Genomic DNA, 142,635 nt, shown 5'->3' with positions numbered 1-142,635 from the left:
GAGCGTGTCAACATTTTATCAGCCGGACGGTCACAGATCAATGTTCAGAGACATTTTAATTTGAAAGTGAACCTTAAACTGAGATCTGCAAAAGAATACGCACATCATGAGTCAGGCTACTGCGAAAAATAAAATCTCGAAAACAGAATGTTTACTCAACATAATCATGGTGTCTGGGAAAACGGTCTATGGTCTCAACATCACTGGACAGTAGAACCGTCTGTCCAACAGGCGGCGGTGTCAACTTCATCCGTTCGTTCAACGAACCGGCGACAAACCGAAGAAGGAGACGCTCAGGAAGCGGGACGCTCACAGACTCAACGTGAGATGGAAGAAGCAGAGTTTGATGAGGTTTTAGATGACTGGTTCATCGAGTCCCTGAAAACGTGAGAAAACTTGTTTACTCTTTGTTTATTCGGTGAGGTTCATGTTAGCCGCCAGTTAGAAGCTACATTAGTTCGGTAACGCCACTGGTTAGCTTCGCAACGTGAATTCTGCTGATAAACTTACAACTTTTTGTGCTCTTACTTACCTGCAGGTATGTATTTATAATAAATACAATCACAACACATGTCCTGCAGCAGACACATCCGTTTTTTTCAATTCGGCTTGTAGTTTTCAGACCAAACAGCCACCGTTTCGCTAAAATGCCGAGTTATAGAAGCGATAGCCGGTGGAACTTCAGCATTTTCTCTCTTGGAAATCGCTGGATGCCACAACTGAAACGAGCTGAAGCAGAGTGTGAATTCTGTCTAAGAAACTTTTCCTTGGTGGGCGATATTCATGCCGAAATGAAGAGTGAATCCGATTGATCAAATTAAGTAAGTCATATTTCATAGTAAAGTTAGGTGTGCATAGCCCCAGGATAGGAAGTTTTAAATATTTAAAATTTTAAACGGAGTCTTGTGTCAATGTTGAACACAAAAAGATTAAAAATAATGTACAGACCATGAACATAAACGTCAGTGACAGTGAGTAACATAACACTGCCACGTTTCTATAGAAACATTATCGGAATGTGGGATTATGATTTTACATCATGATGAGTGACGCTTTGGCTCCGCATCCTGTGTCCTCACACCTGTGGCTGTCTGAAGGTCAGACTCTAACACCAGTCTGGTTTCTGCAGGTACACAGATCTCCATGTGTATCAGCTGGAACATCCCACACAGGTCATCGAGTGGACGTCAGGGAAGAGTGAGCGAATGTATTTCTCTATAACAACCATCTTCATTAACCGAAGGCTGTGACAGTAACAACACACAGCTGTGTGTGATGCTGACGACACAAACAAACAAACACAACCTTTCATTGTGGTTGAGATAAAGTAAATCAACTGAGTCGACTCGGACTCGATTGATCGTTTCAGCTTTAAAAACTCGTGCAGTAAAACAGTCGCTTGTGTTTTGCAGCCGTCTGCGTTGCAGGATACACTTCGTCTAAAAATGACATCCTGGAGCTTCATTTGCCTCAGAAACTCTTCGCTGATGAAAATAAGGTAAATATCAAAGACCTGTGAACTCTGGGATTTATGTTAGAAGCAGGTGACTCACGTGTCAAACGTGTGTTGCTGTGTGTTGTGTTCAGGGTCTCTGTGCAGAACGGGACTTCAGAGTTGTCCATGGTGGTTTCACAGACGGTCCGGTTCGCTGCCTCAGGCACGTCCCAGGAACAAGGTGAGTTTGTGGCCCCCCCACACGAAGCAGGTGATTCACCTGGATCACCTGGACTGACCTCACCTGCTGGTGCTTTAGTTTCTCACTGTGTCCGTTTGAAAGTCTGAACCTTTCATCTGTGTTTCTGCAGAAAACCGTAGTTTCAAAGCTTCTTTCAGGAGCGGAGGGAATTTAAAGGAGGAAAGTTTTCAAAGAATATTTATTAAGAAGAAAGACTCAAAAACAAACAAGATGAAAAGGACACGACTGAATTAGACAGAAAACGTTTGATCTTTATTGTTCAGTGCATTGATGGCTGCGTCTCCGTCTCTCTGTCTCACATAGTTTCTCACATAATTAAACATTTTAGCTGGAAATTCGTGGAAGCAGCAGCAGCTTTAGGATGAGAAGGTAAAGCTCTGGTCTTATTGTCTGACTGAGAAATTCCCCTGGCTTATATTTGATTTCCTCTCTTAGCTCAGGTGTGTTTTACCTGCTGAAGCGTCTTCACAGCACCTCTCCTGTTCGGGGGAAGAGATTTCACCCGTAGTTTCATTGATGCTTCTTCACTTTCTGCCTTCCCGTGAACCCAGTGAGACCAGTGCGGGTCCAGTTCAGCCACTCTCCATCTGCTGAGCTAAGAATCAGATACAGGGTTGTAGTTAATACCCATCAGGCTCCACATGCTGAAGCCGTTTCCATATATTAAGGTAACAGTTGTTTACTGGATGTTCTCGCTTCGGCTTAAACGGAGAAAAGTCTGTGCGTTTGTTTTTTTTTCTGCTGAGTCGTTCATTCCCCAGCATCAGATTATTCTCTGCAGCTGACACGATGTTTTCTCTCTCTTTTATTATTCATTGTTCATCTTTATTTTTCTGCTTGTGCAGAAAAATAATCCTGACTCTTTGTGAAGCCGTGGATCTGTGCTGTGACCGTGTTTACAGGTCCAGCTGTTTCAGACGCGGCCCTAACGATCACAGACAGAGGTGGTGTTAGATGGAGTGTGCATGGTGTGATGCGCAGGCTGGAGGGTCGGTGTCAGTGTCAGAGTGTTTTATACCAGTAGCTGTAGTAGAAGAAGAAGAATAGCTTGAAAAAAAAAGAGTAGAGCCGCTGCGTCCGTCCTACGCGCCGCCATCTTGAAGGTGTAACGGTTCAGGATCTGTGAATCTGAGCTTTGAGAAGTTGGTTTCTCAGCGTGAGAGTGGGATCTCACTGTGCCATTTTATTTTTGTTTTCTAAGGTTCGCCGTGACCAGCGATGGGCGGAGCTCCAGCCTGCAGGTGTGGGACCTCGGAGGAGACGACAGCGGTGAGTTTGACTTACCTGAAGCTCACCTGTGTGTCCTCCTGTCAGGCAGAAGCCTTCAGTGTTTCTCCGCAGACCACGATCAGATGTGAAGAATGATTTCAGATTTCTTCTCAGCTCTTTACGCATTTAAATCAAAGTGTGGCCGCTTTCTTTACTCTTTCAACCTTTGTCTCATCTGTGAAGAAGCTTCATTCTGACATGTGTTTGTTTTCCTCGTGTCTCGTGCTCAGATGTGATCAGAAGAACAGGAAGCATCGAGGGGAGGAGGAGTGTTTCGGAGGGAAGCACCAGGATCGCAGCTCGACTCTGGTCACAGCCGCAGATTCTTCACGGAGCTCGGAGCGGCGACGTGCAGCTGACGCAGCTGAGCTCAGGACACACGCTGTATGAACTAGGTAACACTGTACGGTTTAATCCGCCTTCACCAAGCTGTGATGAGCCACAGAGGAATAGAGGAGGAATATGATCAAGCAGCTGGCAGAGCTGTGTATTTATATTATCAATATACATCAGTAAATACTCATGTTATCAAGTATTAGCAAACAAGTCATATTTTTATTTGGTTGCCATCTGCAAACTGTGTCGAGTTACTGTGGAATTTTTTTAATTTGATCAGCAGAGAGTTGTTTTTTTCCTCTGTTCTTCAGATTCAGAGCTGTGACTCTGCATCTCTGCAACAGTCTGTCGTTTCTCATCAGTAGGTGTGTGATGAACATCTCCATCAGCTACATGTCTCCTTTTTTTTTTTTTTTTGTCCCAGCAGAGACCGACTCAGCAGATCCTCTGACTTCCTTACAGTTTCTGAGTGACGGTCTTTTCCTCGCCGGCTGCTGTAACGGGAGCATTTATGTCGCCGACACTCGGACGTCTGCTGCTCCTCAGCTTTTGCCTCCACCAGCGTCTTCAGGGGAATCTGTCCTCTGGTGGACGGACGCCTCTGCAGGTCCGGACCCGTCCAGCTGCAGGGTCGTCAGGCTTTCCTCGTCCGGACAGGCGGTTGTTTCAGACCTGAGGAACCTGGGAGGAGCTGTGAGTCGGGCTCAGCTGGACACTCAGACACGTCGCTGCGGCCCGGACGACGTCAGGCTGTCGTGGGCTCCAGCGTTGGACAACTGTATCGCTGTGTCAGGTCAGTTCATGGGAGACGTTAGTTCCCACAGCTTGGGAGTCGTGGCGTTGTGACCTCGCTCGTGGCAGAGGCTGAAGTTTGAGGTGTTTCCTCCGTGTGTTTGAAACTGTCTGTGTTTGGTCTGTGACTTGTCCCTGATGATCAAACGCAGCATCTCTTGGCGTGTTCCGTGGTCACAGCGGACCTGTTGCTCCACCCACACTGTTGTTGTTGTTACTAAGTCCTCCGTCCTTCCTCTCTTTGTGTTTGACGTCAGACCAGAACACTCGTGGACATGATCCTGTCCCTGTCAGTCTCTGGTTCCTGAGGACCTGTAGAAAAACAGTGTTAAAACAGTGTTAGAATTCTTCAGATCCACCTTCAGGCTCCCGTACAGACCGAGGGATTCTCCGCTCTGATCCCACACAGTCACGTCACGTCAGCAAACTAACACATCACTTCAGGTTTTTACAAATTATTATGGATGGTTTTTTTTTTCATAATTTTCTGACGTGTAAACCAAACTGTTAACTGATTATTTGGAAAAAACAAAGATCAATATTCAATCATTTGTCCTGAAGGTGACACTCGAGGAAAGTCAGTCAATAAAACCTAAAAGAGTTCTACTAGATCATGTTTACATTATTCAAACGAAAAATCTGCACCAACAGTTCAAGAAAAACAAACAAACGAAAAAAACAAAAAAAACAGCCAGGTTGTAAACAAACCTCCAGGTTAGACAAACTTATCTGGAAAAGAAATTCAACCCCTGCAGCCAAGAGCCATTAAAAAAGAAGAGCTTCTTCAAATGCTAATGCTCTAATGCTAATAATTAATGCTCTGTTTGCTGCAGGTGTTAGTTTTACTTCTTATCATGTGTCTAAACATTGGTTCTTACCTCGGGCAGGTTTCAGCGGAGCGGTTCAGATCTACGACACCTCAGTGTGGAGGACGGAGCTGCAGGAAGCTCAGGCGCTGTTTGAGCACCGTGGTCACGTGGTTTCCAGCGACGCCGCCGCCCCCGTCTTCGTCACCTCCCACGTCTGGCATCCCGATCGACCCCGGACGCTGCTGTCGGCAGCCTCAGACGGCTCCGTCCACGTGTGGGACTGGGTGGACCGATCGGCTGCTGGCAGTCCAGAACCAGGAGCAAGGTGAAGCTGTAGCTCACCTGGGACAAGGATGATGAACAGAGCTCATGTTTTATCTGATGTTTGGCAAAACAGGCTGAAGCCACAGCTGAACAAAGAAAGAGAAGAAAACAATCACTCACCTGTCGCCTGTCACCTGTGCATCCTCTACCTGCCTGCACTGTTCATGATGCACTGAAGACATGAAAGTGGAACCTGTTTCACTAACCAATAAAACATAAATGTTATCATCTTCTTCTTCTCTCTGCAGTAAACAGAAACAAACAGTTTACAGTTAAATCAGTTAAAGTCACAGCTGTTCTGGGAACTGCTCTCCTTTAAATACTGATTTAACCAGATGGTTAAATTATATTACAGCACATATTTGTATTTGTTTTCATTTACTATGAAATACTGAGACGGCAGAAAGGTGGAGACCAGGTTAACAGGGTTTTAACTGCTGTGTAAATGTTCTATGTGCTTTTGTTCTTCTGTTTCCTTCATTAAAATTAGTTTTTATTAATCTCTAAATGTTTTACGTTTTATTTTTTTCATCAACATCAGACGAAAGCTCTTTCTAATTTCCAGCACCTCACGGTGACGACCTCAGCTTCATGTATGACAAAGAAAAGCAGAAACCTCAACATTTAAGAAGCTGGAACCAGCAAATAAAAGCAGCTTTAGAAAGACTAAATTCATTACTGTTGATTAATTCTCTGCAGATCAACTAATTGATTCACTGACTAATAGTTTCAGCTCTTTGCTGAACTAGAAACCAGCTGCCTCACACCAGCACAGTGTGTAGTTCGTCCTTTTCATGGAAAACTTCATATCATAATTTGTACAGTACAAAAGAATCTGTTTTGAATACAGATCAGCAGGTTGTTTAAATCTTTAACCCTTTTTCTTTAAACATCAACGAAGTCAACACATTAGCTTAGCTCGTTAGCTTAGCTCCGTCGCTAATGGGACAACAATGTTATAGAAAGAATATAGAAAGAATTTACCCTCAGACAGGCGCCAGGCTCCGGGCCTTCCTCCAGTCCCAGGAACAGGTCACGTTTTGGTTCCTATGAGGAGACACATGTCGACACCTGTTAGTCAGAGCTGTCTGAAGTCACTTCCTGTTTGTCCCTCAGGTGTAACGCCGTCACGACCGGCGGGAAAATAAGGCCGGTCAAATATTTACTGAAATGCAGGTGAAGGTGAGGATGAGTCCGCACGTGACACCTCAGGTACAGACAGAACGTTACAGGACGTCATCACAGCTGGAGCGTTTCCAGGGAAACGCGTAAGGTCGATGTCCTAGATAGATAGATAGATAGATAAAACCTTTAATAGTCCCACAATGGGGAAATTGCACAATTGTCCTGACAGGTAAAACGCAGGTAAAACAAAACAGCTTCACAAACATGGTTAGTGAAAATTTCATATGTCTGATCAGTTAACAAGCGAATAATAATTCAAATATAAAAAATACAACTAATGAGAAACACTCCACATAATTATTGCTTTCTTGTCACGTGATCTCGGGCTATGACCCTGAACATGGGTGATCAGTCCAACGCCCCTCGGCCACGGCGATTCTGATCAAGTCACTGCTGCTGTGACCCACATCTACAAACCGACCAATCAGAACACAGTTCACTGAGATCACCTGACACCTCACTGACCACACACCAAGAGTTTAGAGCAATTAACAACACACAACTGTTGCTTTCACACATTGTAAAAACTGTTAGTTCCTCTAAAGTTGTTGTTGTGTAGTTAAACTGCACACACACACACTCTCACACACACACACACACACACACACACACACACACACACACACACACACACACACACAGCTCTGTGCCTCCTTCCTCCTGCTCAGTCACTGACTGATGTGATGAAATATGAAAACAGCTAAAACTTCATTTCATACTCTGCTGCCTCTTTTCTCGCCTCAGGCCTTTCTCATCATCAGACCTCCCTCCAACACCAGCATCACCCTGATGACAACAAACACAAAGATCTGTCGTTCACACACACCGCTGTCCTCAGCTCTAAGCTTCTGCCCCGTCCACAGACCCAGACGTTGTCTTCTTCTGCAGAAACTGTCTCCGTACAGCCGGAGGAAACGCTCCATCCAGACCAAACAAACATTCACAGCTTTTCCCCGGGACGTGTCTCGGCCTCTTCAGCTCCTCCACGTCCGAGGTCAAACTTATGGACGTCTCAGTCTGTGGATGAGACAGCTGCTCACTGTGGAGGACACAGTGACGTTGGAGACAATTTTATAGCAATAAATTAACATTTTCCTGAGTTTGATGCAAAGATCCACTGACTGATCCTGATCTTCTGAAGTCACTGATGAACACAGCTCATTGGTTTAATCTGAGCTGTGTCTAACACTGTGTCATGAGCTGATAAAGTATTTTACGTTATGTATTTACAGAACGAAGCAGGAAGTGAACAGATACTCAGCCGTGACGAAGCAGGACAAACGTTTAAAACGAGATTAAATCTGTTCACTCAGGTCTCAAACCTGAACCAGGCCGGCCGACTAATACCAGACGCACCCAGCGGGGATGTTAGGGAAATGTTTAGGTGACTGAAAAACAAAAAGCTGTCGAATTACTGCAGAAAAGCAGAGGAAGAGGATCTGTGGGCCGAGGGAACAACAGAGCCGCAGAGAGCGAGGAACAAAAGGAGCCGACGTGAAGAAGCTACGTGAGCGAAGGAGCTGATCAGCTGTGAGACGGAGCAGAGCACACGCTCTGTTCAACCATTTAATTAAACCTGAGCGGCTGTTTGGGAAGCGCCAGGCCTCTGAAAGCTCCGCTTCGTTATGTTATCAGACACAACACACAATCCCAAAATACGGAGGAAAATATTTCCTCCCTGACGATTGTGTGTGAAACACATTTTCACAGGAAACTTCCTGAAACACATCAACACGTTTAAAAAAGCGAAAACATCCATTGGGAAGCTGAGGTTTTTTCTTTGTGAGGCATTTTTCTTCTCTGCTTTTCTGACAAAGCATCAACTCAAACTGACGTCTGGAACTTTACGAGCTCAAATAACTGCAAAGAGCTGAGGTATCAGCTGCTGAGCATTATCTTCATTATGGAATAATCTATACATCACAACACTCCTGAAACCTCAGGCGACATCCTCACGCTCTGACCGTCTGAAAGCCAAAGATTCAAGCCTGCGTTACTGTTTCAGCACTGGATTTATTTCATTATTTTTAACGACTTCCTTCTTCTACACATCACACAACGTTTCCTACTGAACGACAGTTTCACTCTAATAAACACAAACAAACCTGAGAGCTGCACCGACGTCATTTCAGAAAAACAAAACATGATGAAAGCTCCTGAAACTGTGTGTGTGTGTGTGTGTGTGCGTGTGTGTGTGAGTGTGTAAGTGTGTGTGTGTGTGTGTGAGTGTGTGTGTGTCTCAGGAGCCTGTGAGAGCCAAACTGCAAACACAGAAAGTCTGGAGGCTTCTCACCGGACACAGGAGACAGTAAATAAACTGACTGACAGGAGAGTGAGCGATAGCCTGATGAGCTGAAGCGATCTGACTGAACCAGGACCAGGACCAGGACCAGGACCAGGCCCAGGACCAGGACCAGGACCAGGCCCAGGACCAGGACCAGGACCAGGCCCAGGACCAGGCCCAGGCCCAGGCCCAGGCCCAGGACCAGGACAAGGACCAGGACCAGGAGCAGGCCAAGGACTCTGCTCCGAAACAGACTCTGATACAAACAGCTCCTCTGAACAAAGACTGACAGCTCAGTTTAGATTAAATGGACCACACATCTTGTCCAAACCGTCCCTGAAGCATCAGCACAGGTAACAGCCACAGCTCACATGTCCTCACCTTCTTTATTCTCAGGCAGTAACAGAGGCACCAGCAGGAACTGACCAGTGTTCAGTCTGAAAACACGTCGCTCATTAGTTTCATTCTGTGGGAACTCACCCGCTGGGCTCTGGTCCAGATCTGGACCGAGAGACGATTTCATTTGTCCTCAAAGTGCAGAGTGAACACAAAACCTCAGCAGCAGCAGCTCAAAGGTTATCAATCTGACTGATCACACACACACACGCACACACACACATGCACACACGCACGCACGCACACACACACGCACGCACGCACGCACGCACGCACACACACACGCAGACGCGGAAACACACACACACACACACATGAAAATTATCGTTAGCTGCAGCAGATATACTATAAGTATTTTTTGTGTATAAAAGTTTGATTATACTGTGATTTTTAAAACCAGACACGAAACGGGGGGGGGGGGGGGGGGGGGGGCAAACAAACAAAGGTCGGAGCGAGGAAAGTGGACTTTCTGAGAAAATGGAGTGATGGAGCGTTTTAAAGAAAGTGTGTCCTGACTGCTCCGCCTGCTGCCAAGGACAGAAAGTGACTAATGCAGCAAAAACACAACAAAAAAAGAGTGTGTGTGTGTGTGTGTGTGTGTCTGTGTGTGTGTGTGTGTGGGGGCCTGTGTGTGTGTGTGTGTCTGTGTGTGTGTGTGTGTGTCTGTGTGTGTGTGTGTGTGTGTGGGGGCCTGTGTGTCTGTGTGTGTGTGTGTGGGGGCCTGTGTGTGTGCCTGTGTGTCTGTGTGTGTGTGTGTGTGTGTCGGCCTGTGGCTGAATGAGCTCCTGATTAGCCTCCTCTCTGCAGAGTGTGGAGTGGAGAGCTAAGCTGTGTGGGTAATAACTGGTTATCAAACAGCTTTTATACAAAGAGTAATTTCAGCCTCGCGTCTTCGTGCTTTAATATGAAAATGCCGGCGGCAGAAATCGCTCGCCGTGCTCCCACAGTTCACAGTTCGTCTCCATCACAGTAACAACGCATTGTTCGCCCGTCGGCCGCCGCGATGATCTCCGTTCAGACAGCCACGTTTAAAACAGTCACTCTGCAGGAGTGGGTGTCGCTTCCTTCCTCTGAGTCATACGTGAACGCTCTGTGTCGTGTTCTTCTGAATATCGGCTCTGGTCCAGTTTAGTTTTGCTTTACCATATTTTTTCTTCCTGCTTTTCGAATTGTTCGATGAGAAACAGGAAAGTGTCTGAGAAGAGCTCGAGCCCACACACACAACCTCCTGCTCCTCTGTAACACAAACTCAAACTCAGAGATCAACACTAGAAACACGTCTGAGTTTATTTCCACTTTTTTTCCTGAGGAATCAACGAAAATCTCAAACTCATGAACTCACTTTGGTGTGAATCAGTTCAGCACTTTCAGCGTAACCCTGCTGACAAACAAACAAGCAGCTGAAAACATAAAGACTGAAGTTTAAATCCTCAGCTTCACGGATCCATAAACTCTTAACAAATAAAATCTCAAACTGAAAAGGAACAATCATCCGTCGCTGCAAAACAGCTCAACATCTCCCAGTGAAACGGAGCTCTCAGGTAAAGCACCTGAGAAAGTGCCACGCGACGCAGCAGCCTCAGCCTCTGCTGAACGACCTGAGAGCGAATCGGCTTCAGCAGCTGAATGTTTCACCTGGTTTCTGAGAAACTTTCTAACAGCGGGAGAATTTCACCTCCATCCACGGCTCAGAGGAGACGCCAGTCACACAACATCCCGTACGAGAAAGTGAGCAGCGTCTAACCTCAGGAGCTGCCGTCTGAGGTCCAGCTCCCATCAGGTCCGAGAGGATCCTTCTCACTGGTTTCATCTAAAACCACATCAGATGTTCTTTTAGTTACAGGCTGACAGAAGAAGAAGCAGCATCTGTATGAGCTGAAGCCTCTGACCCTGAGCAGCCACAGTCCACTGATTACTCCTCATCTCTCTGCTTTCTTTGTGCCACTGACTCAGTTCATCACTGATTCAGCTGCTGATTCACTAAATGAAAACAGTTTTCCATTAAAGCTTCAGCTCCTGGTTTCAGTCACATCCACGATGACAACATTCAGAGGTCAAAGGTCAGCTGCATCGTGGGTAACACCAGAGGGTTTCCACTTAATCAGCTGACAGGAAGTAAGAGATTTATCAAACAAAAAGCCCAAAGCTTTGATGGCTGCAGTGGACGTGCTGCTTCCCTCCGTCTCCATCGTCTGATTTTAGCTCATTACAGATTCACTGGTTCACTGCGCACAGCGCTTTGCAGAGGTTTGGCCTCCGCTGGGTAAATTACAGAAGTAAACAGACATTAAAAATCAAATAATAATGCTCTGTTACTTTTTATTTCATCATCTTTTCCAAACAGAAGCTGCGTCGTGTGCAGAAGTTTGGACGAACTAAATCAGAACTCGGTGACTGAACGTCAGTGAAACCTGCTGTGTCAAAAACCCCCTGACAACCTGAAGTGATCCACAGCAAGACGCTGAACACGCACACGCTCAGTGTCCACGCTGCACGGAGGACGGACGCACGAAATATTTCAATGAAGCAAACTGCAGCTAATTTCATGACATTACAGCTGATGGAGGAAACGTCAGCAGGAAACAGAATCTGTTCTTCAACTATCAGACATAAAGAAGTTAAGATTTGCCGTCTGCGACCACACAGATGAATGAACAGGTGACTGGGACAGGGGACTGGGACAGGGGACTGGGACAGGGGACTGGGACAGTTTTTTTCATGTGTTGTTCAAAACCCGATAAGTTTTAGAGACGGCTGGCAGGAATGTAAAGTGCATGCAAACAGCTGCACATGGATGAAGAGCTGCAGTGAGAAGTATAGGACGTGGTTGTGTTACAAACTTTGTGTCTGCAGGCTGTAATCAGACTCACGGCCACAGTTTGACCCAGAGTTTCATCTTCCCGCTGTGGTGTAATGTAGGATGAGTATCCCTTTAAAATAACCACTGTGATTACTGCTATTATCCTCCATTATCAGCTCACTAATGGCCACTGCTGGCTTTGATCACCTGTCACTCACAGTGACGCCGCAGACGCTCTGAACTTTAAAGAAGCTCAGACAGAAACATCATCAGCTCTGTCCTGTTCCTCGCTCGCAGGCGGATGGAAGTTATTTTAAATATCATCACGTATGATGAGGAGAGAGAGACGAAGCAGGATCCCTGCTTCCTGTTCAGCACACTCAGCTCTGATCCCTGCTGAACGTCCTCAGCAACCATCACACAACAACATCACCACACACCGAACACACGAGCGGCTCAGAACCTGTGATCACCTGCTACAGAAACCAGAGGGACGGACCTCATTCAGGCTTTCACTCGACCGAACGTTAACATTTACATTTCTGTTTCACCACATTTAACTTTTCACTCCACGACAAACAGCTGACAACATGAATTCTGATTTTACAAAACAGATGACGAGCTTATAAAACGTGATGCTGAGTCATAAACTAACATTAATTCACTAATAAGAAGTTCATTAATCTACAGATAATCATTCAGCAGCTGTTTGGATTTGCAATTCCTCCTTTTAATGAAAATCATTTAAGTTCTGACGTTTGTTAAGTTTCTTGTTAAATGTTGGAAACTTTTACCTGTTTACCTGAGAACAGGTTGGACTGCAGGAGCCTGCCACTGTCACCATGACGATGACATTCATCACTGATTCTGAATCGTTTGTTTGTCAACACATTTCTGTTTGTATTCAAACGTGTGCTCTGCAGTAAAAAGCTGAATTTTGTGGGTCAGCAGAAAATATTCAGACTCAAACACACACACACACACACACACACACACACAGACCCAGCCAGCCAACACACACACACACACACACACACACACACACACACACACACACACACAGACCCAGCCAGCCAACACACACACACACGCACACCCAGCTAGCTAGCTAGCTAGCCAGCCACCCCCCCCCCCCCCCCCCACACACACACACACACACGCACACCCAGCTAGCTAGCTAGCCAGCTGTGTTTACTTGGCACAGAGCTTATCGATCAGAAATCAGAATCGATCTTATGATAAACAATCGAACAGCTGATTAAACGGACAGTGACCTTCAGCAGTAACAGCAGCTGTTTTACCTTAACCCAGGTGTTCTCCGGTATCTGTGCAGGAGCAGGTCTCTCTGCGCCGTGTTTGTGAAGCAGGTGGCTCCGGTTGTGTTACCTGGTTGGACAGGTGTGCTGATCGGTGCCTCCAGCTCCAGACTCGCGGCTTTAAACTTTCCCTGTTCAACGTTTTCTTCACCGTCCGCGGGATTAACCCGCCTCTGAGTTTAAAGGTGTTCAATCTGCAGCTCCTTCCCTCCGGCTCCGGTTTGTTCCTCCCGCCATCAAACATGTCTCCCACACCGGAAGTCACGGTCTCTTCCGGTTTCTCCCCCGCCCTCACGTTAAAAGGCAGGTGTTTCAGGCCGGAAGCTGCCCGTGAGAGCCCGGGACTTTTACTGTGAAAGTTCAGTCTGGAGGTCAGTTCCTGTTGGACTGAGAGTCTCAGGTGCCTGAGCTCACCTGAGCTTTTAGTTCATCATTGACTTTAGAAGAATCTCCGCTAAAGAAACGTCTCCAGTGAACATTAATTAATAATTAATAATTTATTATTATAAGTTTTATTCTTCATTGATGCTGAAAAAAAAGCTTAAACTTCCTTGTAAAAATAAACCGGTTAAAAAGTTTTTTTTTTTCTTTTGCCGGAGAATAAAAAATAACAGCACAATGAAAAACATAATCCCACACGATCTGATCATCACAGAGTTAAAAATATTCATCTGCACAATAATCACATAAATGTACTGAAGCTGTGAAATGACGACTCCGCTCTGAGGCACCGTCACATCATTTATCTTTTTAAAATCCAAGGACAAACCAGCCGAGATAATTATGTGTTGTAATTATAAAATCTTACATACTGCACATGAAACACTTCCACGCAGGAAGCTTCGGCCTGGCAGGATTCCTGAGACGTGTCCAGGGGCGACTGCAGTGTCGAAAGCATCTGATACCTTTGACTTTATATGATTAATATACAATTAATATTTAAAACCTTTGTGATGTGGTACGTCTGGGATTTGTTTTCCCGCCTGTTTTTGACACGTCTTTTAACATGTGATCATTTATTCATCATCATGTGATCCGCTCACTTCTCCTGCACAGTCACTGAGGTCAGAGCTCCTGATGAAAAATGGATTGTTTTCATCTTTGAATCTCTGAATATTGATGCTGTGATTTACATGAATCGCTGTGTGACGCCTTCAGGACTGATTCCTTCAGAGTTCCTTATATCAGACCACTGATTGGCTCCTGCTGCGACGCTGGTTTTATGTTCACATTAATCACAAACACTCTCAGATTAAAACTAAATCAAAATCCTCTGAAACGGAATAAATAAAAATCACTTTTCTTTGGTCATAAAGAGAAATTCTGACTGAAACCTTGATTCTAAGCTGCAGGTGCAGCTCGCTGTCTCTGTGTGATGCTCGTGAGATGATTAACGGGAAAGAAGAAGAACTAAGTCATCATCATCATCATCATCATCATCACAGTACATATAACCAGGTTACATCCAGCTCGCGTCCCCCCGCCCCCGGTGTTCCTGTTGTAATATACTGGTTATTACTGATGTATTAATGTGTTCATGTTTTCTGCTAAAGTTGGTCAAGATGGAGCCAATTTGAATTATATTGTTTTTTTCTTCCACAAAAGCCAAATAAGCAAAACAAACAAACAAACAAACGAACGAACAAACAAACAAAAAGGCTGTCCTCAGGTCAGAAGAAATCAGAAAAGGGAAAATAAAGATGTAAAATCACAAACTTACAGCTGAAATAAGACGAGGCATCACGTTTTAAGCTCATCGTGCAGAATGTTTTGTTGTAATTTAAGTAAACACAAATATTTACCAATAAATTTCCCTCTGAAAGGCAGAGACGGATGAAGTAACAGAAAATGAAAATACTCAAGTACAAGAACCTCAAAAGGTTCTTAGTTATTTTCAACAACAGCATAAAAAAATCAACAATAAGAAACTTGTTAGTGACAAGAAGCTGTTAAAACCTGATTTTTATTTTAATCAGTTACTTTATCGAGTTGTTTCTAGTTGTTTGCTCCGATGAAACAATCCAGAGTGAAGACAACACTCCGACTTTGAGCAACACATTATTTATATATAATACATACTTAAAGATTTCTGAAGGAATTAGTATTGAACAATGATATGCTGGGTTACATTCTGATTGAAGCCCTTTTTTTTTAGAAGCTTTTAAAAAGAAATAAAAAGAAAAACTGCCACCATCAGGGAGCCTGTGAGAGAGAGAACATGAAAATCCATGAGACAGGAGTGAGCAGCTCACACCACCAAACCAAACACACACCTCTCTCCTTCAGCTGTTCCAGGTTTCCTCCTCCTCCTCCTCCTCCTGTGTTCTCACCAGAAAAAGCTCCGGAGCTGCAGCTCCGCTGTGATTCACCTGATCTGGGATCAGTCGCGTCCTGATCTCAGCTGCTGTGTGTTCACACTGACAGAAACAGGCTCAGACCTGAGCCTTTGCCTGTGGGTGACTGCAGATCGATTAACTGACTCGGTTCAGGCTGATCCTCATCAGCTCGTAAAGTGTGAGAACTTCCCAACGTATTAGCAGGAAAGGAAAAAGGTGTCGAGTCTCAGGGTCTAACTGAAGGACAGAAGCTTGATGATCAGACTGATCAGACTGAGCCGGAGGAGTCTGTGTGGAGCAGGGGACTAATGAAAACAGCCTGTAGGACAGCAAACACCTCGTCCACACCGAGGACACAGACAGCAGACCTGTCAGCACACAAACCCATCCATCCATTTACAGTCCGCACCGACACCAGGGGCAATTCAAAGGGCTGGAACCGGGTTAGTGACGGGGGCTGATTAAGGCCTGACACCGGCATAAACACCTGGGAAACATCACAGGCTGGAAGCTTCGTCTTCTGACTGTAGGAGCTGACCAGGATCAAATGAAGGAAGCAGAGACTTGGCAAGTTAAAGTTACAGATAACAGAAATAAACACGTTTAAAGAAGAGGAATCACATCCACTCTGAGGCCGAAGATCTAAACCTGTTTCTCCTTCTCTTTCCACGTTTATTAATGTGACCTGGTTTAAAATGAGCTTCACTGATGTGATTAAAAGCTTCCAGTCAGTGTGAAGAGAGCCACGAGTCCAACGTGTTGCTGACAGTGTGAACAGACAAACAGCTGGACCAGTTCTGACCAGTCTGGAAAACAAACCCAGACCAGCAACAGGTGAGACGGGTTTCTGTTCGTCTACCAGCCGACACCCACAGGACCTCAGTGTTTTCAGGAGACAGATCGTGTGTCTACGTGCACTTAACCAACCAGGTCACTAAGAAAAGAAACTCATTTACACAGGTAATCACAGGAGATTACACTCACTGTATGAACCTGGTGAACACGCAGCAGGTCTGTGATCAGGCTGCTCCTCTGCCATCAGCTTTATTCCAGAGACGTGAATGAAATATTTTATTGGATCTGTGTTTTCAGCAGAGTCTCTCAGCTTTTTCCCAGGACACAAATGTTTAAATTACAAAAAAAAAATTTAGGCATCTGGAGGAGAAACAGGAACAGTCTCCGTCAGGGTCTGAGTCTCCGTCAGGGTCTGAGTCTCCGTCAGAGTCTGAGTCTCCGTCAGGGTCTGAGTCTCTGTCAGGGTCTGAGTCTCCGTCAGGGTCTGAGTCTCCGTCAGAGTCTGAGTCTCCGTCAGGGTCTGAGTCTCCGTCAGGGTCTGAGTCTCCGTCAGGGTCTGAGTCTCCGTCAGAGTCTGAGTCTCCGTCAGGGTCTGAGTCTCTGTCAGGGTCTGAGTCTCTGTCAGGGTCTGAGTCTCTGTCAGGGTCTGAGTCTCCGTCAGGGTTTCTGTTAACAGGAGGAGCTGAGTCCAAACATCTCTGACCAGGACACTGAATCCCTTCCAGCTGCTGCTGCTGACCTCTGACCTCTTCCAAGGACAGGGACGGTTATAATAATAATAATAATAATAATAATAATAATAATAATAATAATAATAATAATAATAATAATAATACAGATGTGGTAAACATCAGAAACGCCTTCTGAGTTCAGGAATCAACCTGAGGTGCGACTGGTACACGAAGGGAAATTTCCACCCAAAGGTTGGAGATGCTGCTCAGATGTGACTGACGGGGGGAGGAGGGGGAGGAGGAGGAGGGGGAGGAGGAGGAGGAGGAGGGGGGGGGAGGAGGAGGAGGAGGAGGAGGGGGAGGAGGAGGAGGAGGAGGGGGAGGAGGAGGGGGAGGAGGAGGAGGGAGCTGGGCTCAGAGACCTGAAACAGCGTCATATCAGAACTGATCATAACTGTACAACAACAATAAGAAAAAAAAATACAACAAATCTGTACAAATGTACAAAAATCAACAGGATTAAAACAACATGAAGATTCATTTTAAAACATCTGACAGTAAGAACTCAACCTGGATCACAGTCCATGTGCCGACTTTGTTAAGTGCAATCCGCAGCGAACCTGAGGCCGGACTCTGTGCTCCTGGGTTCGACGGCGAGCCCGTCTCCTCCGTGGGCACCTCGGCCACAGTGAGTATAAAGGACAGCTGGTTAGTGATCATTACTGTGTTCGTGTCTCGCTTCCATCACTTAGGTTGGTTTTATTGCAGAAACATCAACAGCAACAAAAAAAATCAGTAAAATCAAAAGACATAAAAAAGAAAACGATCCCTTTCTTCTCCCTGTTCTGCTGATTCCAGATCTGCTGCTCAGATGATCAACATGCTAATGACCGACGGTTTAAAAGTAACACTGGAACTCACAGCAGATGCAGCTGCACGTTTTCCCTGTTTGACCTCAGGTAAAGACGCAGTGAGGTTTCTCCTCTGAAGAGTTTCCTTCCCAGAGCTTCCTGCACCACCTGCGGTGCAGAGACCTGATCTGAAAGGCGCCGCGGGACAGACCTGCTCCACAACACGGGCAGCACTGAGCGAGCAGCCGCGATCACGCGTGCTCACTCTGTCCACCTGCCCGGAAAAACTCATTACTCCAGCGCTGAGGACACAGCACGTCCTCATGGACTGAGAGTCGTCTCAGTCACCTGTCTCGTGTTTTTCTGACGGAACGGACTGGCTGCAGGAGACGTTTAATGACTGTGGGGAAATTTAAAAAATAAACTTCAGGAGAGATCAGTGTGATACCAACAACGTGAACCTACAACTAAACGAATCATTTGTAATGTAGTAAAAGGGTTTGGCTGCCATGAGCACACATTCAAAACTTTTTTTTTTAGTGTGAGCTGAGTCGCCCGTGCCTGCAGGTTGTTTACATATCGCCTGTTTAACAGGAAGGAAGTCTTCAGAGGAGTCAGCGGGTAGAGGAACTCCGGCTGAAGCTGACGACATGAACATCTGTGAGAAACTGAACCTGAATCCTCTGCAGGCTGCAGCAGGTACTTCACCATCACGCCCCACAGCAGCCTCTCTCGATTCCTGGTTCAGACTGATCACATGTCACATGATCGCCTTCTGCTTTTCATAGGAAAGTTATGGTACTGAGAAGGAAGGAAGGAAGGAAGGAAGGATGCAAGGGAGGAAGGAAGAAAGGGAGGAAGGAGGGATGGCCTTGTTAGCTTGCGTTGGCAGAGCGTCAGTGGAGAGAAGTGCCAGTGAGGCCACACAGCTCCACCCGCAGAGTTCGGAGGGGGTGCGTTTGTTTTGTGATGCAGCGCTGCCCTGTGACCTCAGCACAGGGAAGAGTCGCTGGCAGGAAGACTACACACTGGTTTCCTGTTTCATTCCAGTAAACACAAACCGCCTCATCTACTGAGCAAGGAGGAATTACACAAACTATGAGGAAACACGCGATCATGTGATTGCAAAAGACAACACAACGCAGGCCCTGACGCTGCGCCTTATTACTGATGTCTGATCATCGCATTTCATTCATTCACATTCACTGTTACACAATCACCACACACACATCCTGTCTGCTGGTCTCTGTGAAGGTTCCTGATCAGTTCTTTAATACACACCCAAAAAAAATTCACTTCAAAACACAAAACTCTTCTGTGCATCTCTCTGCTCTCACAGCCTCTGAAAAAAAAAAATCCATCCAGGAGCGAGGAAGCTTTTTCCCTCTCCAGGAACTTAATGACCTGTAATAACCTTTACATCAGCCATTGTCACAGGTTCTGCTTTTGTTTCCACTGTTCTCCCTTTCAGGGCGACTTCCTGTAAATACATTTAGGCACTGCAGAGAAGGTGATACCAAATCCAAGACACCAAATCCTGACAAAGATCCGACCTGACGCCAAACTTCCTGCAGGAGAGGGTAATGGCCTGGATAGCAGGGGATTCCCTCACGTTTGTGTGGCCATGTCTCTTACACCTGTATGTGCATTTCCAACACACCTCCCAACCGGAGCCACATCAGACCGGCCTGACACGGAGGTCTGTACGACACACTGTTCGAAAGGTGTGTGTGTGTTGACTCCTCTGCCACCTCTGGTTTCTCATTAAAGTTTAGATAACAAACTCTAAGGAGCTATATTTGATTTTCTCTGGAACTGAAATAAGCTCAGAAACACCTGCAGTCTGCTCTGCAGGGGATTCTTCACCTCCACCATGTCCTCCCTGTCTCTGGATTCAGGACAGGACCAGAGGACCGGCTGACAGAGCAGGACAGGTATCTGAAGTGCCGGCTCTGTGCAGCCGGTCTGAACTGGGTCTCGTTTGGTATCTGATGCATTCTGTCCACCACCAACTGAAGATGGAGCCTTTCATTCATGTAATGATACGAATGTTTAAAAGTCATGGCATGTAAACACAAGAGAAAATCTATATCAGCCCTGTCGTCGTCTGTCTGACACCTGTTCTCACCTACCAAACACTGCTGTTTAATCACAACGTCCAGTGGAAACAGAAGACAGGAAACAGAACCAGGTTCCGGTTATTGGAAGCTCCAGATTACAGGTTATTAGGCTCCTGTAGGGGAAACACGCTCAATATCAAAACCAGCGCCTGGTTTTCAACTACTCAAACACATTCTTATCTGAGTGCCAGTGACTGACGGCTGGTTAAAGTGTAGTTTCTGCTTTCTGTAGTTTCAAGTTTCGAGTAGAAGACAAACTTTTCAGAAAAAGTCCAAACTGAACTCTTGTCTGGCGGCTGGCTGGTAATATCCCCGCTCTTCTGCTTCCTGCACACATGCACAAAACCACACTCCATCCTGCGTAATGTGTTTCAGAGTCAACCTATCATGAAATCCCTGCGTCTGCGGCCTGGATTCATTAACAAACAACCTCCTCCTTACTGAAGGCTGAGCTCCGTTTTTTCTGTAAGGCACTACGTGACCATGTAGGCAAAAGGCAGAGTTAGTTTTTGGGGGCAGCTGCTGAGAAAACGCACTAAAGTGTGTGTTAGCGGAGGCAAACGCACTCACCTCACCATGAGAAACGCTTTAGCTGATTTGTCAGAAGCAACTATCTTACTGTGTTAACTACAAAAGCTCTGAGTTTAGAGTAACATCTACATTTTGGTATAACACCTGAAGGACAGAGGAGATAAAGGTCAGAGCCCAAACATTTGCTTTTCCCTGCAGAAATTACAAGCAGTCACCTTGTGTAGTTCATGGACAGAAAACAACAACAACAAAAAAAAAAAAAAAAGAGAAAACGAGTCCAGGGGAAAAAAAAAACCCTCAAGGATGAAATTAACTTAAGAGGAGGACAGAGGGGAGGGGACGTTTCTCATTAGCACCATTGTGTTCTGTAGTGACTAATTGCAGCCTAATTAAGAGTCAAGAGAGAAAGGCGGGCTGAGCAGGGTGGAAGTGATGAGCCGCCGCCCCGCCACAGCTGGTCACCCGGTTAATTCCACATTTCACTGATTAATCGCTGTGTTCAGGACAACACTGATCCCTGCTGGAGGAAGAGAGGAAAAGACGAAGGAATTTGGTTTGTATTTGAGGCTGGAACTCCGTGGTGAATTCATGAATTAATCCTCAGAGGTGGAACTCATCGCTCGGCGGGAGCACGACTCGATGATCTCGGACGAGAAAGAAACAAAAAAGAAGAATCAGCAGAGTGGTTCCTCCTCGACGAGGGGACGGGACAGGCCGTCGGGAGGATGGTTCGTCCCTCAGTCACTGCTGTCGTCTTCGTCCTCGTCGTCCGACAGGTTGTTGCTGTTGAACTTTGACCCCGGCCGGCTGATGGAGTCTGACCGCGGCGCGAGGCTTCCTGACGTCAGCTGCACGTAGCAGTACTCGCAGACTCGAACGGGTTTGGACGACTGGCTGGGCAGGAGGTACTTCTTCTCCGAGCACGGCCCGCAAACCACAAAGCCACACTTCCTGCAGTGATGGCGGCGGCTGACAGGTGTGAACTTCACCTTCTGGCAGCGCATGCACACGGTCGCCTCTGAGTCGGGCACCCAGACGGCGGCGTGCTCTCCGGTGGGAGATTTCCCGCTTTTTTGTAGCAAGTCTCCAACACACTTCCCTATGTGGTTCATCCACTCTGACTTCTCGGTGGCGGTGGCGGCATAGACGGCGAAGGACTTGGTGGGCGTCTTGATGAGCCAGCCGTTGCGCAGGTCACCTTCGTCCGGCACCGTGTCGATGGTGACGCTCTCCAGCGGGATGATATGCTGCTTGTTGTACTTCTTCTTCTGGATGACGATGTTGCCGTAGACCAGGATGTCATTGAAGAGGAAGAACTGCCGCGCCTTGGGCTTCTTGCGGCAGAGTTTGGTGAGGACGCCCTCGCCGATCAGCACGCGGCCGGGAATGGCCAGCGGCTGGCCCGCAGCGCCGAAGCAGTTCTCCACCACCGCGATGCGCTTGGAGTTGGCCTCGCTGTTCGCAAGCCGGTCCACCATCTTCACCTCACCTGAAGGAAAGCAGAGAGGAGGTTGAGAGTTTTTGATTGAGAAAATAATCAGCAGATTTATAATGGAAACATGAAAATAATTATTACTTGCACTCTCTGATCGTTTCTTAGTAACGGCTGATGAATAGCAGCTCCTCCCCCCAATTAAAAACCACGGCCCACAAATTCTTACTCGACCTTAACGACAGATTCGAAAGCTAAAAAAAAAAAAAACAACATGTGGAGAAGTTTATATATTAGTTTTATATTTTATACTCTGATGTGGAATTTGAAAATAAAAGCTTCAGATTAAAAGAGTCCAGTCTTCCGGAGAGAATTCAATTATGAGACTGAAGAGCAAACACCAGCTCTGCTGCAACCCAGATGGCAGCAGAGTCGAGCTCCCGGGCAGTGCCCCCCCCACCCCCACCCTCACCCCCCGGCTTTTCTTACAGCACAGCGAGGAGGTCAAAGTACACTGATGATATACATGGGAGGGAGCTGGTGGTCTCTGGCGAGCCCCCGAGGCTCCGGTGCAGGGTCATGACCTCAGAGAGATGCTCACATGCATGTTGATGTACACTGTATAATATACACACAAACACGGAAGGGAAAACACAACTCAACTTTTATTTATCTTTCTTTTAGCTCCTCTCTGCCAGCTGTCCTTTCCACTGCTGTGGATCCCAGTTCACAGAGTTCTCCTGCATCTTATCTGATGCTTTGCACTCGGCCCTAACGCACCTTGTTGCTGTGAGGCGGCAGAAACTAACCACCATGATGAAAATATATCCACTACAGAGGATATGTTTATAATAAATGACAGCGTGACCGGTGTCTGTGGTGCTGATGAAGGGTTAGGGTTATCAGCTTCACTGTTCTGGTTCACCCTCTCCGCCCTCACAGCGCCGTGTTTGGCCGCGGCAGCTGTTTTCAGAGGAACAGCTGTAAAAAGCCGCAGTTCACTACCTGAACAAACAGCAGACAGACACAACCGAAGAGCAGCTGGTGAACCAGGATGGGAAGTCGTGGCAGGGTAATTCATCAGATTGTTGAATTATTGGACTGTCTGAATCGTTGTTGATTAATTTAGTAACGATCTGCTGATGAAGTAGTCCACCCATCACTTCAGCACCACAAAGAAAAATCCATCAAAATCAGATCTGCAAAGATTCAAATCTTACCTGAAGTCCTTCCAATAAACAAGCCACTGAGGCTGTGCTGTGACTTTTATTTACAAGCACTTGTTTGTTTGTTTGTTTGTTTGTTTGTTTGTTTGTTTGTTTGTTTGTTTGTTTGTTTGTTTGTTTGTTTGTTTGTTTGTGGGTGTACTGCTTGAACAATCCAGAACTAAACTAACTGTAACACTGAGAAAACAAAGTGTAGGTGTGACTGCAGCCTTGGCTTCCTGCCTCTTTACAAAAACCACAGCGCTAGAAATGATGCTAATTAGCCAGGATGCCGGTGCAGCCCGGGCCAGGCTCCCCAGTGATCTGCACACTAATGACCCGGAGAGTGAGCTGCTGCCGAAAGCCCCGGAGAGGACGGGGAGGGGGGGTGGGGGAGGCTGCTGACATGTCAACTCTGTTAGCAAAGGGCTCACTGCCCACTGCTGAGGGAACCGGGCAACCAGCTCCCATCAGGAGGCAGAGGAGGGCACGGAGAGCAGAGGCTCTGCAGAGAGAGAGAGCAGCATAAATACAGGCTGGAGGCTCCAAACCCCGTAATCAGAACGAGACGGAGTGGGATGAGACGGACGGAAAAACACACAGAAAATACAAGAGGAGAAAAGAATGAGACTGCGACAAATGGCCGAGATGACAACCTTCATGAGCACACGGAAGACACACACACTGATTTAATACAGGGAGACGTTAGTGATCATTCTACAAGCTCGTACCATGGTGAAACTACACAGGCGCGCGTCATAAATCAGCGCCCATCTGATGATCAACGCCACCGCCCGACACACCAAATCTAAACCTGTTATTAAGCCATGTCACCGGGTCTGCAACCAACAATCATCAGTTAACTGGACGATCGTTTTGTCAGTTTATCAACAAAACGGCCCAAAAGTAACGGCGTCCCCAGGAATGAATGGCAACAAGACAACATGGCTGCTGCTCACGTACTATTACAGCTCGTCTGCGTCTTCTGAGCCCTCAGTCAGTGCAGCCGCCCAACGTGCAGGAGAGCAGATGATGCTCGTTGTTATGGTTACAAAGGATAGATTCACAAATTATTTTATAACATAAAGAGAAAGAAATATTTTTATGTGCCATGAAAGCCGGAGTTTCTCATTAAACAGTGTTTCAGCAGGACTCGACCTCTTATTAAATTCAAGATGTTTTAAGGCTGTTTTAACACCACACAGAGGGAAAGCTAACACCTGCTTCATGATCACAGCAGCTGAAGCATGAAGGGATCATGGAAAACCAGCAGAGATGATTTGACCTAGAATTATAAAGCTTTTCAGAACTTCCCAGCAAAAACTAATGAAATCATTCATTACTGATGAAACCTGGTCAGAGATAAGCATCGTAAACACAGCCCCATTCTGAGCTGAAGACACACAGGACAGACGCTCGCATGGGAGAGGAGCTGTCCTCTCCCATGCGAGCGTCTGTCCTGTGTGCGTCTGGCACAGTTTGCTGAAGTCAGCTGGTCCAGAGGACGGGCTGCTCTCCTTTACAGTATCACTTCCCTTCAGCAGCTGCTATGACAGCTAAACCTACATTATCATCCTCCTGCTGACTCAGCATAATATTCAGATGACAGCAGAAAGTTTACTCGCTTCTCATAAAAATAGTAGGTAAAATCTAACTCTCCGTCCACAGCTGGCGGTGTCCCCAAAGTTCTGCAGCAACATTATTCAATATTAATCAGTATTTCAGAGAGGACACTCAGGACAAGGACTATGTTTACACACACACACCACACCCAAATTACTGGGAGTAATTATTTAAATTATAACGGTTACACAGATCAAAGTAACCTAGACTCTCTAATAACCCAGATTACAGACTAATCTGACTGCGTTCCAGCAGCCCATAGCAACCACAGTCTCCAGGGTATTTTTTAAATTATCTTTATTTGTATTTAATTATCAAATGTGCGTCAAATCATGAATAAATAATGGTAAAGGCAATTTCTGTGCTGTTCACCAAACAATCACACTGGTCCTTTAAAGATGTGCTACTGTGACGTGTTGGTCAGAGTTCAGACAGATGCTTGTTCCATCTTTAATCATTTCAGAAATGACCTGTATACTGATCATACTTATCATGGCTACCTGTCAAAATGGCTGGTTGTTAGTGTTAGGTTGGCAGGAGGTGTCAGTGTCCCACCTTGGGGACAGTTTGGGTTTGTCCGCCAGCTGGAGAGCAGCCGACTGGACTCTCTGTGCCAGTATCGTCCTCTGTAGAGCCAGCCCTTACCAGCTGCTGTGTCATCTGAGGAAATAAACACATCAATCCTCCAGATGTGTCCTCCTGGACGGACAGACGCAGCCTAAACTGAGCCAGGTCCCGGGAAAATATTTCACCCATCACCCACTTCAACACAGAATCTTGGACAAGTTGCTAGAGTGAAAGGTTTGAACCCACCTAGGGACTGTCTGCTCGTGGACATGTTCAGCTGTTCTGCTCCGGACCGTCCGAAACCATCTCTAGATTGCAGCTTTATTCTTTTAATTTTATTTAATTTTATTTAATCAGTTAATTCATCATTAACAGTGATTCTGATTAAACATATCAATGGACTGAATTGTGCTTTCAGCCCCAGTCCTCTGTCCCACTGATTGTTTAGGTAATGTCAGGCTTAGGCTTAAATGTACCCCGCTCTCAGTCTGCACACGGATTTGAGAACTCCAATGAAAGCCGGTCCTCACTGGTTGACATTTTTACACTCCAGATATTCAGCTGCTTTAATCCAGCAGCAAGTGCCACAAAAACACCACCCTGGCTCCATCATGCACTGCTGATAAGGAGGTGCTGGGTAAGAATTAGAGAGAAAGGCAGAGAGGGGCAGAAAATGAAAGGCTATTTTTGTACACGGGTGAGTTTGGTAATGCTCAGCTGGAGTTTCTTGTTCTGAATGTCAATGCGGTCCAGGCGACTGGCTCTGCTACCTTGGGTTACAGGAACAGCAGAGGCTTTGGATAAGCCCAATGATTAATTCATTAGCGCTGTCCTCTCTCTCAATTTACAGGGTTCAGCCGTTTATTGCCAGGACAGGACCAGATTAGACCTTCCCCAAAAAGCAACAACATCCGCTGGAAATGAGGGACTTTGTCTCCCTAACACAACAGGGACAACAGGACAACAATTTCAAAAAACAGGGGGCAACGGGGCACGAGACAGCCGCTGTTCAGAGTAAAGCACAACCATTATTAATCTGACTCAGTAACACAAAGGTAGCTGATGTATTACTGCATTACTGAAGTACATTTATTTCCCAAAAGCAATCACAGAAAACTGTGGCCAGTTTCATCAGATGCTGCTGCTCCAGCAGCCATTTGCAGGGATACAGGGAATCTGCAGATCCTGAAACGTTTCCTAGGTCTCAGCCGCCGTACAGGACTACACACAGACTCACAGGACTACACACAGACTCACAGGACTACACACAGACTCACAGGACTACACACAGATTCACAGGACTACACACAGACTCACAGGACTACACACAGATTCACAGGACTACACACAGATTCACAGGACTACACACAGATTCACAGGACTACACACAGATTCACAGGACTACACACAGACTCACAGGACTACACACAGACTCACAGGACTACACACAGATTCACAGGACTACACACAGATTCACAGGACTACACACAGGACTACACACAGACTCACAGGACTACACACAGATTCACAGGACTACACACAGACTCACAAGACTACACACAGATTCACAGGACTACACACAGATTCACAGGACTACACACAGATTCACAGGACTACACACAGACTCACAGGACTACACACAGACTCACAAGACTACACACAGATTCACAGGACTACACACAGATTCACAAGACTACACACAGATTCACAGGACTACACACAGACTCACAAGACTACACACAGACTCACAGGACTACACACAGACTCACAGGACTACACACAGGACTACACACAGACTCACAGGACTACACACAGATTCACAGGACTACACACAGACTCACAGGACTACACACAGACTCACAGGACTACACACAGATTCACAGGACTACACACAGATTCACAGGACTACACACAGACTCACAGGACTACACACAGACTCACAAGACTACACACAGATTCACAAGACTACACACAGATTCACAGGACTACACACAGACTCACAAGACTACACACAGATTCACAGGACTACACACAGATTCACAGGACTACACACAGACTCACAGGACTACACACAGATTCACAAGACTACACACAGATTCACAGGACTACACACAGACTCACAGGACTACACACAGATTCACAGGACTACACACAGACTCACAGGACTACACACAGATTCACAGGACTACACACAGATTCACAGGACTACACACAAGACTACACACAGATTCACAGGACTACACACAGACTCACAGGACTACACACAGATTCACAGGACTACACACAGATTCACAGGACTACACACAAGACTACACACAGATTCACAGGACTACACACAGACTCACAGGACTACACACAGATTCACAGGACTACACACAGATTCACAGGACTACACACAGACTCACAGGACTACACACAGACTCACAAGACTACACACAGATTCACAAGACTACACACAGATTCACAGGACTACACACAGACTCACAGGACTACACACAGACTCACAGGACTACACACAGATTCACAGGACTACACACAGATTCACAGGACTACACACAGACTCACAGGACTACACACAGACTCACAAGACTACACACAGATTCACAAGACTACACACAGATTCACAGGACTACACACAGACTCACAAGACTACACACAGATTCACAGGACTACACACAGATTCACAGGACTACACACAGACTCACAGGACTACACACAGATTCACAAGACTACACACAGATTCACAGGACTACACACAGACTCACAGGACTACACACAGATTCACAGGACTACACACAGACTCACAGGACTACACACAGATTCACAGGACTACACACAGATTCACAGGACTACACACAAGACTACACACAGATTCACAGGACTACACACAGACTCACAGGACTACACACAGACTCACAGGACTACACACAGATTCACAGGACTACACACAGACTCACAGGACTACACACAGACTCACAGGACTACACACAGATTCACAGGACTACACACAGATTCACAGGACTACACACAGATTCACAGGACTACACACAGGACTACACACAGACTCACAGGACTACACACAGACTCACAGGACTACACACAGATTCACAGGACTACACACAGACTCACAGGACTACACACAGACTCACAGGACTACACACAGACTCACAGGACTACACACAGACTCACAGGACTACACACAGACTCACAGGACTACACACAGGACTACACACAGATTCACAGGACTACACACAGACTCACAGGACTACACACAGACTCACAAGACTACACACAGACTCACAGGACTACACACAGATTCACAGGACTACACACAGATTCACAGGACTACACACAGACTCACAGGACTACACACAGACTCACAGGACTACACACAGATCCACAGGACTACACACAGACTCACAGGACTACACACAGATTCACAGGACTACACACAGATTCACAGGACTACACACAGGACTACACACAGATTCACAGGACTACACACAGGACTACACACAGATTCACAGGACTACACACAGACTCACAGGACTACACACAGACTCACAGGACTACACACAGATTCACAGGACTACACACAGATTCACAGGACTACACACAGGACTACACACAGATTCACAGGACTACACACAGGACTACACACAGATTCACAGGACTACACACAGACTCACAGGACTACACACAGATTCACAGGACTACACACAGAACACAGAGCAGACGGTTTGAAGTGTAACTGCTTTGTTAGACGACGCTGAAAAGGAGAAGACTTTAACTTACTAGTCATTTCTCTCCACAAACCCCAGCACAGGAGTACAAACCCAGCTACAGGCCACGCGGTGGCTGACGTGCACTGTGTGGCCTGTACACCAGGTCTAACAGGTCTTGGGCTGCTCGTGCTTTTCTCCTGTGGGCTTCCAGCGTTGGTGGAGCTTGTTGAGAGTGAGGACAACGTTAAAGACTCTAGGTGGTCCTCTCCTCAGCTGTCCTTTCCCTTTCACTCCCACACATCTAACAAAGACACTGAGGACCTTCTGCTCTCCACAGTCACCACTCTCTGAATGAAAGAACATAACCACTGTGCTTGTACGAGAGGAATCTCGTTTTCAGTGAGGAGTCAAGGTGAAAGTGACGTTACTGCGAGGAATCTAAAACTAAATCTTTTTTTTTTTTCACTCTGTGAGAGATTTGTGAGTCAGAGATCGTGCCTATAAACAAAAAAGGGAACGTGGGGTTCTCGAGTCTTCGCCGTGCCCTGCAGTTAGACCTCCGGCAGTACCACACTGGGACGCCTGGGAAGGAAGGGAAGCAATGAGTCATACGCTAAAGGGAGAGAGTGACGATGACAAAGACGGGGTGAAGAGAGAAGGACTGTTTCTGTGGGCTGTAAACAGCAGCCGCAAACACAAGGACACCCATTTATCCTGAAGGATTAATGTGAAGGCAGCCGCTGTGGACGACGAGGCAGAGCCACTTTCTGTGTTACAAGGTAAAGAGCAACATGATGTAGAAAACAGACTGCAGTCTATAAAACATAAAAAAAAACATTCTTTGGCCCTGACCAAAGAGTGAATGTATGAAATCAAATCTCTGAACAGAACTATAAGGATATAAAACACACAAAGCTTCACACCTCATTCAGTAACACTACCCGAGCTCTCCTGCAGGGACTGAGAACCAGAGGTCAGCATGGGCCTGTGGAAAACCAAACCTGAGCCTGATGTACATAAATCTATTCAGTCAGACCTGAGGATGAGCAGACTGATCCAAAATGCAGCTGACCTGAACAGACCCTGAGATAACAGTACGATGCACTATCAGCGCACAGCTGTACTGCAGTAAAATGTCCTGTCAATGAATGTTAATTCATATAAAGTAATAAAAAAAGTTTATATGCTTTAATGATTAATTTATAGGAATAATTTAAAGACCCAGAACACTTCCCAGTGTTCCTGCGTTGGTGTGAAAGGGGTAGAAAGGATAATTATTCTTTAGCTTTCTCTTTGTGATTCATGATATAATACATAAGCACCTGGCCAAGTATTTCAGGATCTGAAGTCCATTCACAGTCTGACAGTCTGAAGTGAAAGCGAACGCTCCTTCGTACCAGAGATCCTCCTTCACAAAGCCCTTATCAGCTTGCGGCTGGCCTGAGCATGCCACCCTGGTGCAATGTGTCATCAACATCCTGTCAGTCTATACACAAGATTACACGACCACAGAGCAGCGAGTATGAACACAGATAAAGGGATTGGAGGTTAATCTGCTGTGAGAGATGATGGTACGAAAACTGAGCCAATGTTCCTGCTCGGAACAGGATTTCTGAAAACCGGATCACTGAGCCTTCACACACCATGTCACAACAGCAGTCACACAGAATCTGCTTATTCCACATTTTCCCAGAGAAAATCCAAAGTTTGCAGAACTTGCAGAAAATGTAGAATTACTAAGATTAATAATACAGCAATTAGGATTACAAACACAAATAATGCATTACTGTATTTAAACTATCATAATATTTATGGTTGATTACCGTATGTGCAGCCGAGCAGTAACTGTGTACTTAGGTCACTCAGTAAAGATAACAACAGTTCATCTGTCTGGTGTCATTAACCTTTCCTCCTGTGGCCCAGCATACAGCATTCTCACCTGACAGACCTCAGATCAGCCAAAGCTGCTGACGTCCATCAGTGAGAAAACCACAAACCTTTGAGTGCTGAATGTTTACACGTGGTGAGTGCTTCACTCATCAGATTTTTAATGAAATATCTCTTTAATATCTACAGTATGTTTCAGGCCAAAGGTTACACTACAGAGACTTTCCAGCCAAATGAGGAATCACCTAATTTTGTTCTTATCTCCTTCCTTCTAGTTTAAGTCTGCTAACAATAAGCTGCTCTCCACCTGCAGCGAGGACAGTTCATGCCCACAGTCCAACCTTACCGGACACTGACACGATCTGAACCTGTTTCCATGCTTTCTCAGACCGTCCACGGGCATGCAGGAACGGTGAAAACTTTTTCCTCAGCTCATCACAACAGCCTCTAATCACATAAACACTCAGCAGGTCTCAGGGGGGAAGAAAAGGAGAGTACAGCAGATTAAAAACCACGGCCATCCGGGGGCAGGTCCTGGGTTATAATCAGAGTAATAACAGACCAAACCTCACGATAAATGACAGTTCAGCTACACGGAGACATCAATTTCTGCAAAACGCTCCACTATTCTGAAATGTCAGGCCTGTGTGTGCAACACAGGCAGTAAAACAGGGGAATAATTACCACCTAAGTTATATTACCTTAATGGTCCCATTAGGAGTAAACTATCGCTTCCAAAGGAAAAACTGCACAAAACAAATACAAGCGCCAAGAAGGCATTACACAAATATCTGCAGATGGATGAGCAATAAGATTTTTCAGAGGCTAGGAGGCAAAAGTCATTAATTATAGGACCACACGAAGCTCTTAAGTCTTCGTCTTTAGCTCCCGCAGCCTGAGAGAAGAGAAACTGACCTAAACAGTCATTTCCAGCAGTTGCTCCCTCCTGACCTCAGCTGTCTTCAAATGCTGACCAGCGCGGTGATTAAACGCCTTCCCAAGCACACGCTTTCCCTTTTAAGGTCACACACTGACATCAGCAGAACAGTGACTTCCCGTAGACGCAAGGAAACCTTCAGAGTGAAGCCGTTAAATTTTTGTACAGTAATCCTTACATCACTGAGACGATTTCAAAACCATGGTGTCACTATTTTAACATCTTGTGACGGTTTCCGCCGACGCCTGAGCTAATCTACAGCCTGGTTAAACCGACTGCCAAGGTTATTTCATTTACCTTGATAATAATCTGAGAAAAGCAGCAGATCTTAACATCTGAGAAGCTGAAACTAAAGAGTGTTTTATTCCTGAAGGTTACGAGCAGTAGGATCTGATTTTAATTCACATATCCCTGTCACTCGCCTCAAAACTGGCAATAAAAAAAATTCTGTTTTTAACAGGAATTTGTAAACAACCAATCTGGGACTCCTCAGCTGCAGCTGTTCTGGCTGTGGTGCCGAAACAAACGCCGGTTGGACTCTTTATCACTACAAAAACTTCAGAGGCAGCAGCGTCAGTGTTTCGTTCTGCTGAGAGTTTGCCTGAGAGCAAAGCTGCAGCCTGTGCAGGAGCTCATTCAGTCCTGAACTCTCTGCTGCCTTCACTGTCAGCAGCCGGCGTGGGTTCAATCAGTCACCAACACAGGTTCAAACAGATTGAGTGTGGAAGCCAAAATATCCAGCAGACTGATCACCGGTATTCAAGCGCACGTTCAAACACGCAGAGGATTCCCGAGAAGAATGACAGGGTGAAGTCTACCAGCAGCCGCCTCACAGCGTCACGGAGACCGTTCAGGACTAAGCACACGGTGTTTCCCGTTCACAGAATCTACTGACTGCGAATGTAAAGATTAACTCATTAATGATCAATCAATTATCAAAATTATTGCCAAATGTTCTCTGTCAGTCAGCAGATTTACACCACACCCAGGCGTTTGATTGGTCCGATCTTTAGTGAGTCTTACTGTCACATGATCCAGACGACGCGCTCACAGAAGTTTCTGACGTCACAAGATTCCTGAGGATACGTCACCGTCCCTGGCACAGATAAACACCGAAATACGACGAACTCAGAATAAAATCTATCCGTGTTCGTCTGGACTTCATCTCACACTTTCACACTTTCAAAGGCGGCTGGTAAAATGTCAGCGAGCCGACTAACGTGCCACCGTAACCTTTCCGACAGCAGAGGTTTCCTGGCCCATGGTTTCAAACACACACTAACAACCTGAAGTGGCAGAGCCCGGAGCGGAGTGTGTAGCGCCGTGTTAAAAAAAACGAGACTGACAGGATGGCGTTTCTGAGGAATGTGCTCTGAACAGACCTCCATCTGTTTCCCTCATTCCGCTGGACTCATGCGTGCAGCAGTTCAACCTTTGAGCCTTTCCAGTGCAAACAAACCCAACAGGTAGCAGAGAGCCATGACCCACGTTCTGGCTTTCGTTCTGCATTTTCCATCCCCGCGCTGTTAATTCAGGGTATTTCTGTAAGCGCCACAAAACGGAATATTTTTAAAATCGCTTCAGGTCCAACTCCTCATCTCTCACTCAATCCAAACAGCAGAGAGAACAACCAGGGGCTGCAGGTTCGGTCCAGGAATTAATCTATCACTGTGAAGAAGCTACAACCTGAATGCTGATCAGCATGCTCAGTGCTTTAACTTTAGCTGCAGAGAATAATTATTTTCACAATCTTTTCACCATCTCTTATAAAAATAATGTTCTTCTTAAGGAAGCAGAGCCTGGAGGTGTGTCTTTGAATTGAATATTTAAATAATAAATGAAGTCTGGGCCTCATTTTCAGCTCAACAAAGAAAACTACATAAAGATTTATACCTACAACATTATACCTAAGATTCACACAACACATGAAATCTTAAGGCTAAATACACACAGGCTGAGAGCTACTTACTTTGTTCTGTCATGTTTCTGTCACTGTCCAGTGTGTCTGTCCTAAACGTGTCGGTAACAGGCTGGCTGCTGCTCAGTGCTAACATGAAGATACTCATGTCCAGTTTCCAAGTAATAATCAGATATGTCAGGCAGGACACAGACCGGTGTCAGTGCCGCATACGTGTCCCTGGGGACGTCCAGGTTAGAGACAGGCTCGCTCTCACTACTGCACAGCATCCAGTTTGGTTATTTTTGGACAATTTAAAGTTTTAGAAATGTTCTGTTTCTCTTACATTAATTCACTGTGGATAATAATATTTGCCCCTGGGGTCCGTTCCACAGAAGTGATTTGCAAACACTGCTTACATACAGTTTCAGCATTACAACCAAAAAACAATCGTTCCAGGAAACTGCAGATAAATTCATAATAAACGCAGCTTGCGTATTACAAACTGTTACTCAGAGGAGCACGTAGGAGTACGTATACGAACCGAAGTGTTGCTTCTGTGCTGTCTCTCAAAGATACACAGAAAAATAAAAAGCACATTCACTGAATCATTCAATCATTAATTAAAATGGGTTTGGCTTTAGGACTTGATGGTTGGACAAATGAAGACATCTGAAGAGGTTATACTGGGCTTAGAAAACAGTGCTGGACATTTTTACTGTTTTCTGTTTGGAGAAAATAATCCGTGATGAAAATAACCGTTCGTCGCGGCCCCTCGTCGGTTCAGTTTGTCTGTGAATCATGGAAGACCAGAATCTTCATTCGTGATTCTGTGACTCACTAAAACCTCCAGGGCTTAATACTTTCACTGAATCTTCGTTTTTACTTCTGTACTTTCTCTCCTTAACTTTTCCTCGTTCCCCTTTTTGACAACAGGGGACAAAAACTGCAGAATGGAGAACCAGATTTTAAGCACTGCTGCTCTTCAGCAGAGTCGTGGGCCCGAGCTCCTGCCCAGACCCTCTGACAACACACTTTTACAACTGACTGTTTCCACTTCCAGGCAAGGAAATGTGTCAGGGTGCTGTGACCTGACACCTCCACCTCTTCACCACTGCAAAGTGAACTCAAAACTCAGGAGCGCGGGTTGTACCCGATAATTTCTGTAACTTTCCGAAGAACTGTGCCCACTCTGCGAGCACCTGGTAAGTGCCGAGGCGTGAAGGTCGGGTCTGAGATTTTCTCAGACTCTGACGTCGGCCAAATAATTAGAGCAGGTGTCGTAAAAATCTGACATGAACTGGATGGAAATGGGTTCATCACCAGGAACAGCACAGAGGAGACAATCTACACAGACGGAAGTGTGAAGTGGTCCGCGAAGACCACACGAGAAACAGAGAAGTGAAACTGTGACTTACTATGAAAAACTTTTAAATAAGTGCTGAGGGTTAATTGTGACAGTGGCCAGGTATGAAAATGAGAAATGTGGATATTAACTGCACATGCAAGTTTCCTTATTGAGTCTTTACTGTCCTATCTGACTAGAAGACACCCCGGGGGATTTTCAGAGGGGAAACCTCAAACAGATGCATCAGCTATTTTTCTTTTTTAGAAACACTCAAAATTATGACTGATGTCTTTTCTTGATTATACCAAATCTACGTATGTTACACCCGTGTAACCACAGTCAGAGAAAGTCAAAGCCGGCGTCGTGGTATGGCTCAGGTATGAACTGAAAATCAACTTTTCCCATCCACCTCTGATGGTGATGTATTCTCCGTGCTGCACAACCAGGTGCCAGGTGTGCTAACCCTCTCTGCACATCTGTTTTCACAGAGACTGAGAGACACCCTGAACCCAAAAACACTTGATTTGGATCAGTAGTAATCAAAATTAGAGACTATTGGGCAACTGCATGTAAATACAACAACTACTCCTGCTTCTCTATTTTCTTGGGTGTGGTTCATAAAAGCCATTAGAAGTTTCTACCACATCCTTACTTTTATACTTCTTTCACGTGTTTTGTATTTATGAGAGTAAAATGAATAAAATAAATCAGAGCGAAGTGCAGAGATTACCACCTCGCCCGCCGCGTATGTCAAAGAAGGTCTAATAAGCCTTTGTGCCTTCAGAGAGCCTCTGTCAGCTGGGGAGGACTATGAGTTTGAAAAGTAAGGTGAGCTGAGGACACCTCTGCAGTCCCATCTCACCTCTGCTTGAGGCTCCACGCTGCATTAGCTGTGACACACATAACATAAAAATGCATCGAAACGCTGACAGATTAAAATCAACATAAAGTGGTGCATTTTAAATGCATGGTGTGCATTTCCACCTGCTTCCTTCCACCTGTTGTGTTACCTGTTCTGAAGCAGCTAACTTCCTGTGTGCATTTATCGGGTTACTGCTGTCCACACGTGAGCCTCTGTCTGGAGGAGAGGGCCAGGTGCCGTCCCTGCTCCAGCCCCCGATAATAAATACTTTAACATTTTAATCCAATTAAAAGTAAGGAGGAGTAGAACTGCAATAACTGGTTGAAAATTAATCAGGAACTATTCTGAGTATTGTTTAAATAATTATTTTATTTAAAAAAATTCACAGGGAAACTGTCATGTTCTTTTTTTTTGGTAATTAAAAATTCACAATGACACAATGATCAATCAAATAAAAACTTCCTGATGAACTGATGAGGAGAATAATCATTTGCCTTATCAATTAAAAGACTAAATGATTAACTAATCAAGAAAATAACTGATACTGAAAATAATCATTACTTGCAGCCCTGAGTATCTTTACTGTTGAGCAGTGCTGGTTTAAACAAAATCTAAACAACACCCATCTCCACTCACACACCAGCTGTAGTAGGTCAAATCAAGTGCTCCCTGTTCACATGTAATCTGTGTGTTTACCTCTGAACTGCTTGACCTGGCAATGACAAAAGAACCTGCTCTTCTTATGCATGTAATCTGCATCCATTTATAAACAGAGACACACCGGATTATGTGCTGGGTGTTGGATTACACCGGAAGCCAGACCAGATACCCTGCGCTTGCAGAGCGAAAGGGCGGGAGGTGGAGGTGATAACCTGTCAGGTAGTTTCTTTAACGCGACCTCGCCCTCGTCAGCTCTGGCAGAACTAGTTTTATCATGTTCTGACACAAAGAGGAAGAACACGACTCCGCTGACTGACTTTCAGGTGAGAAACTCACAGTAATGTCCAACAGCTAAAGCGGCTGATTAATCACAACGAACGGCCGACTACCTGCCCACAAGTGTGTGCTGTAACTTACCAGCTGCTCTGGTCAGGCCCTGGAAATGGAAAGTGAGAGTTTCTTCTCCAGGGAGTCAATGACAGGAGATTCTCTGTTAGTTCTTCATTTACATCTGACTAAGCTGATGGTAAATCCCCTCCCCACCTCCTATTTTCAGTCCTCTAAGGAACTACAACATGACGATACCCAAAAGACCAGCTGCCCTGCACGTGACGCTTTGGAAACTTGACATTTTTCTCAGTTTGAGCCCTCAGCTGTGGCTTAAGAACAGGACACGAGGGCTCGGTATCATTCAAAACGTTTCAAAAATGGGTGCAGATTAGGGCTGCAACTGCCAATTATTTTCATGATCGATTAGTAATTTAAGTTTTTTAATCTCTGTAAACTGGATAAACAATTCAAACCAATTGAAAAAGATACTGTTGTCATCCACAGTGAAAATCATCTTCAGATGCAGCCCCTCGAGGTATTATCACAGTTTGATTGGATTTTTTTTTAAAATTACGGTTTGATGTTCAGCCATGTAAAAGCAGGGTGGCATTTCTGTCTCATGAAGAGTTTCATTACCAAAAAGGTCACAGCTTTGATGCCAATTAAGAGCAAAACATCCAGCTGAAGAGTCTCTGAGCCCGACACTCACAGCTGCAACGCTAAACACCTGAAACACCAACTCTAAGAGACGCCGAGAGAATAACCAGGTCAGGTTTGTCACTGTAATTCTGTCCGAGAGCTGCAATTTCACTACAACAGCCTGTCATGTTGGACACAGTTTAGTTAAGCACCACAGACACTTTATGGCACAGACGACAAAAACATATTCTGTAACAAGATCCTATCTCAACTACCATTTCCTTTTTCGTTTTTCTTCCTGTGGAGGTGCTCAGTCAACACCGCAACAGATGCATAGATTACATTAATTAACATTAAATGACGAATGTCAATCTTTATGACTGTACTCTGCAGGAGAGACATGTGCTTCTGCTCCCTGTGAAGCTGCTGCAGTGGGTCAGCTGGATTCACGCTGCTCAGATTCTTTCTGACGGGGGCAAACGGCCGGTTTTGGTCATTTATTTCCTGACATCAAAGATCTGATTCAATTCAATTTAATTTAAATAGCGCCTTCCACAATCAATTGTCTGAAAGCGCTTCACAGAGACCCAGAGCCTGACCCTATGCAAAATGTGGATCACAAAGTTCCAGTTCCAGTTTGTGAAACTCTCCCGCCCTTCACACTTTCCCTTCTCCTCAGAAGTCGGAAGAAAATCACTGACTGAAGGCTGCATTTGGTTCAGAGCCACAGTTTCTTTTGTTTTACACGAGTGTTTAGAGGCTGCTGATCCCACAAAACGGGACACCTGAACACGTCAGATGAACCGGGGCATATTCGAGAGGGAGTTTGTATTTTCTGATATATTAATGACAAAATTAAGAAAATCATTGGCAATTAATAAATAACATTAGTTGCAGTCTTACATTTTGCACCTTTCTCTGACATTCAGCAAGCATCCCATTCATTGGTAAAATCATCAGATTAATCAACATTAAAAATAATCATTAGTTGAAAGTCAGAGCTGCAATGATTAGTCAGGGCAAAACAAAGCATCCAAAGATGTGAACTGTGATTTTCCACCGTTGAACAGGCATAACACACACTCCATTAATCAACAATGAAAATTACCATTGGTTACTGCAGAGAAAAGACAGAGCTGTAGAGTGGACTGTCTGTGGTTATTAAATTCAGTACAAATGTGTGTTTCTAAGCCGCTCTACAAGCAGTGCAAAGGGTTTAGAATTCCTCTCTTAAAACTCAGACGCATGTTATTGGACGTAAACGGATAATAAGCTTAATCCCAGCAGGGCAGTCTACATGCGAACGACCCCTCCACCTTAAAGGCACAAGCTCCATCCTCTCATAGAGAGAGAAGAGAGAAGTCCAGTGAAAACAAAAGAGGATTTAGAGCAGCGTAATCCCAGCTACAGACCTGACTCAAGCAAAGACAAGACGAGGCCAACTTCCCCTTTTTGTGGCAGAAAAAGTTTCACCAGCAGACAAGATCATACATTCACTTCCACACGTCTGTTACAACACACACACACACAGGACCTCACACTGATTATAGGCTGCCGGTACAGTGAGGTACAGGTGGGTGGATTAACCCAGACAAACTCTAAACTCGGTACTACTTGGAAAAATACTTATAATCAATCATTCATGAGGCTAAAGTTGTATAAGCCGAGGAACACCTGATAAATGGTGCGTTTCCAGTCAGTCCTGACCTGCCATGAATAAGTAAACCGCAGAGACTTTATCCCGCAGACTTTAGAGACCCAACACAGGCGAGGCGGGTACGGTCACCACCACTTTATTCTCCCTTTATATTCACACTTTTAGCCAATAACAGACCATATGACAACGACGTTTCCTCTGTCGAACATCGAAGTGTTTTTAAATTATCGAAGTTTGACGAAGTGGTGTCAGTCGGCAGTGTTAGCCAGCTAGCACAGAAGTTAGCTTCCATGACACCGCTCATTTGTTGATACTTGTGCCGAAGCTAACTCAACTCTGCTTACTTGTTATTAACACCACGAACAGTGCCCTGTCTTATCTGCCAGTTTACGATACAAGGAAAGAAAGAGAAAGAGGTTTTACTGCGCTAAGTTGAGCGGCTAGCGCCCGTTAGCATGAATGGGGAAAAGTAGCACCAACCCTCCGAGAAAGTCAACGCAGACAACTTTTAAATCACGGAAACTACATACCCGACGGCAACTTTTATAGCGACTCGAAGCTGAGCTGTAGTCCAGATAGAGTCAGGAAAGCAGTGCGTCCTCCTCGGAAACTGGCCGCCGTGTCCGCAGACACCGACAGCAGCTGGAAACTCTGCCGCTGCCCCGAAAATAAAACAACAACATGGCAGCGGAGCGCCGCGCTGCGTTCACGGCCCGCGGCACGGTCGGGAATAGGAGGACACACTGCAAACTGCTCCAGCTTCAAACAGTCAGTGCTTTTAGGGTATTTGCATTCTATTCCATGACCTCTACTTACTTTACATCATTACTTTCAGATCACGATTTTATATTTAAAAACAGATCTGATCTGTTTGTGAGGCTTATTGTCACGTTTCAGATGCACACGAGTCAGTTACAGTTCTACAAAAGAGCGAATTTGCCTCTAAACTTCTGTCATGGTTTCATTTAAATAGGTGATCAAGGTTCAAAGAGGTGAAACGCTATATTACCTTTATTTAACAAAAAGGGAAAAAAAAAATCTTTCGGATAGGGCCCAACCAGGACTACTGGACTAAACCGGCCAACTGGATATAAAGTAGTAAACCTGCACCAGCATTCCCAAATGTGAAATGCTGCCTACACACTGATGACTCAGCGTTAATAATAATGTAATTTGTCATGTCATCAGTCACATGTATCATCAAATACTGTGACCCATACCCACCCAAAATGTAAAATAAATAAACAAACAAAAACAAAAGTATTGAATGAAACGATTAACTTCATTTATAAAGTGTAGAAAATAAAATCCAATCCATCATCACACTATTCCCAAATTACAACTCATTATCTCAAAATTTCCACATATCTTGATCAAAATATGTCTAAATTCTCTATGAGAAGTCAATGATTCAGTATCTTTATTACTCTGTGTCATTTACATTATGACATGTAAATTCTGCTGAGTTTGTGCAGTGATCTCAGCTCTTTAAATGACACGTCAGGACAGAAATCTTACAATGGTAAACTTTGTGTTTACCATTATGATCTTAGATTTACTGCCAAACAGTATTTTGTGTTACTCATACAAGTGCCTCCTCACAAAAGGCTGCGTATCTTCAGTGCAGGGATTCTAGCAAGTGAAGATAGTCCTATACCACAGTGCTACAGCAGATTATTCCCACATACAGCGAAGGCAGCATGAGCAGGGCCAGAGGCTGTGCTGCTGGGAGGAGACCGGCCCCTGGTTCAGAGTGGTGAAGAGGACGGGACATGCTGTGGCTTACCAGGCAAAAATGCGGAGTCACCCTATCTGTAAAAAAAGCAAACAAACAAAATATGATTGTAATTTCCTCTGTAGCTTCTTTGAATCGTCATGTCGTCACTGAAACGCCTTCTGTGATATGTTTAAATTCAAATTCAAAAAGGTTTGGAGTAGTTTCAAAATGTAGTGGAGTAGAAATGTAAAGAAGCATAACGTTTAAATACTCAAGCACAGAGTACAGACAGTACCTCAAAGCTGTCCTCGGGTCCCCAGGTCCCCTTCCACCACAGGCTACAATCAAAGACCCAGTTTGTTTGACCCCCGAACCGCGTCGTCCATTCGTTCTGCAAAGGCAAGAAAAAGCCTGACTGCTCGTACAGCACCTTCCAACAGAGCAAAACAAAGGGTTGTGCATAATTCATAAAAACACATTTGGACAAGATACAGAATAAAAGACTTTCAGGGCAAAGGATTTAATAAGAAAATAGAGCAGATAAAAGAGAAAACGGTGCAGCTACAGTGAGAGACATGAACAAACAGCCCCAAATTTAATTTAAAAAAAATTCAAACTTTGATTCAGAAGAACTTGAACTTGAGCCTGTCCTAGCTGTGTGGTACATAAAAATTCAGCACCACCTCTCCATGTGTAGTTTGGAGGCCGGAGGCAGTTTTAATGTGAGTCTGACCAAAGCACACCTGTCCCAGGTGACCTGAGAACAGTTTAATAGGCTCAGGAAACTCGCTTCCTGGATCCAGATATGGAGGTGATTACTGACCTGAATCATCAATGAACCTAATGCTACACTGAGACACTGAAAGAGATCAGGCCACAACAAGTAGCAACACTAATCACCTCTCTCAGAATAACACGGTGACCTAACAGGGCTGTTTTTAGCTTTTAGTGCTTTAACAGGAGGAACAAACAGAATCATCTGAAGAGATTCATTGAAATGTCTGAGACACATTCAAGGCCAGTCAGGTTTCTTCTTCTGGTAATGAAATTAATAAATCCCCATTTAATTCAAACAGGTAAACATTTTAAAAAATACCTCTCTGCTTATAAAAGTACTGAAGCAAGATTTGTAAAATTGGATGATTCAGGTTGAGGAGAAAGGCGTGCCTCAGCCACTCCTCTGATCACCTGTCAAGACAAGCAGAGGCTTTAGAGGAGCTTATGTGACGACATCGGTTCTCTGTAAGTCAGACCTGGGTGCGGTGACTCCCCTTCCCAGAGCTCGTAATCTCACTGAGTTTGCCTGGCAACCACTGGAGATGCTGCACAGAAGCACCGGAGAGACGGATAATCATCCTACTCAGAAAGCAAATGCGTATTTCCAAAAATGTCACACTCTTCCTTCGGTAAAGAGACTTTGACTTTGTTGATACCCTCCTTTAGTTGGAGATCACACTGAGGAGACATAGATGGGGGCAGAGACAGAGACAGGTGGTTTGGACACTCTTCAGCTGAGAAGCTCACTGGTTGACAGAAAAGACCAAAAAATCACCAGTGAAATCACCAGATAAGAACTGAGAGGTGACGTCTACAAGAAATGGAAAAATGTCTTCAAGTTTAAAAGTGCTCCCGTCACACCTCGATAAAACCCTTTCACAAGCTGTGGCCTGAATACAGGCAGGGGAGGGTGAGCCCAGAGCCTCGTGACTCTATCATCATTATCATTGCTGTTATTTTTGTTGATACCAAAATCACAGTGACAACTTCTCCTCCACATTTTACTACATTTTACTTTCAATTCTTCACAGTAAAAGGAAGAAGGCAGCGATTTTCCCAGAAGCACGGCCTGCACTGCTGTGACCGTCTGCAGACGCAGATTTAATTGGGGGCAGGACGGCCTGATGATCTGGGATCGCTGGTGGTGTTAGATGGGGTCTCGTTCACTGTGGTCGCTGTAGAGCCTGAATTCATCCACTGTTAATGTGCTTCACTTCACAATTAGTCAGAAACATGAGCATCTTTCTTCACATGAGCACACAACACAGCATCTACAGCAGGGAGGACAGGGACGAGGGGCGTGAGACACTTTCGAGACGATTTAATGGGTCTGAATGTTCCACTCGGTGTGAACATCACACAGCGTCGGTGCAGAGCTGGAACAGGCTGGTACAGATATTTCAAAGCTACAAAAGAGTGAAACACAGGGCTGTCAGACGTACGTGATAGATGTCGGGCTTCATACACCAACAAACCTCACGGGAGCGGCTGTTGTTGAATGCTGACAAATGACCATTGTTATCAGAAAGAATGAGGTTTAACTCAGCTGGGCAGAGTATCTGTGCTCAGCGATGAGCTCTGCCGCGGGTTTTCCCGTCCCGGTCCCGGGGCTGTGGTTTGGTCCTCCTGAGGATCCCTGTAGCTGGTGATCTGGCTCCTGGCAGGACGGATGCAGTTCTCTGCTCCCTGCGCCATCGCTGGAAACAAACACTGTGTAGTTACAGCGATTTACAGTCTGTCTCCACTGACTCACAGACTGAGCGGTACATGATGTTGCAATGTGTTAGCCTGTCTCTCAGCACTTTCTGTAAAACTGCTGGGAACTATTTTCAGTGGCGGATGAATCCAAATTTAGTGCTGCAGTGAGGCTGCAGGCCTGTGGGCAGCAGGACTGGGCGTGTGGGACTGGGGGCTGATTTTTGAGGAAACACTGTGACCTCTGACCCTCCTCGGTTTGTAAAACTGGGCTTGCTCATCTTCCTCTCTGCTCTACTTCTGTCTCTGAGATTAGAGCTGACTCAGTCTCTGCGGACCCATGGTGCATCAGTGCAGCTGTCACTCCGCTCTCTTTGACTGACAGGCTAAAGACCGTGTGTGCTGCTGACAGAGGAAACCAGGTGTCCATTGCTGTTTATTTCTGCTACCTCAGAAAAGCTTGTCATTACTTGTCATGGTGATAAATGTGAATTAAAGCCATTTGGATGAGGGTCGTATCCCATAATTCCCTGTTTATCACTAGAATGAAGATCCTGGCCATTAAAACCACACAATTAACGCCACATACACAATATGACCTCACTGAGAACAAAGCCCTGCAGTGAGCGTCCAGATTTTCTCTTATTTAAATTATTTCTCAGATTATTTATTTAGATTATTTCTCAGGTTACGTTTCTTCTGAAATGAATCCGCTGTTGCAGTTTAGTTGTGTATGAAGGTAAATTTTAGGAGACAGGGTTGTTTTCAGTCGGCAGTCGTTACGTTTAGAAACCATCTGTCAGAGCCTTTGAATCCACATAATCTATATTATAATCCACAGTGTGGTGAAACACTGAGCCACTGTTAAAGCAGCACACTCATGCCCGTGGTTTTAGAATCACATGTTCAGCAAACACATGTGAGAAAAATGCTCCACATACTTTTGGCCTTGTAGCGTATCCTCATGTTGGGGCTCAGCCTGCTGTCATCTAAATAAAACCTCTGCTTTGTCATAAAACACTGTTATATAAACTTAAAGTGCAGCTGTTGAGGCCTGACTGTGTCTCTTGTAATGATCTTACAGCAGCAGCTGAGGAAGCCCCTCCCACAAACCACTTCTCTCCTGCAGCCCCCGCCCTCGCTCGGACACGCAAGTCCAAACAGAGATGACATCAACGCACACGGAAACGTGACTCAGAGCGACCGGCCGCGCACAGTGCACGCAGCCGCCCGAGCCAGCGAACCGTGAGGCTCAGCTGCCTGCAAAGTCTCCCATCTGTCGCCTGAAATCCACAGCATCAGCCCCCAGCCGAGCTTCATCAGCCCTCCAGAGATTGACCCAGCAGGGGTGAGGTGGGAAGTTATGAGGAGGGGGGAGTCAGGGTATGAGGGGAGGAAGAGCAGGAAGGGGCTACAGTGATTGTCTTTCCCCACAGACAAGCGAGCACGTCACAGTCAGAGTGAATTAATCCAACACTTGGCTGTGGCGTGCCGGCTGCCGTCTGGATTGGGCGCCTTTGTCTTCGCTGGCTGTTGTGTCATCCTCCCCCACTCCACAGTAATGATCTCCATCTCTCTGTATACTGTATGATTTCCCCTTGGGCTTCCTCTCCTCTGTTGTTGCTCTGCTTCTGTGAAGTTGTTTGAAGTGGCTTGATGACAGAGAGATGCAGCTCGTGCCTCTTCTGAACATGGACTTGACCCATGTGTATGATGTTAATCATGTGCAGGGGCTCAGCTCTCATCCTGGGAATTACTTTCATATCTGCAAGGTCGCTCCTCGTGATTTATGTCTACTGCCAGAGTTCAAGCCCAGTGCAGAAAGTAGTGTGGCCTTTATGCATCAGGGTGGAAACATGTTAGGGTAGTGAATGGACACGCAACATGTCCAACTTTCATGCAGGACACCAGAGTTTGTCTCCCCCTCACGCACAGAGACAGGGAACCATTCACGCTCACAGTCACCCAGCCTGCATGTCTTTGGAGTGCAGGAGGAAACCACAGCACCTGGAGAGAACTCACACAGGTACGGGGAGGACACGTGAACCCCACACAGAAAGGCCTCGGCCAGTTGGCAGGTTCAAGCCCAGAACCCTCTGATACGTACTGATAACTGACAGAGTCGACATCAGTCAAGCGATAGAAAGGCTCAGTAATCCTCCTCTCTTCACTGACAGAGGACACGTTTAGTGATGAGCGTGGAGATTCACTGCTGCCACTGGGAACACATGGACAGGCCACTGAGCAGGAGTGGGTGGGACACAGCTGTGGGACGGGCTGAAAGCGCCTGCACATCGTGTTTAGAACATTTTATCACACATATTTTGTGATTTCACAAAACAGTTTTACAAGGTGAGTCTCTGCCTGTTTTTTATTCAATGAGCAGATAAAAACACAAAGCTGGAAAACCGTCTGAGGGGGAGAAGTGGGCACACTGAAAAACAGAAGGTGCAGCTGAGCCTGATGGAAACAGATTTTTCGAGTTCACGTTAAGTTGTCGCACTTGTTCTTGTACCACAAACAAAATATTCCTGTCCTGTCACCGGCTTCGATCCACTTCTCCAGACAAACACAGATAAATAAAAACAGCATGGCTTCTGGGGGTATGTTTACTCGACAGCGATGAAATGCCATGAAATGCTATGATGAACCAGGGTCACTGTGCTCTTGAGTATAGTTATATAAAGGGAGATGACAGAAACAGGCACTGATCCACACTTTATTTTCACTTTTCAGAAAGAAGACTGACTCAACTGACTTTGCTTGCACTCTACAATTGTCTCTCGCAGGGCGTTGGAATAAATCATGAACACGCTGCGTGGTTTGATGATGTTTGACACATTCATCTGGTGCTGGAATCCTGCGCTGGAGCATAAATGAATCCCTGCACTGGGGGGTGTCCACAGTGGGACCACAGCAACGCCTGAGGCATTAATCTCTTTGATGGTCCTGTAAGTGCATGGATTAATTCCTCAGAGCATTACACTTCATCTCAGACACTTTTATTCTTCACCTCTATTCAGCGTAAGCGAAGCAGAACGTGATTAGGACATAAACGATGTATAACCTGCTCTAAATGTCAAATACATGAAGCCAAATTTCCTTCATACATATCAAACATATCTTTCCTTCCTTAAACTCCTTCCTTCTGTAAACACCGTAAGAGCTAAAGGACAAATAACACAAATAAGCTTTTACAAATACACAAACACAAAAAGAATCCATACACTGCATTGTTTATATAAATCAGCATTAAGGACAGAACCGCTAATATACGCGCCGAAAATGCTAAAGCTAGCGAGAGAGAAGAAGAAGCTAACTTTCGGCGAAACCTTTACAACAGAAATGCATTTAAATGTTCTCTCCCCGTTACATTCACAAAATACATAGAAATGGACACAACGTTAGAAAATGAAAAATACCTTGTTCCCGTTCCAGCCCGGTGCTTAAATTTGAACGAAAGGCGGTTTTACACCGTTACGCTTCCTTTGGTCGGCAAAACGGTCAAACAGGAAGTACGTTCAAAATAAAAGCCTTGTAACAAAATGGCATTTAAAAGAATAAAAGCACACAGAAAGTGGCTGAAATTGAAAACAGACCATCAACAGAGTCATTTACAGTCAACAGCTACTAACAGGTGAAAGGTAGTTTTATTGTTGGGTGTGTGTTTGAACATGACTGCTGATCCGCTTGTTCACTCCATAGTCACGATGGTCAGAAATTCATCGTTTCTTGTGGGAACAAAACAAATGTAGAGACATTTTCAAGAACATTACCGGCCACAGGTGTGAAGCTCTACCTTTAGAGGACCAGAACAGTTTTAAACCACACAGCAAGAGGAAATTCCCAATGTCTTGGAGACCATGAAGTCCTGAGGTCATCCATTTAAGTCCTGAATTACCTAGACTTTTAACATTTTATTTATTTACTCAGCTGATCAGTTGTATTTTTTCCATAATCTATAGAACAGACACCATGTGTATGTGTTTAACTGCAGAACATAAACTCTCCTCTGACTAAAACCCTCTGAATCTTAGAAAAATCATTTTCTCTTTCAGTGCAAACAAACCATGAATGTCTGCACACCTTTAAATGTGTTTGTTCCATAATCGTTCTGTGATGGAGAAACACAATGTTAATGCCATTTTTGCTGCTAAATTCCTTTCTGAGCGACTTTAAAGAGACGAAGTGACTTGAAAGGAAGTACTTTAAGTGGACTACACAAAGGCTGAACTGTGCACTTCAGAGAAATCCATGAGCTCATGTTGACCAAGGTTGTTTCATGTCCCTTTTGTTGACAGGTAGAGCAGCTTTGTATTGACTCCTTTGCCCATGTTTTGCCATGTGTGACCCGACCGTTCAGACAATCAAGGCTGGATCCCCTGCTGAGAGTTGCTCAGTGAATGCAGAGTAAATTTCACAGAGCTCAGGTTTTGCTGGGAAGATTTCTCAGTCAGATCCCACCTGGGTCGACACGGCCAGTGAAAAGAATTAGTCATGCTGTGCCTTCCTCCAGAAATGATAAGAGGAAATTTGATGGGTTCTGATGGGACTGCACACAGGTAAGATAAGGAAAAGAATATAATAACCAAGTCTGCCAAAAGTGGTCCTCAGAGTTATTAAGGCAGTTGTTTGGGAGATTTTTCAGAACATTTTTCATTTCAAAGGATCTGCTGAGCAGCTTCTCTGTCTTTTGTACATTTTCAAAATCCTGAGCTTACAAAAAAGTGACTCTGCAGAAAGGTATATTTGGAGGGTTGGCATCTAATGCCTGCTTCCAGTCTTTGTCCTTTGTGGTGGATTAAAAAACGTCTCAGTGTCTTTATCACACTGAACACACACACATCTGTCCTCTACCTGCTCAGCAGCAAACAGCAGACAGACTCAGCCAGAGACCAGCTGGAGAACAAAGAGGAGCATTTAGCAGCTAAAGAGCCAGATATTTCCCTCGGGAGCTGGTGGAGACCAAAAACGGAGCTAAAAGAGGGAACACTGGACTGAGACACCCTCCAGGTGAAAGACCATGTTTATCTGTCTCCACAGGACGTGGAAATAAGCAGCTGTTTGCTAACAAGTTTGGCACAAGTTGATAACATGTCAATATTGTGTTCACAGCTGGTTTCTTCTGCCCCCAGGTGGCAAAAACAGTTACAGGTTTAAACTCTTTATAAATGACCCCTCCCTCGCTGCTCTACCTTTATCTGCTTCACTCTGAACTCCCCCCCCCTTAGACCTAATGCATTTCAGCCACATTTTCCAGTCATTTGTCTCAGGTTTAATTAGCAGAGCTGTTCACAGCAGCACTGTAAAGGCCACAGTAACACTCCGTGGAAACTCTCATTAGGTCTTTAAATTCCGATTTACACTGGTCTGTCTCTAGTTTAGCAGAAGACGGCACCGATAAGAGGCCCAGCTGGCCAACTCCTCATTGGCAGTTACCTTAGCAACCAAAGTCATTGTCCATACCCTTAATAATATGATAACATCCAGCATTATGACTTTCAGGGCCATGAGATACATGAGTCTTCCGCTCAAGGACGTAAGTATTACATATAATGTGCAACGTGACTTTGGTTAACATGAATTAACTTTCATGATAAGTACCAAGTAAAGTCTTCACACACGTAGGAAATGTGGTTCAGTGAAGAATAACCTTATGTAGTAGAGCCCTGTTGTCAGACATGTTCAAACTGAACGGTGGGTTACGCTGCATGACGCAATACTTTGTCACATACAATGAAAACATTTTGTCGACAGCTGTGGCGCAGCAAGTACAGAGTGTAGCTTTGGACTTTGGACCGGCCTGAGGTCGCCGGTTTGATCCCTCAACCAAGCACGATGGATATGGGTGGTGGTGAAGGAGACGCTTCTGATATTTCCACACATGGTGACGCCACAGTCACAGTTAGAAAAGGCTGGGATTAATAAAAAGGCAAACATTAACCACGCACTCTGCTAATGAAGGTTAAAAGTGAACAAAGATTCATTGAAAACTTAGAATAATTAGACATCACAGTTACATGTTACCTTCAGGTCAGCAGCGTTTAAATGACTAAATTTAAGTGTGGAGCAGGTTCTAACAACAGGCTGAAACATAGTCGTTGAAGTGCTGTTGAAACAAACATCTAAAGACATTTCAGCCTCATTTGTCCCAGTTTTCAACTTGAAGTCTAAACATTTTTTAACCTGCCAATCATCAACATCAACAGTCCCCTCCTGGGACGGCAGCTTTTTACAAGCTGCTCTGTGGACGCTCCAGACAAACCTGAGCGAGCCCTGGAGAGGCTCTGAGTGAAATATTGATGTCCAACAGGTCTGTCCAGAGACACAGAGGTCAGAGGTCAAAGCTGTTCACAGGTAAACAGCTGCAGCTTTTCTCACCATGATGCCTCACACAGAAAAAAAAACACCTCCTCTGTCTCTGGATCGTCACTGATGCCCATCCAGGTAAGTGTGTATGAAAATGGGAAATCACACACCTTTGTGCAGCACAGTAATTCTTCCTTCATGGTAAAAGTATTTCTTCAGATTGCTTTGATCATTTTTGTTATCGTGCTAACATGCTGATGTTAAATATGAAGCTAATGATGGTGAGAGAAGAAAAGTCAATCACCCGTTTCACTGTGAGGCAAACGTGACTGTCAGAACAGAGTTCGATCTGCATTCAGCCGGTGATTCTAAATTCAGTTTGTGTGCCGTAAAATACAAGGTTCACTCTGCATATTAATGTCACTTACTCAGCATAAGTCAATATTTGAACTGAAACTGCTGACAGCAAATGATCATGTTTCCATGTAAGTAACAGAGTTTTTTTCCCACAACTTAATTTTTTTTTTCAAGTAAACCCCCCAGAAACAGGTCGCTGGTGCTGGAACACTGACGCTCTCCATTAAAACCTAATAAGCTCTTCATTTGGAAGCTGCGGTAATGAAATTCAAACTGACATTTCAGTCCAACACCAGTATTAATAAGGCTGTTATTTCCGTGCGCCTACTTGACTTTTAAATGAAATGCATAATAAGCTGACAGAGCAGCATTTCTGGGTCTGTGTTCGATGAGACGGTGTGGAGGGAGGGGCAGACTTTATTCGACAGAAAGCTTCGAGGAGCTTTTTGTGTGAAAGAAATCATCACAGGCTGCATCGGCTTCAATTTTACACAGACAAACGGAAGCAGCGGCAGGAAAACAAACCTGGTTGCACTCCTTTCTGTTTGTCAGATTGTGTTTTTCTCATCTTTGAAGGGAAATGAAAACTATATTCAGGTTTTCGAGTCATTTCTGATTGCTGCGGTTCAGATGCTTTGATTGAACTTGTTCCATTTTCCTGGAATTTGTGATTCCACTGAGATATAAAATTGACAGCTGTTCCACAGATAGTGAGTAGGCTGTTGAGGCTGTGGCGCAATGACGTTAAGTTTGGCTGTAACTTCAAAATTAAATTTATAGCGTGGTGGTACTAACATACGAAGCAGAACTCGATACAGAACAGTGCTATTTGGCCACGCTTTATTCAGACCCACAGAAATGTATTTTAATCTCAACATTTCCAGAGATAACAGACACTGTGTGTCAGGCTGAGTCTGGGGACGTGTGACTTGAGTTGCTTCCATTTATTTTCTTTGAGAAGTGATGAATCCCCTGCGAGGAGCACAGAGAGACAGTCAGTCACAGAGGTCAAACGTCCTGGAGCAAGAGCTGAGATCCATCATATATCTGTGTGCAAATGAATGTTATTTGGAGCTTGTTATTTTGCAGCGCTCTGATTAGATGCAGCTCCTGCACTTGTTTGTTTCACTGTGAGCTGAGGCAGCAGTACATTTAGCCGTGAGGTGCATTTGGATTGGCATGTTGGTGGAGGTATCAGGGATTCCTGGCAGCCTCCTGCAAACCAGGCTGGAGGCAAACCTGGCAAGGACTGAGTGCTGGTGGTGGGGGGGGGTCTATGTACTGCCAGGTGTACCGGCTGGAGACTGATCAGGTGACGGGTGAAGGTGGTGAAACTTCCTTGTTGGGGAATGACTCTGGCTGCTCTCGGCTAAATTTGCCTAATGTGGCGCCTCGCTTAGTCACGACATGAGAAACGAGGATGGAGGAATTTTATTTACAGAGCGCAACGCCTTCTCTGTTTTTTGTATTTTAAAAGTGCGCTGTGGAACAGAAACAACATATATGAGGGTTAACAAATGAGTGGAATTCATCTTAAATCTTTATAATATGTAAGAATTGTAATGAAATAATACTGACAGGTTTCACATAGCTGCTCTGCTGATTTAAGATCCAGAGACAAACTCAACACGCTGTGATCTGAAGCTGCAGTGACCTCTGGATTAAGGATTACCCACCACACACAGAGAAGCATGGGATTATGCCTTTGTTTTGTTGTGTCCACTGCTGTCAGTGCAGGACTGGAGCCAAACCTGCAGATAACTGATACTATCAAACACACATGCAGTGTTTACTACACTCAGACTGCTGGAGTCAGACGGTTTCTGAAGCTTCCTGGAAGGCAGGACAGAAACGGGTCAGGCGTTATACAGAGTCACCAGACTTCATTTCATTTTTCCCTGAATTTGTTTTATATATTTTGTTTTGTGCTGAATTTCAGAACTGCAACTGCAACTTAGCTTCAGACAGAGAAGAGCTTCGGACAAACATCTGCAAAGCACAAACCTGATTTTAAACTCATTACCAGCTGACATAGCAATCTCAGCAGACGGAGATTGCTAAACTGTCAACAAAATGCAGATGTGTTAAACTGAATTTCTGTCAAAAGCTCCTGAACAGATAAGTGGATCTTGAGTTGAGCTTGCTTTTGCTCGGCTGTGGTTTCCAAAGTCAAAGATGAGCTGTCAAACTGGTTTGTTGTAAAAACTTTTACTCAGAGGTGTGAATCAGGGCTGGTCCATTGTCCTCACATCGGCCTGCCAGAGGACGGAAAGTTAGGTCTGGAGAACCAGAGGTGCCACATGTCATTTTCACTCTCGCCACGTTCCTCATTCACCTCCAGCCCACAGTGTGCTGCACACCCAGTGTATGAAGATTAACTTGCTGCAAGGCTCCTGTGCTAAACGACGCTCCTGGGTCGTTATTAACACCCCAGACTGACTGTGCTGTAATTTGAATAAACACAATAGTTAAGGAAAATTTCTCCTTCAATCCAGCTGACACACAGTAAGCATGGTGCTTCATGGTTCATGGAATTCTGGGTAATGTTGCACAATTTGACTGTAACAACGTCCGAGGGAGAAAAAAATCATAAAAAGGGAAAAAGAGTCTGAAGATCTCATGTCAAACTTCAGACCTGGTGGTTAGGTGGGACCTAATCTTCATGCTGCAGCAGTGACTCAGGCTGCAGTGGTGAGGTCGGTTTCTTTGAAAAGACTCAAGCCTGAAATTAAAACTCAGTGAAAAAGAAAAGAGGAAAAACTAAATTAGGTTTATGGGAAAGGAGCGATCCTGGTTAATGAAGGGGAATTCTACTGCAGCCACGAATCCACAGTCAAATAAACCATACCATCCTCATCCTCAGACTATGGGCGGGGTGGGGGTGGGGGGCTCTTCTGTCATCAACATCCTGAGCCAATGGAGAAACCAGCGGGGGAGACACTTCAGCCGTGTCTCCGGAGCAGAACGGACCACAGCTCGGCGTCCGGCTCCACGGATCCATCCTCCCGTACATGTTCCAACATCTGCTCTCGCGCTCCCGGTCATGGACCTTTTTCCGTCTTGGTTTTTATCTTGAGGACTTCGGGATGTTTTAAGCTGCAGAGGAAGCCTGCTGTGTGGACATCCAGCGGGGAAATGTTGCTTCACGCACCGCTGGCTTCTGCGTCTCGAGGGGCATTTAAAGCTGAAGTAAGTAGAGTTGACTGGAATATTTAATATTATCTGACCGTGAATATGCGAGTCGGTGGATGAGTTAACCTTCCACGATAAAATGGGGAAACTGGTTTTAAACAGGGTCTTTCCAGCGGACCTGGGGCTGCGCTAAAAGCCGTAAGAACCGTGCGTTTTCCCGAAACTTAAACAGCCAAAGCTATGAGTGCATTTCCTTAAGAGACAGTAAAACACGGTGACAGAGTGGAAAATAGATTTCTTTCCTGTAATACGCGCGGTGTCTTGCTGGACAGCGCTGATCCGTGCGCACTGGAAAGTGATTTTTTTTTTTTTTATGGATTTCCCTTTGCATCCCGAGGATTATTGGCTGGATATGCGAGAGCTTTCTGCATGACTGCGCACTGTGGATGGATATACAGTGAAAAAAAAGCTTGAGGATGTGGCATCTGAAACTGGGAAGCTAAACAAGTAATGACAGGGTAGCCTATAGCTGCGTGTTTGTCATATTCCCGAACGTGGACATTCTAAAAACAGAGCAGTTTAATTATCTCTTTACAATTGAAGTGAACATTTCTGAATCAGTTTCTGCTCTCACCGGAAAAAAATGTCTCTCTTCAAGACCATGCGTGGATTTTCCGTTCAGCTGTGCAGGATTTTCATGTCTGAAAAATGACTTGGAGGCAAATGACAAAGCAACTGACTCAGGATGTAAATGTGCATCTTCCTTCTCACCGCGTTTAACCCATACAGCACAAATTAATGGATCATTTAGACCCGAATCAGACCAAATTAAACTGACCTGTGTGTAAATTCACCTGTGATCGTACCTGAGGCAGGATGTCCAGGAAGCTGCGTGGCTCTGCAGCGCGTGTAGATTTGTGTCTCTGCGGATTAAAGACGCCGCGAGCGCCAGCTGGGTTTTGTTTACTATTACAACTGTTGTTGTCCGGCCTGATTATGACATCACCTCTCCTCCCGCTGGAGTGAGTGGCGTCCATCCACCCATCCATCCATCCATCCATCCATCTATCCATCCATCCATCCAGCACCGAAGGGCCTTACGAGCCAGCAGAGGGGAGCGCGCGAGCTGTGCGATGTCAAACCACGTCTGTTTTATGCCAGGTGATGCTGCATATCGTGACGTCACCACATCGCTGTCACCAGAGGTGGACGGGAACAGGGTGGGCAGGTGCAGGTACAGATTCATGCTCAGGTAGAAGAGACTTGAAAACAAAGGCACAAAGCAACAGAAGGTGGGCTCTGAAAAAAAAAAAATCCTGAAGCATCATGGAAGTGTTTGAATAAATGACACGAAGCCTGAGCCTGAAACATTTAACATGAGGTTTAACTTATTTAATAATCTCATTTTGTTGCGCCCTCTTCTTTCTTCTTCTGCTCTGGTTTCATGGCAGTGGATGGAAACTGTTAAAGGTTGTTCCACATTTAGATGGAAACGTAGCTACTGACGATCTGGCAGCTTTCTGGGGTAAAGGGTCAGGTACACGTCAGATACTGAGAGTGGTCGGTGGATGCAGGTGCATGTGGGAGTCAGGTAACTGGAACAGGTGGGAAAGTCTGAGAGCAGCTGGTGGGTAGAAGGAGAGAGGCAGTGAGTGCAAAGCCTCAGAGAAACGTAGGTGAAGAGGGAATGTGGCTGAACGCAGGGACACAGAGACAAATTAGGACTGAGACAGCCGTTGTGACAAATTCTGCCTTCATTGGACACAGAGGGGGACCCAGGGCTGTTGTGGTTGTATGGAACGCACTGTAATCATCCGGCCACCAGGCTCCATGGCCTTCATTTCTAACTGTTAAATCTATTATTCAGCTTGGTTTCTTCACCACATCCGATCCAGTCTCAGCTGTGTTGCGGGGCGTTGCATCATTTAACACCTGTGGCACAAACCAGACTCTAAGAAGTCCAGGTGCCATCGCAGGGACTGATCCAGGGATCGAGTGATACTGAAACGCACTTTGCGAGTTGTAGTCGACTCCTCTCTTTGAGCTTTTACATTCACAGGCTGGGAACTTTGAGGTTTTGTTCATCTTTCATACGGATCAGCCAACCAGTTTCATTTCCACCCAAGACCTGAAGAGCTCCGGCTGTCACCTCACATCACCCGTTCAAAACATGAACAGGAGTTTTACGTCCAGACGCGAATGGATGACGTTCACTTGCTTCTCCATGGAGGTGTTTTCTGTGGGAATTTTTTTTTTTGGATTGAGTTCGTACCTCTGACCTGACACCTTTCTCTGCCTGTTTTCTTTTCAGGTCATGAAGTGAATGTTGCTTCGTCAGTTCATCCAATGATTGAAACCAGCACACCGACGATGTTGGACAGAACTGAACCGGCACACTGCACCGTGTGCTGCTGTACGCTGGCCAACAAAATCCTCATGGTGCTCTTCATGGTGCTGCTGATCTTTGCCATCTTGTTTGGGAACCTGGTGACTCTGGCTGTGGTTCTGGGGACTAAACACTTCCACACACCACAGGGATACCTGAAGGCGTCCCTCGCTGTGGCCGATCTGGCTGTGGGGATATTTGTGGTGCCACTGTCTGTCTACGCCGAGGTCTATCTCATGGTGACTGACTCTGTTCCAGAGTGGACTTCATACAACTCTCAGTTGGTGAGTTTCCACCCGTGCAACATTATCGGTCCCATCTTTGCTGGGTGCACCTTGGTCTCCATAACGACTATTTTCCTGCTGACGATCGAGCGAAGCATCGCCGTGCTGAGGCCGCTGCACAAGGACTCCGTGATCACTCGGAAAAGGACCACGATCCTCATCGTCCTCTCCTGGGTGGGGAGTTTCTTCTTGGCCGTGTCTCCGATGGTTTTCAGCAGCGAGATCGCTCTGGAGTACAACTCCTGCAGCCGGATGTGTAATTACGCGCTGGGGACCATCGGCGAGTTCCCGAGCCAGGCCTGGAACATCCTGCTCCTGTTCCCCGCCTTTGACTTCACCCTCCTCGGCGGCACCGTGGTGATAAACATCATCTCTCTGTCCAGCATCAGGCAGCACTCGAAGCGCAGGAAACACCTGGCCATGACCGAGAGCCAAAACACCACCAATCCCACATTCTCTGATATTAAGGCGGCTAAGACTATTGGGACTTTAACAGTGGCGTTCACAGCGTCGTTCACGCCCATCGCCGTCTTCGTTGTGGGGAATGTGTTGGGGAATAAATGGTGCAACTTCTCCTTTTTCGCCTTCTGGATTCTGGCCACCAACAGTTGCTGGAATGTCATTATCTACAGCGTGAGGGATCAGAAGTTCAGACTTTGCGCACACAAGCTCCTCATGCCTTTCCAGAGAAAGAACACAACCAAAACCTAAAACCTTCAGGGACCAAAGCCTTCAGACAAATCTGAGCAGGGCTGCATCATTTAGGTGTTTGTTTGTCACACAAACTCTTTGTTCAGCACACGTTGTGAGTCTCGTTAAGAGATGTGTCTGCATGTCTTTGGATTGCTGTTGTGAAATTACAGTTTTTTTTACCTCATTAAAAAGCATGGGAAGTTTTAATATCACAAATGTTAAATGTCCTTCCTTGTGGGCATTGGTCTTGTTCTGTGTAACGTTGTGATAACAGAAGCCTGTTTCAGTCTGTGGAATGATTGTTTACCTGACTGTGATTAATTAAAACAAAATGAAAACTAAACCTGTTTTCTGATCCTGTGTTTTCGGGCATGTTCTCTTAAACTGGCTGTAATCAGCCTCCTAATATGACAATATGCAATATAACAATATGAAAACAACCTGGCAATGACAAAGTCAGGTCAGTTTACTTGTAGAGCAAATTTAAAAACAACACGTTGACCAAAGTGATTCACAGAGAGATTAAATGATAAGATTCTTAGATTCCAATCAAACTAAAACAAGACATACGACCACAGAATATCTGGATAAAATCATAAAAAAACAATAGAATCACACGGTGAATAAATAAAAACGTGTTCGTGATGAAGAAAAGATTTCAGTGGGTCAGATGATCTAATCGTTAGCAGCAAACTATTCCACAGCTTGGGGCCAACAATGGAAAATGCTTGATCTCTCATAAATGAGTCTCAGGAGAATCATCAGCCACCTGCTGCTGTTCTGCTGTGAAGGGAGGCTGAGGGAAGAGAAGGCAGGGGGCAGCACAGCGCAGCACACTTTCCTGGAAAACACGGCGATATCAAAACCCACAATACAACCCTAGTCCTGCAAGGAAATTACGTGACAGTCTGGTTTTTAGATTAGCCGGTTTTGTTGTTGTTGTTTTTTTTGCTGATCTTGGCACCAGATGAAAGGGGGGACAGGAAGTGAAAGAAATCAGCGGGATTTGTCCCCTGGAGCATGTCCAGATGTAAAGATATCGACAAAATGGCGGAGAGACTGATGTCACCATACAAATCAGAAATTTACTGCTTATAAAAATGTGCATGCGTGTGAGCGAGGGAATGTTTGATCTTCACATTTCTTGTTTCTCCCCTGGTTGAAAAGGGAACATTTGTTTTGTTTGTAAAATGGCCGACACGCATGAGAGCAATGAAAAATGAAAGGTCGCTGCATTTTCTTTTTAAAGCTATCGATGGTAGAACCCAGTATCAGCTCAACAAGCAAAGCAAAGTCCAATACATGAGCAATAAGATCAGAATATATCAGAGTGAAAACAGGTCAGGATGCAAAGATCCTCATCTGGTTCAACATGATGCCAAATCTCAGAGCATCGTCTTTGGTTTTTGACTTTCTTTGTGTCTGCGACGAGCGCTGACTTCAACCAGTGACGTCCACAGAGAACCATCAGGAACCTGTCGTCCCTCTCCTGCCTTCATCTCTCAGAAGCTGCTGACGGACAAAAGTAAGAAAACACGACATCACTTTGCACAGTACATCGACACTGATGAGTCACAGTGCGGAGGGATGAAAAGGAGCAAGGACAGAATCAATAGGAGAAGATGAAAGGAAAGAGAGACGCAGCTTTAATATCAATATAGTTCATTGATTTCAACTGAACCGATCCCAGAAAGAAGAGGAGGCAGTGAGAGGAAGTGAAAGAGGAGCGAGGCAGATGGAGAGGGAAGAAGAAGTCAGCGCTCCAAAATAAAAGCCCTGCTGGCCTGGTCTCACCGTCAGAAATGAAAAAGTTTGTGGCCAAAACCAAACACAGCGTTTGGCTGGACGGACGCTGGACGAGGGCCTCGCTCACCGTCTGCAGAGACACTGGCACACAGCTCCCTTCACGGACACAACACTTCATCTCACAGCCAGGAAGAACTAATGCAAACAAAGCACTGGATCCACATCCCAGGATCAGCTCTGGGACCAGAACCTGACAACATCTGTCTCCCAGCAAGAAAACACACTGACAACAGCTGAGGTTACAACATGGATCACCATGTTGCCATTACAACAAAAAGGGTATTTCTAATTAATGTTTGGATATTTCACCTGTCCACCCTGGGACATCGGTCTGTGAGTGATATGTCGTTGGTGTGTGAATCACCTGTATGACTCACCTGTTATGGTGTCCCGCTTTGGTTTATCGTTTGCGTGTAAAAGTTAATAGCGCGACCGATGCTAATGCGCTAGCCCGTCAATGGGATTCTCCATATTATGTTAGCATCGAGCTAATCGGTACTTATTACCACTTGTAGATCGCGACGGAGCTTCCGCCCCTCGGTACAACGGCTTTGCAAACATTGCCCGGAGCTGCTCAGTGTTCGCCTGCTAGCTGGCTGCAAACTGTGGAATGGATTTCCTGAACGGAGGCGTGTCTCTTTACTCCACGTCACATTGAGACACGCCTCCGTTCAGGAAATCCGTTCCACAGTTTGCAGCCAGCTAGCAGAGCAGCCGGCAGGGAATCACCTGTGGAGCCATCTCAGCAGACAGCATTAAAGCACAGACATGGATCACGGATCGGGAATCAGACCCTGACTCCTGGTGGGACCAGTGAAGACCTCAGTGCCAGATCTGAGAATGGGCAGCGTTTATCCTCCACTTCACAAAGTGATCAGTGGCCGTTCTCCCGGCTGCTGCTCTGCATGATTCACAGGATCTGACACAGAAACTCGACTCCAGAAATATGAGAGTCACAGCGACAGTCGCTTTGTCTTCTGCTTCCTGCTCTGTTTTGAGGTCACGTGATTCGTGCTTAAACAGGTGCTGGGCTCTGCAGGTTTGCTGTAGAGGACAGAGTCTATGTCCAGTGTCTTTCTTTAAATGATCAGACTTTATCTTTTATGATGCTAACTGTGCCGAGTCGCTTCGTTATTTCTGCGTCATGTTTGGTTCATTCCACCCGATGCTGTGTATCAACCATGTAAAACACACAGAGACACGTTAACAAAGCCAAACGAGAGACATTGCTCAGGTTCCATGAATCTGACTGTGAGTGGATGGAAAAAATCTTTATTGGAACCGACTGAGCGTCGTCTGCTCAGCGTCTCAGTGTTTATCCACCTTCATATTTATGTTTGTTTGTGGGGGGTGGGGGTGTATGGGGGTGTGTGGGTGTGTGTGTGTGTGTGTGTGGGGGGTGGGGGGGGGGGGGGGTGTGTGGAATGATAATAATGATGGAAAGGGAATTAGTTTTTGTCTGTTTTGTTTTTTTAGCTTCGTCTGCTGTGACAGCAGGATTATCTCATTTATACACTCATCTTGATTTGTATGTTGCTTTGCAGAAAGACATGAATCAAAGTATAATACGTTCATAAAACAAGCAGTAATGGTGTGGGCAGAGTGTTCCAGTTTGTGAGGAGTCACCAGATCAGCCAGGACTGAAAACCTAAGGATTATAACACGACAGGGAACAGTTTTTACACATTAAATAGAAATAGTGAGGATCACCTTTCTAATAAATAACTGTAAGTACTGCAGGAATGAACCGTGAGAACACCTGAACACCTGAGAACACCTGAATGTGAATAAACAAATGGATTTTATTGTGTTGTTTACGGGTCTAAGCAGAGTAAACAGTCAGAGATGGAGCGTGTTAAATGTGCTGAAATCCTCCTTTAAAGCTGCTGAAGATTGCAGATGCAGATTATTCTGGTTGTCTGTGAAGCTGCAGTGTGAACGTGATGATGAATGAAGAGTGGAAAACTCCTGCTCTCCGTCACGACGCGATGACGGCAGGTTAAAAGCATGAATCCACAGCTGAGTGTGTGTCTGCTGTAAACACCACAGACGCCTGCTGGAGGAGGACCTGTCTTATTAATGTGATCATGTCCTCCACACTCTCGCTCCGATACGTCAGAGATAACGTTTTAAAGTGAAGCAGTTTTTTTTTTAAACATGGTTTAATCACTCAAAAAGAATTCATATGCTATTTATGACAAAATACGCCTATTACCTTTGATTCATTTCCTACAGAGTCTCCACTGAATATATTATGAGTCTGACAGACAGACGTGGATTCTACTTGTCAAAAAGTTTCTACCCAAAACTTTTCACCCTGAAGAACTCGGTCTACACGCCACAGGTTTCTCCAAATTATGCTCTAAGAGTTTGTGACATTATTATTGGGAGTTTGTTGGCTCAGTGGCTTCGGTGAGTATCAGATGTCTGATGGTGGAGAAGTGTGGGGGTGAGACAGTATCCGACTGTCTCTCTGAATAACTCAACGTGAACAGACTTGGGAACCGCTGGCTAACATTCTGTAGAAGAGATGATGTTGTGAACACGTAACAGTCCCCAGAAGCTGACCCCCACTTTTCAAAGCAGCACATACAGTATACAGTCAGGCCAGTACAGGCATTGTGCAGGATTTCTTCTCTCCTCCAGACCACTAATGAGCTGGAGTGATCCCTGTCCCGGCCTTTTGCCGCTCAGCCGTCGGGTCTGTGTGTTGATGCTTTCAGCTGCTCGTGTGTCTCTGAATGGTCTGTTGTCAGCAGACTGTGAGACGTGGGATGTTATTGATGTTCTCACTTTCATCCACATTCACAGTGAACACCGTCCTGGACACGACGGTGCCTTTATTCAGCCGTACATCAAACAAAACCTCTGCACTACAGAGGAAAGCCTCTGTTGTGTTTTCTCCATCTGTAAAAGGTTTCCCTGCATTTAGCCGTGCTCTCTTCATCATCATCATCATCATCTCTTTTATAATGAGGATCTATGGGGAAATGCTTTTTGTTGCTCCTCATCACGAGCAGCCACTGGGACAGACTGAGTGGCAGCTCTCTTAATACATCCATGACTATGATTTGCAGAGTCCTACGCTGGAATTCATCGTTCTACAGTTTGAACACTGGGTTCACTTTGCTTCCACTGCATGCGTCCTCTCAGGTGTGAGCTCGAACATGCTCAGTGTGCTGTTCATGGATTACTGGCTCTGTAGATTGATTGTGATTGGCTGTTAATTGGTTCGATCGTTCTCTTTCTGGTCCTCAGAAACAATCTCTGTGATTTCAGCCTGAGTTGATGTTTCAGTTACAAGACGGTTTCTCTCACACAGAACGTCCCACTTTGCTTAAAGCAAGATTTATTCAGACTTTGTTTTTCACTCCCCTCAGCGCAGGAGGCAGGACAGGCGGGCGGAGTGACTGCTGTCAGTCACGTTTGTTTTGTTTCATCCTGAAGGACCATGAGGAGGAAAAGGAACCTGTTCACCTGCAACCAACACACACTGTCGACACCTTAAGCAAAGAAAAACATTATCAGTGTATTATAGTATATTTTAACTATTTACTGCATCTTTATTATTTAACAAGCAGTTAGACGTGAGAGGATGATTCCTGTAGAGTTCACCAAGAAATAGTAAAAATATAATGAGCAAAGTACAAAGTGCTTTACAAGGCAAACGTACAAGGTTAAAACACACATTTATTCCTAAATCATATATAAAAATATATCATTAAAAACAAACACGATAAACAGATAAATAAAGACCAGAAGAAAGGCTCATGGTAAACGTGAGACTCTCAGGCAGGTGCTTTCCTGACGGCGGAGCCTGAACAGAAAAAGCTCGGTTCTCCTCAGTTCTCGACCTTTCACTGGGAACAGCTGAGAGGTTCCTGTGTGAGGAACTCAGGCTGCAGCAGGTTGATAAGGGGAGAGCAGAGATGTAATCTGTGGCCTCGCAGTGCTTTAAACATCCCGAACTGAATCTTAGAATCGATTCAACCAGCAGCAGATCTCTTTTCTCGCTCTGTGTTAAAGGTCTGGCAGCTCCATCTTGTACAATTCTGAGCCTGTGAATTGATTTTTTTTCTTTTTTTTTTTATTTACGCCAGCTAAGAGGCCATTTTAGTCATCTAATCATGAAGAAATGAAAGTTTGAGTGATGGGTTCACTTTCTTTAAAACTTAAAAGTGATCAAAGATTTTGTTGTTAACGTTTTGTAGTTCTTTTCACTTTCATTTTTCGATTTCATTTTTATTTTTTAGTTTTAATTTTTTTTGGCCTCATGCAAGATGGAGCAAAACAAAAATATCGACACATTTAAAATCACCTTTAAAAGTCATAATAGAAAATGTGTGTGCAAAAAAAAGTCCATGTGTTAGTGCTCATTTGTCTCAGTGAGTTTCAGAGTGTTGTCATCGATGTACCTGTGTGATGAGTTTAGGAACAGAATCATCTGTTGTTTTTAGATAAAATCTAAAAGCTGCATCTGCTCATTAGGTTTAGCTGAAGGTTCACAGTCTGACACAGAGAAGTTGGTTACAAAGTGGAAAAGTAGCTCACAAGTTTGAAAAATGTTGATGTGACGTTGATGTGAGTTGGCCTCCTCGCAGCAGGTTATATCTTACACTGGAGAAGGAATTCAGGTTGACTGATAACTTCAGTCTGTGTTAACATCTGCTCTCTGCCTCTCTGGAGGGATTCGGTCCCCTGGAGCGAATGAATCTGTTTAATTATCTCATCAGACGACCAATCAGTCTAATCAGTCACTCAGTCTGACGGAGACGTTAGAGCCGAACCAGCAGCCGCTGTGAGTCTTTAATCAGACGGGGTCAAGTATCTGTGTGTGTGTGTTTGTGTTTGTGTTTGTGTGTGTGAGGACCCAGGCCTGACATCTTACATCTCACTGTGCACCCATCTGGGGACCACAGAGTCAGTCCACAAATTTATAAGATTAAGATTAAGATCTTATTTGTCCCCTGGGAGATATAAGGTTTTACAGCGGCATGAGAAGAGACAGGCCACACACAGCGGACACAAGAAGACAGTGCAGGAATAAAAGAACATGAAACTGTGGAGTTTAAATTAACTCTCTTTACAGATACAAGAAAGTAAACGGTAAGCAGAGAACAAACTGTAGAACAAATTGAATAAAACGCTCTGTACCGTGTTGTAAAGAAGTGTACAAGGCGTGTTTCCTCCTTGATTTACTATTGTGATAGTTTAACTACTGAGGCAGTAATTTCAGGGTGCAGTTGGTTCTTCTTCTGCTCGACAGTGCGACACATCTGGTGCGTGCTATGGGCATCAAACCACGATTGTGTGATCGCCATGTGTTCCTGTCAAGGCTGTAGGAATGTACGGACCTGAGAAAGGTTTTGCCATTTTGCTTTTGAATTCAGGAGCTTTCAGAGGATGATTGTGCCGTTTCTTCACTTAAAAATTAGACGACGACCTTGTGATTAAGCTGCGAAGACATTTCACGCAGCAAGTCGATTGCTGAGCTCCAGAAAAGCAGCAGCATCGCAGAGCAACAGGACAGAGTTCAGCGGGGCAGGAACATGAGCAGTCAGGTTGTAAACAAGCAGCTGGAACATATTAACGAAACCATTTCATTTGGAGGTGAAATGTTGCTCTTGGTTCCTTAATTACACCAGAAAACTCTGTGCTCATAACTTACAGTGAGTACAGTAGGTCAGAGTTGAAACAAGAAGTTTGCATGCTGGGTGTTTACAACAGATGGATTAGGTAATGATTTCAGCATCTGCCTTAGTTCTCTCTCAGTTTAGAGGTTTGTGGTTTTAAAAAAGAATTTCACTCAAAGGTTTTGGCTTTAACTAACATAGTGGATCAATTGTGCTTCTGTGTGTGTGTTTGTGTGTTTGTTTGTGTGTGTGTGTGTGTGTGTGTGTGTGTCTGTGAGTGTGCGCTCTCCGTATCACCGGCAGCAGAATAATCAGCGGCGATCTTCATCGAGAAGCTTCAGAAGCTCGTGTCGATATGGATTTAGTGTCATGGTGCTGAAGCTGCACCGAACACAGCAACCAGACCCAGCAACCAGAACCAGATCCAAGCGCTCCAACTCGCCTCCAACGCTGCGTCCAACACACACACACACTCTGCTCCCCCTCCATGGCTGAAGGACACATTCCCCTTTACTTTGGAAATGTCAGAGAAAATTCTGTCTTCTTGTTTGAGTCAGTCATGTGTTAAATGTAAAGCTGAGCTGCGGCTGAAGGTCTTTGCTCTAAACCTCTGTGAGCTGATCCTGGTGAAAGACCAATTCCAGTCAGCCTGACAAACCTGATGTCAAATCAAAACTAATGGAAAATCCACTCCACATTTTTGTTCTCATATAAAGTCAGATTCACCAAACCAAATCAGAAGCTGGTTGGAAATGTCTCGGTTTAACCTGATGAAAGTCGCCTGTTCAGGAGTAAATGCACGTTTATGAAACCTCTCTGTAAGGCTGCATGGAAACTTTCATTCACAACAAAAAAGCTAAGAGCAGCGGCGGGAGAAGAACTCACAAGTATCATCGACGCGTTCGAGTGTTCGTCAGGTCTGACTGCTCATAAATTACCCAAGAGCAGAGAGAATACCAGGACACTGGTGAGAGCTGATCGAGCCACTTAAGGACAGATCTGCTCATATGAAAGGTTCTCGCATGAGTCCAATTGTATATAAATCCTGTTTTTACCAAAAGGCCTTGACTTCACTTTGGAGTTTTATCTCTATAAACATTTCACAGACAGAGAGGCTGCGGAGGCAGGCGTAATCTTAATGGCCGACTCGCACCTCAGCGGGCAGAGGATTATTAGGATTATTCTTGTGAAGCAGTTTAGACTGAAGCTGAGAAAAAGAAAACAGGCGAGCAAGATCAGAAAGGAAACAACTGGGTGGAAACGACCAGTGACCGAGAACTCGAGCAGTCTGCTTCCAGCGTGGTCGTGTGAGGTTTGGCATTTTGCTGCACAGCTGCTGCAGATCGATCATCTCCTCAGGAGGGGTGAGTAACGGGACACAGGACTGACCTGGGCTACTGCACTGAGTTACACCAGCTCGTGGGGAAATAACGTCATGAGTTCGACTCTGGATGAAAACTTTTCTGCTTTTCGCCCGAAAGAAAAGTTGTGATTCCTGCGTCTGTTTGAGGGTTTTGAACCTTTTTATTTTGCTGCTGTTGTTTTCCTTCGGTATGTGTGAGATCACCTTCCCTTCAGTCTGACTTTTCCAAAGTGTCTTTATTCCCTAACAGGTAGGAGGTTTGTTTCTGGTCAGTTTACCAGTTAAATTCAATGGCAAAGCTACTTTTAGCCATTAGCAAATCCACGGGCCGTGAAAATTATATTTATATAAATTAAATTAGGAGCAAAGAAGCGAAGGCAGCTTCCCTTTAGGGAGGAACGTTCCCTAATTATGTTTCTCAGGAGCCTGAATCTGAATCAAATAAAACTAAAATTAAAACTGAGGTAAAATTCATTGATGAAGGCGTTTGGCTTGAAGCCATCGCTTCCATTTGTAAAGTGTGGAATTAACAAACTGATTTGTTTCAGAGTGAGTTTGAAGAAATCAGCACTGTCTCTCTGCACGGCTCTGAGCACCCACACTTCAGCTTCGAGAGTCAGAAAGAAAAAAAAAAATCGCCGCTCTCTCCCTTATCAGAGAGGCTGTATTGATTCAGTGTGATGCAGCCTCTGAAAGATGCTCTGCAGGGAAGCGCAATCAGCACCGGCTGAGAGGCACAGATATCAGACTGACTCAAACTTTTCGCTCTATAATGTTCAGAGAAGCATTTTCCTGCTTGTTTGAATGCAGCAGCTCGCCCGGACCACTCTGCTGCACGGCACGCATGAATTTTTAACCCTGCTCCTGTTTCATTTCACAGTGTAATTATTCATTTATGTTCCTTCTTTTCTACAAACCGAGATCACGAACCAGTCTGGAAGATGTTTAAATACGTAAACACAAACTCCATGCCAAAAGGAACAGGTGCACTTTCAGAGCAGGTCACTGTGTGAGTGCTGCTGCGTCATCATCTGGAGTTTACCACAGAAGCAAGAGAGCGGATTTATTCAGAAAGGTTTTGTTGAAGCTGCGTTTTCCCTCAGGTGTTCAGAGACTCTCGGTGCTGGTCTGTGACTGACACATCAGCCACACTGATCATTTTAATTAAGTTAGATAACATGGGAACTGTTGTTGTTGTTCTAATATTTTCCACATGGCTTCACAAACTGTGGAAGTGGGTCAGAACAGGAGGAGCGTGTGCAGATGTTGAACGTCACATGATGTCCACAGTGGAACATCTGTATAACAGCTACAGAGTTATGAAGCGGTGGTCCTCATTTGCCACAAACACACTTCATTGGAGGGGTCAGAGGTCAGGTCCGTCTGTAGGTTGGTCTCTGATTATCTGTTTAATCCGACACATGATCTGATCTGTTTAAAGCTGCAGCAGAAACATCGACACATCACCTCGTTTAAGCTCCACGCTGCACTGCACGGTTCAGTCTCAGCGCTCTGATCCCACTTCCATCAAACAGGCTCCAATAAAAGCCTCTGTCCTCCACCTCAGACACCAGCTGGTGAACACAGTGGAGCATTTAGCAGCTAAGTGCAATCAATCAATCCATCAAACAATCAATCAGTCAATCAATCATGTTGCTCTGTAACTGCTGGATGCAGAAGGAGGCAACTGTTGCTGGCACATTTTCCCTGACAACTTTATACGGTGATAACATGTGAGCTTTTCAGGGCCAAAAAAAAAAATTATGCAAAGCACAAGTTGTTTTGACACAAGTAGTTTTTGAGCTCAGAGGTTTGGACGGAGCCAGGCTAGATGTTTCCCTTTGTTATCATTGTTTGTGCTAAGCTAAGCTAACTAGCTGCAGCCCCACATTGACCACGCAAACATGAGAGTGGTGGAGAGTGATCCCCTCACCTGACTCACAGTGAGAATGTCAAACTGCTCCTTTAACTACAGACCATCAGCGTAAACAGAAACAGGTGATTTCAGTTGCTCGTCCTGTTCCAGGTCCATTTGTCTGTCTCCTCGTGTTCTTTCTCTCACTTTAGCTTTTCAGGTTTTCAGCTGAGCCGGTTAATCAAAGACTATTTCCTGTCTGACACATGAGGCGCCTGTAATCAGCTGCAGTCATCAGTCTGTATTCTGTGTCAGAAAGTTGAATGGAAAGAAAAAAAGAACACTTTTCCTTTGTGCTCGATGGAAACGGCCATGAAGTCGAGTTCAATCTTCAGTTAAACTGAAGTGAAATAATGAACGCGCGTTCTTGGAATGAGTTCAGGCAGGTGCAGTCTTTGATGTGTTCGGTGAATTGGTTCTGATAATGTTTGTTAAATTTGCAGAACGTCAGGTGAAAAGCGATGAAATGGAGAAAGAAGAAAGAGTCGGTAACCTGTGAGATCGACAGAGGAGACGACTGTTGATATTTACATCAAACAGGAAAAGTTTCTGACTGAACCCTGTTTTCACAAAGCTAAGAGTTAAGAACTGAGAAAAGAACTGAGTCTCTGGACGGATTCAGTCTGGTTCCAAGAATCTTCCTCTAAAGGTCAGTGCAGCTGATGTGAGCCAGGTGTCTGAACTCACCTTTAGTCTGATGCACACACCTACAAATTACATTTAAACTGCATTTTAAACAACCTCTCTCGTGCTTTTTGCTGATTTGGACAAAAGTAATGATCAGATTTTAATCTGGATCCACCAAGATCTGTGTTTGAGTCGCGAGTCTGAGCACAGGGCAGCCGCATGAAATATTGTCATGTAACTCACTGTGTGTATGATCATATTCCTAACGCACTCAGCAGCACCATGAAGGCAGCGTGATGTTGTGGACAGATTTCTGTGCGTACTCCCACAGTCAGGTTCAGTCCGACATAGAAAAAGAACAGATAGCTGAGATGTTCAGGGAGTGACAGTGAATTTCAACATGTCACACTTCAATGTGTGTGTGTGTGTGTGTGTGTGTGTGTGTGTGTGTGTGTGTGTGCGTGTGTGTGTGTGTGTTCATCTGGTCGCAGGTGTTAGTGGGAGTCCTGATGTAATGACCCTCTCGGCAGGTTACTGATTTACCATCAAATAAATGGAGATAAATGAGTCTGGGTCTCGGGATGAAAGGAGAGGTGGGTCTCCGTGGCAACAGATCAGACCTAATTTATTAGGGGAGTTTCTTTCATCATCTCATGTTTAATGTTTCCTGTGTGTGTGTGTAGGTGTGTTTTTGTTCCTTGTGTCACACGGTTCCATTGTTTTCCCTGAAACTGGTTCCTACATAAATTAGCCTGGTTTGTTGTTTCCTGTAGATTCCCAAACACTCGAGCTCCTCGACTGAGGATCAAACCCAACCTGCTGCTGTGAGTTTATTTCTTTATTTCTTTGATCTTGTTGTTAGTGGTTTTCGTTGGTTTGAAGACGGATGAGTGAACTGTTGGTAGGTGTTAGAGGACGTCCATCAGAGGCAGTGTCCAAAGAAAACTTTTGTTGGTCTCATATTTTATTGTGTTACAGCAGCAGCAGCAGCAGCACTGGTGGGAAGGACCCAGACCCAGACCCAGGCAGGCGGGTGCAGAGAGGAAGCTCTAATCGAATAAACTGAAGGAGAGCAGGTTTACAAACAGATGGCTGGACAAGCAGGTGGGCAGGTAAACGGGCAGGTAAACGGGCAGGTCTACACACAGGTAGCAGGCACACAGGTAAACACACAGAGACAAAAACAGAGGAGCTGCCAAAGCGCAGGTTTAAATCATGTTCGGGGTGATGAGGGAACTGGGAACAGGTGTGTGAGTGGGCAGGGACGCTCAGGTGACTCAAATCACATCTGAATCACCACATGTCACACGTGTTGAATTGAACACACTATTCACACAAATGTTGCACATTTTCATTCAGGCACATGGATGTTTGTCCTGTTTTACATTTAAAAAACATGAACTCAGCATGCGCTCCTGTGTAGGGACTGTTGTGTTGTTGTGTTGCATTGTATTGTCGGTTCTGTTACTGTGTCCTCTCCGTGCACACACAGCAGACTGTGATTATCCTTAATAACCTGTGTTCAGCTTCACGTGTTTACACGTGCTGAAGCTTCCTGCCTCGCCGTTTTCTTTCATGATGGGTCATTTTGTGAAAAGTGTTTTGAATCGATGCAAAGTGTGAAAATAATGGTGAGTGTCGGAGCCGCTGCAGAATCAAAGCAGCACCTTATCTAAGCAATTATGTTGACGTGTGTCAGTGTCTGTTCACCCAGCCCCTGAAATCCTCTCCGTCAGGTGAATGATTCAGAGGCTCCACTTTAAATATCTGCCTGCATGAGCTACTTATCACCCAGAACATGACAAACCTGGGAAAATGAATCCTGAAAGCAGGTTTAATTCATCCCAATCATGGATAATCATTTTAAATTGGCTCAGTCAGAAGAGACGAGGCGGAAGCAGAGCCCAAGAACCTTTTCAGCTGATTCTCCAAATATACAAACCTGTGTTTATCCCAGATGCGCTGCAGATGTTTTTCTTTCAAACACTTCTGGCTTTGTCTCTTCGTCATTTTAATTTTAAATCAGCTCTAAACAGATTGTGCTGAATTATAGAAGCAGCGTGAGATTGAAAACAGGAGTTGACTGAATGTTTGCCAAACAGGGTCCACCTGCCTGAGGGAGCCGAGGACCGTAAAACCCTGCTGTTATATTAAGATCCTACCGTGCCTGATCAGCTGTGGTTGGAGGGGAGTGACGGTGAAACCAACCCAAACTGATTTTGGGCAAAGTACAAATTTCACGTTGTTGTTATGGTGGATAACCAGAGGTCTTCTGTAAATCTGCTGCCTTTTAAAACACATTGCAGTCTTTGTTTTCTGTTTTTATTTCACACCATATCAATAAATCTGGAAGATTAAAGTTAATATTAATATGTTTTTTTTGGCACAAACCCTGATTTCCAGCACTTATCACCCGGCTGCTAAACAACACCTGTCCGCCTACACTCACCTTCACACGTGGTATTTTCTTTGGAAGAGGCAGCTGAGAGTGTGAAGCTCCCTGAGACTCTGTAAAAGACGCTGGACTGTGTGAGTGAGCGTTAATGAGACACAGGTAGCAGGTGCTGCTGACGACGTTAGCGACGGCTCCACTCTGCTGCTCAAACAGCTTCTCTGATTTTATCCTCGTCTGCTTTTTATTTCCTTCCTTTTAAAAGGACATTGTGGTTGTGTGTTATACAAATGAACATCTTTGCTGCACATTAAACAGCTATATTCAAAACCTTTATCCTTCAAAGTAAAAGCCTGCTGATCTAATCTCGTGTTGTGTTGTGTGTGCAAAGCCGTACACACCATGTTATTCATTTTAGCCATAAACGTACAAACTATAAAAAAACCCACATCTGTGTCAAAGATAAATGCTCATTCACACATTCACACACGTCCTCACTACAGCACCAAATGCAGATTAATCCACTGCTGGAAATAGTCCCCAACAAACAGACTGTGTCTTCCTGTTTGTGTGTTTTTGTTTGTTTGTTTTTAAAAATGAAACTACACATTCTACATATATAGTATATATATATATATACACACACACACTACTGGTTCACTGTTTCACTGGCACCTGTTTCTGTTTTATAGAACGTCCATTTACACAACATGCTTTTAAAGATGGTCCACAGAAATGTGGACAGATACTGATGCGTCCTTTGAAAAATGTTTCTTAATGCAAAGCACATTCTTTAAAGTAAATGGACTCTAACATACAGAGACGTCTGAATGATGCTGATATGCTCTTTGTACTCACCAATGAGAATCACTCCAAAGGAAGCCAACGAGCACAAAGAGAGAAAGTGATCCTCCACAAACTCTTCTCATCTCAGAGTTCGTGTTGTTCCCACAGACACAGCTCAGCTGCTACAAAAGCTGCAGTCGTTCTGCTCTGGCCTCTTTGTGCAGCGGGGACTGTCATTAGTGACCAGTGGGCCTTTAATGTTTTCTAATGCATGCTCTCATTGTAAACAACAACAGCAGCAGCAGCAGCAGCAGCAGCATCAGTATGGCTCTGCAGAGGCACGGTGCGGGAGGCTGAAGGTGGTGACTCATCACTGGGCTGGAGGTAGAACAGGACTGGACTGTGAGACGTCCGTGGGTCTCAGGACACATCAGGCGTCGCCAGCCTGTCGGATGTGACAGGTAAACAGGTTACTACACACTACAGACACTACAGGTGCGGCATCAGTGACAACAAGTCACATTAAACACAACATGAGGAAAAAATAAAACCGGGCCAAGAAAAACGTCTTTCAGAAAGAAAGTGAACATGAAACACGGCAGCTGTGTGTGACAGGACACGTGTGTCACACGTTTATCTCGTGCACGTCGAGAACTGTGCGCACGTTTCCTTTTTATTCATCTGTTAATCAGTCAGCTCCAGAGCAGTAAATCAAATCAGTGTTTGTCCTCTGTCTCTAACTGACTCCTGCAGGAAATCTGATAAAACACTTCACAATAAACGTCTACAATATAAACCACAACAGTGAAGGTCTTAAAGCCTGACTGACGATTCAGTCTTTAGTTTAGTGTGTTAACATTTGATCATTAGCACTGAACAGCTGGTGCTGATGGGACAGACGAAGGTCATGAATCATGTTACTGGACAAACTTTTGTCGTAAAGATACTTCATCAGTTTCAGTGCTGATATTCATCATAAATTCAAAGACACCTACAAGCAGCATTTAACAATATCTGTAAGAGGTGTGTGTGTGTGTGTGTGTGTGTGTGTGTGTGTGTGTGTGTGTGTGTGTGTGGAAAAGGAATGCTTGGTTTCGTGTGTGTAAGCGATGACTTTCTGTTGTGCTGTGTTGCAAAGAAAACGGAATAAAGGTCCTGGTCCCTCAGATGCTGTTTCTCATCACATGGACTCTGTTTCTGATCCAGTTTGCTGCCTCTCACCTGTGATATCAGTGAAACAGCTTTTTCTGCCACAGGAAAAGTAAAATGTCTGAAGTGTAAACAGAAATCCAGGGTTACTTTGCTCACATTAAACTGTTTAAAGTCTTCTCGCCTGTTTTGTGTTTGTTTTATTAGTTCACATGTTCTTTCTGCTTTTGATGTGACACATCTTCCATCTCTTTATCTCTGCCCAGTGTGTGTGTGTGTGTGTCTTTCATCATCTGTCAAGTCAAAGTTAAATAAATGAACTCATCAACCAGCCTGAGTTATTAGTCAGTCCCCTCTGTCCATCATCTGATTACAGCCGACAGCCACATTCATCACTGCTTGCTCTGCCTGGGTCTCAGCTTTTTGCTCTCAGCTTCGGCTGAGGCAACGACACGGGAGATGAATCGAGCTCTACACTGTCTGTCATCTTTGCTAAGGGGCCAAATTGTCGTCTTAAATCTTTTAAATCTTCAAGATTTGAACCAAGCTTTTTGCTAAAGGGATGTGTCGCCTGTAATTCAGCGACAGACTCTTTCTTTCTGTTTCTGTCTCAGGATCTGCAAGAAGAAACAGCTTCTCTTGATGCTGCTGTGACATTACAAAGACCACATTTAAACACAGGAGTTACGAATAAATCTGAACACACACCTCCCTCCTGTGACTGAAGATTGGAAAATTAGTTCCACAAACATTGCTTCCAGTTCTAAAATGATGTTAAACGTCAGCTGACTGCAGCCGCACTGACCCGCCGTGGTGCACTGACCTGGGGTCGTCGTAAGGGCTGATGTTATTTCAGGGGTTTGGTTAAACAACACTTTGATTTCTGCTCCTTCTTGTTTTCTTTGAAAATGGGAGAAATGTTGTTGGTAAAAATCATATCAATAACACCGGGAACAATCTGTGTTTCCACACACACAGGACGTCGCTGTGCCTGTGAGGGAGACTGGAACACGGCACATGCTCTAACACATCAGTTGTATTTCTATTATTCACAGGACCATACAAAAACAAAAACAAAAACAAAACAAAACAAAACAAAACAAAAACAAAACTATTATTCTTAAACTGTCTTCTTCTCCGACTGCTGCTGTCAAAGCTGGACCCACCACCAGCGACGTCAGGGTGAACTGACAGTCCCATTACTCCCACTGATCCCAGAGCAGCTCCACGTCTGACTCACAGCCCTTCACTCTGTATAAACAAAGAAGTTATTTATTCTTTCTTTGAATTTACATTCCTCGAAGTCTCACTCACTCTACACTAAAGTGAAGCTTTAGGACAGGACGTGTGTTTACATTCACCATCGTTCACCACCCAGCTGCTGAGTGTCTTTGGTGTCCTCAGTGTCTCTGTGTGGTCTGAGAGCAGCCTTCACAGGAGCAGAGAGCAAAGACAGAGCAGATACTGGACCAACATCAGACCGACTCACACACTTAAACACCGGTTCGATCATATCCTGCAGCTCCAGGTGAACGTCTGCTGATCTGTATCGAGCGATCCTGTGTATTCTGCCCCCTAGTGGCCAAACACTTGACGACTGCAGCTTTAAAGTTGGAGCAGCCCTCTCGGTGACTCTGCAGACATGAAGGTGAGCATTTGTCTCACCCAGCGACTGTAATTACTCACGGTGCGGCAGAAACGGTCTAATTAACGCCGTGTGTTCTCTCTGCAGCGTAACGCTGCTGTGTCTGCTGATGGAAACACAGAGGATCCCTCGGTCGGAGCTGGTAATTACAGGTCTCTGTGCTGACAGTGACAGCTTAAGGCAGAGGGGATGAGGCTTAATTAAGGCCTAACGAGCCACCTGTCATGTCACGGTAAAGAGCTGGGTGGACGACCCTGCGCCCGACTGCCTGAAAACTTACATCTGACATCAGAGCGTTTAGATTTCTAACCCCTGCTGGATTAACCTCCTCTGCACAGCTACCTGTCAGTGTTCAGAGTTTATCACATGTATTACTTGTTAGTTTCTTAATAAGCTTCTTTCAGCAAAAACAAAAAACAGAAAGGAGAACTTGTTCCCATCCTGCTGCTACATCTCCCTCCTTCTGCTCGTCCTCATGTCTCTGTGCTGTTTGAGACACAGAGTCCCTGAAGGCAGAGTGAAAAATACTTTCTGAAGTAACACACCTGTTCTCTCATTTCAGTTACGCAATTTATTGTACGAAGCTCGTGGAAGCGTTCGGCCCACGCGGACGCGCAGACACCAGTGATACGGTTCTGAACATTTATTACACAAAACTTCACACTGTGAACAAAGAACTTTGTTTGCTGTGAATTCCACAAATCTGAGACAACAATGAACAAAAGATTGTTTTCTATCGATGCTTCTGAGATGTTGACTCACAGCAGCTCTGGACTGGTACCTGCTGCCGTGTGCTGCAGTCTCACGTCTTTAAATGTTCATTAGCTCTGTGCGTTTTTTTTTCTTCTCCAGCCTGTAGATGTTTTTTCTGCTTCCTGTGAACGTCGGTAAGAATCAGTGCAATTTGATTTAAATACATTTCAATTCTTTTCAATTAAGTTAAAGAAAATTTTAAGGTAAGATTGAATGATTTATCTTTATCTTCATATAAATGCTATAATGCTTCATATTTTGAGATGGAACAAACTTTACTTCATCTGATTTCTTCTTCTTTTCTTAGTTTAAAGAGACAACGCACAGTGATCAGTGTGTCAGTAAACGCGTCAGTGCATCCAGCTGGATGATCTACATCTACATCCACTGAGGTGACAGGTGAAGAAATACAAACAGGAGACAGTAGGACGGTGACGCTCCGCTGAATCACACGACAGCCTGACTCTTAAACCTGCCCGTTCCTAAAGCGAATGATAATCCACCTGAATGTGAATGTGTCCACTTCACATCAGGCTCCACACTGTGGGTGTGGACATTATGGTTGTAATTCAGACCGTCTTTGTTCCTCAGCTTCCACTGAGCGTCATCAACATTACACTGCAGCCTGTTTTGAAAATTAAAAAATAGTTTAAAAATGCAAAAGTGAGATTTCAGCTCCCTGATCCTCTCTAAAAATCTCAAAACGTCTCGGTTAAAGATGCTTTCACTGAGCTGCTGTTCAGACATATTCACATGTTCCAGGTTACGCTGCAGTAACTTCAGATGGAGGGTTAAACATGTTGTTCTGTTAGTTTATACATGACGCTGCACAGATCACAAAAAGCTGACCTGTAATACTGGAATGAGTTGAATCAGTTTACCTGTGATTACAGGTGTCTCTGATCTGTACTCAGCCTCTTCAGAGATAAGGTGCTCCATGTTCGGTACTGCCTGCGTCATCCATCTCATCTCTGATTGGTCCTCTCTCCTCCCATTGTCTCTTTGTGCTGAGTGAATTTAATTTAATTTAATATCAAAGCTTTAATTTTTTCCTCTGCTGCCTCAACAATTCTGAATCCAAAAGAAAAAAAAAACCAAACAAATAGAAATAACAAAGTGAGTGTGACGGGACATGTCTGTGTTTGATGAAAGAAATCTGTGCTCAAAGTTTCCTTTTATAAATCACTGAGACTGAAGAGCTGGATTGGGTTAAGAGCAGAGACGACGGCTCAGTTACAGAAGAAGAACATTTGTACCAGTCTCCTCCAAATGCTGCCGGATGCCATGGATAACTAAATTCCCTGTTACCATAGAGACCCAGAGAAAGCTGTAGGCTGCAGCAGCTTTTCCACCAGCTTTTGTCACGTCGGTGCCAGACTGACACGGTCTTTTCCAGTCCTTCTTCCTCCTCCTCCTCCTCCTCCTCCTCTGTAGGAAACATGTAAAGGACGATTAGAGCTTGTTGGATCTTCTTCTTGTAGCTTTTCGGTGAGATGCTCTAAACTTGAGCTGCCCCCTAAAAGTCGATGCATCAGTGGAGAAAAGCCCAGGTCCACTTTCACTTTGTGAGCCGCGTCACTGCACAGAGAGCAGTGGAGGAGCAGCAGTGTGGCACGCTGGGAATTTTCCGTCTCCTTTCAAAGCAACTGATCCACTAAACTAACAGGGCGGCGAGACGCGTGTCAGACACTGGTACAAACTCCTGTGTGATGGTTTCACATCACGCGATGAACTCAGACTGATGCAGGAGTTTAGTCCTAATCTAAACCTCTCTGACGATCATGATCCCTCACTGCACAGCACTGCGCTCACCGGTGGTTTCCCCTGATACTGGACCTGTTACCAGCTTTAACCAGCTGCAGTAAACTAAAGACTGCGTGTGGTTTTTTTTTATCATCCACATGTTTTAATGTGAAGGCAGCGTTTATCTCAGAGACACAAGTGTTGTACAGTTTGGGTGAATCTCAAAGACACCGCAGACGTCTCGCCCTCATGTCCCTGTCCTGTGGGAAGCAGGAGGACACGCGTCTGCAGCACAGCTCAGTGTTGAAGCCGGAGGTCTGTCTGTGATTGTTCCTAATCTCTGCTCGTGCCTCTCGACCACCTGACCGTGTTCACGGATCTCAGTGATTAAACTTGGAGGTCACAGCTGCTGACAATCGGAGAAACTAAAACAGAAATACGAGCGACGTTCTAATAAACCAGGTTTGTTATTATTCTTTCAGATGACAGATTAAAAATCAAATGTTAAACACTTGGTGATCATCACAAGAGCTCATCCTCAAAGAACAGCAAATGGTCCAAAGGTGGTGTGTGAGCCAGAGGTTGAGAAACGATGGCCGGTGTCGGGTACCGGGGGGGGGGGGGGGGGCATCAGTACGTCTTCTTCCAGGAGCGGAGGTACAGCTGGATGGGGAGGAGGGGGTTTCTGTTCTGCAGACTTGGGTGGAAAACATCGAAATCTGCCCTCCTCACTCTCTGCAGGTAGTCCTCCAACACCACCTGCGGCATACGACACCACAGAAGAAGAGTTTGATCAGGTTTGACCCAAGGAGCTCTGACAGTGTCCCAGAGGAGCCACAGGAACACAGAGCGGCATCTGTAACATCTGTAACATCTGTCAGGGCAACAGAAAAAAACCTTCGACTTTGTATGAGACGGAATATCGTTTGTCCAGGAGACCTGATCACCTCGAGCGGCGCCGCCGGGCTCAGCGAGGTTTGTTTCATGTCCCGCAGGCTTCACCTGCACCTCTGAGCTGCCTGCTGTGTCACGTGACACTCACTCATCCACACCTGCAATTCATCTGAATTCAATTTTCAACGCGGAGAGAAAGCTCACATGAACAAGCACACTGAGCTGGAGGAGCGTCTCACACACACACACACACACACACACACACACACACACACACACACACACACACACACAGGATGTGACTGTGTGCAGACTGCAGGAGAAACACCGTGTTTCCCAGCTCTGTGCTGCGTTCACAGCTTCGGACGACAGCACGTTTATCTGATTCTCATCACAAAGGCAACTCTCCCACTGTAAACTGAATAAACAGACAGTTAGTTTCAGATTCTGGATCTGGTCTGAACACCGACATCAACAGTTCTGCATCAGCAGGTCTGAGCTGCTGCTGCTGCTCTTTTCCTTTCCTGTCAGCTGAACTGGCCTGATAACTGCTGAACTGCTCCTTATCACAGAGAAACTCCAGCTCTTAAACACACACGAGACAGTCTGTGAGTTTCTGTAGATTTCTTTGTGAGTTGTGAGTAACTTTCCCGAGATGCTTCATATCTAGAGAAAATAAAATTCTCTGAAATTCTACGTGCCTGACGGATGAACTGATACTGGAGTGAAACGGATAAACACTCATTTTTAAGTTTTTCCCTTTAAGCAGAATGTCATCACAGTTTTTAACGATTTCCTTCATCTTACATCAGAACAGAATAATCTGCGTTTCTCTGTCACTGTCTGAAGCACTAAACGCCTGCGGCGTTAAAACGAACCTGACGTGAATTCATAAACAAACAAACACACTTTTAAACCTCTGAGTGTGACCTCACCAACGACATTATGTATTAGTCTCATGTGTTCATCTGAAAAGCAGCAGGACACATGAAGACATACAGTAAATATATATTTGCAGGTTTCAGTGGCCCCTCAGGCTGAAGAGCATCTGATCAGAGTTCGGTCTGTGATGTGAGTCTGGGATTATTAAACTTTTTCAGCCACAGCTGTAAATCTAACAGAGACAGAGCCTTTCAGATTTTCGACTGTTCGTGAAATCTATTCAACCTGTGCTGAAGTGATAAGGATAATGTGTCTGGGTGCCACACAGCTGAAGAACTGCTTGGCCTTGGTGAAAGTTTGTATTTTAAATGTTTACTAATGACTTTTGGGAAGATTTTTTCCCAAAATAGATATCAGCAGTTTTATATCAAACCAAAGCTCTGTCACCCTCAGTGTGTCCCAGAGAACGTCATCGTGTCTGATGACTTACCGTGTGGAGGAAAGCCGGAGCAGCAGCTGCTGGGACGCTGTGGCTAAATGATCGCGCCTGAAAGAGAAAGCAAAAAGAAATAAACTGAATTTTAGAGAGGAAGCAGATAAAGTCACTGCAAAGATGCGATCACACAGAAACACATCATTTCGCTCTACATGGTGCAAATTTAGGCAAAGACGCATTCACACACATTAAAAGTGTTTCAGGTATCAGCTGTTACACTCTGCTGCTGAGCAAACACGATCAGCCGGTTACATCTGGACTGTCGGCAGCTGAACTCAGACCTGAAACCACACCACAGGAACCTGCAGCCATTTTCACCAGAGACAGACGAGTTTCAGCAGCTTTCATTTGTTCCATTAAAAGTTTGTGTTGAGAGGTGTTAACTTCTCGATGCTCATTCGATAGTTACGGCAGCAGATCAACACAGTCATGTATATATGTGAGTTAATGGGATACAGTGAAGAGGAAGTGACAGCAGACCACTGAGATCCCAGCAGAGTCTCATTCCTAATTTTAACCTTGTTTCCGTGTGAACAGGCGTCGACTTTTATCACCGTGGATTTAAATGTTTTCAGACACAGAAGCCATTAAACGTTCCAGTGACTGGCAGAAACTCGTCTCTTGTTCTTTTTAAATTAATTAACGCAGCACTTCTCTGATTGACTCGGTGCCAGGGGAGGAGAGTAAACAGTAAACACATTCAGTACATGCAGGAAGAAGTAAATCCTCATTTATATCCTGCTCTAACTGTTGGGGACATTTTTAATTGCTGTAAACAAGGTTCAAATAAAACATAAATACTACTGAATGTTTGGGCAGCAGCTTAATGAAAAAAGCCCCCAGACGTGCAAAAATCAATGAGGCGTGCATGTAATTAGCTCGAATAGATCTCCAAATCAGTTAGTTCCAAACTGTGCAGAGCCACATTACTGTCCTGTGTCTGTCCTGTGTGTCTGTCCTCTGTCTCTGTCCTCTGTCTCTGTCCTCTGTCTCTGTCCTCTGTGTAGAAATCCCTGCATGTCAAAGCATCACCTGTCACTGACAGGTTATTTGAACTTTAATAACAGCGCTCTAACAGCCACACTGTTTGGGCTCTGGCTAAGAACTGTTCAAGAGTGTTACCAAACAATGGAGCCTTGATTTCAGTCGTCGTCTGCTGCTCCAGACTAAAACACATGTTGTTTAGCCTGTGCAGCCTAACTGTTTCGTTCCCAGGACAATTTTCCGCCTTGCTTTTTCCATTAACAGAAATCCAATTCTATATCTCAGTTCCCTCGTTCAGGTTTATGAGCCTTCTTGTTCACTATAATCTCGTCCTGCCGTCGCCGTGAGGCAGGAAATGTCAGCCCGGCCTCTCCTCCTGTGTGCTCCCTCTGTGATGGACGAGTTACCAAACTCAGCAGAATCGTCCTCGGCCTTCAGAAATCACTTAAAGACCTGTCTCTCCTCAGAGCACTCACAGTGCACTTAAAGAATGTCACTTTACAAAGCTGCAGCCATGTGGCATTTGTGTCAGGTGGAACATGGAACGGAGTGTGGAGGCTCTTATTCTCTAAGGCTTTTCTTTGATCTGCTGCGACCTGGACTGCACCTCGTTCAGGACAAAAGCATCAGCCAGAGGAATAAATGTAAATCGCTGCTGCCAGGCTCCAAAATCTATGTTTAATACGTACGTGTTGTAAATGTACATGAGCCTGACTGGCAATGTCGTACACGACGTCCCGGATGTTCTGCTCCCGGCTGCGGCGGATGAAGTCCTCCTGAGAAGCCCCGTGCTGCAGAGACACAGACACAACAACGCTTGTGTTTGGAGGCGTGACTGAAGCTTATCCCTCCGGCTCAGCTGTGTCCGTTTTAGCTTCGCTGACACGAGCTGAGAGGAGACGTTAAAACTCAGCTCCATGTTTAACAGAATTCACTGAATTCAGCTGCAGGATCAGTGCAGACAGTAATGGAATATCTCAGAACATGAACATTTCCATTTTCCTTTAAAGTACTGCACAGTTTAAAAAAAAATACATTTCACTATATAGACTGAGAAACTTTCCTTTGTTTGTTGTTGACTTATTCTTTATTAACAGTGATTTAACGACTGACATCCACTGGAACTGATGTCACTTTGAGTTCGGTGTATTTGTATTTAAATTAATTTTCAGTATAATTATTTCAGGGCATAATACTACATTTTATACTACAGTTACTTCTGGATGTATACGGACATAAAATCCAGGTGAAAATCAGTTTATTCTCCTTTTAGAAAAGCTGGTTTCCTGTGAAAACATGAGTCTGATCCATTATTATTCATGTGCAGGTGAGTCGCTTAAAGTAAGATATTCCAGCATCATCTTAAGAATGATGAGCAGAATGAATAACAATCATTTCTCTGTGCTTCTAAAACCTTTCAACCCATAGTATTAAATTTTCTCACTCATATATTCTCTTCAACGCCTCAGACCTGCAGACTGTGATGACTAAACCGAGCCTCTCAGGCAAAGTGACCTGACCTCATCTCTTTATCTAATACAGGACCAAAATAACAGACCAGTTTCTCAGAGAACAATGTCTCCCGCTCCTCTAAAAACTGAGGAAACTGCCGGAGGGCTTGCAGCTGGGAGACGGTGGGGAAAAAAATGAGGCAGGAATAATGGAAGGGGCGACGCCGAGAAGAAAGGTGAATGAGCACTGCCACGAGTGTCACTGCTGACTCGGGCAATTCTGACCCAAGCAACTGTCCAACTAACCAAAAAAGCCGATTCAGCACAGGATGGACATAAAGCAAAGAAATACAGATCACACCTCCAGGAGCAGACGGATCATAGAGTGTAAACAGCCTGCAAGAGCCATGCTGCTGTTTGTAGTCTGGCAGTTACACAGTAAAATGCCATACCCTCTCTCTCCCTACATTTCCTGTCTACACAGGAAAAAACAGGATCTAAATTTGACGAACACATCAGACAGGTCGCACAGACCTGCCGACCTGCGCCGTGAAATTGGTCAAATTACTGCTGTTTTTGGGGAGTTGATGGGCGTAATGACTCGCATAAAGACACCACCGATGTGTGGACCGACACAGAAAACGACAGGTGTCCTGACGTGGATCATACGTCGGCGGGGTGTTTACCTTACATCTGCCAGGACGTGTGGTGCCCTGGTGACCTGGGGGTTACCGCACCAGTCGCCAAACCCAGCATCTGCCCGGGGACCTCAGTTATGTGCCAGTCATCACTCTTTCGCCTCATTTCGTGCTGATTACGACTTTAAAATGGACTCTTTATAAAGTGCTTTTCTACCTCAAGGACACTTTCACACAGGAACACAAGCAGCTGGGCATCAAACCGCCACCACCTGAGTCACAGCCGCTCCTCAAAGAAAGAGTTTACCAGAAGAGACAAGAGCTCACACCAAAAGAGGAATCTGAGTGTGTGTGTGTGTGTGTCCTTCCTGCTTCGCTGAGATTCTAGGAGCTAAAATGATCACTAAGTTTCTCCAAACTAACATCTCTGTCACTGTTTCTTTCAGGCAAAGAAACTAGAGGTGATCAATATGGATTAAAACATTCTAATGTATTCAGTAATGTTTATATATTGAAATACTCAATTCATTTCAACTAAGAATCTGTTGATTAAAATAAACCAGATAAAAAAAGCAGTTTTGGGCTAAAGCAGTGAGTTAAATACCAGGCAGACCAACACTTCATCAGATGATTGCCATCAATCCGTCCTGCTCGCTGGTTTGGAACATTTGTCAACATGGACTAATCATCACGGATGTTAAAGGGAGATCCACCTGGTTAGAAAGAGCAGAGAGAAAATCTCTGCGGGCGGACGAATCTCTGCTGTCAGAACAAACAACCCTCGGCTCCTGTCACACTGGAGATATTCTCTATAATACACAGGCGTCTCTTTAACACTATCATTTTTAACTAAATTCAGAAGCTTCGTCTGTTTTCTCCTGAAAACAATCAGACTGTATTCTGATGATCATTTGCTTCAATTCCATCACAAATTCTATTCACTCTGACGAGCCTTGGTTATATAACGTGTCCATTAGTCACGTTTATAGCGTCAGTGTCTTTGGGCAAAGACTGACGCTGACTGGTCTTTGCCTGAGGCTCCTGTCATTTCAGTCATCTGTAGCCAAAACAGAAGCATCTGATCGGTGGAACATGTTCAGGAAAGTGTGCAGCCTGAAAGAAAACGCTGTGCAGACAGAGATAAACAGCGTCTTTCACGGTCTCCACTGCACAGAGCTGCCTCTGGAGAAGCATTTGGACATTCAGACGCCTGAAATGGACAGAAAGAGATGTCTTTACAAATTTAACTGTGTTAGTAAGGACGTACTTTTACAGCCAAACCTACAGTGTTGTTGAGGATCCACCCACAAACCAAAACACCTGCCCCTCCACCGACACACTGACCACCCACCCACCCACCCTCCCTCAATCTGTGGAATGTCTAACTGAAGACATACAACAGATCTATACAAAGTTTTTTTAAAAGCAGGAACTGAGAGCGACGCTGAAACTGGAAAACAGTTTCAACTGTTCGATGGGATTTTTCTTTGTCATTATTGCCTATTGTGAAGACAATGATTCCTGAAAATGAAAAATGATGTATGAATCATTTCAGCGGTGTGATTGTGTTTGTGGTGGCTGAACTGTCCCTGCGCAGTCCTCTCCAAATAATTATCCAAACATTAAATTTCATCTCATTTCGCTTTTCTTTTTTTATTTATTTTTTTGTGATAAGTCTGTGGATGGAGAACATCAACAGCTCGGTGGTCTGTATGTATGAGTGCGGGGCGTTTCAGCACATCACCAGCCCCCTCTTCAGGCAGCAGAGAGGAGGTGGTGTGAGGTGAGCGTGCTCAGGAGGCCTCGGGTCACAAGCCTCATCTCTCCAGCTGAAGAGTTTAAGGGCAGAGCCTGTGTGCTTCATGCAGCAGCCAAAGTACATCTGCACAGTATGTATATACCCCACCCCCACCCCCACCCCCGCCCCCACCCCGTCAGATCCTCCAGCAGCAGCAGTTTGTTTGGCCCAGACAAAGGTTGTAAATAGTTTGCAGCGTTTTTTGTTTATCTGCAGTGCGTGTGCGTCTAAGGCAGGAGGGTTTAAAGCTGAGGCTCTCTGCTTTTCACCATATGGTTGTTGTGTAACAATCACTGGTTTGTTGCCACTTTGTGCTGGATGATGATTTCATTACTGCTTCGATGAGAAAATCATCCGTCATTGTGTCAAAGCTGAGCCGTGAATCAGACAAACATGTGCAGGCATGTGTGTGGTGCTGCCTCGTGTTATCTCTGAGAGAAGAACTCGCACTTTAAACCACCGGACCAGGGAATCTGTTAAACTGGTTAACTGAGTTAAGTTAAAGTTAAAGTCAACTAAAGGCCACGCTGAGACTTGAAATGCTCCTAAAATCATCACACAGACGAGTCTAATTAATGTTAAACTGCTGAGTTAGAAACACTGATGTGTGTTTTTCAAGTTTCTGACAGAAAAAGGACAAAATCCTCTAAGAAGTCCTGAAAATGTTACGTATCTATTACTCTGCTCCCTTATATGTAGATATTTTTACTGTATGTCTTTGTTTAAGTATAATTAAAAAACAAAGCCCATATTTTTAAGGCTTGAGTTGTATATTCTGCTTTTAAAAAAAAAGTTAGCTATTGAAAGTTCTCATGAGCTGATTCACAGGTTTGTTTACTTCTCTTTCATGTGATATTTTCTGATCTAACTCAGAAAACTTTTCCAACTTTGTATATGTCACTCGGGTTTTGATGGTTTTGTCTTTGTCTGTTTTTATAATCAGGATATGAAGAAACTGTAATTCATTTCAACTGTATTTGAAATGATGAATAAACTTCAACTTGAATACATTAGAATACATTCTAATAGAAAACAGGGATTAAATTATGATTGAAAGCTCCAGATGAAGGTGTAAATACAGACTGGTTCATTCATACTGTCACCAGGGTTTCAAACAATACTCAGCCCTACAACAGACACTGCTGAGCTCAGTTCACACTGAACGGTGCTCCTCGTGCTTTTAACTCAATACTTCCATCTTAACTTGGGTCAATAAAAGCAATTTTGAAGCGCAGCGCTGAGACACACCACGCTCGCCAAATTATGACGAGAGGAGACGGAACTCTGGGAGTAATTTCTCCTTCAGGGCTCAACTGTTTCTGACCAAACAGAGCTGATATCTCTGTGAAGCGTCGACTCACCAGCATGCAGATGTCCATGGGCAGGTAGACTTTCCGCCGGCTGCTGTGATAAGGAGTCGCTCTTAGACACGTCACGATCCCATGAGCTTTACCGATGTGACTCGCCGCGTGGTCTGCGTGGACATTTTTCAAACCTGAGAGGAAAAACAGACACATGGTGAATGAAATGTATTTATACAAATTAGCTCTTACACTTACTGCTACCAGCAGCCTTACATATCTCACATGTCCTCACCTAAACACTCCAGCAGCAGGTAGATTAAGGAGGACTGCGTGTTCTCTGAATACGTCTCCAGCTCCTGAAGGTTCCTGTAGGCTCTGTCGTCCATATCCTTTTCCTGGTGAAGAACACGTAATTTCATGGTTTACTTTGTTACCTGCTCTGATTTCACAGCACTTAATTTGTCTTCATTTTAAAATTCAGTCTTTATGATATGTGTGAACTCTGTGCAGTTCAATCTTCAATCAATTCTTCTTTTTCACCCTGTTTTATTTGGATGTTGCTGAGGCTGGAAGAGGTCCAGTAAAACTATCTAATACTTCATGAAAGAATGAGCATAACGTCCTGCAGAGCATTTTTTGTCTTCCTTCCTGTCCCCTTATTAAATTCACAACCCCTCAGATTTACCTTGTGGCCCCTAGAGAGGCTCCTGACCCCCAGGTTGGGAAACACTGATTTAAAGTAATAACGTTCTTCTACTTATCTACTGATCAAACAGGAAAAAAAAAGAAATCAGGAAATGTAAAATCAGCAAAGACACAAGCTGTGAAACCTCTCACTGTGATAATCACAAACCACAGCTGGTTGAATTTCATGTGATTCAGATGTTATATTGTGCCTTACTCTTTCTGTTATGATCTTCAGCAGCCATCTCTTCGTCAGGTAGTGTTTCCTCACCGCCTACAAAACATTGTTCAGACTGTTAATCATCTGAGCTCGCATTAATCAATCAACTGAAAGCTCCTGAGACAATAATGAAGCTTGACACTGAATTAAACATCGAATATTTGAAAGAAGAAGTTAAACGCTGACGTTGTGCATGACGATTAAACCGATGACAAACCCTCTCTTGCTTATGTTAGAGAGTTTCTGTTAGTTCGTCCTGAATCACTCTGTCACTTTCTGAAACCAGAAATAAAATACATTCTAACACTCGGGTGATATTTACCCTCCACAGCTCAGTGGTGACAGGCTGGTTTGGAGGCTCATCTCTGTAGATTTCTTCTATGGCCGTCTTCCAGAACTGCATCCGCATCAGACCAATGGTCTTCTGGGAAACTGAGTCCTTCACCTTGCAAAGCAATGATCATAAAAGGGCAAATGTTTGACCAGCCACTTAAAAAAAGGCCTGGGATCAGAAATTAGGCAGTTCACTTTGCAATACAGTTTTAATCAAAAGAGAATATTAATAACTCAGGAACAGCAGTAAAAATAACAGTGGTAACAGTTGTTTAATAGTAGTAGTGACAGAAAAATTAGTAACTGTAAAATGGCAGAAACAGCAGTATCAGCAGCTGTAAATCCCCATCCAGCCTGGCTGTAGGAATACCTGCCTGTGCCAGCTCCACATTAAAGGCTCTCAGGGCCAGAGAGGAGCGACGCGCCTCCTCTGGGAGGAGGAGGGAGCACACAAAGCCATCATAGTCTCTGGACCTGAGGAGGAGGAGAGGCAGGGAGGGAGGTATAAGTGAGGAGAACAGGGGGTAAAGTATGATCTTGACCTGCTCCGACTATGACAAGTGCCCTGAGAGAACTTCTGTTGTGATTTGGCACCATGTGTATAAAACTGACTTTACTTCATCTGGCTTATTTTAATTTTATGTAAGCAAACTAGGTAGACTCAGGGCTCAGGGGACACAGAGTTGACACACACAGCAGTCAGTGTGTGGAACAGCTATAAAATGCTGTTTATAACCACATTTCCCTAGATATAGTAAAACATAAACCAAGTATAATAAACTCCACAAACACGTTTCAACAGTTGGAAACAAATGAAGATGTTCTTGTATTTCACCTACGTGGCTCGATGCACTGAACACTGTTGGTGCTCATTTTACATTTTTAACAGCTACAACTACATTTAAATACTCGCTTCTTGTTGAGCTGGACTGAACCGAAATGACCAGTAAGAACAAAATATTTAGAAAACATAATAATCTTTCAGAATGTGTTCCTTACTGTTATGAATGATTGCGTTGTCTTAATTTATACCAGATATTTGACTGGAGTTTGGCGTGGTGATTTGTCTCTGCGAAACTTTATAAAGTACGTCTTCTAAATGTGTTGGTTATCCTTTCATCTCTTTAACCTGAGGGCGGGATGTATCTCGCTTTACATGAAGCTGTTTTATCTGCTCTGTAACGCTGAATTCACTTAACTGTAGCTAGCTTGTGTTAGCCTTGAGTGCAGCCAGACCCACCTGACCAGCTCCAGACAGTACTTCTCATTGTGCTGTGAGTCTAATGTCGCGCTGGTTGCCGCTCTCACACTCTGTATTCCGGCCGCTCTTTGTAAGCAAACACTGGTGGGTGATATCTTTCTGTGAAGGGCGTGGTACAGCGATGTTTTACCGCTTAACAACCCATGTTTAGCACTGGTGCCGGCTGCCATATTCCCCTTCAACTTTCAACCGTGCCTTGTGTCACATCAAAAACATTCCCCCTGAGAAACGACGACCGCGGACTTTAAATTCCGTTTGATTTAATTAAATGAGCTGCTGAAATATCTGCACTAACATAAATATACCTGAAAATGTCGACTGCTACTCAGCTACGCTTGAAAGTTGCTCGGTCAAACTTTTACTTGAGTTAAAGTACTGTGAAGTATTTGCTTTTAAAAAATACTTCACTCACAGAGATGTCAACAGAGTCCCGTGCACTGACAGCACTCAGGAGTCATGTGACCGTCAAGATACGACATTACATCACAAAACACCGGAAAGTGCTGGCGCTTCTTTCAAAACAAAAGCATAACAAGACCTGTCTGTGAGGACATGCCGTTTGAATTCTTTTAATCTTGTTCTTATAGACTGAAGTCAGAATTATGAGACAGTGTAAAAATAAGGGACTCATTTTTACTTTTTACTGAATTGTTCAAGATTCTGACATACCGAGAACAGCAACCATTTACGCTCACGCTCGGCTTTAATTTTGATAAGCAACAGGAAGTCGCGTGTTTTGGTGTGTTTACTTAAATGTCATGTGCTAACTGGATGATGTGTCAACCAACAGGGGGAGAGGGGAGTTCGGAAGACTAGTTTTCCTCCTCTTATGGCAGCAGTGTCGGGGAAATGTCCGTGTGTGTGGCTGTTGCTGTGGCTCTGCGTCCGGCTGTCCGTGACCCAAAACACCCGGTAAGACAGCTGGTTCCTGTTGAGCTAACCGCTAATGTTAGCCTGCTAGCTACTGGTAGCGGAGCCTGAAGACCGAGGGAAGTGTGACCACGCTCGGTCTTTACCTTTTTAAGAGACAGTCGAGTTAGTTAGAGTTGAACGAAGCACATTTTAGTCAACATTTTGCTAACATGTAATGGCACAGAGCTTCTCACAAACGCATTAAGTAAAATCATGCTAATCTAACTTGCAGGCAACAGCATCAGACAGCTGTTGATAAGATACAACTTCTATTTGGGTTCAAAGATCTCAAACCCAAATGAGGCCTTTAATCCTATCACTGGACTAAACACAAAAACAAGGAACTTAAAATTTGAAGGACATAAATGTAATGTAACTGCGACTAGTTTTAGCACATCTATCACATTAACAGGTTCCGGTACATTAGATTTCTGCTGCGCTGCTGTGGTTTTAAATTAAAAACATTCAGATAACACTCAGATAACATTCGACCAGGCCAAACTTGCGTCTCAAGATGAGACTTGCCCTCACTTTTTGGTTTCGATCTTCAAAGGGAACTAACGGCTCCTGTGAAAATGTCACTGCAGTTGGACGCTTTGGCCACAAGATGGACCCGTTGTATCACAAGCGCAGATACTCACCATAAAATCATTCATTCATTCATCTTCTACCGTTTAATTCCGTCAGGGTCGCGGGGGAGCTGGAGCCTATCCCAGCTGACTATGGGCGAGAGGCGGGGTACACCCTGGACTGGTCGCCAGTCAATCGCAGGGCTGACACACAAAAGACAGACAACCACGACACAGACACAGACACAGACCTATGGGCAATTTAGAGTAGCCAATTAACCCGTGCATATTTTTGGGACTGTGGGAGAGAACCCACGCAGGCACAGGGAAGAGCCTCGACCGGGGTTCGAACCTTGAACCCTCTTGCTGTGAGGCGACATGTGCTAACCACTGCTCCACCGTGCCACCCAATAATTAATTCCCTTTTCTGAACACTTTCTGCTTCCATCTGTTTAAATGTGAGACTGAGGGATTTCTTATTAATGTATGGTAATAAACTGAGTATCTGAGTTTTGGACTGCTGATCCAATAAAACAAGCGATTGCATCTCTGAGAAGTTGTAACAGGTGTGTTTCTGACACTTTACCTCCCTGATGGTACTAAACATCTGAACTGCCTAAACGTTTTGCACAGTACTGGCCATCAGTGTCACAGAGGGAAATAACAGGTCAAAAATAAACTATTTTGGATGTAATTTTTGTTGATTGCACATTATCTGCTCTCTGCAAAACTACAGGGTAAAACATGTTAAGCTGGGAAAATCACTGTGTCATCTCAGGTCCATGTAGTCTGACCTTTGAATAACTTTAACAGTAATTAGGTTGCAGAGTAGCTTCTCATTAAATGCAGCACATTTATTGTCATTGTTTTTAAATTTGTTCAGGGTAAACATTCCCAAATTATTATTTTTGACATTTTATAGTATCATTCGCCACAGGCAGGTGAGCCTGCGTCCAGGAGCAGCAGGTGTCTGGGAGCAGCATAACAAAAAGAGAAAGTCTGGGATAAGAGTAAACATTAAAATAATGATGAGAGATATTAAAACCTAGAAAAACTAGATAGAGCATGGACTGTTTTTACACGTGAGGCTGAAGCAAAAACCACAGTTCAGCACATTCCTTCATGTGATGAAACTCTGATTTGACCAGTGGAGGCTGTGTGATGAAACTTAGCCCATTAAATGAGTCAACATGGGAAGACAAACTCGCAGGGTTTATTTATGAATCCAACCACCAAAAACATATTTTTATTTCTGCAGCATCCCTAGAGGACACAAGTGAAGTTATTTTTTATATCCTTTAGGGTTGTGGGAATGTTTTTCTTCTTCAGTCAGCAGATAAGAAGCTTGATTTACGACAGGATATTTGAACACTCACACTAACACATTGGTGGGCTGTTGTGGGCATCATGAGCAGGGCTCATTATTTTTGGTTTTTAGTTTTCCAAAACAAGATTAGCAAGATTAAATCCTCCATTGCAGTGTTTGTAATGTGATAACTGATGGATTCAGATAGAAATATCTATTTTTGGCAATTTCAGAAAATGTCATACGGGACAAATCAGAACACTTGATCACAATGTTAGAAAAATCCATTATGACCATAGATTTTGGACATTTCCGACAATGACCTAAGACACCCAAACATTTAATGGTAAAACCTCTCAGGAAACAGATAGGTATCTCACTGTGTATCATCATACCATCCAACCTTAGTTTGGGAATTTATAAGTGTATATTCTGAATTTTAAAACAGATGCAAACCTGCTTAAAACCGGAGCAAATTTCATGTACTTGAAAAAAATACTTGCAAGCCTTTTTACCTTTACTGGTATAAAATACTGATTCTCTCTCTCTTCTTGCAGAGTCTCTATGGACGATGACATTCTGCTGCCGTACGCCCACGGCCACGGTCCGTCCCACTCTCACCGCTATGTTAGAGACTGTCAACCCATCGTTCATGGCAACACCACCCATGAGAGCTGGCCCTCCAGTAACCACAGCGGGCTGCCTTTGGCCGAGTCCTCAGTGTTCGTGACGGATGTGCCAGGAAGCTCCAGATATGTTTACGGTCAGTAATGGAGATGTTACAGGAGCACAAACCACCTGAAGACTGTTCAGACTGATGTGAGACACTGTGTTGAGTCAGCCGATGATGTTTGTCTGATGAACCTCTGATTCATTGATCCCTCTGTTTATTTATTTACTCCATGACTTGTGATCCATTTCTAAAATCTGAATCATCAGTGTTATCTCAGCCAATCACGTCTTTGTTTCCAGGCCACATGACGGTGGTCCACGACCCGCTGAGGACGGTGTCGGTGTTGGAGCCAGGAGGGCCAGGTGGCTGTGGGATGAATCAGAGGGCCTCGGTGGAGGAGACGGCCAAAGCTGCTGGGTGTCTGTTTGCCCAGAACGGCGGCTTCTTCGATACGCACTCAGGCAAATGTATCGGCAACGTGGTGAGCGACAGCAGGATGGTGCAGGACAGCGGCGGGGTGCAGAATGCCCAGTTTGGAATCAAGAGGGACGGCACCCTCATGTTCGGGTAAGAGATCCAGCTGGGAAACGAGGCACAGGTAGCTGGACCCCAGCCCAGACATGGCCCCAGTGTAGCACGGTCAGTCCACCTCAGTTATAAGCATGTGTTCTCACTTATCTCTTGGAATAAAACCAAAACTATCTGCATGACGAGACACCACCAGAGATAAGTGAGAAAACATGTTGTTCCCTCATTTGGTGTAATGGCCCTTTAACCATCTATGATCTGAATCATTTGGTTGGTTGCTTTGTTGGAGATGGCACACAGATCAGGTTCAGTGTGGGAGTGAACCAAAACAGTAAAGCTGTGGCGCTGCAGAAGAAAACAGAAGTTGCCAGATCACAATAGTCAGTATACCAACAACTTTTATTTTGATAAGGCACGTGGCTCCGTTCTTCCTGAGAGTTATCATCCGTGTTGGAATGTGTCTTTACACATTCAGAAACCAGATTTTGCATAAACTCAAGCCACTTTCAGTCCCCTTCATCTGCCTCTGTGCACCTGACAGCATGTGTCTGAAATACCCCCTGGTCTCCTGGAGCAAACCACATGTGCAAGAACTGAGTGGCTTCCTGTTTGTGTGGGCCTGCAACATATAACCTCTGGTTCAGTTTGATGAGCAACTAAACAGCAGTCCTACATATGATGAGTCACTGTAGCACCAGTCCGACCACGGTAACGTCACAACAACTGTCAGATTGTCTTAGAAATAGTAAGTTTCAATAAATAATTCTGAAGTCATTCGTGGATTAGGATAGAGCAATATCTTGTAATTTTGTCACACAAACATACACACAATCTCACACAGTTGGTCTGTAAACTGTGAAAATCTATTTAACTTGTTTGTTTGATACCTGAGGCCAGAAATCCCAGGAATTCCTGCATGATGCAACCCTCTGTGTGGGCGCTGTGGGTCAAACACCCGCAGAGAATCAAGCTCAGATAAAAAAAACGAAATAAAAATAGATGTACCTCACACACAGAAAACCACGAACCTGAGGCGACCGCTCGCTGTCCTGCCGGGTCGTTCTGTGTCGTGAACCTGTCGCTCAGTCCAGAAACAAACATACATCTCATTTAAAATAGAAAATATTGCTTCATCCACAAAAAAACAAAGTTTTGGGCCCAGTGTGATGCAAGAGTTGGGCTGTGTTTGCATCTCCTGGCAAAAGCGACGCCTTCACGTGTCAGGATTCTCAGAACAAGGGTCAACGTTGCAGTGTATGTAAGGAATAATTGTTTTAAGAAAATGAAGCTGTTTGTTGGTTGTTTAGTACGAAACTGCACATTTCAGTGGTAATTAATTTTTCTTTACCGTGTCTTTTGTATGTTTTGAACATGTTTTATTTATTTATTTATATTTCGAATTTGAATTATGAGGATTTGATGCTTTTCTTTGTTATAAATAATAACAAACATATCAGAATAACTTTGCGTTTTGGGCCATTGCTCGGGCAAAACAAACATCTGGAACATTCCCCCTTTGGCTCTGGGACATTATAATGTGCCATTACAGATTTCAGACTGGTCCCCAGCAGGTGATCACTGGATCATTATGTTGATCTGTCACATGCAGTTTGGACGCACAGCTTGTTTTTCTAAGGACACTGTCTCCTCATGGCCACACACGCACACACACACACACACACACGCACACACACACACACACACACGCACACACACACACACACACTCATCCTGTTCCTTCCTCGTTATCTTTCACCCCCCCCCTCCCTGTTATTTGCCACAGCTCACAGAGAATTAATGGAGCTGTGCTGACTCGTTGATGAGTCACCTACAGTGCAAACACTGTTCGTCCTGTTTGAGCTTAATTTACATGTCAAATTTAATACAACAAAGCAGCTTTATGTGTTTGATGAGCGTGTGAAGGTAAAACACTTCAAAGCTCATACGTTTTTTACAGAACAGTGAACGGCTGTAAATACTGGTTAAATTATCTCATCACTATCTCTGCAGTGTTTGACCCAATCAGCAGGGAGGCTGTGCTTTAAGTATAAAACATCATCACAGCTTGTCAAGCTGCTTTGTTAATGTACAGTGGGGTAAACATGACTGTATCGTTAAATGTCTTTGTAGTTTCAAACAAAGACGACAAAACTGCTTCTTTGAGTTTCAGCAACAACAATATTATAATGAGGAGCTATTTCCACTAGCTGCTCCTTCTTACAGCCCTTAACAAATGCTAATGTCGGTGACTCAAAGAACTCAGCCAAGGAAGCCATTACCACCAACACTCATTCAGAAAATACAGTGATCACCGTCAAACTGCACTGAGGCGAATACCAGCCTCTCACTGCCCACCCCAAACTGGCTAAATCTCAACCCTAGGCTTCGTGTGATACTTGTGGTGGGTATTTACGCGCTGCATCGCCGGCAATAATCACACAAATCACAAAATATGGCTGCCAGAAAGCACATGGTGTAGCTCCCACAATGAACACAGAGACAACAGATCAAAACATCCACACAAACTGCCCAAAATACAAAGCACAACCAAAACCAGCATATGGCTGAACCAACCAAACTAAAACCATACCACCCCAGGTCCACTTCCTAAGGCAACAAACAAAACCTACCACAACATAACCTGAAATGGAAGAGTGAAGAGTGTGAGTATGCAGGTGTTGAATGACGTGAAACAAAAGCAAAAGGTTAACTCAAAACAACATAATCAGCCCAAACCAAAGCAAACACGTGGTGGTGGTGTGCCTGTGGACAGAGAACGGGAGACAACGAGCAATCGATTGCACTGGCTTAAATAGACTCTGCAACAGGGCCCAGGTGTGTTGAGCCACTCAAGACACCTGCAGACAGGAGGGACAGACACACCCAGAGGATGTCACACATGAAGACAAGACACACCCAGAAGATGACACACATGGTGTGATAAATTGTCTCATTGCAGGGAAACAGAATTATTTTATTTCACGTTTGTTTTTCCTTTTTCTTCCATTTCTGTGTAATAGTTTTAAAAATAGCAGCATCTAATAAGGTTTCATAGTTGTCAATTTGTTGTCAGACTCCAATGTTCTCATTTACAAAATGATTATAAGAACTTACTTAACAGGAACATCTGCTCTGCGTCTGCATGTTTCTGATCCATTAAGAGGCGTACAGGCAGTTCTGTGAGGCTGAACCTGGGCACAGCGGTGCTTTGAGCTAAATGTTGCCATCAACTTCCTCAGTGACAACGATAACATACATAATCTTTGCCATGTTGGCCATCCTGGTGATAGCATGTTGTCATCAGGTAATTATTCTGACGGGAGTTTCTGTTTCCGTAGGTGTTTGGTCATAAACTGAAGTATTGGACAAATTAAAAAAACTTTGAGCTGATGAAGGCGCTAGAGGAAAAGTCAGAGGGTCACCAACATTATTACAGGTTCAGCCTGTGGGGGACATGAATGTCTCAACCAAATTTACCGGCAATCCATCCAAGATTTCTCAAGACATTTCACTTAAAATCAGAAATCTAAACCTCGTGGTGTTCCTACAGGAAAAGTCCAAACTTCCACACTTTCCATCACTCTGACTGTGATGTCCTGATTTTCTGTCTCGCCTCCGTCCACCCAGGTACCTGTCACAGGAAGATGTTTTGGACCAGTCCAACTCGTTCGTCCAGCTGGTCAGTGGTGTGGTGTGGCTGCTGAGGAACGGCGAGGTTTACATCAACCAGAGCCTGAAGGCCGAGTGTGACAAGTCACAGGAGACAGGTACATACTGTGGAATGAAGACTGATGTAGACCCACGAATTAAGATAAGGTCAACCTGTTGTGGCTTCAGGTCACAGGTTGCCATAGTGACAGACGTAAACTGTCAGTAAACCTGGTTTAACTCGCCAGTCCCTTTTTACTAGAATACACTGGGAGGTAGCAGCTGGATCTGCTCCAGTTCAGCAGTAATTAAGTGTAACTGCGCCTCAGTGCTGCTTTCCAGTGTTTGCATAAGGCAGAAATTTGTCTGTGGCCTGACGCAGCTCCATCGCAGCACCAAAACACAGCACTGCACTGTTTGATTAACAGTGACAGGAGCGAAACTATGTGGACCAGCCAGAGTTCACATCAGGTTTCTGAACTGCATACGCATTTATCACTGTACTCAGTTCACAGGCAGAAGGACACACATGCTGTAAAACAGATGAGGATGAGTTTTCCCAGAACTGACTGGTCAGTGTTTACATAATGCTGAAACTTGACCCCAGGTTTGTGTGGTCATGCAATCAAACTCTGCAGAGACGTCCACCCACAGGCAGCCAGTGTCGGTGTCATGTTGCTTATGTGGAGCGACCAACAGTATATGCAGGCTAAGTTTGTCTAATCTAAATCAATTTTATCTAAAAATACTGTAATTAAAATACCTGTAAAATAACCACTGTGTAATTTAGGGCTTTAGGAAGTAAAGTCTCAAGCTGGAGAAAAAAGGATGGAGTGAGGAGAAACGCTTTCATTATTTCTGTGGTGGGTTTTTGTTTCTGAAAAACAGACTTTCCAGTGTAAACATCCTCATGTCACTGGATCCACGAATGTTATTAGGACAAGGTGTTAGACTTCAGGAAGCGCGTAGACCTGAGGTGAAAACAAGAAAGACAAAACGTCCTCAGAAAATAAATGTTACACAAACCACAGTAACACTGTTACTGTGGGGATTGTTGGTCTTCATGTTAGTTCTTCTGAGACAGATTTACCAAGTCTTATAGTTTGTTTTTTAGAACTAAACTTTAATACAGAACAATTTTCTTGCACTTTCACAGGACTGTTCCGCACTTTTGTGGATGTGGTGTCGGCCAGGACGGCGGTGGGCCACGACGCCGAGGGCAAACTCATCCTGTTCCAGATTGATGGACAGACTGGAGTGAGAGGGTAAGAAGAGGAGAGAGGTGAAAAATGCTTTCGCTGATTCTTTTATCCAGAGCAACAGACTCCTTCTAAAGATCTTGACAACCAGAAAAACTGTTTTGTTTTTTTTTTGTGCTCAGATGCAGAGGAGTGTGAGAGACGAGAGATGCAAACAGCTTTATGTTCCCCTACATCAAACTATACCAATATAAACAGTGTTGTTTGTATAGGATGTGAAAATACATCAGGCCAGGCCCAGCCCTACTAACAGGCTCAGGTCACATCAGCCCCCGTAGATCTCTCCACCAATCGATCCTATCGATCCGAGTTTCCCTCCACCCTCAGATCTGCAGTGACCCCTGGAGATTAATGTGTTGGTGTTAATGATCAGGCTCTCAGAAGCACAACAGACTCACATGTCTAAACATGTCTGCTCCGCTCAATATCAGGCCACCGCACGCTCGATAAAACACGTGCGTGTCAGCCTCAGAGTCTGAGCCTGTGTCTCTGGTGAACGGCGGCAGCCTTGTTGAGATATTGTTGTGACACACTGACGGATGGTTTGACAGCCTGATGTCACACCGTTACCAGGGTGTCAGCGTTTTCCCCGATCGCAGTGTTTGTCTCCAGCTCTTCCGTCTCAGCCTGGATCTAACGCCTTGTTGTGTTCGCCTGTGCAGGATGAGTCTTTGGGAGGTGGCTGAGTTCCTGAAGAAGTACGGCGTGATCAATGCCATTAATCTGGATGGAGGCGGGTCTTCCACCTACGTGATTGATGGCTCACTGGCCAGCTACCCCTCTGATCACTGGTGAATGAATCCATCACGTGTTTTATAAGACCATCTTATTCCCTGCAGTACCATGAAATATTACAATAACAGATGTGATTTACGTCTGATGCTTTGCTCTGTATCTGTTGTTGTTTTTTTCACTCTGCTCATCTGCTGCTTTTTATCCTCCTCTCCCAGTATACCAGACAACAGGTGGCGCTGTGGCCGGCGCGTCTCCACCATCCTGTGTGTTCACCAGCGGCGCTGCCAGCCGTCGGACTGCAGCGGGCACGGGGACTGTGTGGACGGACGCTGTCGGTGCCAGGCGGGCTGGAAGGGTCCCTCCTGTGACTCTCTGGTGTGTCAGCCGCCAGCCTGCGGCGCCCATGGTGTCTGCACTGCCAGTAAGTGTGGATTATTATGAATGACCTCTTCCTATGATGTAATACCAGCGTCCTCCAAGATGACCACGGAGCTGAATCTAAAACCATGAAGGGAGGACGTAGTACAGGACTGCTGTGCTGTACTGTGCTCAATAAACCTGAGAGTAAATCTCACTCTATGTTCCAGTGAGGATGATAATCAGGTATCATTTGTACACAAGTGCAAAACAGCAGAGTGAGGAGGACAATTAAGCACAGTCTGCACACGCCCAGACAGTCCTGAGGAGACAGTCCTGTCCTGAGGAGACGTCTAATCGAGTGGGTGTGCAGGAAACCACGTACAGAGCAGGAAAAGAGACGTCAGTGAGATTACACATGTCCGCTATGCATCTGTCCCTCTCACTCTGTGCAGGTTTGCTCTGCTGGGTTTAGGTTCACATTCAGCTTTATTGGCGTTCGGCGGTTTACAGTGTGTTGAGACACTAAGAGACATTAAGAGTCAGAGCTGATTGGCTGGTGACTCGTCGTGCATCTGCAGAGTTTCATGTCTTTCTGTCCGTCTCCTCTGCTGCAGACGGCTGCGTCTGTGATGCTGGGTGGAGAGGGAGAAACTGCAGCCAAGGTAATCAGAGCTTCATGTGGTCTCACACACAGACACACACAGACACACACACACACACACACACAGATGTGTCGTGGTGGGTTTGTTGGTGGTGGTGATGTTTATTAAACGACCAGATTTCTTTAGATTGTGATGTTGGTTTTCTTACTTATTCAAAGAGTGCCTCCCGGGTTTCTATGGCGACGGCTGCAACCAGACCTGCACCTGCCGCAACGGCGGTTCCTGCGACCCCGTCCACGGACGCTGCGCCTGCCCACCTGGTTTCCACGGCAACGCCTGTGAAGAAGGTGTCGAGCTGCAAACATTTGAAAAATGATACACATGATAAATGGATTCACAGCACATCATCTCATTTGTGAAGATTGTTTTTGTCTTTGTGCGGTGAAAATGAAATCTCTGTTTAAATTTCACTCTCCCTCCGTCAGTGTGTCCTCTGGGCTTCTTCGGTCCGTCCTGCACTCAGGAGTGTCACTGTGACGACCAGTGCCCGTGTGACCCACAGACAGGAAGCTGTAACGCCACGCTGCCGCGAGAGACCAGCGACACCTTACACAGAGGTACACACACCCATACACACACGTCTGCACAGAGCTGGTGTTGTCATTGCACAGCTCTCAGCTCAGAGAACACCTGGTGGCTTTGGGCTGAAAACCAGACGCGAACTGAACTTTTCATCAGTGATTTTGTGAAAACAGCTGTGACACACGTCTTTTCTTCGTCTTCTGTCCATAGCTGGACACTGTCTGGCCACACAGATATTTGCATCTTGGAGACAAGAAGAAGAAGCTCACAGAGGGCAGCGTTATCTAACAGAGTAAGTGTCAAAGGTCGAGACACGTGAACCTTGACCTTTTTTGCAGCGCTTCCAGCTCTGGATGTAACTTCAACGCACGGGACAAACATTCCTGATCATATACGACGGAGCAAAATAAGGAGAACAGGTCAGAGGAGACGGAATGGAACAGTTTATTTCATGTTTCAGTGTTTTTTCATACGAGTGACAGTTACAGATACAAAGACTGTCCCTCAGATGTAGAGAATGTGCTGTGAGCTGAGGTGTGAAATCAAACCATCTGTCAGCCAAATGTTAGGAAATTCAGACCACAGCTGGTCAGTTTATCTTCCCTTCCAGCCACTTAAACACACATTGTTAGGAAGGTCTGGTTTTTTTTCTGGTCTGTCTTTTGTGTGGCTCAACGTTAAAACCAAAGATTCCTCACAAAAATAAATCTAAAACTATGTCGAATGCTTCGAGGCCAGTGGAGTTTTCAGCAAGATGATGAGAAATCACAGAGAGCTGGGCCACATTTCACAGTTTGATGTGAGATATTTAACAAGGAATAATCATATCTCTTAGCACAGCTCTGTCCTCTGCTCTGATTAATGGAGTCTGTTAAAAACACACACACACACACACACACACACACACACACACACACACACACAGCGAGACACTCCAGACCTGCATTTGGCTTCTTGTCTCAGTCTCTGCTTTACATGTAAACAAGGCCAACACTCTAAGGACGGGACGCATTCATTAGCCTCCTTAGCTTTCACATGCAAGTTAGGGATTGTTAGCTGTTGCTATGGTTTCTGGAAAGTGCTTTGTGAAGCGGCGCTCTGGTCACAGACGGAGAAAAGGACTGATTTTTTTCTAACATCACGAGTTATAACCCTTATTCGACCGCGTAAGCTGGGTTAGAAAACATTTTAGCTCGGAGAAGTGCTGAGACAGCAGAGGCTGAAAGACGTATTCACTCTCACTGTTGGGAACTTTTTGTCCTGGATGTCCTCTGCATCCGGACGCTTCACATTCTGCTTGTGCTACAGCTCTGGTGTATCTATCACAGCAGAAAAAATGAGTTTTGTGTTTTAAAAGCACAGTGTTGAGTTTAAAACATGTTTTCAGCTCATTCAGTCGGTCTAATTCATACTTAATGTCTTTTCTCAACTTGATTTGATATTAACAATTTATTTTACATCTAACTTCCTGGAAACTTGGTACACACAACAGTTCTAAGAGAAGAACAGTCCATAAACAGACGTCAGGTTCCATAACGAATTTCCCCACGGGGATTAATAAAGTATCTCTATCTATCTATCAGAGCTTTCTAGAAGCGCTAACAGAACTTCCTAACTGTTGAATGGACAGAAAATGTCCCACATCATTTTACAGGTCCAGCCTGTGGACGTGGACTTTCTTTGTTGATCATCATCAGCATGAAACACAAAACTGCTGAATTTCCACTGCAGCTGAAAACTACAGGTCAACAGCTTAACGTCAGTGAGATGAAGATTTACTTTCTGAATGAATTTCTAAAACTCTCAGTTATCAGTGCACAGTGAAGAAACATTTCCTGAGCTCTGTATTAGCATCAGGAAAACTCTCTCTCCGTCTCCCTCCCTCTCTTTTCCTCCGTTTCTCCTCCTCCTCCTCCTCCTCTCACTCACTCACAGACCAGGAAAACTAGTTTTGCTGTTTCATATGTGCAAAGTCAGCAACAAATGAATGAAATGCATCATGAAACATGGATGTCAGCGGTCAGTGTGTATAGGAACTCACCGACACTCGGGCGTGTTGGAGGAGCTGCAGGTTAAAATTAGACCCGGTGTGTAACGTTAGCAGGGGCCATGCGTGTCGCCAGCGGACGGTGGACGCAGGTTGGACGCAGGTTGGACGCATTCGTGATGGTTTGTTGACCATCTGTGTGTTTACATGCGCTGATGTAACCAGGTTACACTCAGGCTCATCGTCCAGAACTGAGCGTGTCCCTCCGTCTGTCCCCAGGCGAACGTGGCTGATCATCACCCTCGCCTTGGCCTCTCTGTTATCGGCCAGCCTGCTGGTTCACCTCACACGGGCCTGCCGCCGCTCGGTGGCGGCTCCCTTCCCCGAGCGTCAGGACTACTCCTACGTCCCGCTGACGACCATCAACGGAGCCGATCCACGTCCCAGAGCTGATGCCGGGGAAGCCGGGGAAGCGGATTTTGGATCGGACGACTCGGACTCTCAGGATGAAATCTTCTCACCGTCGCACACGGGGAGGCCGCAGCTGTGAGGAGGATCGGGGACGAGGACCGAGGACTCTTGTTACTGCACAGAGAGAAGCAGCTGCGGTAATCATTTCCACTGACAGCCCTGCTGCGGTGAAACAGAAGCTGGAGGAGGAAGCACTGCTCCGCGCTGCTCAGCTGGTCAGGTGTTCGCTCACACGTCCTGTGTCCACTCAGAGCTTTGTTTCGCCTCCATCCCAGCTCCAGGTGGGACGAAGTCAGAGGGTTATCCAGTTATCTTTGAGCCTAACTCAGGTTTTTCAGCATCACAGAGCAGATCACCATGGTAACAAGCTGTCAGCCTGCAAAAATGCAATCATCAAGTAGTGAGTTTACAAAAAAGTCACCAGCGATAAAGAGCAACTGAGACACCTTCAACATGTCGATACTCATGATCAGTTTATTAGAAAACTGAGCTCACCAGTGTTGAGCTCAGTGAAGCAGGAAACCCAGAGAGAACCAGAGTCAGGTGAGCTTCATGATGCAGACTCCAGGTACGATGAGCTAACAGATGAACTTTAACTCCAGTCAGGAAGGTGCTGGAGTTCAAAACAAAATGTTGCTCAGATTTTATCTCATTCGTTTCCTGTTTTCTTCTCATGCACCGAGCTGTGTGTCTGAATGTAAAGAATGTATGAGGTTAATGTGCAAATATGAATCATAATAGATGAAAGAAGCAGTTTTCCTGTCAAAATGTCACAAATTTGCTTTAAGTTTAATTCTTATGATTTTTTATTAAATCAAACCTTGTTTCTTGATTCTGTTCAACATTTTTTTTTATATTTATTCTTTATATAAAGTATTTACATGCAGTATGCAGCTGTATTAGAACTGGATTAAGTTGGTGCCGATGTTTGGTCAACATTTCCTGAGTCAACATTTCCTCCAGAATTCAGTTTTAAAACGTACTTGCTGTTACCAGCACTAACCACCGGTGTCACCAAATCACCCACCGCTAGAATCTGAAGTATTATTCCTTTAAGTTTCTCTGTGGGAACATGCCAACTCTGTATTTGATCATCTGTAAATGTCACCAAACATGATCAGATTCCTGATGAATGGAAATGACAGGATCCAGTTTTGTGTCCATGCTGTGAAACGAGTCGGCCTCTGATCTGCGTCTGGGCTCAGTCACTGACACGTGAATTCAGATTTCAGAAGATTTTCATGTCACGTTAACACATGTGAACATGTTTCTCTCTTTTTGTGTAGCATTTAGCGCTTCTCAGATGTTAGCGTCCTAGCATTAGCTCTCAGCACAGAGGTCCAGCGCGTCCTTAGTTGTGGTCCTTGTCCCGCAGCAGCTTCATGTTACGACCATGTTTTGCTGTGTGCAGATGTTTCTTGTTTTCGTGCTTGTTTATGTGCAGAGAGTTTTTCTGTCTGCTCTGACATCTGACACGAGGCTGGAGTTTCACCCGCAGGTCACTGCACCTTCAGGGGCTTTTTCCTGTCGACTCAGTTCACTGGAGCGTTCTCTGATGTGAAAACCGCACGCTGTTCCAGTTTCTCTCTTTGTGTCTGTTACCTGAATGTTCTGTGTTCTGCAGACGCCTGATGTGTGAGTGTTTCACTCCGTTTGGATTCATCTGAGGCAAAGGACGGAGGTGAGGGTCTGTGTCCATGTTACGGTCCCTGGTATGTCTGGTTGTGTGAATGCTGGATGTTTATAGATTTTCACTGTGTATGACAGTATCTGGTGTCTCCTCTCAGGGTTAAAGACGATGTTTTAGCCGACTGTAACAGACAGAAAAACCAAATTACCTTCATCACCACTGTTTTTACTGTTGTTTTTTTTATATTAATGTAATTTTAGCGCAAATTAGAAATTAAAATCTACTTTTTATTTTGTATGAAAATTTCAAATTAGCACTCACTGAGGTCTGAAGTCCCTAAGTCACAACTTTACAACACATGCCACAAACACAACATTAACATCTGAAGAATGTATAGCACAGTTGGCTTGTTGTACAGGTGTGTGTAGGTTAATAATGGCTACACACACCTGTACAGTAAATAGTAAACAGTAGCTGCAGTTACTGACAAAACCATCGAAGCTTCGGACTGTAAACGTCCGTGTGTGTGCTGGCACAGATGCTACATGTGTGTTTTCCTGCAGGCTGACCGAGAGGCTGCATGTAAACACACAGTGACGTCGTCAGCAGACGGCTTTGCCCTGCAGGTCAGATATGTGAGCCCTGTCATTTACAGTGGAGCTGCAGGAATCTGAGCGTCGTTCCAGCAGCTGAAGAATCAGGTCAGGTCATTAAATCTTCTCTCTCTCTCTTTGAAACACCGAAAGCCTGTCAGGAAACATTCTCTGCTGCAGCCTCACAAAAAAATTCACAAACACCGTGTGAGTCAGTTCCAGCTGATCCGAACGAAAACAGGCCGAACAGCACGAGCTGCAGTCAGTGCGTCGCTCGCTCCGCTGCACAGTCGACTCTTTCATCCGGCCTGCAGACGGTGAGCACAGGTTCAAACAGCTCCTCCAAGCCAAGCTCTCTGCAAAAGTCTCCGTGCGTTTGGAGATCGTTTGAATGTTTTATTCATTCATTCATTCATTCATTCCAGTTTCTTCTCTACCTCACTCTGAATAATTCAAATGTCTGAGTGTGATCAGCCACAGCACCTGGCACCAAACGCAGCAGGTTATCGAGCAGCTTCCTTCTTTCCCGTCCACATCAGATTCTCTTCTCTCCATCGCCGCTCGGCTCTCTCGTGTTCTTTGGAGGCCGAGGCGAAGCGTTATTGGATGACCGGTGGTGATCATTAACCACTTATCTGAGCAGCCATTGACAGTCACTCTGCAGAGCTTCACCACTCTCAATAATCCTGTTTGCACTGACCATCTGTGGAGGGAAACATCCAGGTCCTCACAGGCTGCGAGTCAACACGAGCCTCCGCTTCCTTTTCTTCTTATTTCTCTGTGCAAAGATCCGTCAGTAATCCTGTTAGTAATCCTCAGGCAGCCCTGCTTTGTAAACCGCAGGCTCAGAAGGAGCCGGGCTCAGATTTTCTTCTGACCGTTCTTCCTGCCAGGTCTGAGGTTTGAGTCCAGTTTATCTGTGTGTCTTTGTTGACACCGTGAACAAAACTCTGACTCTGACCCTTCGTTCTGTGTCCGTTGCTTCAGTTTGGGGTTTGCGTCTGTTTTTCTTACAGCTGCTGTGAATGAAAAGAACGAAACTCACTTTGGATTTTGGTTTTTCATTTTGGTTTCTGGTCCCGAGTCAGGACTCAAATCCAGCAGACCACCAGGCAGGGTCTACTGGATTTAACAAAACACTCTCACCTCTCGTGGTCCGTGTAGTAACTGGACGAGTTTCACTGAGGTGGACTGAGAGAGTCTGCTGTCCTCAAATTTGGTTCAAATTTTAACGGAATTTCCAGGAAATCACCAAAGTAAAACTCATGAGTGCGTGTGAGCTCCACACATATCCGAAGTTTTCGTCTAAGTCACATGATTTGCGGACGTCTGTCTGTTTGACTTCGGATCTTTATCCACACGACTTTTCCACCTCAGCCTTTTCACATTTCCACTGGTTTTTATGAGCAAACTGAAAATGCACATAAAAAACAGGTGGATGGAAACACTCTGACTAATGAGTTAAAAACTAATTTCCATTTCAAGCAGCAGACAGAGGAGACGTGAACCAGCGGACAGAGGAGACGTGAACCAGCGGACAGAGGAGACGTGAACCAGAGGACCAGGTGGGAACGCTGACGTCCCACCTTAGTTCCTCAGGTTCTAAATGAGCTCTGCTGCTGTTTCCTCCTCAGCTCCCGGCGCGGGTTTCAAACCTGGTTCAACACCATGTGATGTAATCTCATCAGGCGTCACACGGGGAACACATGAACACATCACCAGACATTTCCTCAGTGCACACTGTTTTCAGCCTGACCACGGTCTTAGTGTTTGGTGGACACTCAGCTGTCCTCAGGCGGGAAGTCTCCTCCCTGGTTTTTTCTTTTTTTCCCACATCCTCCTTCCATCAGGAATCATCCGAGCAAATTTCTGTTGACGTCTCTGTGGAGAAATGTGCTGCTCTAAAGCCCCGAACATCCACTTCTCTCCAAAGGTTTCTCTCTGTGTCGTTATCCCGTCTTTTATCAGCCACGTTCACTTTTCCAGTGATTCACCCTGACAGGAGCTTAGGAAAGCATCTGATGACTGTTTCCTCTCCAGACTAAAGTCTTCCAAAACAGAGGAGAGCTTCAGCTGCATGTTAAAAATAAAATAAAATAAAGATGTGGTGGTTTGAGGAGCGCGATGATGAGTTCAGGGCGTTGCCCTGGCATCCAAATTGTCCAGATCACAATCTGATTGAGCATCTGTGGGATGTGCTGGAACAAAAAGTCCAATCAGAGGCGACTCCACCTCACGGCTTACAGCTCTGAAAGGATGTGCTGCTGATGTCCTGTGTCATATACCACAGGGAGGCGTCAGGGCTCGGGTCAGAGCTGCTCTGGCAGCACGCTGAGCACCAGCAGCACGTTAGGCAGAGGTTTCCTCAGCGCTTCAGCTGATCAGAGTGTGGCGTTCCCACTTCAGACATGCAGTGACCTGCAGGGTTCAGAGGTTAATGCTTTGTGCTGCTGCTTTCATGCTGTATGTTCACACTTGGTTTTGTTGCTTGTTGAATGGTGGGATGTGTCGAACCAGTTGTTTAACTGGTGGATCTCCTCTCATACACTGACTCACTTTCTTCCTGCGTTTTCCTCAAGTTATTTTGATGGAGAAAGGAAACCGGCTGCGTTTTATGACTTCACCGCTATTATTAACTGGCTTTATGAGCTGAGGGCTGGAGAGCAGCCAGCTGACAGGACGCTCAGCCAATGGCCTGCTGACTCTGCTCTTCGTCCCGCCTCCCGGTTAGCTGATGCAACTCAGGAGGAGGATGTCATTTTTCAGTTTTCCCACTGACTTGAGTGTGTGAGGACAGTCCACACTGTGAAGACATCATGGTCCACTCTGTCCATCTGTAAGATCAGTGCTGTATTCTCTACCTGGCCAGAAGTATGTGGACCTTGATGTTTCAGCTGTATATGACCGTTGAACATGTCGTTCCAATGTCTCGCCTCTGCTCTTCTGGTTTCAGTCTGTCCACCAGATGTTGAACCTGCTGCATGGACGGAGCATCACTGGGGTCCAGTACTGATGCTGGTGATGAGGTCTGGCTCTCAGTCTGCGTTCCAGCTCATCCCTCAGGTGTTAGATGCAGTTGCTGCTTTTGTGTCTCTGCTAAAACTAACTTTGTGTACGACTGTAGGACCACAACTACTCATCAATCATTGGTTGATCTTATCACTTTTTGTAATTTCACCATGATACAAAACAGAAAAACGCCCTGATCTTGGTATTTTTAAAACCTGCACTCCAGTCCAGTTCAGCCGAGTCAGCTTACACCACAAAACATCTGATGCAATGAGGAAAAATATCAGTCGATGCTTCACAGATTTCCTGACAAACAAATCAGCTCCTCCACAAACTTCCTGAAGCTTCTATAATCTCTTTTTTTTTTTAAAAAAGGGTAATGTTTAATTTCACAGGTCTGTTATTTTCTAATCCTTTCCTGAAAGTTTCCAGGAAAGAGTCGTGTAGTTTGGTTCTAATTTCAGAAAAACAGACACAAAGTTCAGACACTGGTATCTCAGTTTATCATTGACTTCCAGACGAATTCCCAACACAGAAACTGCTCCATTTAAACCCCAGTGAATATTTATCAGTTATTTATTATTGGAAACTTTATCCTTCATTGATGCTGAATTGCTTGCTTGTTTGTTTGTTGACACATTTCACAGTTTGCACGTGTAGCTCACCTGTTAGCTCAGCGTTTGTTGCACCAAGTCGTCGCGCTGTTTTACCGCCGCGGCCCTGTGAGTCTGAGCGGCTGACAGACACTGCGCTGCCCTCACCAGGTGTGCCCTCACCAGGTGTGCCCTCCCGAGGCTAGACAGCCAGCTAACATCAAACGACGAATGCGAGGCGACTTCCTGGTCACAGACACACGCTGTCAAACTGAAATACAACAGAGAAAACAACGCAAATCAGTATCCGCACAAAAAAAAAAAAAAACAGAACATTTGCAAAATAAAATGGAGCTAGCAAGCTAGCTAAGCTAAACAATATGCGAGTTAGCCGCTAACATAAAATGCTACAAACACAACACGCTAAACGAACCACTTACAACTACACACAATAACACTCACAGGCTGAAGCGTGTGTGAACACATTCACCGACTTTAACAGCGCGACTCTCCGTTACCGTGATTTCCGTTCACTCAGGTAACGTAACCGAGCGGAGCGGCAAAGATGCCGGTTACCATATAAACAAGAAGAGCGCTCACTCTGTTGCAGTTTTCAAAAACCAAGAAAAGAACCGAACACTCACTCCAACACAAATTTCATGAACTAAAGAAAAAATATATATCTTTTACATTTTTACACTTTTTAACACTTAACATTTATGAACTTTAACATTGTTTTTAATCTAAAGACAGCACAGACATATTTTATTGATTATTGATCATTTTCTCCTGCAAGAAGAGACTCACGACTTTGTTTTTAACTTTGTCAGAGTTGTTTGTGTTTTTTTTCCCTCAGGCTCAGAGAGAACAAAGGTCAACAGACGCTCCTCGTGTGTACAGGCCTGTACAGTGCGTGTGCGAACTGTCACACCGCAGAGGTCAGTGTGTTACCGCGGCCTGGCCCACATTCCTCTCTGCATGTTTACGACACGACGAACCGCTTGACTCGACCCGTCACCGTGGCAACAGTCAACAGCTGGAGGAGACACAGCCGACTGGAAACGGCCCGAGAGGCAGCGTTTGTGTTTACGAGTCTGCGGAGACCTAAACATGAAAACCTGACGCGTTAAGAAAAAGTTTGACAGTGAGAGTCAGTTAAGTACTGCTGAGTAGGCTACTGCCGAGTACTGCTGGGTACTGCTGAATACTGCTGAGTACTGCTGGGTACTGCTGAATACTGCTGAGTACTGCCGAGTACTGCTGGGTACTGCTGAGTACTGCCGAGTACTGCCGGGTACTGCTGAGTACTGCCGGGTACTGCTGAGTACTGCTGGGTACTGCTGAGTACTGCTGAGTACTGCCGGGTACTGCCGAGTACTGCTGGGTACTGCTGAGTACTGCTGAGTACTGCTGGGTACTGCTGAGTACTGCTGAGTACTGCCGGGTACTGCCGGGTACTGCTGAGTACTTCTTCCTCCTGGTGTGTGGAGCGTACAGCACTGATCAGGAGTGTGTCAGGATACTACAGCAGAAGTACTTGTCAGATGGTGGAATAGTTTTCGGAAACACTCCACCTCCACCTCCGAGTGTCACTGTTCGTATCAGCTACACCCGCTTTAGTTTGTTTGAACCACTTAACTATCACTCGACCGGCGTAACGCAGGCTCGTTATCACCTGATGCTGAGAGCAGATGGTTCTGAAACTTTTCCAGAACCATCCTCGGCCCGCTCCACGCCATGTTATTCCCCCGGTCTTCAGTGCCAGCAGCGACGCGAGGTCGTTGACCCGTGCAGCGATCAGAGGGGACGTTATTGTGCAACGCTGATAGTAAACATTAGCCAGATTATGTAAAGACGCGGCAGCAGGAAGGCGACTGTGCATTGCTGTGATGGGTGGATGTGATGTGCATCAGCGGCCGCTTATTATGTTATTATGTTGGCAAGCAGGACGTTTAGTTCACGACACTCCCACTAACACACACACACACACACAGCTCTGAACACCTTGCAGTGCTGGAGTATCGCTTAATGAGAAAGATAAGATTCCAGCTATCTGAGTTTATATTAAAGAATATGAACCTGAGGCTTCAACCCAGAGACTCCACTGGGCTCTGTTTAACAAAAGATGGTGGAACATGGAGAACAGGAACCAGCACGGCCTCAGAGCCCAGGACCCCCTGAGCCCGGGGGCCCCTGGGCTTTTATTACTGAATTTCATGTCTAGCTCAGAGGCAGGACTGTGTGTGTGTGTGTGTGTGTGTGTGTGGGACTGAGTGACAGTAAACTACAGTCTGTGTGTTGGTGTTGATAAAGGAACATGTCACCCAGTGTAACAGTGAGAATCACTGATGTGTTGTAGCTCTGTTTTCTCGTGGGTGCAGGCGCAGACTGAGGAGCAGATCTAACATGTCCTCAGTTTGCTCTGTAAAGGAAGAAATTCACTTGTTTCAGTCAATAAAGAATTCATGTAAACATCAAAGCTTTCTAGATTTCTTTCCTTTTTTATTCCCTGTTTTTATCCAGGACATTTCCCAGTTATTCCAGTAACCGGCGTCCTGTTCTGGATCTGGTCTCAGGCAGCAGGTTAGAGTACAATGGAGGTGAAGCGGTGGTGATGTAACAGAGCATGGAAGGAAAAAAAACAGGAAGGGAGCGGTGGAGGACGTCTTATCAGTGTTGTGATGTGAGAAAAGTACAGGTAGGACCTTGTTATTTGGGAATGGAAAAATGTAGGGTAACATGTTGCCCTGTGTCCTGCTTCTCTGTGTGTTTTTCCACAGCTGTGTACAGCGTGTGTCTGTTGGCCTGAACCAGTCACACTTTTTCTGTCAGTTAAAGACGAGAACGACAGTGAAGCAGCTCTACACAAACACCCAACGTCCGACACATGTTAGCTCTGCCATCTCAGAGTAACCCCGGCCCTTCCCGCTTTTCCTCTCACCTGAATCCGCCCATGCCCACCTGCTCACCTGTCCACCCATCCCCTCATTAGCTCCCTGGTGTATGTGCTGTTCCACTTCCTCTTGCACTCGATTGTCTGTTGTTCCTGCTGCTCACTGACTTCATCTCACACTGGGCCTTTACCTGCTCTCACCTGAGCTACCTTTTAATAAAGGTTAGCCATTTGAACTTTTCCTCTTTGTCTCTGAGCCATGACAGCTAACATTAATGTTAGTGTCTCCACAGGCTAACATCACCTGCACCTCATGGAACAACCAGGCTGTATTTTTTTGTTTGTTTGTTTTACAGCTAACATGCACCAGGAAAGAATACTTCTCTAATCTTTTACCTGACAAGAAACAAACAAACAAACAAACAAACAAACAAACAAAAACCACATCAGTTTAACAAAGAGAAATCCTGTGTGTTTGGGATTTGAAGGAGAAGAATGTGGGGCACAGGTCTCAAATGTTCATACACCTTTAAGAGGTACTGTAAATATTAAAGAGCCCATCCTGTAAAAACAGCCCCTGTCCCTTCAGGTCCAATAGTCAAATCCAGTTTTATTGTAGCAGCACATTTCACACTGAGGTGTAACTCAGCCTGTCTAAACATCCAGAGTTTAAAACACTGCAGGCGGCTGGAAACATCAAATAAGAAAGACAAGATAGTCAAGGTTATAAAAGAAGGCAAGAATATTTTAAAAGTGTAAACATACAGGAATGGATATGATGAAAGAAGAGAAATGTCAGACAAGAACAACAGAGAAACTGTGACCCTCACACCACGAAACAACACGTGGAAACCCTCCAACAGCCGAAAACTCAGCCACAATCCGGCCTGTATTCAGCTGGGTTCATGGATGTGAAGAAGATCTGTCTACATACTTATGGCCATATAATGAAAATACATTTCATGGCTCCTATACTCACCCAGCACTTCATCAGGAACACCTGTACACCTGCAGTTGAGCAGTTCTGAGGACGGAAACACCTTGGTGATGAGAGAGGTCAGAGGTCAGGGGTACAGTCTGAGTGTTGCTGACCACATTCGTCCCTTCATGGCCACAGCTCACCATCGTCTTGTGGCTCCTTCCAGCAGGATATTGGTCCCAGTCACAAAGCTAAAGTGAGTTCAGTGAACTTCAGTGGCAGAAATCAACAAGTCAACATGGAGCAGAGTCTCAGAGGAAGGTTTCCAGCATCTGGTTGAGTTAATGAGAGCAAAGGGAGGAAGGACCCAGTGTCAGTGTGGAGCTCCTGATAAGGAGCTCGATGAGTGGATTTCAGACTTCTGACAGTGGAACCATGTGTCCAGCCTGTCGACTCGTCAGGTGTCTGAGTGTTAGAAGATGATCAGCATTCCTCCTGAGTTACAGTCAGTCAGTCATCGCGCGTAATGTCTGCTGTCAGAAGAATAAACAAGCTGAGACAAGAATCTGCAGAATGACAGTGTCGGCAGAGACTCCTCGTACCTGCCACCGTCAGCAGACAGACACACAGCGTCCATGAGCCCGTCTGTCTCCTCTTCATGACTGCGTTTCATTTCAAACCCCATCAGCAGGTAGATGAACACCTGCCAGAGTCCCAGGCGTGACCCGATGCAGCAGTTTGTGTTCAACATTTTGGACTTTTAGCTGATGCTCTGATTCAGACCAGCTCCAGTCTGCAGTGATCTGAGTGAGCAGCCGTTAGGAGGTTAAAGGTCACAGCTCGCAGATGGAGGAGGGGATGATCAGTAAATCCAACAACAGCAAGTCCTGAGTTGAGTTGTAGCAGCAGTGTAAAGAATCTAAGCACATTCACTCAGATTGGAGGCAGATTTTACTTCTATATTTTATTTTCATAGTTTTAGCCCACAGCTTTCCTCTGACAGTTACTTTACAAATAAGATTTTTGCATGGAAAAAATATTAAGACCCTATAAAACATGAGGATTTGTCATAGATTAAACTCTCTAACAGTATATACAAGTAGAGTTTATTCAAGATTTTAATTATTCACTTCCTCCATCACAGTTTGGTTCAGTAATCTGACTATTTCTGAAACAAAGGACCTCGAATCGACCACGAAGAGACGCAGAAATGATCACAGACTCAAAATCCCCCCAAACCTGCAAAAAACACACAAAGTGTTTCAGGAACCACACCTGTCCAGGTGTAGCCCAGGTGTAGACAGCTGATGGTTGGATGGACACTAACATGTAACTGGTTTAATCTGTGCACAAACAGACATTATTTTTTGATTGCAGTGCTGGGAATAAGTTTATTTCCTCAAACTGTTGAACCACCTTTGACACAGTGGCTGGTCACTGCGATGTTAGTGTATAAACTAATGAAATACAGTTCGGCTGTTGATCAGTTTAGCTCATTAAAAAGTTGTTTCCTGATAATAAAACCGTTTTATAAACAACTTCAGTTTAACCCAGCGGAGGCTCAGGAATCCACCAGCATCAGAAACACAGCTGAAAATGTGAGTTTTCCCTCATGAATCTCATCCATCAGCTGACAGATGTTACATAACAGTGTCTGAGTGATGTCCCCGTGTGAGAGGACTTCAGCCTGAGCGTCTCCATGAGAGGACGACAGGGATCGGACTCAGCCGTCCTCTGATTTAAGGTGAAAACTTCCAGTTGCTGTGTTTGCCGACTTTACAGCGCTGATAGTAATAGGGAGTGTGGACACTTAGAAAACAGGAAATCCTGCAGCTCGACCCGGAAGTGGCTCTGTTTGTGTGGTATTTGTCTGTTTTTTGGGGGAAAGGCGCAGATCCAGCCTTGTTATTGCTCCCAAACCAACAGCGCTTTGCCCAGTCATGTCCTTAAAAGGGGGGTGGTCACGTGGGTTGGTGACAGCCCGTACCGCGCTTTTTGATTGGTCGGGCTGCTCGAGGCCCGTCCCCTCTGATAGGCTGTCCTTGTGTACGTCACGGCGATCAGCTGTTGGGGCTCCACAACAACAACAAAAGAAGGAGCAGTCTGGGGCCGAGGAGGAAACGGACTGAAGGAAAAAGCTGCAGCGCACTGTGTCTCCCGATGTACAGTCCCTGAATTAACCTTTTTTATATTTTATTTCTTCCGCGAAGAAACCTCACGTTTTTCTATTTTTCGAAAAGTAACGCGTCTACCTCAGTTTTCAGGATTTTGATCACGGTTTGAAACTGGTTTACATCTTCTGCCTCTGCCGCAGGTGAGTTCTTTGTTTTCCTGTCGGTGAACATTAACGGCTCCGGAGCCTCTGGATCTAACGCTAATGCCATTTTCCAGCCACGGTGCAGCAGAGACGCGCTTTACTTTGAGAAACTGACGATTATTACGAAGTTTTGTTGCGTTATTAAACATCAACGATGCGTTTTTATTGGACTTGCGCTGCAGCGTTAGCTTAATCTCTCGGTGCTATCGCCGTTTTCGCTCCGCTGTGCTTCGTCTTTTTCCTCGGACAGGACAGAAGACGTTTCCTGTGTTTTCTGGAAATTATTTCAAAAATATATTTGAGGAGATAAAAGTTTAAGAGGGAGGCTCTGCGGTCCTGCCCTGCGGGTGTAGGATTACAGCCTCCTCCCCTTCCCTTTTATAGCATAACCAACAAACCCGTCAGGCTGCGGCTCCAGAGGATTATTGGAAGAGTTTGGCTTTTTTGTCCCGCTGGCTGGTTGGTAAACCACATTCGAGCTGAAAGAGTTAGCCGATTAATCGAATAGTTCATCAACAAGAAAAGTACTTGAGAATAAATTTGAAAATTTGTTCTTTATCGAGTAAAAATATAAATCAACTTCCTTTCCTGCTTTTTTCTTAGCGAGGATTTGCTGCTCCTGTTACATCATTGTAAATTCACTTCGGGGTTTTGGATGGTGCAGATGTCATGTTCAGCTCTGGGGAAGTTGAAGCATTTCTCATTTTTAGCTAGTGTTTTTTTATAAACCAAACAATCGATTAATCAGAAGAAGAGCTTATTTTCTGACCTTTTATAGTCGCTTACATAACCGTAAGTTATTGACAGCAGCCAAAACTAAACAACATGCAAAGTCAACAAAAACAGAAGTCATATAGACGCACTGTTTATAATTTGCCTGACACCATTTTATATGACATGTACATTTTACTTGTGCCGAAACAGCCGCGTGTATAAATCCCTGTTTGCAAACTAAAGCGCGTGTGAGGTGGGTTTTATGGGACCTCCGCGTGTCATCCTGTAACCTCCAAACTGTTTTTACAGTCTGCTCCTCTTACAACCTATTTTAAACTTGGATGAATAAATAATGTGAGTATGATGTAACAGATGCATTAATTGCGTTGTCGTTCAACAGAAAGCCGCGGCCGTGACTCAGTGGCCTGTTTAACGACCATAACATCAGCCGCAGAGCAGCTTTCCTTTGTGTTTGGTGATTATTGTAATGAGAAGGAGACATCCACCCATTTTTAGTCTTTATCCATAAAATGCCCCAGTTGGGTGGTGGTGGTGGTGGGTGGGGGGGGGGGGGGGTAGTATAGTAGCAACAGACGAACAGGTGGAACAGATTATCAGCCTCGGACTGACAGTCACTCAGTTCAAACTGATTTCTGTCTCTTTCTGTGTCACAGCTGCTCGATGTTTACAGAGGCGGAGTTTGGCTTTTGTTCTCGAAAACAGAAGCGCTTTCTAGTTTTTCTTAACCCGTCATAACATGACAACAGAGATATACGAGCCGGAGCCGGAGGTCGTGAACGCATCGCAGGCGAGGTTGTTGCGTTCGATTCGAACGGAGTGCGCGTTCAGGCGGTGGGAAGAAAATCGGAAACCTGGGGCTGGACAGCAGGAGGACCCTGCTTAGAGAGAGTTTAGCAAATCATTCAAACCAAAACTGTAAAATTGGACGGTGGGGGGCTCTGGGTCGTTGGCTCCAATCCACAAATGCTGTGCCAAAAGGGGGCCTCCCTCCCTTCTCCTTTATACAGCAGCTGCACTGGGACGGGTCACTTCTTATTCTGTCTGCTGATACTTCCCAAGTGTGAAAGACTGTACTCAGACCAGCAGACAGGCTGCCAGCCAGATCTCTTTATTTACTGGTGAATAAAACGCAGACTGGGCAGCGCCTCTCTGCTCGCCTCCCTCAGATCAATAACTGAAGAAGCTGCAGCTGCTGCTCGCTTCCATCGGGCCTGACAGGAAATGAATCCTGCCTCAGTTACGGTGGTGATTCACTTTACAGCCTCATACACGCTCATGAGCCAGGCCTGCCCTGTGTGTGTGTTTACATCTTTTATCTGAGGCTCTTCGGTTTGTGTGTCAGGCTCCTTCCTAACATCTTTTATAAGGAACGTGATGCTCAGCAGGTGAAGTCAGCATCTGTAAACATCTGCAGAAGGAGACATTAAACACATCACAACATTTGATTACAAAAAAACTCCATTAATGTTTCGTATTAAAGAACCAGCAGAGAGGGTTTCGTTGTCACGCAGCGCTGAGTGTACACAGTGTTTACAGTATCTGTGGGGTTGATAAGGTTACTGGTAACTCAATAATTACTTGGCTTTCAGAATCACCATATGACCCATATTCTATTTTAGAACAAAAACTCCTCATACACTGCAAATTCAATACTGTAGATAACACTGTAAATAACATGGTCTCAGATACAGGCCAGAGGAATGGAGCATGTTTCATCTGAGTGATTTTACTGTGCCGCTCTGCTTCACTCTCACCGCTCTCATAACGTCGCGTTCGGCCGCAGCAGCAGATGTTTTCAGAGAAACAGCTGAACATGGCGCAGCATTTAGCAGATGAAGAGTCAGATATTTCCCTCAGGAGCTGGTGGAGACCAACCCCAGAGCTAAAAGAGAGGGAACGCTGGATGAGGCTCGTCAGGTGGCCTCAGAGGCCGCTCCAGATGAAGGATTGTGATGATCTGCAACTTCTGGGTGTGGAAATAAGCACCTGGTTGCAACAAGTTCACAAGTGTTTTAGCTTGTTTTGCTGCCCCCAGGTGGCCAAAGTTTCAACTACTACAGCTGTAAGGAACAAAAATGAGGACTTCTGAGTTGATCTACTTCTAACTTAACCTCTGTGAGACTTGATTTACTTAAACCAGGGATAAAGCCCTAAAAATCTCTCCTTCTCAGGTTTAGATCTGGTTTAATCCTGGATTCTGTCCATTAAACCATTCTCTCCTGTTCTTGTCTCCTCTCAGGGCTTTTTTCTACTTTTGTACGTGTTGAATTGATCCTGACGTTGAGCGATGTCCAGCCTGAGTCTGCTGGCCCTCAGATGATCCATGACCACACCTTATTGATGCACTTTATCACCTTTCCGGAGCCTTCCTCTTGCCGTGAACCCCGCAGCTGATGACCAAAGTGCCCGCCACGCTTCCCCGCCGTCGCCCCGTGCCGCGCGCCTCCTCCAGCTCCTCCCTCAGCCTCACGCCCTCGCAGGACGTCCAGGGATGTTTCAGAGGTTCGCCAGCGCTCTGTTTGGGGACGACGTGGAGGAGCTGAGTCAATGCAGCCGACCTGGAGACAGCAAAGAGGAGGAGGAGGAGGACGAAGACTGGATCTTGGTCAACTACCTGGGTAAGTCACATGAGAAGGTGGTGAAGAACGAACCCTTGTTTATGCTCAGTCCTCCTGATTGAGAAAGCACTTTGTGGCTTTGTTTTGAAGACGTCTGAAATGTCAGTCAGAAGTGCAACAAGTCACTAAATGAGATTCAAATCATGTAACTTCCTGAAACTTGTTTTAAAATTTGGTTTAAGGAAGAGAAAAGCAAAATCTGACAAAGATCATGTGACTGGTTGAAAACTCAGGGAAAAGCTAGTAAGCAGATCTTGAGTTAAGATTTTTTTTCATACAAAGGAGTTTGTTTTGTTTGCAGAGAGAAAATAGACCAACATGCAGCAGATTGAAATGATACTGTATAAATTTAGACTGTCAGGTCTGAGGAGAAGTCGAGCCAAGTTTCCAGAGCTGTCTGAGATCCCAGGTCCCCAAAAAAAGATCCCAGTCAAAACAGACACGGCACCCAGAGAAGTTCCACAAGTCAGAAACACACACAGAAACACACACAGTAACACACACTGTATACAGAAACATGACACACTGCAGAGACTTCCAGGTGGCTCTGAGTGAATCTTGGCACAGCTTTGGTTTGGCCCACCGTTCACCCGTCGCCGGTCTCGACTCGACTTGACCCGTCTCTGGTTCCACCGCTGTGTGAATATTTCAGGCGGGGGGGGGCAGAGGCCGGTTCATCCACTTCAGGCTGGGGTGGGGGGGGGTAGGGTGGCATCAGGCAGTTTATGGTAGTCAACCTGTAAACAGGTCAAACAAAAGCGCCTGAGGAACCAGAGGATGTAAAAATAGATGCTGGTGGTTCCCATTCTGGGCCTGTGGAAGTGGACATGTATGGGCACAGAGCTGCCTCTAACATCCCTCCAGCCAAACACACCTGGGTGCAGTGTTGTGTTTCTCCCAGGTGCATTGTAAAGTTAGAAACTGGTCATGGAGCCTCACTGAGTTCTGCATCAGACCAACAAAAGCTCAGGCTACATTTCCTCAGAGGAAAATAAGAAATTAAACCCAGCAACAAAGCTCTAATCACACTTTACGTCTCTGCACAGCTCGTGTCCTTGTATGTAGACCCCCCCAGGGTCGTATGAACAGAGCTGCATGCTCGTGCTTTGGAGAATATCAGGGGCCTGTTGTAAAAGTTATGTTTGCAGCTTCTTGTTTGTCGCTTTGCAAAATACAGCTACAAGTCCTGCAGGGCTCTCGTAAGCTCATGCATGAGACACAAGTGTGGCTGTAGTTTTAATGTTTTAAAGTGACGCGTGTCAAAGTGAGCAGGAGGAAATGATCTCGCTGTCAAACACGGCGGGCAGCCGGCAGATCTGGTGAAACCAGACCAGCGGTTGAAGAAGAAATCCTGTTGAAGGTGAAATCAGCTGCAGACTCTGAGCCTTCGTGGTTGATAGAGGAGGCTGTGTTGTGTGGAAGGTCAGCCGGTTCGTTCATAATCCACACTGCCCTCATTAACCCGACACACAGCCTGCCAGTCTCTCCACAACACTGCCGGCCCGCACGAACAACAGTGCTTCAGTCCCGCTACAGAGATCAGCTGCTCAGCTGATACCACGCCCCTGAACCTCCTCAGTCTGCAAACGCCTGCAGCCTCTGGAGGAAGAGAGCAGCGGACAGTGAGGGCTGTCCTGCAGATCCTCTGCTGGGCGCTGAGTCAGCACTCTGCAGCGTCTCAGGTCCGCTGTGGGTAAACGAGGATTCCTCCGTGAACTCCTCCACCAGGTGGTGTCCCTGTCACGTGCGGAGGTCAGCTCCGCTCGCTCACACGCACTGAAACATGCAGTAAACAGTGAGAGCACAGAGGCCAGGGGAGATAATCTGGTGAAGGTGCTGAACCTTGTCGCTTCGTTCCTGCAGCTGTTTGGACAGAAAACACAAACCTGCAGGGTTTGACCAATAAAACTGACGCGAGATCATTTGCAGGTTTTATTTGACTGCTGGAGAAAAGAGCAAGTCCTTAAACAGAACTGAAATCAAACAGAGACGTCTGCTTCGTAGACACAGGGTTATTTTTAGCTTCCAGCCTGCCTGCTGCAGATCATGTTGCTTCTCCACCTCCTAACTTCCTGCGTCTCTGTGAATCATTAAAAGCCGATGTTGGATCAAAACAAGAGCCTGACTTGCAGCTTTTGTCCAGACTCCTGTTTTCAAACGGCAGCGTTGGACGTGTGGCGGTGCAGGATGTTGGCACCGTGTCACTGTGATGACTGATGTGTAAAGAAAAATGTGCGGCGGTTGTTTCTGCAGCTTCTTGTGGAGGAAACGGGGAAGGATCAGGTGTCTGTGAGCAGGTTAAGCTGCTGTGCTCGGGTGAGACAGGTTTAGCAGCACACAGGCGTGTTTGCATACACACAAACAGAAACGTGTGCAGGCTGCGGTTTCAGTTGGACATGTGATGCTGAGCCGTTCACTCGCCTGCCTGCAGCTCTGTGGCTGCTCTGCATCAAGAAAATGATTGTTTACACGGGACCACTTCAGCAGGCCGCTGCGCCCCCTGCTGGCAGGAAGCAGGTGCTACACTGGGTCTGTGTGGAACCTGAGAGTTTGACATTAATGTTGAAAGCAGCAAACCAGACGGATGGATCCGTGGAACAGGTGTCAGAATAAAGATGCATCACACTTCCTGTTATTAATGCGTCTGTTTCTCTGTGCAGCTGAAGCCTGCTCCAGTCAGTGTGGTGATGGCCTCTCTGGATCCACTGCCGGTCACGAAGAGGAGGAGGAGGAGGAGGAAGACCTGGTGATGGTCCCCTCCCCAGTGGCCAGCCCCCCCGTCCGCTACGCCTCCTGCACCTCCCTCAACTCCACGGCCGACACCGACCCGGACGGCGGCGCGGAGGAGGAGGACGAGGAGGAGGAGGAGAGCGGGTTCCTGCGCCTGGACGCCTGCTCTCTGGAGGAGAGCTGGTTTGTCACGCCCCCGCCCTGCTTCACCGGCCGCAGCAGCCAGCCCGTCCTCCTGGAAACCAGCCCTTTGGAGAACCTGCTGATCGAGCACCCCAGCATGTCCGTCTACGCCCACCACAGCCCCCCTCGTCTGACCCTTGACCCCTTGCAACGCTCTCTGGACCGGGAGCTGGACTTTTTGTCCAGTAACATGTCCGGCACCCCGACAGCCTCAGGAGGGAAGGAGAAGGCGAGACGCACGCTGGATGGCCCCCGCCACAGGTGAGGTCCTGACTTAGGTTATGGATGATGAGCTGTGTTTAGATTTTTTTTTGTTTTGGTGCAGTTCTCATGATTATCATTGGACCTTTGGTTTAAAAACGGTTAGTTTCCTGTCAGTCAGCGTCTCTTTGTGCTCCTGCCTGTGTCTCCCCCTGCAGGCCAGAGGTGGCAGTCGTCCAGCGTCGCTCCGGCCTCCACTCCTCCTGCTACGCTGCAGCACTCTCCGCCCGCTCCGGCCTCCTGCAACAGCGGTCGGGTAACGCCACCCAACACACCCAACCTCTGTCCCGCAACGCCCTGCGACGCCTCAACCTGCTGCGCCCCCCGAAGGCCAACACCATGCACCTGCACCAGCCCAGCCAGAGACACCTCAACTTCTGAGGCCATGGCAACCTTCTTCATCATCATCATCATCCTCATCATCATCAACCTTGATCCTCTAAGCAGTATGGGAATCTAACTCTGGACACACACACACACACACCTCTGTCTTTTTTTCTTTTCTCATGAAGAAATCAACACCAGCATCGAGTCCATCACCTACACACCTGATCTGTTCTGACTTCTGATTGGACGGTGAAACAGGGAAAATGGCTGGTGATTTCTCTCACTTTATCAGCTCATGTGACCAGTTGCCTCCTCCTCCCCCTCTTCATCCATCCGTCCTCCTCCACACTGATGCTGAGAAGAAGGGATGTGAAAAGAAAAGGTCGACCCTCTCCTCCTGTGTTGTGTTCTCTCTCTCTGTTGGACCAGTTTCTGTCCAATCACGGAGAGGATGAGTTGTCACGGTGATGTCCTCATCTTCTCTTTCTTTTTTTCTTCTTATTCTTGTTCTTTATGGACGACTTAATGTGTAGAATCAATGCTGTAGGTCACTTTACTCAGTGGCAGGTTCACAGCAGGTGGCAGGACGGTCAGCCGAGGTCGTTGCAAGGTCTCACACACTGGCAACTTTTTGGGCAACTTGACAGGAAACGGGAGACATTTCAGAGCAGCAGCATGTGTGTTCCCAGTTAATCAGTGCAGGATTCGTGTGTTAAGGCTTTGAGGAAAAGTTGCCCAAAGTTTTGCTCAAAAAGTTGCCAGAGTCCGTGTGTGACGAACGCAGCGGACACTTGAGGTGTTGTGGTGCTCATCAGTATCCGACAGGTGTGTTTCTGTAACCTGAGCCCTGTTCACTTTAAACCAGCTGGTGTTGTCTGAAGTCGACGAGTCACAAGGAAAAATCCCCTCAAATAATCCGACGCTGTTACAGTCGCTGCTGCTTCGTCTGTTTCTAACACGAGAGAACGGAACAGCTGAAAGCACAGAGCGCAGTTCGGTCCATTAAAGGGACATTCCACAGATTATACATGTCAAAGTCAGTTTGCTCATCATGAACAGCTGTATAACATCTGCTGTGGCTTTATCAAGTCTGAGAAAATAAGCTTAAAGTGGAGAGACTACACGTTCATAACAGAAAGTCTGTTACAGACTCTATGTGAAGAGTGAAAGATGCTGATTGCATTATGGGAAATGTAGGATCCAGTGTTTAACCCATACTAGGACAGTCAGGATGTCTCCGCCTCAGCTGCTTTGACGGTTCACCACTTTTTTTTTTTTATCTGTCCAAACAACCAGTCTGAAAAACACTGTCCAGTTATTACATTTAACATTTGGAAAAACACAACATTCTGAGCCCGTGTTGCCTCAAGTACAACACTGAATCAGCAGCACCCATTAAACATATAACGGATCCTTTCACAGGAAACACAGGAAGTAATTTCATGTTTCGCCCTAAAGGCAACTTGCACCAACAAATTTCAAAAAGACCCATTTGCCCCATTTTAACTTCAGCATGTTCACGACCCAGGCACGAACATGCTGCTTTCGCAGGTTTTCCTGTGAAACTGGGGTAGTGACTGAAAACTGAGAGACAGAACAGAGAGTTTTATGAGCCCAAACCTTTCCTGTAGCTGCTTTGCCTTTGACTCTGTTTTCAGCTCTGCTGCAGATGTAGACGCTGAGTTTTAGTTTTTCTGTGTTTCTTCCTCTGTGATCGTTGATGTCGGTCGTAGAGAGGAGCCCTCCCTTCCCAAATCGGGGGGAATTGACTTCATTGACTCATGTTGTCTATAGAACAAAGAAAACACATCAGTAATAAATGCAAACACAAAACACATCACCACTTCCTGTTGTAGAGCATTTGAGGGCATTTTTCCTAAATTTCCTGCCTTAAAATTTCAAAAATTCACTGATCTTGCCTCTCGTCAGTCCAGCGGTGTTGTCCTGTTGTTAAACGCGGCGTCTCCTTGTTGGCGGTCCTGCGGCGCCGGCTGAACCTGCCTCTGACTTTGTAATTCAGTACTTTTCACAATATTTTTTTGGAAAAAGAAAAAAAAAAAAGATGGTAAAAATTACTGGGTTAAATATCACTAAACGCCTTGTTTTAACGGTAGCTTTGAGATGAATACAAATGTAAAAATGTATTTAAAAAAAAAAACTTCCAAAATATTTTTTGAAAAGAAAAAAACAAATTACATATCAGTATGAAGTTGGTATATATGCGTCTATGGTTTCTTGCTTAGGTATGTTTGGTTATGTTAGTGTGCAATCTGTTGCATGGTTGTAGAGTTGTGTTAATGTCACGATGGTGGAAAAAAAGAAAATGGAAAAAGATTATTTTTCTTTTAGTGATTTTGTTTGTTTGTTCTTAAATGAATCTGCAGTCCACTTCTCAGGGTCACAACTAATCACCTTTACACTTTAGGAAAATGCAGATTTACTTGACGGCTGATGATTCTTTGTGCGTGCTCAGACTTTTCCAGCTCTGTCTTAGCGAGTTTTCCCTCGTGAAAATGTTTGTGAGAAATAATTGACTTTTAGTTTTAGTGTCTCAGAAACTTATCCTGGTCCCAGGACTGTGAAAACTCTCAGTCGACTGTTGGAAATCCATCAAGATGGAGAGAAAATTGTTGGTCTTTTTCTGTGTTGTTTATATTTTTTGCTAACGTGTACCTAACATGGTTTTAGAAATGTACTTTATGCTTTTTAACGATTCTGTTTTCCATGTTAACTTAGTTACATTTTGTTAAACTTAAAAATATTTAAACCAAAAAAGTAGCAGTGACCTTTAACTTTTCACTAGTTTATAATATTGATGTTTTTTTTTTTTAAGTTGTTGAACTTGTAGTTGTGAGCAGCTCTCGTCTCGGCGCTCTGAAATGGTGGACTGTTCTTTATATGTCCACTGTAGGGAAAGTGGAGCTCGGGCCGAGTCACCACACTGCAGGAGAAAGGAAAAGATCCGACTCACAGAGTGACGGGATCTACTGCACCACAGCACATCTGCGTTCAGAAAAAAGAAAAGACGAAACGTTAGGAACGACAAAAATATTATTACACAAAGACTGAGACAGAATTCTGGCTTTTTAAGTCTCGTTGATGAGACGCTGAGTCACAGTTAATAAGACAATAAGACAAAATGATGACGTTTCTCCTGATAATTGTGACATAAAAGGTCAAACATTTGATTCACTCTCTTTTAAACCTTTGACTTATCATGTCAAACTACATATATGTATACATACATGCATGTTTCAAATGTTTGACAGAAGATATATTCATCTAAAATTTTCTTATTAAGTCAAATAGTTTTTAAGCTAAGAAGTCATTTTATGACTTAATTATCTCAAATTGTAGACATTTTCTCCTAATTTTGTGTTAATGGAGTGTTTTTTCTTTTTTTATGATTCCTGACTTTCATTTATTTCATTTCTTTTCTTGGCAGAAATGGGCTTCAGCACTGAGTCTCACATTGAAACCTAAAATCTCAGTTTTCTGAAGATCGTTCTTGATTGATGCTGAAACAGGGGACAGTCTCCAACCTATCAGTTCTGCTGAGCTACTCAAACATTAAACACTTTGATTTTAAAGCTGAAGTTTAGGGAACAGACCCCGCTGTGTGAACACAGAGTGAAAACAAGAGTTTAAGGCTGGAAGCTGAATCTCCAGCCTGACGTCAGTTTGTGTCTGTGGTCGTGTTGATGGGACGGTAGCATTAATAAGGAAGAACTAACTAACACGCGTTTGTTAGGCGTCTGTGTGGTTCGCTGTAAATAATTATACTCATAGTGGAGTGGCTCTTTCTCTGGTGTATTTAAGCTTTTCTTTTATTTCTCGAATGTCTCTCTCTCTCTCTACTGTCGAGCTTTGCAATCATGGACAATGTTATTTAGTGTTACTACGGCGTTTTTGAAAAAGACAAACTTAAAGACAGAAGGGATCGGAGGAGACGGTGATCTGTCTCCTCCCGCTGTCAGGAGCCTTTAATGTTTTATTTTTAGTGTTAGTTTCTGTTCTCATCTCTCCATCATCAAACTAACAGGGATTTGTAATGTTTTTTTTTCAATGCCTTGAAATTTGTGGATCACGTGCCTTCCAGGTTGAAATGTTGTAATGACAATGCATCAATGAAGAACTTGAACTCTCTTTTTTTTTTAATGTCCTGAGTGGACGAAATAAATGAAAACACACAAACAGACATCGGAACCCAACTATGCACCACTCGGAGGAAGCTTGTTTGCTCTCGCCGCCACCACCCGCCCAGCCCGTGTACAGCTTTTATAATGACTCAACAAACCAGACAGAATGATGTAGCAAAATCTCCTTTCTCCTCTTTTTGTTTATTTTTTTAAAAAAGTGTGAAGAATATTTTGTGGCATTTTTATTTTTCACCAAGTGTTAGACATTTGTGCTTTTTTTTGTGTAGTTTACTGGAATAATACAGCACTTTGCCAAAAAGAAAAAAAAGGTGTAGGAATTTTAGGGTTAACTCTTTATTTATCGACAGAACTGTCTCCTTCTTTGTGTTTTGGATGTATGAATGATCAATTCTCTCTGTTCTGATGTCAGAAACAAAACAAATGCTAATTAAAACAGTGGGGTCATCTGTTTTCGAACTGTAATAGTTAATACATGTGATCTCTTATTAGCCTATAATAAATGTTTTCATACGCAGCTCTCTGGTCTCTGTCTGTTACTTCAGGCTCTGTAAAGTAAGTGATGAGTTCATTTTACTGTTTCACGGTTTAAGCTTAGGCTTGAGTTCAGGTCTAAGAAAAAGTGCTGTATAAATAAAGTTATTATTATTATTGTTGTTGTTGTTATTATTATTAATAGTTATAGCGCAGGGGTGTACAGGACTGTACGTGCGCTGGAATAAACATTGCACTGTTTATGTACAGTATGTGCACGTGTACACTTCAAAAGTTTTTAAAAATAAGTTATAAACAGAAGTAAACGCTCACATCAGCAGAGGTGCACTTTGACAGCGCACCCACGTGCCCCCTCTGTTTACATTCTGCGGAGGAAGCACGCGGCTGTCGCTGCTCGCCCTCTCATTGGCTTTTCGTCACAGAGACCCCTCCCACAGGCGGGGCTCGCACGCGGAAGCTGTTCCGGTGCCGCGAAAAGAAATCGCGAATAACTCCTTAAAGTTAAGAAATTACTGGAGTATTCCGCCTGTAGATGAATTCCTGTCGTGTACCGAGCCGTTAAAGTTCAGCCGGAACGTACGGAAAGCCGAGTTCACTTCAAAAACCTCCCGGCGATTCCGTGTCCGTTAGAAATGAACGTAAGCTCCGGATGAACGCGGTAAATAACCCGTTTATCGGCTTTCTAACGCTGCTGTCCGGCCGTTTTATCGCTAACGGGGGTCTCCTGGCGCCGTTTAAACATTTCAGTTTTGCTCGTTTGTGAAAATCTCACTTCAAATTTAAACATTTAGCGCGTTTCTGTGAACCGGGAACGGGCATGCGCAGTGGCAACAGAAGGCATACGCGGATATAAGGATTGGCGCCGGCGCCACAGCTGATGCATTCATTCATTCTTCACTGAGGAGGTAAGACCACCGAGCCGGAGATCGCATTTATACTCATATTTGTACTTTTATGACAAACGTGTGCTGTTGAATGTACTGAACGTTTCGCAACGTGAGTTTCAACCTTGAATCTCAGTTTTTCCTACGCAGTTTTGTGTCAAGTGGATTTAAATGTGGATCAGCGGAGGACTGCAGCCACATCTCAGTGTTTGAATATCCTGACCTGTTTGAAGGGGGTTTCGCTGCTGTTGTAGTTTTCTTCACCTGGGGTGAATCTTGCATGCCATCCTCGGTGTGTGTGGAGTGACAAATTTTTTTTGTCTTTAATGGAGCTGATCTGTTAAAACACAGAAGCTGCTCTTGTAACTTAAAAAACCCTCCGAAAAGTATTTGAGCTATTTTTTTCCTCGTTCTCCCAAATCAAGCAGATATTTAGCTGTTTGCATGCAAAATCGGCAGATCAGCAGTTTATGTGCATATCGAACTGAGCTGGTTATAGTTGACCTAGTTTGCAGTTACCGGGCTAAGTTTGCTAATTACAGTAGCTCCCCTCCACAAGTTAGCGTCGCGGTTCAATCGGTTTACCCGACTTTAATGCCACTTAACGGACTTTAAATACGTTAGTTTTTAGATATGTGGTTCCCAAGCGTTTATTCTGCTAGTCGAGCCTGGATATAAGTCGGTTTGGTTTATCTTTAGCGGTGATTTTTGCCAGTTTTCCCCCGCAGACTCGGTGGAGGTTCGGGGAGGAAGGGCTCAAATCCTCCCGCTTTTGCGCTGCGGAAATTGGCGCGTCTTTGGATTTAAGTCCTCAAATAAAGTTAATATTTTCACATTTTCATCATTTAGACTGCACCAAAGATGTCCCTAGACGTGTGCTTTATCGCTGAAGATGAGAAACTCGGGTTGAAACGCAGCATTTTCGAGCTTTTTTTGTTTGAAATCGAGGGAACAAGCAGCCCCCCTCCTTTTTGGCTGCAGCTACCACACTAGCTCGCAGAACTTGGCTGCTCTGTTCGGCTCTTTATCATCAGTTTTATCTGTTACATCCATTTAGCATGGAGCTGTGGTTAGCTCGGTCTTTAGCTTTAGTTAGTCGACCTTTTATTGCGTTTGTGGAGCTTCTCTGCTTCTCTTTATTTGCGGTCACAGGGTAACGTACTTTATCTGTTACCACAAGCTAACCACAGCTTCTAACCAGGTCCACACTGAGCCTGTTGTATGTTGTTTCCTCCTGCGGCTCCTTCAGGATTTTCCAGGAGCCAGTTTGGTTCTTTATAACATTATTTTAGTTATAACACTTGGTTCTGTGCTGTGGAAGGCTTATATAACCCCCCCAGGGCTAACACATACAGTGAGCTCTAATGTGTTGTAGACTTGTGACTGTTGGGCCCAGTGGCTCCAGAACATGGCCTCAGGACTTTGATGAAATGGTTCCAGGAGAAGTGGATTGATTCTGTCAGCGGCCCCCGTGTTTCACGGTGTCTGTATTTATGTGTTCTGTATTAAATCTGCAAATAAATCTCACCTGTTCCTCTTTTTGTTTCCTGCGCAGCGGAGCCATAAATACAGTCGACACCATGTTCAGACGCAGGTAAGCAGCTGCTGGTGTTTGATCTCAAACTGAGGTCTGGGGGGGTACACTGTAAAGAAAAAAAACAAAACTGTAAACTGTAAAGCATGTAGTTCGATGTACATTTATCCCAGAATCATTATTTGGACAGCAGAAATGATTAACTAATTGACAGTCTCCAAATTTTCTGAGTGAAGCGGTGTGTGTCTGAACCTGCAGCTGTGATGTTCATGCCATTTAAATTTTTTATTTTTTTTTTTTACTGCAGTGGTCGCATCACACTTCAAGCCAGAGATTCAAACACACCTGAGCCGACCACCAGAGCCCCACTGAAGAAGAGAAAATCAGAGGTTTGTGTTTTCTTTCTCTAATGGTTTATATCATGTGTGTGATTTCAGATTTTCTTCTCTCTTCCTATTATTGTCAATGTTTCAGTGACTTCCTGTGAAGCCCCTTTTCTCTTTGTTTTATTAGATTTTAGTCTCAGGTTTATTGTCCGGTTGTAGTTGTTAGTTCAAACACTGACTCACCACTTTATTTTTATTCTTTCTCCAGCCCTCTAAGAACAAACTACAACCAGCTGCCAAGAAACAAAGCTATGAAATACAGGTCAGTGTGTCTGCATGTTATTAATTGTAGATGAACGTGTGTGTGTGTAACTGATAAGAGCTGAGCCCAGAATGTGTGTTGTTACTAGTTTATTATCTGAGTGTTGTTACCCCTCCCTTTCAGGGTGACCTGCCCCTTTTTTTTTAAACTATTATCACGTTATAGTATTTTTATAGGTTTGTATATAATGTACAGTAAAACTCTGTGGTCAGGCATCATCTCAGTATAACAGGCGTCCATTTTGTTACTTCAGTTTATGTACTGTCTCATTTGTGTGCAGCATATTCTGCAACCATGCAGTACCTCATCTTAACCTCATGGGGACACAGTTTAGCTCCAGTGGCAGTTGAACTCTTAAATGTTGAAGTTTCCTGAGTTAAATGTGAACTTTGAATGAATGCAGGGCTGCGACCAGATTAACGTGTCTACATCTGATTGTCTGAACCGTCTGTGTTGATTCATCCTTTGTCCTTGTTTTTTCAGAAGTGTTGGTCGGAGGACGGAGCGAGTCCATGCGTCCTCATCGAAACTCCCCACAAAGAGCTGGAGCCCGCAGACCCGTCCAGCTTCAAACAGTACAGATTCAAAAACCTCTTCATCAAGGCCTCCCCCATTCCACGCCTCAGGTAACTGTGTTTTACACCTCAGCGAGGCTGCTGTGTCCCGACACTTCATGCTGAGACGCTGTGTCTTTTGTTTGCTGAGCTGTTACTCCGCCCGGCTCTATTCAGAGTTTAATGCCCTCGTTCTCCTTGAATCATTTCTTTTAGCTGAGAGTCGATCCAGTTTCTGGGTTTCTTGAATCCCTGTTCAAATTCATTTCAAGAAATAGATTCTTCATTAATGGCAGTTTTAAGGTTTATTGCACCAAGCAGATGTGGGGCAAACAGTGAATATACAGTAACAAATAGATTTGAAACGAACAAGATAAATACTGTGACAAACAAGTGAACGAAAAGATGGTAAGACTCGGCCTCTCTGTTCCAGCTGGGCCAGTTCAGACGACGTGTGGATCAAGATGCTCAACAAGGAGCTGAAGTACGTTCATGACAAGAGCTACTTGCAGCGGCATCCAAAGCTGCAGCCAAAGATGAGGGCGATTCTGCTGGACTGGCTGCTCGAAGTGAGTCCTGAGCTGAACCTGTTGGTTTCAGATCCTTTGTTTGTTTGTTTGCAGGTCTTGAAACTCTCTGAATGTCCTGATTCCCCACAGGTGAGTGAGGTGTACAGCCTCCACCGGCAGACGGCTTACCTCGCTCAGGACTACTTCGACCGCTACATGCTGACTCAGGAGAACTTCAGCAAAGACTGCCTGCAGCTCGTCGGCATCACAGCGCTCTTCATCGCCTCCAAGATCGAGGTGAGTCCCTGATCACCTGAGCGAGGAGGGCAGTCAACATGTCCACAGTCTGAAAAACCAGCCAATTTTAAAATGGAGAAACCGTAAAAACATCGATGCAAAGGTGGTTTCATGTGAAGGAAAGCCTCAGTTTGTAACAGCAGCTCTTCTCCATCTTCCCTTCAGGAGATCTACCCTCCTAAAATCTATGAGTTTGCCTACGTCACAGACGGAGCCTGCGACATGTGGGACATCCAGCGCACGGAGCTTCTCATGCTGAAGGTAAATTAACAGCCTGACTCACTCGTACTGAGCTCTGTGAGACCGTTTTGTACCGTTCGTGCAAACGTTTTCTTCGTGTTGTAAAACAGTAGATACACAACACATCACCTCTGTAGCCACATGTGGAGTTCAGTTTGGTTATGATGGCTAAGAATGAAAATCTGTCTCTGCCTGTGTGTTAACCTGCGCGCCGCTGGTCTCGTCCTGCAGGCGTTGGACTGGAGTCTCTGTCCAGAGACACCCATCTCCTGGTTGAAGCTGTACGCTCAGGTCGAAGCCCAGAAGGACAGCGAGAACTTCCTGGTGCCGCAGTTCTCACAGGAGACGTACATCCAGATCACACAGGTACGTCACACCTGCTGAAAGTCACTTTTCCCGTTTCACTGCTGCACTGAGCAGTTGAACAAACGGAATCAGATCAGTGGACTTCTGTAAACGGTGCAGTTCAGACACACTGACCCGTTTTCCTCTCGTGTTGCAGTTGTTAGATCTGTGTATAATGGACGTCAGCGCACTGGACTACAGCTACAGTGTTCTTGCTGCAGCTGCATTCTGCCACTTCTTCACCTTCGACGTTGTTCATAAAGTCTCAGGTAGGTTTGATTTTCATACCTGCTCAGCCGCGGCGACGGAGTTAAACCTGATACTTGAACCATGTGGTTTTTTTTTTAAATATATATTTCAATGAGATGACGACTGTAAAAATTATAGTAAAATTCATATCAGGATGAAATGAACAGATGTTTGCTGCCTGTCAGATATTAGTTTTGGGGCCATAATCAATGTGGTATTGATATTTGACAATAACTGATCATCAGTTCTATAACCACTCTTTACTAGATTTTAATTTGGGGGGAAAAAGCAGTGAAGTTTTGCAGGTTTCATAAAATGTACAGAAAAAAGAGACAGCAAAGCATCACAGCATCAATAGAATACAATAGAAACCTGAACTACCTGTCCATCGACCTGATCTTCACTCAGTTTCACAGCAGATCTGTGTTTTTACAAACGTCTGTCACATGTTGCTCACGTGCTGTTCACCTGTGTTTGTCAGGTCTGACGTGGGAAAGCGTGGCCCCCTGCGTTCGGTGGATGAGTCCCTTCATGGACACGCTGCGATCCGAAGCCACGCCACAGCTCAAGAACTTCCCCAAAGTCAAAGCCGACGACAGACACAACATCCAGACACACGTGGCCTATCTGGACCTGCTGGTGAGCAACACACAGAAACACGCTTTCACATCCTGGACCCGTGTCTCAGACAGTTCAGTCAACAGGTTTAAAACACAAAGACATTTCACACCTGTAACGTGTGGAATTCAGAGGCAGCACAGGCAAATTTCATGGGTCTGTGGTTTAATAGCTTCTTAAATTTAAAGATGACTTCTTCCTTCTAACACTAATTTTTTTTTTTTTCTCCGTCCTGCAGAGAAAAGCTCAGGAGCGTCAGATCGACAGCCTGGACTGTCAGATGTCGCCTGTCGCTGTGGGAGTGATCCTGACTCCACCCAGCAGCACAGAGAAACCAGCCAATCCCTGAGCAGGACATGACGTGACCAGCAACGAACGCTACCTCTCCACAGTTTGACCTGAAGCGATGACCGACCTCTCAGACCACATCAGGTCCTCGACAAACGGGACGCGATTTTAGGGAAAGACGAAGTTCACGGCGCACGCGTCGGATTTTATTTTAACACTAAGTTCTGACTTTATTTGCTTTTATAAAACTGCAGCTATGATTGTCAGGTAACTTTTTAAAACTTTTTTTTTCCCCACAGCAGCAGGTACCTTACAAAACAGAACATGTTTTGTCTCACAGTCCACTGATTGAGACTGGAGAAGTTTTTTGTTTTTGTTTTCCTGGTTTCAGAAGAAACTACATTTCCTACCTGTCAGGTGTTTTCGGGGAGTTTTGCTGGTGCTGTTCTGTTGAACCTGAAACGCTTTCAGATGGTGCTTCAGTCAGATTCTCAGGAGAATGGAAATGAGGAATCTCTCGTTTTCTGTGTTTCTTATAACGAACTGCATTCCACTCTGAAAGTTCTGTTCTGATTATTATTCTCGTCTCAAGTCCCATTAAAATCGCGTGTAAACGGATTTATGCTCGTTATCGTCGCCACCGAGGAACAAAGTGTGTGTCGTAGCTATTTGAGCCAAATGAACAATCAGCTGTGTGATTTGCTGTTGAACGTCCTCGGGGTGTTTAAATGCACCTGACCTGTTCGTGCGGCTCCAGAATTCCCTTTTAATTTTTATTTTTCCTGTTGCAACCTGGTTGCACATTTTTGTTACATTCCTGGAAAACTTGACAATTGTGCAAAGTTTTTGCTTTTACGTGCTTGTATTTATTAAAAAGCCTGAAAAAGTATGTAAGAAAAAAAATGTCTGTTCATATGTAAAGAAAAAAAAAACATCTTTCAATGAATGAGCTCAGTTTGATCACTGCCAAAGGCAAAAACTATTTATGATTTTGCTCTGTGACACCTGTTGAATTACAGCTCCTCATTAAATGTTGTACACTAGCTTGTCATTTCTTAGTGCCTTTAAAAGACAAACCGATGAACTGTACAGCTTCTTAATTTAAGCTTGAGCGAGCCAAACGGCCGAGAGATCGAACAAACCTCCGACCGTAAACCTCCGCAGCCGGGTGGAGACTCTGCAGTGAACAAACCAACCATGTAAACTGTGTGTAGATGTTTAAGAATGTATGTTTCTGTAAATAGAGCAAGTCAAATTTGTAATTTTCTTTTATATTGCAATGTTTTAAATAAATGAAGTGAAATTAGCTGAGTTTGGTTTGGTTCTTTACAGAGCTTCAGACTGGGGGGGGAGAGGGGGAGGATGAGTCAGCAGAAAGAGTAGCACATCAAACAAAGGGAGAAGAGTCTGCACAGTCACATGTTGATCTCTGTCCAGGTGTGATCTCACCTCTGGTTCCCAGGTGTCTCTCCTGCAGCCAGACACTGTCGTGGACATGAAATGCTCAGACTCTGCTGAAACCAGCTTTACCTCCATCAGTTAGGTAACTTCCTACATTTCCCAGAATGCTCTGTGGGTTGTCTGTTAAGATAAAAGACAAAAACAGATGACTGAAACACAAAGCCACAGACTAACAACACAATAAGCTGAAAGTGTGATAACAATCAGATGAACTGTACTCTGAGCTGTGTTTGTGCATCTGAAGCTAAACTACAACACAAACGCCACAGTGACACTGACTCTGGAAACCTCTGGGAGCCATTTTAGAGACTGCAGGAAGGTTCAGTGGCTCAGGTCACCGTTTTTCTTCCCAGTAAGTTCTGGGTAAAAAGGCTCAGAACAACCTTCCTGTGAATGAAGCCTGACTGAGATAACAACAACGCTGCAGCAGAGACGAGCAGAAACCACGAAAAACAAAGAAAACCTCCAGCACATGTCAAAATAAACACGCAGGTGCTAATGAGGAAAAACACTGAAACATCAACGTGTCAGAAATCTGACTTCAGGAGACCATGAAAACACACACACACACACACACACACACACACACTCATGACAAAAGGTTGAATAGTGACATTCACCCCAAGTTTGGTGGCTTGGCAGTCCTGTGTGTGTGTGTGTGTGTGTGTGTGTGTGTGTGTGTGTGAGGGGGGGTATCTGTGTTATATATGGGGTGTTTTGGCGGTCAGAGGCCTCCCTCTATATACCCCCCCCTCAAACTCCTGTAGAGTGAGTGTATTGTGTCGGCCTGGGAAAGCGTGGCCTCGGCGCGCGCGCGCGCACACACACACACACACACACACACGCACACACACAGACAGACAGACACACACACACACAGACACACACATAGACAAAGATCCTGATCTGGTTCAATACACAAAACCTTCACAGTGACGTCAGACACAGCCTGTTTATCTACATCTAAACAAAACAACCACCACCTTTCCTGATCACTAACCACAGACGGGACTCTGTGAACCTGGTAAACAGGTGACTCGGGTGATCCGATCACAGGTGAGCAGCTCCGAGTTCAGGTGTTAATGCACCCGAGACTCACTGAGGGCGCTCAGACCACATCTATTTAAACACGGCGCTCACAGGTCAGATACGTGCAGGAAAACATTCCACCTTAAAAGTAGCCGGTCGCTGTTAGTGACCTCTGAGCTGCACAGGGAATTAATGACTCTACCAAACCATCGTTAGCCAGTAAAAATGAAAAGCTGAGCATCCTTCATTCATAAAAACGGCGTTTCCAGGAGACAGAGTCGCTCCATCAGCCCCAGCTGTCCGTTGGGTTTGCTGCTAATTAGCTAAATGTTAGCATGTTAGCATGCTAACAGCCTAAACCAACACGATAGACACGATACAAACATTATACCTGCTGAACGGCGACATGTTAGCACTGTCAGTCAGAGCATGTTAGCATGCTAACACCCTAAACTAACATGATAAACACAGTACAAACATAGCCTTACTATACTATGATGTTTTCTAAAATGTTATTTCTAACACTGACATTTGAGGTTAATCAAAATATAACTGCCTTAGTAAGAAATACAAATAATTACAGGAACATTTTATTAATGAATAAATAAACATATTTATACAAAAAAACATAAAAATTACACTATTTATTTCTCATAGCTTTTAAATGTCACTCAGTCCTAGGTCAGGACTGAGTGAGGACAGAGACAGAGGGGTAGTCCTCCTGTTAAAGAGGTCAGAGACAATACAGAACAATCATATACAAGCTGCTGCAACCCCCAACACACACACAGACACACACACTTCTGTGAGGACTCTCATTGGCCAAAGACATTTCTCAGCCCCCCAAACCCCGGGCCTTTATCTAAACCTAATTCTAACCTTATCCTTTAAACCACGTCTTAACCCTCAAACAGCCTTTAAAACAGGTGCAGACTGGACAAAATGTCCTCACTATGAGGGTCTCAAACTCAGACTGGTCCTCACAAGGATACAAGTCCAACAGCACACGCTCACAGCTGCATCACAGCGCGATAGCCTCCATTCATTGTTCATAACAATGCATATGCTTCATGTCAATTCAATGTTCACTCTGTATGTGTGTCAGGAGGGCAGGGGATGGGGGGCGGAGGTGGGGAGAGGGGTCAGAGGTAATTTTCCCGACAAGCGATGACTCAGTAAAATGAACACACTAGTTTTTGTGTTGATGTGACTTTGTCATGGGATCAATAAAGTCTTATATTTACACAGAGCAGAGCATCATGAAGCCAAACTGACGCTTTCAGTGTAATTATGAGATTTTAATGACTGTAAATCACTGATGCATTAACATGAAAGCAGCATGTTAATGTTCTATGTTGGAGTGGGGCTTTATATAATGTTGTGTAGTTTAATCTGTGACTGAATCCTGATGTTGTGTATGGAAAAGTTGCAAATTAACTAATAACTATAAATGTTAAAACACGGTGGAGCTCAGGGTGTGAAACACGGTGCCATCAAAGTTATGATCTTTGTATTTATACACGATTCAGAGCTGAAACTGAAATTAGACCATAGACTGTATAAGATGAAAAAAATGAGACGAAATAAAATTGTAGCCAATAAACGGACTCTGAGAGCACGGAACACACCGCAACAGCGTTCCTAACATTAGCTGCTCCGGTCCTCTATGTGTATCAGCAGTGACCAGCGGCAAATATGCTAATACTTGCTAATTAGCGCAAACATCCAGGTAAAATAGTGAGAAATTTACTTATTGAAAACACTGATACACAGACTCCTTCGACGGTCGGTTAGTACAGTCTACACTACAACAAGCCATACTGTCACAGAAACCTATCCGAACATTGGCAAACAACCACGGACACTGCAGCCCCTGTCCACCGCTGGAGGTAGCTGGAGGCCTCTGGATGTAGCCGCCTAGCCCAGCCGATGCTTTAGCAAAGAGCTAACTCCCAGTGACTGTCTATGGGGCTGTCACTCAACTTAATTTATGTAAGAATTTTAAGCCTAAATAACACTAAAACGGTTGTGATACAAAACAAAATCACCCCCCACAGTGTTCACGGAGGTGGAAACTACCAATAGATACCAAAAACAAAAAATGTACCAGGCTGTAAATATGTTTTTTTAGTTTTTGAACGCAGAAGTGATCCTCACTGCTGAAACCTACAACTCCCCCCTTTGATTTAGACTAAAGCAAAAAATCATCTTCCTGTGCAGCCTGACTTCACCACACGGTGGCAGTGTGGCTCCATTATCAGATCATCAGATACAAACCAGACACATGGAGGCATGTCCTCTGTCCTTTCTTTGTCCTGTGCTGTTTGTCTCTTTGCCAAAAACACTAAACTGAACAGAAACCTGATCATAAACAGTGTCTGAGGATAAATGGTGTCGGTTGTTGTACATAATCATAAAACTTTGAGCAGAATTTGTGATTTTCAAGTAAATATTTGAGCCAATTCCATTCTGATCAGCAGATATATTTTTTTTTATTTTGTTTTTTTGGTCTCAAACTGTTTAACTGATATTTGTCCTGTCTCATCAGCTTGTCAGTCGCCTGTAATGAATTTTACTTCGCAGTAACTTGGAGGAAAAGTTATACACACAAAGTGTGAAGGCTGATTTCATGTAAGACTGTCCTGAGTCCACGCTGATGTCTGGATTTAAAGGGACCAACACTGAAACTGGGTCTTTCTTCAAATCAAATTTGAAATCAAATCCACATTTTGGGGAAAAACCTTTTTATTAAAAGTCATATACAAAAGGAATAGTCCATGTTAGGTTGCTATAAAACGTCCATATGTACATCATATCATACAGATCAACACTGCTCAGTGCTACATGACAATTTATGCACTCAGCCTAATAGATGTGTGTGGATTTGACACACTCACACTTAAACTTCTTTAAAAACACTGGATTTACAACAAACATCAACAGATGTGGCACAGCACAGACAACATCTGGAGCTTCACATCAGTTTATAAAAAGACACCTGTGTTGTTTCATTTGGATGCATAGCTTTGAGTACAATTCTTTGAGGGCTCATTCTATATGTTTTTAATCAGGTACCAGAGGAGGGAAAAAAAACTGCAGCACTAACTGAATGTGTTGTGGAGAACACACGAAAAAAATATATTCTGAAAATTTCAGGATCTTGGGGGGAAATATTCTGACTTTTGGATAAATTTCAGGATTTTAATCACTGTTCTACAGATGTATTCTGGGAAAGACTCATGACCTGAAGTGTAAATCAAAACCTTTCAAATATCAGGATTTGTTTGTCGCTGTTGCCGTTTTGTCGGCTGAGGATTGACTGACGCACTTCTCCGTTCACTTTTAGCAAAATGAACTCTGATTGTACTCGTTGCTCGCTCACGCTCCCTCCACCAGTCTCCTACAAACCCTGAAGGTTTCCTCCCTCTGTTTTTATAAAACTACATTCATCAGGCGGCGTTATGACAACATACGTAGCAGAGAGGTAGGCTGGGAAACAACCACCACACGTGACGCTGAACTCTGATTAAAGTCTGAGCGGCACTGAACAAACCGCTCTGCTGACACAGGTGAAGGGTCGACCTGTGAGGGGGGGGTCACCACACTTGTTTGGCCCCAAACGAAACACCGGCCACGTCGAAGTTAAATGAAGAAACTACTGAGTGAGCGCAAAACCAATCGGAGATTTTAGCAGTGGTTAAAATCAGAAAAAAGAAAATTTGTACTGTTTTCTCATGGTTAACAGGCTGAATGATTAACAGATTAATCAATCGGTACATAAACAATAATTGCAGCTGCAGATGTGAAGCTGAGATTTGAGGGAACTGATTTTTGTTTTGTTTTGAGACCGAGTGAGGACATTAGTGCAGCTGTCAGTGTCTGAAGCTGTGACGAGCTGTGGCTCAGAGCCTCACGGTAACTCACAGGTCTGATCCCATCACTGTTCACTTCAAACGAAGCCGATCTGATCTGTTTCAGTGGGATCTACATCAGACTCACAGGTGTGCTCCTACAGGTGTGTTCCTTCTGCTCAGATCTGGACTTCAGGCTGATTAAAGCCGGAACATGTTCTGTGCTTCTTCAGTAGTTTCATCATTAATAAATGCAGGTACGTTCAGCTGATCTGCGGTTTGGCCTCCACCTGCTGCCTGACCAGGACATCAGCAAACACACTGAGCCGCAGCAGGTTCACCTTCACCTGTCTGAAATCTGTTGGGCTTAAACACTCAACACAGCGTAACACAACGAGCTGCTGGGAAAAAAGAAACGGCGACGGCGTCCAGCACGTTAACACAGTGCACAACCAGCTGCGAGCGGAAAGGGGCTTCTGGGAAGTTTCTACACGGGAATACAAAAATAATTTCTCTTCTGAAAACATCCTATCAAAGCTTATTTTACATGCTGGAAACACTGACTGACGCAAAGTGTTTCACCTGGTGAGCTCACAAGGCTTTTAGTTCACAGAGTCAGATTCTCCTCTGAATCATCCAATAGTGCAACACGAAGGTAGAAAAGAGAAATTAAAAGCGACAGAGAGGACAGATGTTTCTGAAGAAAATAAGTTTTGTCCTTGAGAAACTTTCTTTGTGAAACTGACTCTGCAGGTTTTGGTTTGTGAGGCTGGGTCAGACTCAAGCTGCCGGGGCCGACATGAAAAGGTTCGGATGCTACATCAAAAATGCCCTTAAACAGGAACTTTGAGTTCTCTGTGTAAGACTCACATCAAGGCCTTAAGGTTGTGTTTCCTCGACACACAGCTCCAGTCACACAGAAGATTTCTTTGATTGTAATTTTCCACATTTTTCAGAACAGAACTCCACGGCACACAAAGCAACAAAAACATTTAAAAACCACAGCACACCGAACTGAGTTCAACGAAGAAGTGAAAGCTAAATAAATAAAGTTTAGATTCCTGTGTGAAGCTGGTGCGAGAGCAGGTTCCCTCTGTGCTTTGTTAAAGTCCTGAGCCACAGCTCAGACCCTGCTGTGTCCGACCTGCATCTGCTTTTCTACACCAAGTTTTAATGAAGCTCCAGGCCTGAAAGGATCATGGTTTCACCGCGTCCGTCGGTCTGCGCCGGGGAACAGAGCCGCTGCGTTCACGTCACATCGCATTTACACAAACAACCAGCTGAGGAAAAAAAAAGCTGCTCACACGGCTTTTTCACGGATGTGATGTTTTTCTGTGTTTTCAGGTCACTTTGAATTTGTTATACAGTCACAGACAAACAGGGAGATGATTCACCCACAGACTGAAGCTGAAAGGAGCAGTCAACAAATCAATTAGCTGATTAACTGAAGAAAAATCCCACCACACACACACGGGACGACAGCACCGTCCTCACCAACTAATGAGCTGCTTTTCTAAATGAGTCAGAAACTTAAAACGTCAAAAAGGTTTGAAAACTCTTCACTTCGAGCGTGAACCGGTTCGTTTCTCCTCGGTCACAGTGTGAGAGAAAACACTGAGTAACCTACATGCACACAGGAAACCAGCTGATTCATCCTGCTGCACACGCTCACAGGCTGAAAGCTGATTAGAAACCTTCAAGACCAAGAAGTCAACTTCTGAGTAATCAGATTACTGCAGAGAGCGAACAGTGACCTGGTACCTGAGCTGCATGTACATGTTCTGATTCTCAGTCTGTGTGTCTGAGGTTTGTGTTACTCACATTAACGTCTCTCTGCTGCAGCCTCCTGTCTCTGTCTGTCTGTGTCTGTCTCTCTGTCTGTCTGTCTGTCTGTCTGCTCCTCAGGGTTACAGACTGACTGGTTAGTCTCACCTGTTAGAGCCAGCAGCCAATCAAGGCTGAGGATTTCCAGGTGGTGTTCCTGCACAGGTGTGTTCAGTTCTCGATGATTGGACCTGTTTTCAGGGCTGTGTGGGCGTGTACCCAGCAAGCTTGACTGACATTTGTCTGACTCACTCAGAACAAAACCCTAACCTGATCAGAGTCACTTTCAAATGGCTTTAGGACACTAAACTACTCACTGTTTACCTTGGATGATGTCATTTATCAGATGCCGACAAACTTTATTTCTTCTGTTTTGATTGTTTTTCTGTTTTTAAAAGCGTCTCCATGCTTCATCATTTCATTTAACATATATCTGACCGTTTATTTTGTCCTGACATGAACTTTAACCTGAGGTGTTATCAGCCAAAAGAACTGAGCCCCTCTGTGTTTGGACCATACTCGGTCATACTTTATCAGCTTTCAGGTGAGTCATGATCATGTGATCATATTAACAGATTCTGATTCAGATTTCAAACGAACCACCCAGCTCTACAGGACGATGGCTTTCCTTTCTCTGATTTGATGTGAACGCAGCACCCCCCCCCCCCCCCCCCCCCCCCCCCCCCCCCAGCGTCAGTCAGTTGTGTAGTGCCCCCTAGTGGTGATGAGGCAGGGGGTCATGACTGTGGCTCCTCTGTATGTAGGCTATGGCCTCCTTGTACGAGAGGGCCAGCTGGGGCCGGTCGTACATCTCGCTCAGAGCCTGGAACTTGGGGCCCCACCGCGACAACCTGTCATAAACAAAGCCTTCATCGTTCTCCTCTTCCTCCTCTTCGCTCCGAGCAGCGGTGATGTTTCTACGTGACGCGGCCGACCCCAGCGAGCTGAGGCTTCCTGCTGACGACCCCGAGCCCTCCACACACCAGACGTGGTAGGCGTCCGGAGGGAAGGCCTCGCTGTCGTTGTCGGCCTCCCAGATGATTCGAGACACGTAGCTCTTAAAGTCCACGTGGGAGCGAGACCCTGGTGGAGCAGCGTCGACGTAACTGCCCGCGTCGCTCGTCTCCACATCTCTGCCCGCGTGGGCGGTGTAGTTGGCGTAGGTCGCGTCACCGGTGTAGTTGGCGGTGGCGTGCTGATGGTGGTGGTGATGGTGATGGGGGATGCTGAGGTAGGGGGCACCTGAGCTGCAGGAGGAGCTGGACGGGTGAACCTCCTCCTGGGAGCCAGGTGAAGATTTGATGAGCGGGGCGGTGGTGCAGGACGAAGACTGGGACAGACTGGAGCAGAGCGGACGCTTCAGCTCGGTGATATCGTACCCGTTCTGGAGGAGAAGGAACAAAATTCACAAGTGCAAATATTTTCTCCTGAAAAACTGTGTGTGTGTGTGTGTGTGTGTGTGTGTGTGTGTGTGTGCGTGTGTGTGTGTGTGTCTGTGTGTGCGTGCGTGTGTGTGTGCGTGCGTGCGTGCGTGCGTGTGCGTGCGTGCGTGTGCGTGCGTGCGTGCGTGCGTGCGTGTGTGTGTGTGTCTGTGTGTGTGTGTGCGTGTGTGTGTGTGTCTGTGTGTGTGCGTGCGTGCGTGCGTGCGTGCGTGTGTGTGTGTGTGTGTGTACCTGGTCCTGCTCCCCCCCTCCCTCCTCGTTGTAGTTGAGGATGTTTTCTCGGATATCCTCCCAGCTCTCGTGTTCAGTGGGGATGTGGTAAACTCCTCGCTTCCTGAACTTGCTGCGGCTGCCTTTCTGGTTCCACACCGTCACCGCCACCAGCACCGCTGCACGCACACACACACACACGCACACACGCACACACACACATAGAACAGTATAAATATGCATCTTTGCTTGAATGTGATCCTGCAGCACCGGCACAGGTTTCAGTTCCTTCCTGTACGTACGTAGCAGCAGCTCATTACAGCTGCGCTGTGGAGCCTCGGTGAATCAGTGCGACGGGCGTTTGTGGTAAAATACAAACAGGTGAAATACAAACGAGCGCTGCAGTGGGAGCAGAATCACTCGTTAACATCCTGTGAATTCTTTTCTGAATCTGCCATCAGGTGGAATTTAGAGGAAAACCTGCCTTTAAATCATCGTTAGTGGAGAGCAGGAAGAAGGAGGGATGATGGGAAATGAAGTCACAGGTAGCTATCATGATGAATTCACCAGATGCTCTGACACATGTCAGCTGATTGTTTTGCGTCCTTTACATAACTGACATCTCTGTAAGTTATCGCTGTCTGTAGGTTCCTGATCAATGCTAATGGAAAACCTATTGATCACTACAGCACAAGTGATTGATCAGTGTTACACAAGTTTGTCTGTTCTTTTAACATGATCGTTCTTCTTTGGTTGAACTGATTTTCCTGACTTCAGAGAAAAGCTTCTCCTGAACCACACACAGCACGTGGACAAGTTTTCTATGTGGAAGTTAAATGTCAGAGTTTTAAAGTTGAGCTTTCAGTAAAACAGTTTCATTCAGACTGTGACAGTTAATGAAAGCTCGATTTGTGTTTTGAATTGACCGAATGAAAACCCTGCTGTCCCTCACCAAAGAAGACAAGCAGACACATGCTGATGGCCAGGATGGAGCTGGGACTGAGGGCGGCCAGCCGGTGACCTTTGACCTGCCCCAGCTCGCAGCGCTGACCCCTGAACCCCTCCTGACACCGGCATTGGTAGGTGTCGGGCGACAGCGCCTGGCATATGCCGCCGTTACGGCAGGAGGAAAGTCCACAGGGTGACGGCATGCAGCGCTGCTGACCCGACTCGTCTGTCACAGTCACCTGACCACCAGGACACCTGAGGGACACCACAGAGGGACGGAGGACAAGGTGAGCCGAGCTTTTGCAGAAGTAACCTGCCTGCTGTGTGTATGTACAGGTTGTGTGCGTCCTTCACCTGCACTGGTGCTTCCTCCACAGGTCGATGCAGCGCAGCGGGCTGCGGCAGGGTTGGCTGCTGCAGGCGTCGCTGGAGCACCCTGACGTGACGCCCTGCCTCTCCAACACCGTCACCAAGTCCCGGCTCTGCCCGTCCAAAGGGAGGACCTGACCATTAAAACGAACGTCCCGGAGACAGCCTAGAGACGAGAACCGGTTGTTAAGAATCTGAGAATCAAAGATTTATGAAAAGCGCAATCACAAGAAAATACAACTGAACTACAGTTTTTAATCATCAGAATTCGGATCAGATCCAGATCTCACCCTGAAAGTCTGCCTTCTCTCCAGCGTTCGGTCCATTTCCAACCATCACGCTGGCCGGGTGAACCACAATCTCCCTCCGGCTCCCCAGTCGGGCCTGGACCTCCCGGGACCCTCCGCCTTGCTCTAGCCGCAAGGTGAACAGGTTGTCATGGCGACTGAGGCTGACCAGGACCCACTGCCCGATGTCCACCCGCTGGCCTGGGAGCTGCAGGGCGCGGGCACCATCACCAAGGTTGGCACGAACAGCGAGGTGACCCTCCATGATCTGAGAGAGGAGATGTGAACATCCGAGAACATTCCCCTAATTTCACCGTTGCTTTAAAAACAGAATGTGGGACACTGATCGATGGACAGAAGGGTGGACTGACCTCCAGGACGATGAACTCATTGGCCTCCCGGGACGTCACGGAGAGCAGGGTGCCCGAGGCGGCTCTGGTTCGCAGGAGCAGCTGGATGTTTGTGCGTCGAGAGCTGCCGCCTCCTCTGAGCTGATAACGCACGACGCTGCCCGAGTCGAAGGAGAACTCTGGGACAGCTGGGGTGGGGGTGGTGGGGGTGGTGGGGG

The 142,635-nt window shown here is 45.2% G+C and overlaps 8 protein-coding genes and 3 long non-coding RNA genes across 18 annotated transcripts in view; 5 read left to right on the top strand and 6 right to left on the bottom strand.

Moving 5' to 3' along the window:
* The first annotated feature begins 276 nt into the window (after nt 1–276).
* Nucleotides 277–5,747, top strand: wdr73 (WD repeat domain 73). 2 transcript variants are annotated; one of them, XM_041045375.1, is made up of 8 exons: nt 277–386; nt 1,130–1,197; nt 1,413–1,498; nt 1,588–1,676; nt 2,899–2,966; nt 3,197–3,361; nt 3,727–4,095; nt 4,982–5,747. In XM_041045375.1, exons 1-8 carry the CDS (start codon nt 328–330, stop codon nt 5,230–5,232), a joined length of 1,155 nt encoding a protein of 384 aa, XP_040901309.1. In that variant the 5' UTR covers nt 277–327; the 3' UTR covers nt 5,233–5,747. The 2 variants fall into 2 exon arrangements, with proteins under 2 accessions (XP_040901309.1, XP_040901310.1); XM_041045376.1 differs by lacking the exon at nt 4,982–5,747 and adding an exon at nt 4,352–4,956.
* Nucleotides 1,322–3,203, bottom strand: LOC121186602. Its single transcript, XR_005894510.1, has 3 exons — nt 2,982–3,203; nt 2,149–2,292; nt 1,322–1,800 (listed from the first exon to the last, which is right to left on the bottom strand). It is a non-coding gene; the product is annotated as an uncharacterized LOC121186602 (long non-coding RNA).
* LOC121186601 lies at nt 4,031–5,109 on the bottom strand. Its single transcript, XR_005894509.1, has 3 exons — nt 4,973–5,109; nt 4,298–4,406; nt 4,031–4,166 (listed from the first exon to the last, which is right to left on the bottom strand). It is a non-coding gene; the product is annotated as an uncharacterized LOC121186601 (long non-coding RNA).
* Nucleotides 5,748–17,745: 11,998 nt separating the features above from the next.
* Nucleotides 17,746–39,938, bottom strand: plekhf2 (pleckstrin homology domain containing, family F (with FYVE domain) member 2). 3 transcript variants are annotated; one of them, XM_041044071.1, is made up of 2 exons: nt 39,812–39,938; nt 17,746–22,001 (listed from the first exon to the last, which is right to left on the bottom strand). In XM_041044071.1, the coding sequence occupies exon 2, from the start codon at nt 21,988–21,990 to the stop codon at nt 21,250–21,252; it is 741 nt and encodes a 246-aa protein (XP_040900005.1). In that variant the 5' UTR covers nt 21,991–22,001; nt 39,812–39,938; the 3' UTR covers nt 17,746–21,249. The 3 variants fall into 3 exon arrangements, with proteins under 3 accessions (XP_040900005.1, XP_040900004.1, XP_040900006.1); XM_041044070.1 differs by lacking the exon at nt 39,812–39,938 and adding an exon at nt 33,858–33,919; XM_041044072.1 differs by lacking the exon at nt 39,812–39,938 and adding an exon at nt 30,387–30,449.
* A 13,376-nt stretch (nt 39,939–53,314) lies between these two features.
* Nucleotides 53,315–56,815, top strand: LOC121186334 (5-hydroxytryptamine receptor 1B). The gene is made up of 2 exons (XM_041045028.1): nt 53,315–53,325; nt 55,580–56,815. The coding sequence occupies exon 2, from the start codon at nt 55,615–55,617 to the stop codon at nt 56,647–56,649; it is 1,035 nt and encodes a 344-aa protein (XP_040900962.1). The 5' UTR covers nt 53,315–53,325; nt 55,580–55,614; the 3' UTR covers nt 56,650–56,815.
* Nucleotides 56,816–71,047: 14,232 nt separating this feature from the next.
* ndufaf6 (NADH:ubiquinone oxidoreductase complex assembly factor 6) lies at nt 71,048–87,831 on the bottom strand. 5 transcript variants are annotated; one of them, XM_041045398.1, is made up of 9 exons: nt 87,368–87,749; nt 86,502–86,601; nt 86,117–86,239; nt 85,792–85,848; nt 85,183–85,285; nt 84,948–85,081; nt 80,389–80,490; nt 78,710–78,766; nt 71,048–71,598 (listed from the first exon to the last, which is right to left on the bottom strand). In XM_041045398.1, the coding sequence occupies exons 1-9, from the start codon at nt 87,556–87,558 to the stop codon at nt 71,584–71,586; spliced, it is 882 nt and encodes a 293-aa protein (XP_040901332.1). In that variant the 5' UTR covers nt 87,559–87,749; the 3' UTR covers nt 71,048–71,583. The 5 variants fall into 5 exon arrangements, with proteins under 5 accessions (XP_040901332.1, XP_040901334.1, XP_040901335.1 ...); XM_041045400.1 differs by lacking the exons at nt 71,048–71,598; nt 87,368–87,749 and adding exons at nt 76,895–77,202; nt 87,801–87,831 and having other exon boundaries at nt 86,498–86,601; XM_041045401.1 differs by lacking the exons at nt 71,048–71,598; nt 87,368–87,749 and adding exons at nt 76,895–77,202; nt 87,801–87,824.
* A 311-nt stretch (nt 87,832–88,142) lies between these two features.
* Nucleotides 88,143–101,852, top strand: nagpa (N-acetylglucosamine-1-phosphodiester alpha-N-acetylglucosaminidase). Its single transcript, XM_041044919.1, has 12 exons — nt 88,143–88,300; nt 90,733–90,938; nt 91,148–91,415; nt 95,004–95,143; nt 96,181–96,289; nt 96,946–97,074; nt 97,234–97,439; nt 97,993–98,040; nt 98,199–98,327; nt 98,466–98,597; nt 98,773–98,854; nt 100,829–101,852. The coding sequence occupies exons 1-12, from the start codon at nt 88,218–88,220 to the stop codon at nt 101,097–101,099; spliced, it is 1,803 nt and encodes a 600-aa protein (XP_040900853.1). The 5' UTR covers nt 88,143–88,217; the 3' UTR covers nt 101,100–101,852.
* Nucleotides 101,853–106,887: 5,035 nt separating this feature from the next.
* LOC121186235 lies at nt 106,888–107,374 on the bottom strand. The gene is made up of 2 exons (XR_005894420.1): nt 107,308–107,374; nt 106,888–107,116 (listed from the first exon to the last, which is right to left on the bottom strand). It is a non-coding gene; the product is annotated as an uncharacterized LOC121186235 (long non-coding RNA).
* A 5,327-nt stretch (nt 107,375–112,701) lies between these two features.
* On the top strand, nt 112,702–124,502 carry tp53inp1 (tumor protein p53 inducible nuclear protein 1). The gene is given in 5 exon segments (XM_041044580.1): nt 112,702–112,971; nt 115,949–116,162; nt 116,165–116,327; nt 118,988–119,501; nt 119,660–124,502. Coding segments are annotated over 4 exon segments (960 nt in total). The 5' UTR covers nt 112,702–112,971; nt 115,949–116,102; the 3' UTR covers nt 119,883–124,502.
* Nucleotides 124,503–125,246: 744 nt separating this feature from the next.
* On the top strand, nt 125,247–131,944 carry ccne2 (cyclin E2). The gene is made up of 12 exons (XM_041044673.1): nt 125,247–125,385; nt 126,920–126,958; nt 127,206–127,287; nt 127,493–127,546; nt 128,030–128,172; nt 128,534–128,669; nt 128,760–128,906; nt 129,072–129,167; nt 129,378–129,512; nt 129,649–129,760; nt 130,222–130,379; nt 130,597–131,944. The coding sequence occupies exons 2-12, from the start codon at nt 126,945–126,947 to the stop codon at nt 130,705–130,707; spliced, it is 1,188 nt and encodes a 395-aa protein (XP_040900607.1). The 5' UTR covers nt 125,247–125,385; nt 126,920–126,944; the 3' UTR covers nt 130,708–131,944.
* A 7,582-nt stretch (nt 131,945–139,526) lies between these two features.
* si:dkey-22o22.2 (neural-cadherin) overlaps nt 139,527–142,635 on the bottom strand; it is an 89,763-nt gene continuing 86,654 nt past the window's right edge. Inside the window, 6 exon segments of the mRNA XM_041043723.1 lie at nt 139,527–140,195; nt 140,485–140,642; nt 141,416–141,666; nt 141,766–141,946; nt 142,071–142,335; nt 142,439–142,605. Coding sequence (XP_040899657.1) covers nt 139,527–140,195; nt 140,485–140,642; nt 141,416–141,666; nt 141,766–141,946; nt 142,071–142,335; nt 142,439–142,605 — 1,691 coding nt within the window.

The sequence above is a fragment of the Toxotes jaculatrix genome, chromosome 8, assembly GCF_017976425.1.
Source record: "Toxotes jaculatrix isolate fToxJac2 chromosome 8, fToxJac2.pri, whole genome shotgun sequence".
Taxonomy (NCBI): domain Eukaryota; kingdom Metazoa; phylum Chordata; class Actinopteri; family Toxotidae; genus Toxotes; species Toxotes jaculatrix.
This window is presented reverse-complemented; position numbering and strand designations above follow the sequence as displayed.

Bases quoted from the DNA above. Each gene is read 5' to 3' on its own strand.
- LOC121186334 (XM_041045028.1), top strand. From the start codon at position 55,615: ATGATTGAAACCAGCACACCGACGATGTTGGACAGAACTGAACCGGCA.
- ndufaf6 (XM_041045397.1), bottom strand. From the start codon at position 87,558: ATGGCAGCCGGCACCAGTGCTAAACATGGGTTGTTAAGCGGTAAAACA. The intron at 86,240-86,501 runs GCAGGTATTCCT...TTGCTTTGCAAG, and splicing joins TTAATGTGGAGCTGGCACAG to GTGAAGGACTCAGTTTCCCA. The intron at 85,286-85,791 runs GTAAGGCACAAT...GTTCTTCACCAG, and splicing joins TGAAGATCATAACAGAAAGA to GAAAAGGATATGGACGACAG.
- nagpa (XM_041044919.1), top strand. From the start codon at position 88,218: ATGGCAGCAGTGTCGGGGAAATGTCCGTGTGTGTGGCTGTTGCTGTGG. The intron at 91,416-95,003 runs GTAAGAGATCCA...CCGTCCACCCAG, and splicing joins GACGGCACCCTCATGTTCGG to GTACCTGTCACAGGAAGATG. The intron at 98,041-98,198 runs GTAATCAGAGCT...ACTTATTCAAAG, and splicing joins AGGGAGAAACTGCAGCCAAG to AGTGCCTCCCGGGTTTCTAT.
- wdr73 (XM_041045375.1), top strand. From the start codon at position 328: ATGGAAGAAGCAGAGTTTGATGAGGTTTTAGATGACTGGTTCATCGAG. The intron at 387-1,129 runs GTGAGAAAACTT...TGGTTTCTGCAG, and splicing joins TTCATCGAGTCCCTGAAAAC to GTACACAGATCTCCATGTGT. The intron at 4,096-4,981 runs GTCAGTTCATGG...TACCTCGGGCAG, and splicing joins CAACTGTATCGCTGTGTCAG to GTTTCAGCGGAGCGGTTCAG.
- ccne2 (XM_041044673.1), top strand. The intron at 128,907-129,071 runs GTGAGTCCCTGA...TCTTCCCTTCAG, and splicing joins TCATCGCCTCCAAGATCGAG to GAGATCTACCCTCCTAAAAT. The intron at 129,513-129,648 runs GTACGTCACACC...CTCGTGTTGCAG, and splicing joins CGTACATCCAGATCACACAG to TTGTTAGATCTGTGTATAAT.